Source organism: Lonchura striata, chromosome 3, assembly GCF_046129695.1.
Source record: "Lonchura striata isolate bLonStr1 chromosome 3, bLonStr1.mat, whole genome shotgun sequence".
NCBI classification, from domain to species: Eukaryota; Metazoa; Chordata; class Aves; order Passeriformes; family Estrildidae; genus Lonchura; species Lonchura striata.
Window position 1 is genome coordinate 45,616,842 of NC_134605.1, and position 101,969 is coordinate 45,718,810.

At 38.8% G+C, this 101,969-nt stretch overlaps 3 protein-coding genes across 4 annotated transcripts; 2 read left to right on the plus strand and 1 right to left on the minus strand.

The window, feature by feature from the left end:
- The first annotated feature begins 20,828 nt into the window (after nt 1–20,828).
- Nucleotides 20,829–46,342, plus strand: GPR137B (G protein-coupled receptor 137B). Its single transcript, XM_077782120.1, has 7 exons — nt 20,829–21,400; nt 29,972–30,021; nt 34,851–35,073; nt 38,847–39,000; nt 40,933–41,057; nt 43,809–43,933; nt 45,490–46,342. The coding sequence occupies exons 1-7, from the start codon at nt 21,032–21,034 to the stop codon at nt 45,599–45,601; spliced, it is 1,158 nt and encodes a 385-aa protein (XP_077638246.1). The 5' UTR covers nt 20,829–21,031; the 3' UTR covers nt 45,602–46,342.
- Nucleotides 46,343–47,175: 833 nt separating this feature from the next.
- ERO1B (endoplasmic reticulum oxidoreductase 1 beta) lies at nt 47,176–76,977 on the minus strand. The gene is made up of 16 exons (XM_021527088.2): nt 76,771–76,977; nt 72,315–72,434; nt 69,233–69,316; nt 68,777–68,818; nt 64,599–64,681; nt 62,692–62,765; nt 60,026–60,146; nt 59,889–59,935; nt 58,822–58,833; nt 57,963–57,989; nt 56,472–56,564; nt 56,071–56,317; nt 55,228–55,297; nt 53,961–54,047; nt 52,422–52,555; nt 47,176–51,692 (listed from the first exon to the last, which is right to left on the minus strand). Exons 1-16 carry the CDS (start codon nt 76,867–76,869, stop codon nt 51,632–51,634), a joined length of 1,401 nt encoding a protein of 466 aa, XP_021382763.1. The 5' UTR covers nt 76,870–76,977; the 3' UTR covers nt 47,176–51,631.
- A 4,332-nt stretch (nt 76,978–81,309) lies between these two features.
- Nucleotides 81,310–101,670, plus strand: EDARADD (EDAR associated via death domain). 2 transcript variants are annotated; one of them, XM_021527197.2, is made up of 6 exons: nt 81,310–81,369; nt 89,209–89,270; nt 90,414–90,453; nt 93,348–93,436; nt 96,261–96,306; nt 98,786–101,670. In XM_021527197.2, exons 2-6 carry the CDS (start codon nt 89,268–89,270, stop codon nt 99,160–99,162), a joined length of 555 nt encoding a protein of 184 aa, XP_021382872.1. In that variant the 5' UTR covers nt 81,310–81,369; nt 89,209–89,267; the 3' UTR covers nt 99,163–101,670. The 2 variants fall into 2 exon arrangements, with proteins under 2 accessions (XP_021382872.1, XP_021382871.1); XM_021527196.2 differs by lacking the exon at nt 81,310–81,369 and adding an exon at nt 84,984–85,043.
- Nucleotides 101,671–101,969: the final 299 nt, after the last annotated feature.

Here is a 101,969-nt window from a genome sequence, read left to right on the forward strand (position 1 = left end):
TCTATACAGCTCCCACTGTGAGGAGTTTTAAGCATTGTTAGTTCTAAGACAAGTAAATAAATTTCCCGTTGTCCTTTCTAGCATCTTCAGCAAGGACCTAAAATGGGGATGGGAAAGCATGTTTCCTTATGCTGTAATTAATTGGGAGATATTAATTACTAACTGAAACCAGAATGGAGAATATAAAATACTTCAGCAAGATTTAAGAATGGAAGGAAATTATTTAAATGCAAACTGGAATGTCACAATGGAGAGAGACCTTCCAGAAGGTCTTTCATAGCTGGTAAATATCAAGAACTCCACATTTTCATTGGATATTAAATCAGATATGGCAGCAGTTTAAAAAGCCACAGTATTCCCTGAGCAGCCACTGAGACCCTGTACAACAAATTAGTTGGGTTAATTTTGTTACAAGGAGGTGACATTTTCTAAAGGTGTGTGATGACACTGCTTTTCCAGAGATTACTTGTGAGATCAGAGGTGTCACAGAAAATTCACCACTGGAAAGAATCCCGACTGAAATCAAAAATAAAGATCAGGAGACAAAAAGAAATTGCTAAACAACTGTGTGTGAACATGTGTACTTGATTAAATTATAATGAGGAGATTTGATTGAGAGCATGCTTCAAAGATATGGCACATCTTCAACTCAAATATCTGAAGAGTGGTACTAAACGGATGGAGGAATTAAATGGGTGAGCTTGAGGACTACAGGTGACTAGGGTATTGAAATAACTAAAATAAATAACTAAAGAAACAATGTATCGGCAAATACTTCCTTACCATCGGGTCTATTTTCAGATAAATTATAGATTAAGCATAGTGGAAGCAGAATGATAGAAATCTTTGAGAAGTTAACACTATGTTGATCAGATCACTAACAACAGACCTTAAGGAATAATTCTGCATTTAACAATTAATTGAGACAGTCCAACAGATCGGACTTGAGTTTCTATGTTCATACAGTGCTAAAATACCTTACAGATACACACACACATATATTTGAGAATTTCACTGCCTAAATGTGAGGAGACTTGGAAAAGGGGGTACAGACATGGAGAAGCCTGACCTTCTCCAGCCCCTCCCCAGGTTTTTCATTAACAGAGAAAATGGAGCTAGTGTTCCCTTTGCTGGCATGACTGGAATAAAGAAAGTAATGTCCTGGGCCTCCCATGGTGATGTTCTGCTGTCCAATGACAACAAAGCATTTTAGCGGATGGATCAAAGGACAGAGTAACCATGTGGTCATAAACTGGAGAGAACTGAGTATTTGGGATACTGGCAGGAAAGAATAGTACTGAGGTCTGCTGAGAAGGAGCATTTTTAAGAGAGACAAGGTCATGGGAATCAGAGGCAAGGCTCACAGGAAGATCATGGAGTGCACATCATAAAGTTAAATCACTCAGTCTTAGAACATAATGTTCATTGTTCACTAGAGTGGAACACGATGAGATTCCTTCTGTAACTCTACACGAACCAGTATCACCAGGGAGGGCACATATCTCTGGAGCATCTTCAAAAAATAGTGCATTTTGCAGCAGAACTCTCTACAGAAAGAAACTCATTCTGAGGCACTCTGAAGATGCTTTTGAGAAGAGGTTCACATGAATGACGATACTCTGTCCTGGCCTCTGCATTAGGGCAGAGTATAGCAGGTTATAGAATCCCTTCCTTTTCTCTCATGCAGAGCTATTGCTGTGCAACAAAAGGCAGCAATACTGCAGGACAATCTTCTTGGAAAAACTCATATTCTGTTCTGGAGAACAGCTGGGCAAGAATGGGGATGTGTTAACACTTGGCCAATGGCCTGGTCATTACAGGAGAGATATGCTGCCGCAATATAATGGTACATAGCAGCAGCAGATTCCTGCCCTGGAGCAAGGCAAGAACATGGGAGAAACAGTAGTTATTAGATCCTTCCAAGGTCTGGTGCAAGGAGACACTTTGTATTTCTGGGGTTGTCTTAATTTATTTCTATCTATCATTATTAGAGTTGGCAATTGTGTTAATAGGGGACAGAAAAAAAACCTCAAAGAGGAAGTAATGCTTCTACAGAGTCATGAACATTTTTTTCCTCTCAATTTAATATTTAGGAAAAATTAGATAGAAAATGGAACAGGAAAATATCAGCACTGTAAAATGGATGGACAAAAAAAATTAGCCTTACAGTCCTCCCAATCTGACATATAGTCATATGAAAAATATGACTTCTTTTTAATAGATATATTTTCAAAATATCTTTCTTACATCCTAATGTTTGATCTCCTTCAAGAACAGATTCTCTAATCCAGTAAGAATTCTAGAATTTCCCTGTAGTAAGAGAGAGTTGTAATGGGACAGAGGATGTATAATTAGTCTTCTATTTAAATATTCAGCTCAGTAGTAACTACTACATCTACTCCAAGTCTGACTGTTTTGTTATTATCTAAAAGTTTTTGCTTTGTGCCATAAAAATCTCCAAACAGACAATAAAAATTACATAAGAGTTTTAAAAAACACAGCGAAGACAGGAAGACAAAATGTATGATTCTTTTCTTGTACACACAAAAACCAGTTACAATATGAAGGAACATTGTTTTTCAAACAATGGGAGCGGAAAACCAGTTTGAATGGGACAGGAAGACGGCTATGGAAAAGGTATCATATACCACCTATCTTCTCCAAGAATAAAGAAATAATTACTCTGACACACTGATAATTCTGTCAGATTTCAGAACAGAGATATTACACTCAGGTAAAATACATATCCTTGTAGTCTGGCAAAGTATTTAGTATTGTACTAGTATCTAGTACATCTCAAGTTAAACCATTGCTTCAGACAGAATGTGCATCCTAACCAAAAGCAATGATAAATGTTGTATTCTCTTTTATGTGGCATCCAGATTTTGATTGTGAATTTCAGGTGCAGATGTAACACATAAAAAATAGATGCCACACTGGGTTTCAACAGCAAAACTTCTAGGTGACAATCAGAAAGTAAAGAGAGGCCAAGTACAAATCTGATGCTTGTGGTGGCTAGAAATTCTCTAACAAATGGACAAATGGTTACCTCCTTAACTTTTCTACAAACATACTGAAAGGCTACTAAAGTCTGAAACACTAGCACAGTGTTTCCTGTGACAGCAAAGCTACTCTTTTAGGGTATTAGGGAAGAAATATTTAATCAATATAACACCTATTCTCATAAACTTCATGGTCTCAAAATTAGGTTGTGGTTTATCCTTACATGTAGATATGTTTGTGAAAGCCCCGCAGAGAGGAAGAACAAAGTTCCCCATAATTTCACGCTTGGCTAGATTGAGCAATAGGTATTAATATTTCCTTTAATGAGGTTGCTTGTAAATGTTTTAATTTTTGGTCAAGGTCTACTGGGAAAGAATATTCCTCCATCCAAAAAAGAGGATGTAAACATTTCCTCATGTCTCCTGGTCAGGTGTCCAAGGTTAGCTACACCAAAGGCTTTTTGCCTTCAGGAATGCAGTCAACACACCCCAAAGCTTCCAAGTTACTGAAACTTATCTGTGAGCTTAAGATAATTTTCTGAGAGGGTAGGGACTAGATGTCTGTGCTTAAAGGCAAAATTTGCCTGAGAATGGCTGAATCATAACCTTAGACTCCAAACACATTATTAGCAGGAAAAATTTTGGCATGACTGATCACTCACACAAAATGGTAGTAAAAACTGGTGGATATAAATTCAGTAGTTTCATTGTTTATATTTTAATTTACTTTTTCTTCTTCGTTTTCTTCTTCATAAGTTTTCCAGTATCTTGAATTGAAATTTAAGCTATGAGGTGCTATAAGTATATTTTATTCTTAGATTAGACATGTGTGAGTTCAAGAACTGACTGTTTCAACCTGAAGATCTAATTTGTGCGCTTGGGGGCAAGTTATGTTTAAAATGTTGGACATAGCACACATAAATGGCTGTAGCACACCAAAAATTTTAAACCTGAAAGAAGATCTTTTGCTCCTTTTTTAAACTGTATAAAGACTGTAAACTTTACCCTAACTTGAAACAGTCCAGACTCAAAAAGACCCAGGAGTAGTTCCATGAATTACAGCTATTTATTTTTTCTAACCCAAGGACTTCTACAGCAGATCACTTCACTCGGAATCTGCAGACTAATACAAGCAATGGCATACTCACTTCTTCCCAAACAGAGTTTAGTGCTTTAGACTAGGATGTAATGCTATATTTTTGCCACAGAGCCACAATAAAACATGGGGATCTGCAATAAAGTCACTCAAGTCACAGAACCAATTACATTGCCCATGGGAAAAAATAGTCTTGATTTGCGAACCCTGAGTTTAATGCAATAACTTATTCACTGGAGAAGTGACAGGGTGAGAGCACGAAATGTCTCTTCTGCAAGAGGCTCCTGGAAACAAACTCCTTGTATAGTCTACACTCCCAGCTGAGAGAGGGAAAGCGGGTGCTCCCTGAGGCCAAATAGCAAGGACTGGATTGTTTCCAAACTACTAACACCAGACCTTACTGGAGTCTCCACCCTGCAAAGCATATAGCCCTCAATCTCTGCTGGGCTACTGCAGCCTTAAAAAGCATCTTTTTTCATTCTTCCCCCTCTTTCCCACTCCTGTTCAGTGTGTCTGAAATAAAACAAGCCATTAGAGAGACCAGCAGTAGTTTAGTTAAAGCACAGAGCTAAGGGCGTGTCACATACCAAAACCTGTGCCATGAGGGAATGTGTAGGTATCTGAAGTTGCAAAGCCTTTGAGCTAGCTCTGGAGGATGAGAAATGGCAAGAACTAAGTCTGGTCATGTCTTGTGTCTACCTTTTGAGCATGGTCCTTGGAGCAAACTATTGCCAGACCACTCTGTGTTTTGTCATGGAAAGAGCCTTTTGGAGTGGGCAGGAGATGAGCTAGCAATTATGCAGCTCGGATATTCAGGTGTTCAGTGCACGAGGGAGATCCTTGGCCATCTCTCATTTAGGAATACAGAGGTACCTCTGTACCTGCAGCCAGAGGCAGGTTTCTAAGCTTCTCAAGGGGGAGAGACAGCAAAACTTACAACTTAAAAAAACTACACTAGCAAATGAAGGTTGCCAAAGCCTTTTAATTACTGGGTCTTGCTCTGCGGTCATTGGACCTCCAACTAGATGATCTCAGCTGTCCTGCCTTCTCTCCCTTGAGCTCTCTGAACCCACTTTACCTTTTCCCCACAAGGGCCTTTAACACTGTACTGGTTATCTGTATCTTAGTTTCCTTCTTTATCTTTTTTTAGAAGAGTCTTTTTAATAACTTTATGAAATCTTAGGGCTGACCCTCTTTATGGCTCATTGACCAGTTCTCATTCCTTGAGTTCTTTCTCAGAGAAACCCATGCCTGTTTCCCTTTAATTGTAAATCTTTTATGATTCTCTCAAACTTCCTGCATGGAAAACATTTGAATGTTTTCCAGCAGCACAGATCTTTCAAAGTTACTCAATTGCACAGTTCTGCCAGCATGGGTTATACTTATTTACAAGTAAGGCCACTACACTTGAAGAAGTAACTTAGGAAAGAAAAGGTATTATCTGAAACAAAACCATGCCTGTTCCTCAATTCTCTATTTTTCCTACATAATAATTGTTATTTATTGATTTTATGTATTTAATGCATTTGTCCCTTAAAATGCTCATCCTATTCAGCAACACGTCCATCTTTAGAGCCAAAAAATACAATAGGAATTAAATTAAATACAATAGGAAATTGTCATTTAGACACCCCTATTCAACCTGTCACAGCTTGTATAGTCTGGAAAATTTTGGGGATTAAATTGTTGAATCAAATAATTAGGAAAAAGTGTAAGGACCCAAGTTTTAACAAAATTATTGATTTTTGGTGGATATTAACTTTTGTCCATCTGAGGAGGAAGAATAACTTCTGAAGAATGAGCGACAGCATTAGAACAAACAAAAGCATTGTGCTCTTTCTCAGGGAAATCTGCTGTTCTTTGCTTCTTCGATTTAGTAAATAGAATTCAGTTATTTAAGTACTCAGAATAGGACTTTGTCTTATCCAAAATATATTTTTTTTTTCTGTGGCTTATTTCCTGCAACAGTGCTAAAACATAAAGCAGATTTTCACACAGCAATCACGGTACAATATTCCCAAAGTCATTATGCAATAGTTTCAACAGCATTTTCCATTTGTCATATTTCCACTCTTCCAAATTTCAAAACCTTTTTTGATGATTTAAGAAACATTTATTATTATTCCACTTTCCAAAGAGAAAAATTCAGGTACCAAAGAAATACAGTTTGTCCACCTGGCAAATCAGAAGACACATAGGAAACTCAGTGAAGATTTCCTAGCAATCAAAAGCAGCTTTCTAAAGTGGAGCAGATCATGTTTCTACCCAAGAAAATCCAATTTCTACTAATTACCCTCTCTATGGGTATGCAGAGTGTGAAGCTGTATAGTTATTTCTAAAGCTAACAAGCCTCAAAAAAAGCTCATCAGCTTGAGATGGGATACCACATGGCAAAAATTAATGAAAAAAACATCCCAAAGAAAAATCAGAAGTAAAGATTTTTAGAGTGAATATGTTACAAAGGATTCTGTTGCTGGTTGCCAAATTCAGCCCCATTGGGGAGGATATGGCTGACAAATTACAGCTTAGTAAGCAAGGAAAGATACAAACACATGCAACAATTTTCATTCTGTGTGATGGAGGAATTATCTGCAAGCTCTTTCTGTTATTTGTAAATTGTACCATTACTTTGAAAACAGGATGTATGCTTCAAAGTAAAACAAAGAGATTAATACAACCGCATAAAGCCACCCCTGACAGTGCAATATTGTTCAAACAACCCTCTTATTCAAGGACAGCAAAACACAAAGATAGGACAATTAGAGAGGAAATTCTTTTCGGTATAGTTCTTGCCTGAAGAAAACCTTACCTTTAAAGTTCCCAGAGCATCATGTCCATTTTACAGGGCAAACTATGACCAAGATTAAATTAGTTTTCTTGCTTGCTGATGCTTCTTTGCAGATATTCATGAGCATGCCCTGCATGTTTCATGCATCTAAGTGTTCTTCAAAACTTGGGAAAATTTCTGCCTGAGTATTTGCAACCTTGGCAACTGCATATAAGTTATATATACAAAGAACTTACAAGTACATTATCCTTATTATTTCAATTCCACAAATGGCAATCATTTTTCTACTTTCCAGGATTTCTGAACATTCCCTACAGTGTATTATATTTTATTATAGTTTTCAGACTGACTTAAACAGAAATCCCCTTCAGACTGCTCAGCCTTGCCTGAGGTTAGGACATTTGTCATTTCCAAATAGCCTATCTTCTCTGAAAATGCTTTTCCCCTCTTGGTATCAGACATAAATATTTGTTACATGTGCTGCTTCAGCAGAGTAACAACTCAGTTACTGTCCCAGTATCTGAACCAGCTGTTACCAGCTGCTCCTGTCATGGCAGAGCCAAACTCGGGAAAAAGGAAGCCTGTTGGTCTCAGTATTCTCACATACTTTCATTCTTCAATTAAGAAGGAACAACCAAGGAGAAGAAAACCTGGATTTCAGAAAGGAGTCAAATGAGAGAAGGACAGCGAGAAAGTGAAAGAAAATTTGAGTCTTTTAAGTCAGAGGATACAAATATAAGGCTTGTCACAACCAGCATATGTTTGTGCAAGTTGCCCTGATGACTTCAAGAAGGGGGCTGGTAATGAAGAAGAGCACAACTTGGGCTAACCAGTCCTGCAGGCAAAGAAGCAGGAGGTTGTCTGCTGCCTAACCATGTGTACACTCCCAGCCATACCAAATGAAACCCAGGGTCTGCTGATCCTGCTGCTCTTGGCACCCTGCAGGATAAAATGGATCTCCTCTTTGATTAAAGATCTCTCTTACCTCCAGCAGTGCTCAGCTAAGACAAGTGAATTCTCTAAATGAACATCTGCTGGTTTAAATAAAAGAGAAATGCTGCCACTCATTAATAAGGAACGATGCTTGAAGAGATGAAAGGAATAGGCAGGCCTGTCTTGCTAAGGACAAGAAGGGCACTGGTGCTGGTGCAAGGAGCAAAAACTGAGTGAAGTTAGTTCCAACCAAAAAGAGAACAGCTCACAAGAGATGCTAAGAGGATTAAACACTGTGTTTAGAAGTTGTCCCCTGTTAAGCTTGACTCCTGCTTCCTATGTCTAGTAGTTTATTTCTGTCTTCAGACTCTATTCAGTGAGTGTTAAAGACTTTCAGTGTTGCAGGCTTTCACTTTAGGACAGCTGGCAAACTGCAGCTATAGGAAAGCAGAAGCTGAGGACTCCAGCAGCTTTTTCTCTGGGAGAGGTCTCTTACCTGTGAAGCCAACCAGGAAAGATTCAAGCATATGCTATTCAACATGAATGGAATACAGTACAGGACACTTTTATTACTGCATACTTTGCAACCTCTAAAAGGTGACTTTTCAAAGCTGGCATCAGGATTGCTTGTGAACAGCCAAGAATCGACAGTATCACAGGGGAAGTGAAAACACCTTACAAAGGATGCACTATACAGACAAAGTCTGGAGGAGACTCAGTGGAAATTTCATTGTGGTCTTCAACATCCTCATGAGGGAAAGTGGAGGGGCAGGGACCAATCTCTTCACTCCGATGATCAGTGACAGCACCTAAGGAAACAGGATAAAGCTGAGTCAGGGAAGGTTTAGGTTACATAACAGGAAAAACTTTTTCACCCAAAGGGTGGCTGGGCACTGGAACAGGCTCCCCAGGGAAGTGGTCACAGCAGCAGTCTGACAGAGCCCAAGACACAGTTGAGCAATGCTCTTGGGCACATGATGTGATTATTGGGATTTCCTGTGCAGGGCCGGGAGTTGGACTTGATGATCCTGATGGGTCCCTTTCAACTCAGCATGTTCTATGACTCTGTGCTAAAGGATGTGAACCTCTGTTGTGCAGTTCCACAAAAATATTTCGAAATAGAAACAGGCAAACAGAACCCCCTGCCATGACGGACTGGGTCCAGTGGCTGTGTCTGCCAGCGTGTCAAGCCTTACACTTTGAAAGTGAGACATGCCACAGCCTACCACCCAGCCTTTTGGAGCACTGTGCTGCAGGCTCCTTCTCTAAGGAAGCTGTTCCCCATACCTCCTGCGGTCGGAGGCGGTGCTCACTTATTAACCATTTCACAGATTTTCGAGGCTGTGGCGGGTGGCAGCTCGCCCAGGCTGTGCTGGGAGGGGAGCCACAGGACCCCATGCTGGCACACGCTTCTCCCAGCACAATGCTCTCCTCGAGCTTGTATCTTTATTCCATCGTGCTCGGGCGCAGAACAGTAACACCAGCACCCTCCGCTGGCCCCTGCCATGAAGGCACCCGCAGGGAAGGGGCTGATCCGAGCTGCTGCTAGACCTGTTATGTTAAATCTAGAGAAACACACCTTTTTACTAGATTTATTAATAGGTCATACCCTCTGCAAGCGGCCCCCAGCTGCCTTCGGTCACTACGCACACACACAACGTAAAAGCAAGGTCAGAGATTTAAAGCTTATACACAGAAAAAGCACTTAATTTTAGTGTTAATTACAAGACTCATAAACAATGTTATAATAGATGAAAATATATATTCCCCAAGCAGACTAATCTTAATTAGAACTTTAGTTAAATTACCAATCTTATTTTGGAGCTTGTAATTAAAAGTTAAACTCTTTAAATTTTGTTTTATTTTATTATTTAAATGATTATAAATTATTGCCATATATCTTCCTCCAAGATTTCTGGACATTGAATATGTGCAAAATTCAATCAGACAAAAAAAAAAAAAAAAAAAAAAAAAAAAAAAAAAAAAAAGGCACAACCCAAACCAATGCACCTGAGGAAGACCTGGTGTCTGTGTGCATGGCAGCTTGCAAATAATGTCTTTTAGAAATAGTGACTGATTAAGCACATTCAACATATTTTAATTTCTTTTTCTTTGAAGATCTGTACACTAGTGATTTTAAAACTTATATTCTGTGTAGTTACAGAAACTTTTTACTTATATCAAGGTGTCTGATAATAAAACCAAAAAGGTCCATGTTGAAAGGTCTACATACATCAGTTCATAATCTGGTGACATAATTATTTGAGGGGGTGGGAGGGATATTTGCTTTCTGTTTAGCATATGTGCATTTATGAAGAGTAGCAGTGGATCCAAGATCTGGCTGATATGGCTATTTGATTCTGTTTACTCTTACCAATTGTATAACCAAAACCACCTAGACTGAAACTGGGAAAGGTTATTAATATTTCCTGACTTTAACTACATGGATCTGGATATTTATATGGAATTCAAATGGATAGACAGCATTTAAAATACCCTCTCCAAGTTCATGTGAGTGGCTAGATACTGAATACATCTGCAGTGACTAGAGTAATTCTTACCACAAATACCTGGACACCCTAAGAATTCTTAAGAATTCTTATTTGATTAGATGTTCGGCCAGTATATCATAAAAATGTGAATGAGATGAGTATATAAAGTGACTTCAACAAAGAAAGGAGTCATATTTTCCAAGACAGAAATATGTCCCTAAGTGGGGGGGATAAAATCAACATTATGTGTCTCTGCCTAAAAAGACACGTGGTGGCACTGTTAGTAAAGTTATTTACTCCAATTCTGGTAATGTTCAAGCTTATTTTTAACAATTCGGCAGCATGTGGGTTCCTAGGAGTTTAAAAATGCACAGATCTAGTATTAGAAAGGCAAATTTTTAAAAAAATGCTCATAAAATTGTTTAAATGTAAAAAAAATGTTAAAAATAAGGTTGATGGTAATAAAAGAAAAGAATATATAATGAAAGCTAACACACTCAGAAGGCTAAGTTTATATCAGTGTGATCCTTCTGCAAGGACAGAGTTTGTTACTACTGAGTGTTCAGGATTTTCAGTTACTTTGCATATATAGCTATCTATCTCAAAATTTCATAGAAACATTTGTATGTCCTCAGGAATCTCAGGTTTTATGGTGAATTTAAAATGGCTGATATTTTCCCATGTTCTCTGTCTTGCAGGAGAAAGCACATTTTTTCCAAAATATATATAATTCCTTCTACCACTAAATTAATTTTTTATATACTGCTATAAGGTTTTTTTAAAGAGTATGCAGTGTGCAAACTAGCTTCATGCTTTCATTTTGCTTTAAATAGAAATCACTTTCTTTTTACAAAGCTCTGTAAACTTAACAAATAAAAATTATTTATTTTTAAACTGAATTTTTCTTGTTACTCACTTAAAGAGCCCTAAGGGGGAAACTGACCATGCATCCTCCCTACTGTCTTCTGACTACCAAATTGCACTCTTTTTAAATGCAAACATTTTCTGACATTACTACTTTGCTACCCTTAATTTAAAATTATTGATAAACATAATAAAATATACAGGTTGTTAGAGCAGATTTGGTAAGATTGCAACCAAATTATAACCAAAGCTGCCTGCTGATAGACAGAGGCTTGCATAGCCTACATTCTTGAAGATGCAGTCCTGGAAATGAATCAACCTTCCTTTCTTTCTTTCTCTTTCTCTCTTTCTTTCTCTTTCTCTCCTTCATGTCTTAACATTTTTTTTAGTATAGGACAACAGGACACACAGCAATATAAAATAAATGGCCAAGTACCATATACCTTGAAGGACTACAATTCTATACTTGTGGTTCTCAAAATCCCCAATACTTAGCAGGATATATGTTGGGACAAGCAGTCCCAAGAACTGCCAATTACTTAAAATTGCTTTTGATTTTAGCTGTCATCAACGCTGTTGGCTGAGGCCTCTTTAGTACATCTCTTGCATTTAAACCTATAAATTAGGTTACGCAAATCTGAAAACATTTCATACCAGTTAATAAAACTGTAATTCAGCTGCTCAGTTTCTTTCATTAAAGTAGATTGAAATTCTGTATAATTTTTTCTATTCATTAATCATATGGCTGTACCACCTTTCCTTAGCTGAGATTGAGATAGTCATTACTTCTTAAAAAAATATGGGGCAACAAAATGTGAAAAATAGACCAAAACCAAGCAGTTTCTGATGAAACATTCTCTGCAATGACATAGTTAAGACAAAGCAAATACACCAGCACACAGGAACACACCTCTTAAAACATTTTAATAGCAAACATGATTGAAGTAATTTTACTGCAAGTTGTCCATTCTATAAAAGGATTGGAAATACTGCATTTTCCTCAAAAAAAAACCCTAAAGTCAGCACAGCTGGAGGTGATAGAAGTCCAGGCCAAATACTTCCTCCTTGCTCTCCATCCCAGCTGTTAAATCTTTCTATTCTTTTTCCTTTCACAGCATGTACCACTGGATAGTTTCTAACCTCTCCTCTCTGCAGAATTCCTCAGCTCTCCCTGTACTTACCAAACCTCAGCTCACATATATGTTAAACCTTATAACCAAGCATAATGCATTTTAACAACTCTGGTTCCTCCTAAAACATTTGTTGCATTACCATTTTGTCCTCCTAAGTAAGGGTCCTGGAGGAAAAACTTTTACTAAAGGTAGAACTAAAAGGCACTTGCAATGGTGTCCAAAAAACTCACAGCAACAACCTTAATTCCATCATATCCTAATATTTAAATAGTTCATATCTTGTTACTTAATACTTAGGCATTATAAATTATTACCTAATTATAATTTAAATTACATTTAGCAATGTAATAAGGATAATGTCAATATAGCTATATAATGTGTTTTTTATTTTATAATTATGATTGATTATAAATTTATCATCAAATATTATTATTAAGAAATTATAGTTGTGGTTGTGCTGGTTTGGGCTAGGATGGAATAATTTTTCTTCTCAGATGATACGGTGCAGTGTTTTGGATTTAGAACAATAATGCTGATTAGTTTCTTCCTGGGTTAAGCCACAAGAGTGGCTAAGATGCTTATTTAATATAATAAACTTACATAGACATGGTTTTATGAAAATATTAAAAAAAGATGGAGTTTTTGCTATCCACATGATGGTATCATCAAACAACTTGCTTGTGAGAATTTTGCAAAAAACCCCAAAGGTTACAAAATGTTATTTACTGTCTCCAAGTAGATTTTCTCTTTAATGTCGTTCCTGTAAAAACATCTGCAACTCTGTTTTTGCAAACGTTCTTCTTTCTCTTTTCTTTTTTTCCCCCTCTTCATTATTTTCTTTTTTTCCCACTCTTACTGCTCTGCTCCACGCACTAAGGCATTTTTTTTCCCCAGCTGGTCCATTTGAAGTCTAACACACTTAATGTTCTGCACAATAAAACAAACATAAATTGCTGGCATGATTATTGCACTCGTGAAAATATCACCTTTTATTTTACTGCGTTTGAAACACATGCAGTTTCGTTTATGGACATGCAATACAACCTTGGCACTTTTCCCCCAATAAAACCAACATTTTGTAAAGCCAGCTATTATTTTTTTTCACATAAATGTATTTTAATGATGTCAAGGAGGAGGAGATAAAGCTCAATCGATTTCTGCCACTAAGGCACAGTTCACAAGCAAGCAAAACCCTGCAGAATAAATCAGGACAATGCTGGCTACTGCTTTGCAACAGGAGTAAATACATAAAAGCTGCCGGTCGGGACAGGAAACCGCCTGGCTAAGTGCAGCTGGCTGGGGACATGAACCTATGTAACAACCTCTGTTCCTCTTCCAGGGGAGCTTTATGGAGAAAACAGACTGGCACTGCGGAAAAGCAGATGCCCTCAGCACACACTGAGCTGCAGGGGAAAGCAAGCAGCTGCAATCTCTGTGTCCGTCTCGAGGGAACAGAAGAAAAAACACAAAAGGAAAAAGAGAAATAATAAAAAAACCCCAAACTAACTAAACAAAAACCCAAACCAAATAACCCCACCCTAACAAAGCCGGAATTCAAACCCATCAGCAGGCGCTGATGGAGCTGATCCCGCCTCTCCTTGCCCAGGAGGGGTCGCGGTGGCGCCGGCAAGCGGGGCCGTGAGGGAAGCGGCGCGTTCCCTGTGCCGCTCCTGGGCCGGGGCTGCCGCTCCCGCCTTCCCTGTGCCGCTCCTGGGCCGGGGCTGCCGCTCCCGCCTTCCCTGTCCCGCTCCTGGGCCGGGGCTGCCGCTCCCGCCTTCCCTGTCCCGCTCCTGCGCCGGGGCTGCCCTCGTGCCGCCGCCTCTGCCCTGTCCCCGCGGCCCCGGGACACAGGGAGCGGCTCCCAGAGTGGGGGGGTCTGAGCCAGCCCTCCCTGTCCTTTGCTGTTGGCAGACGGGCACAGAGGGTGGCTTGAGGCGAGACCCCTCCGCAGTGTCCCCGCCTCCTCTCCGCTGACAGGGAGGCCCCTCGGAGCGGCTGGGGACGCAGCATGGTCCGGGGGCAGCAGCTGGCAGCCTGCTGGCAGATGGGTGCCCGCTCCGTCGCGTTCCTCTAATCGAAGTCAAAGCTGGAGGTGCTGCCGGAGTGCTCTGCCCTCAGGTGTGCACTGACAGCTTGGACAAATCCCCTGCCAGCTAGAAAGTCCCAGCACAAACACACGAGGGTGAACATGGAATATGGCATTCGAAGGATCTATGTGTAGGGCAAGGAAGGACACTGTTGGCTCGATCTGACTTGTCAAAAGTTGAATGCAAATTTGCTTGCAAAAGGTTTGTGAACTACTTGGTTTTAGGCCAGGAAATGCAAATGCATCTCAGGTCTTTCCAGATACGCTGAAGTACAGATTCAGTAATGATCAAAGAAAGCTCATCTTGTAGGAATGCTTTTCTGAGCTGTGAATCTGACACATATCTCAGGAATTCTGTTCCTCTGCTCAGTTACATCACCTTGCAGTGGCAGACAAGATCCTTTGCTTCCAGCTACAGTGGCTATCCCTCTCCACCCTGTTTTTATATCCCAGAAAGGCTAGACTGAAGTCCCTTCACCGACAAAACTGTCTTCATCAATAATCCAAGGGGAGACCTGTAGCTGACAAGTTTTTGCAGTGGCCGCATTCAGAGCACAGCCATGGCAACGCGGTTTCAGAAACTGAAGGAGCACCAAGCTGCTCAGGCCTGTCTGTGAGCATACCTCCCAGCATAACTCTCATCTTCCTCCGAGCTAGCCTAGGTGTCAGCACTAACTGGCATAGATTTAGGACACTGGAATTAAAAACCCTCTTGAGACATTAAACAGAGAAGGCTTAATCAAGATTCTGGACTTTTGCTGCCACAGCTGAATTCTCAGTTGCTTGAATGAGCAGATAATCAGATCTGAATGAGGTGATTTCTAACATCGAGGGGGTTTGTTAGCTGTGAGCCAGAGGCTTCATATTGTCTAAGTATCAGAAGCCAGGGAAAGAAAATTAATTAACTCACTTTGCTGGATGTGGTAAAATAATACATTTTCAAATGGACTTGTGTTTTTTACTTGTCAAATCTTGTGAGAGAAGATATGTTCCCTGCTAGGAAATGTCACAGGTAATAGAAATGCCCAGACACTGGGTCAAGCGACCTTTAGCACTCAAATCCACCTTCCTCTGGTATCAGTTCACATGTAATCCACTTCTTTTTTCCAGCCAGCTCATACACAGTTGACGGATCTGTCTAAGGGAATCCCCACCAAAGGGAAATGCCCAACTGCTTTAGTTCCCTTTTGGTGGGTTTTTCCAGTGGGGGCTGGGGATGGGTGCAAAGAATGTGGTAAACCATAAGTCAAAGAAAGCAGAGGAGGCTAGCAAAGGAGAGGATATATTCTGCTTGAGCTAGCAAGGATTCAAAGTGCTAGCAAGGATTCAAAGTGTCTTTCTGGGTTATGGAGGCATCCAGGAAACTGAAAGCTGCAAAGAATGATTTAAATATTGAAAAGCAATACATAGTTTTTGATTCTTTTAAATCTTAGATCTCAGTTTTCTGAGTCTTGCTTTAAATCCAAGGAACATGCAACACAGACAGTAATTTCAGAGTGTCCAGGACTTTCTTATGATTCTAGTATCTGAACTACAATTCCAAGATTCACACCGCTCCTATTTCGTATTGAGAAGTCTGCAGGAGAGCCTGAAATCAACATTCAACCAGACTAATAGAGACAAAGCTCAAAAATGAAACAAATGCTTCTGTTTCCAGAATTTGTCTCTTTCAATCTTCTATTCACTGAGTTACGTATTTTGGAAGATTTTATTTTGGTCGCATATGGGCTGAAATTATGAAACCACACTTTTCTTGCTTTAAAGGTATTTGCATGACTCTGATTAGTGTGGTGAGCTTCTGCCCTCGAAGCGTAGGCATTACTTTATGTGAAGCCAATGGCTGCCTTAAGGATTATGGGTTAAGACCCTACATTTGTACTGTTTTACGCCACTGTATGACCTAAATGAGATTAGAATAATAAATCCTGATTTATTATGAGGGTTTTATATAGACGTGTTTTGAGAATGAGGTCTGTGTCAGGATTAATAGTGAAATGTAACATGCCCAGGCACAGAGAAAGCCCAACAATGAAAGGACATTTTTTTCCCTTGAGAAAACTGGTTCCCAGCCCTCTGTTTGGCTTTTAACAGAATTGCTAAATGTTTAATGGTAGAGAGATGCTGGATCCCAAAGATGGTGACGTAGACCCATGACTTGGAGATGAGCCCATTCCGAATGAAGGACAGAAGTATCCCATCAGCAGTATTTTGCAAGCCTAACTACGTATACTCTGCAATGCAGTAGCATTAAAAAAGCTTCTAACAAAGTTCTCAGAATCCAAATGAGAAATTACAGGTTCAGGATTTATTAGCTAGTTCATTTGTTATGTTGAGCAGGCACTAGTTTAGATGCTTGCCCTGTAGTTAAATCAGATTGCTGAACCCGTTGAAAGGAAATGTCAATTTTTTTCAGCATCCTGGCCACAATGTCTCATCCAGAAATGTGACATCTTGTCATGAAATGTGCCACATTGTATTGGCTTAAGTATTAGATGCAGAAGGTGTGTGCCTACACCACCATAGTTAAATTTCTCTATTCTAATGGTCACCTTACAAAAGGCTTTAGAATAATTTGTCTATTCAAAAGATTATTTAAAGTGAAATGAGTGGAGTGCACGGAATTGAGCTCATACTTTTGTGGGACACAAAATGAAAAAGATGGAGGTGTAAGTGTTGTGACAAACTTGGGAGAATTGCCTAATTCAGAGTATTTATTAATACTCCTACTCCCCACCAGATACTTGGCAGGTCTTGTTCAGCATCAGATTTCTGTACCACTTGTTTTTTTGAGTAGAAATAGGAAGAATTATTTACTTCAAAATGTTGTTGTGTTTTGTAATCATGGGCCTCATGGGGTGCAGAGCAAAAGAAAATGTTGAACCAGAATACCAGTTTATTTTTGTTTGGTTTGGCAAAAGGCCTGTCTATCTGACAGCCTCCCTTGGTATGTCTTAGCTGGGGTGGAACCGAATAGAAAGGCCTCACAATTTTGCAGATAACTTTGGGAGAAAGCAACTTTTGAAGAAGGACAGACCTTAAGGTTCAGCCATGATACTTTCTTTAGTCCTTCAGGTTTAAACCATGAAAGCCTGGTAGTTATAAGCAACACAATCCAAGAAGTCATGAAACCTCAAAAGAATTTAAAAACTTGCCCATGTAAATAAGGACAAGTTTTCTGAACTACCATAGTATAAAATCAAATACAAAGATGGTTTCATATCTAAAAATCTCAAATTATTTTCATTTTCATTTTCATTAATTTCATTTTTCTGCAAAACCATTTCTAAAAGATTTTTAGAGCTACACATTAATGAGAGTCCATAGTTGCAGAGTGCTAACAGTATTGCCAGGAAATTCATTAAATGCAAGTGACATCAAAGATGAGAACTCAGACCTCTTTGCACAGGAGCAGGGGCAGCAGTTCAACTTGCAGAACCCGGATGCTTTATGCTAATTACTTTTATTCATTTCAAGTCAAATAGCAGTGGAACAGACTAGATAAACAACTTTTTGAACACTGGTGGTTCAGTGAAGTTTCTTTCTTTGACCAATGGCTCTTAGAAAGAAAATAATAACACAGATAATCTGAAGTTGCCCAACAGACAGCAGCAGGGCTGCTGAAGACCAAGAAGTGGATGAACTTCCTAAGCACTGAAGAGCTGCATGTGAAGTTGGGTCTATTAAGAAGTTTCTTATAATGCTGCAATGCAGAGTTTCACAACCAACCTTTGCTCACCTATGTCAAGGACACTTGTCTGGGGCACAATCTGTGCGACCACTGTTTTTGTTGTCCCCTGGCAACACCTGACCAAGGCAGCAGCTTCTTCTTTAGCTGTTTACAGCACACAAAGGGTGAGCTGGCGATCACATCCACAAGGGCACCAAACCAGCAGATTGTTGAGAGGAATTGGATTCCTGCTTCTCTATACATATTATAGAATACTTCAGGCATGTGGCAGTATTAAAATCCTGATGGGTCTTGCTGAAGGAATGTAGCAGAAGCCTTTACCCCATGTCGCAGGTTAAAGTCTTACAGCACAAGCTGTGAAGAGCTGTTATAGGTCACTGATAAAAAAGCAGTAGAGTGCTTATGGCCACTGTGGGTTAATGATGGCCACAAGCACAATCAGAAAGTTTGTGTTGAGAGCAGAGAGGTGCTGTGTAACCCGCTTGATTTGTTATTGCTGTACTCTGGCCTCCAGATAGTGCATGTGTGCCCTGGGGTTGTGAAGACTGACAGACATGCAAGGCTGGCCTACTAGTGGAACTGAGGAAGGCTTGGAAGTTGTTTTCCTTGTCTGCTAGGAGGAAGTATGTTTCAATATACAGGAGATGTTTTCCTGATCTGGGATATGGAGCCTTATGTAGTATGTATTGAAATAGAATTTATTGTATCCTATTTGTTATACATATTTTCTATACTCCTGCTCAGGCCCTTTACCTCCACCATCTTTTGCTAATGAACGTTATAGTCTGACTACAGACAGCTTCTCTGAAAAACTCGCTTCAGCAACTGCTCGGTTTTCCATGTCCTACACTGGTATCAAGTAAATTTTACTCCTTTCTTTCCTTCTTTCCTTTCCTTTCCTTTCCTTTCCTTTCCTTTCCTTTCCTTTCCTTTCCTTTCCTTTCCTTTCCTTTCCTTTCCTTTCCTTTCCTTTCCTTTCCTTTCCTTTCCTTTCCTTTCCTTTCCTTTCCTTTCCTTTCCTTTCCTTTCCTTTCCTTTCCTTTCCTTTCCTTTCCTTTCCTTTCCTTTCCTTTCCTTTCCTTTCCTTTCCTTTCCTTTCTTTTCTTCCAGGAATTATGCAGGATCTAGGAGCATGTGATAGTTCAAAACTAAGTCCAAGTTTATTTGCACTGAAGCCATATAATTCTTCTTCTGTAAGCTCTAACATATCTCTGTACATGTACATGATTTTTAGCGCTTAAGCATTTCCTATCCTCTCTCATCTCTCCTGTATTCACACAGTGGTCTGTACATTTCTATACGTAGTCAAATCAACCATCACCCAGTGCTGTGTATAACCCTGTTTCTGTAAGCTGTTTATCTGGGATTTCCAAGGCTGCTTGCTCCTGGTAAGAGTCTTAAAATCATGTCTAGAAACTTTAATCAATGACCAGATTTACAGAAGCACTGAGAACCCACAAATCCTTTTGCAGTCAATGGGACCTGAGTTTATTCAGCACTTTGAAAATCAAACTGCTTAAATTTTGGTACCTAACCTTGGGTTTCGGAATAGAGCTTTAAGGGTTCAGAGCTTTAAGGGTATTTCTGGGGCAGAATGGAGTTTATGCTGAGATATTTTTAAATAGATACCCAAATTTTTACATATTGTATTTATATCAATATTCAAAATTATAATAATTGTCTTTTAAAATAAAACAGTAGTTTTGAACTCCTCTTAGTGCAAGGCATTAATAAGAGGAATCATTATTTTGGTTGATAATGTCAGTTTCTGCATAACATGTACACTGTGTTAGTTCATTACATGGACTCTTCCACTACAGGAATCTTTTTTCACTCCTCACCAGACATGTGGGGTCTTCCCACTGATTGCACTTCTTGCAATCAGCTTACTATAAATGATAGAGAAAAGCATGGCAGTGCTCCAGCCACAACCAAAGTAACCTTTAAAATCTTGTTGCATGGTACATGGTTCTATACATGACCTAGAGATATATGAAGCATTCTGACCACATTACAAGTGTCTAAACCACTCAGTTTCAGTTCTCAGTTCCCACCCCCATGAGTCAAACCCATCAACCTGCCATAGCACCTATTAATTTATAGATTTAATCCCAAGGGCATATCTACACACTTGTGAGAAGGTGTGTCAGTTCAGCTGTTTCCAGAGTGATGGCACAAAAGCAACCAAGAAGAAAAGAACCTGTAGCTGCATGTATGCTTTGGTGAATTTAGATTTTTAGGAGGTTTTATTTTGTTCCTGTATATGATAGGTTTGGAAGTCCTGATGTACTTTTTCTGTTATTCTAATGAAGCAACTTATAAGAAAAAGAAGAAACAGAATGTATTAGATTTGCTGTGCCAATTGTGTAATTCTTTATATAAACACAAAGGTTTCTGCAATGCCAAGCTGCGCTGTTGCAGCTTAATACAGCAGTTTGAATTTTAGGAGTACTTGAAGGTGTTTAAAATGATTTCTAACAAAATGCAGCTAAATTAAGTACTTGTTAGACAGGATACAAGAAAAACAATCCTACAAAGATATTATGTGTCTGCCACTGGGAAAGTGTCAGGTACTTGCTTCTTGTAGAAAATAGAACATTACTTAAGGAAGTTAAAATCCAGCTAATTCTCCTTTGGAAAAAAATTAGCAGTAAACCGTTAAGGGGCTGGTGGATTTCTTTGTTTCTTAAGGATGGTAAAGATTTGTGCAGAGACATCAGCAAAGAGCAGCTTTCTGAGCTGTTCCCTGCCAATTGCTGACAAAGGCAGTCCTAATGAATCATTCTGAATTGTGATCATGTGCTACCAGCCCACAGTGAGCTGCCAAAGAGGAAGTGCAGCTTGTTTTCTTTCATTTTCTTGATTCCTATGCTGTAGGAAGATGAAAGGAGAAGGAGGAGGCAACAGCGGCAGCCAAACTTAAATAATTCTGACGATTCCCGATATCAAATGGAGGCCCCTGAGTGGGACCCACTGAAAAATGACACCCTTCCGCCGACCCTGACGCCAGCTGTCCCTCCGTATGTGAAGCTGGGCCTGACCATTGTATATACTATTTTTTATTCACTGCTTTTTGTGTTCATCTACGTCCAGCTCTGGCTGGTCCTTCACTACAGGCACAAGAGGTTCAGTTACCAAACTGTCTTTCTGTTTCTGTGCCTGTTTTGGGCCTCTCTTAGGACAGTGCTCTTTTCGTTTTACTTCAAAGACTTTGTCACAGCAAATTCTCTCAGCCCCTTCATCTTCTGGCTTCTCTATTGCTTCCCAGTCTGCCTCCAGTTTTTCACCCTGACCCTGATGAATCTTTACTTCACACAGGTAAGCAACAGATATTTAGATGATTAAATCTAGCTGAATGGTAAAGCCTTATTATGTGAGCATCATGAGAAAAATGTAATTTACAAATGTACCTTGGCAATGAAAAAAGCAAATTTCAGTTGTTTATTTGGGTGTTTTAACTTCTGGTCTATATGCAAGTGATCAGTGTTACAATGAAACCAGAGCCTGAAGTGATCACTGTGAGAATATCAATTAACATGGCTACTGACTATAAAAATAATTGAAAGTTTGGAGAAAAAATGTTTAGAAGAGCTTGGAATTTGGACACCCAGAATTTCATTTTATTATTATGTCCTATTATTGTTATTGGACTTTAAAAACCTCCTGGCTTACCAGACTTGATCTCTGTGTGCAGTCAGAATTGTAATGTCTGATTTTGCCAGCAACGAACCCCCAGTCCCAGTTTTTTCTTAAGCTGGTTGACGTTTCTCAGTGAGGTTTCTATTATGTGTATAACAATTGAAACTGTTGATGGAGTTCTACTGTGGGCCCAAATTCCTGTAAGGATCTGTATTACTAACAGCTCTGACTCTGTTCAATAAGTGTTAAGTGTTGTGCACAGATACACCCTCTATTTCAAGGACACTGATGTAAAGGTAAATTAGCTGTATATTGGAGTAAAGGAAATAGTATCTCCATTTCAGGAAGAGGTCTTTAGAGTGTATCTGTGCCATGGACATCTAAGAAGCCAGATGAGTTAAGCTGCACAGGGCTCCAGGTTGCTGCAGCTAGAATTGCTTGGAAATATTTATGGTGAGCATGGGTATCTTGCACTTGGCTGAAGGATGGGATACTGGCATGCTGAGACAAAGAAAGGCTGCTAGGCTTGCCTAAGATCTCACAGGAAACTTGCAGGAGGGCAGAGACTGAATTGTTTACCTCCTCAATCCCACTGTAGTGCCTGGAGCAGGATGCCAAGACTGCACTCATGTGGCCCTGATCAAAGTCCACTTTCCCAGTGCAGGAGCAATTGGTCAGGAGAGCCTCAGCTAGCCCTGGAGCACACCAGACAGTGCTCAGGATGCTTTGGGTGTTGCTGTGTGCCCTACTTGGAGGCAGCTCAGTGCCTGGGGCTGGTGCTTCTGTAGTCCCCATGGTGTTTAACAGTGCTCTGTAGTGATGACAGGCCTTATAAATTCTGAACAGCCTGACTGAAGACATCAAACTGCATGCAAGAGCTGCTATCCTAGAGGCTAGAAAAGCAGCAATGACAGCTGTAAGGAGATCACTTGAGTTGTAGAGGGTATCAAATATTTAGAACCACATACCCTGTTTTGTGCTTAGGTTAGGTTTCATGGATTCAGTGTCTGAAATGACTGCTAACTCACCCTGCTCCACTCCCTGGTACTTGTGAGATATATTAAGGGATTACAGGAACCTTTCATCTGAATACTACTCAAATCTAGGTCGGGCATGTGGTGACCTACACTTTATCCCAGAGCTATTGTGAGAGTCATTTGATAACTGTGCAGCTTCCCAGGGTCAAATGTCCATCAGTACACAGTCCACCCCATCACAGTGCTGGGACTGTCACAGCCTGGGGTCAGACTCTTTCCTCATACCTGCATGTGGGGCTGCTGTGGAAGTCTGGAGGCAGAATGCAGCATCCTGGCTCTTGGCCAAGAGAAGCCTGGGCTGGAGCGAGCATGGGGGGGCATAGCAGTCTGTGCTGTAGTGTCAGCACTCAGGAGGCTTAGTGCTGCAGGTAACATTCCTTTTGTCTGAGGAAGATCTGAAAAGACAGCACACAGAATGCACACGTATGTCCTTTTCACTTATTTTTAGCATTATTGTTTGGTAGCGTGCAGGAAGTACAAGTCAGTGGTTGGAAACAGAAAAAATGCTAAGGCTGTTGGTTCTGCCTTTGAGACAGAATTCCTGCTTTGTCATCCTGAGTTCTCCTGAACTTCCTCTGAGCCCCTCCAAAAAAGAGTGGAATAGTTACCTGTCTTGAAGAGCTGCTGTGAGGCTTTTGAACCAATATTTGCAAGGGACTTTCAGAGTTTGTGATGTGCGTCATAATCTTTAAATACCTTGGGCCACTGTAGACAGACTTAAGAATAGTATTGTTTGCTCTAGAGCTAGTTGCAGTCAGTGAAATTTAATCTCAAATATCTCCCCAGCTGAAAAAAAAGGTTTAAAAAATACAAGCACAGCCATTCTACGAATGTATGACAGAATAAGTGCATATATTTTTAATTCACTGTTATTAATTTTTTACTTCTAACCATTAAAAGGTGGTTTGGCTTGAAATTCAGCATCTTGTATGTAATGTACATCTAGCTTTCCACAGTAGGCAAGCAAGAACTAGTGTGAAAGGGGTGGAGAGAGAAAATTTTGTTTTCAGTAATGGCTTAAAACTTCACAGACCTGTTTAGAAACAACTTTTATCCTTTTATTCTCCAGAAGACAGACAAGAAGGGTCTGCAGCTGTGTCTCATTGCATGAAACCCCTGCTATTTCACTGGTGCTTAGCTAGAGGGAAAGAAGTGATCTGTATGGGTACAGAGCACTGGAAGAGATCCTGTGGGTCTCTGGAATTTGCAGGCTTTTATTATCTTCTGTACGGCGCCCACCATTCCTAAATGTGGCACTGCTAGGAAAACTTTTAAATGTAGATGTGAGAGGAAAAAAAGTGGTTAAAAAATATTGCAAATCCTCGTGGTAAAACAAAAAACCTCATTTGGCAAGTGCCCAAGGGCATTTTTTGAATAACAAGCACCTTTGAACTTGACAGAAAGTTAGCCACAACTATTCTCTTTTTTAATAGGTATCCCAAAGCCATAGGGAATTTCAGCTGTGTTTTATGTGTAGCAAGACAAATAAGCCCTGATGACATCAGCACAGCAGAGTTTTGTCCCCAGACTTGAGCATCAGCAGCTGCAGCAGAAGAACCTCTAATGTGTTGGGGCAGATTTAAAGCAGAGGAACTATGAACAAAAGAGAAGTTAGAATCAAAATAGTTTTGACTCAGAACAGGATCTTTGGCTTAAGAGCCAAGTTCAGGGTCCTTTGATACAGCTGTAATGCCCTACTTATAGCAAGTAGAAAGGGTGCTGCAGACAAGGCTTAGAGAATATTAGTTACTCTCAGAGACCCCATACTGGAGAAAATAGATATAATTTTTATTTGAATAAGTAAATGTATTAGGATTTATTAATTCTATGTCTGTATTCATTCCCTTCTAAAGAAAAATAATATGATCTACCCTCTCAGGAGGGGGTGCCCTCTGCCTACTTGGAAATCATTAAAATAATTCTCAAATGAGGATGAGATCCAGTGTCACTTTTGTAAAAGAGTAGTACAACACCAGCATGTAACAGCATTGTTCCAAGACTGATCCACCAGATAGGGAGCCAAAGTGCATTTCCACCTCCAGAGACCAAAAATCCCATACAGATATTTGCCTCACACATTCAGCTTTCAGTGTTTTATTTTCGGATAAATAACATATTTTCCACTTTAAAGGGAAATAAGTGGAGGATCCCAAGAGAGGCATCCCAGGCTAATGAAGAAAGTGAGGATTTCAGGATTTGGGTACTCTTTTATTTATGTCCTGCTCTCTCAAATCTTCCCTGTCCCTGACAAGGGGACACTGAGATGAGTCCTCAGGCTTTACAGTTAGTGTTGTGGGTCAAAGAGTAAAGAGGCTCTGGGAAATAAAATAAGTTGCCTTTTCCCGTGCATTTAACGGGTGGGCAGAGAAAGACTTGCTTCACTTTGTGCTGTTTGCTCAGGCTTTACATTTCTCTGGGGAACAGAACATAAATGAAGCAGGAGAGAGGCTAGGATGGAGGGTTACAGGCTCAAAGTCAGGGCCAAAGATCATGAGCTATAAATTCCCTGAAAATCCCAGGCCTCCCTTGTGGCCAGGCAAAGAAACAGTTGGGTGGGCTCTAGGTTTTGTCATTAGGTTGGGAACTTCTCCAGGATCAAGAGAAAGTAGTGCTGAGCTAAAGAGCTGTGAGACAGTATGGGTGGAGAAAGCTGGTAGCAGATTTTACCTCTCCTTCCTCCTCCCTAATCATCTTCCCTTTTCTTTGGCATTTGGATTGAGAAACTTACCCTGCCTCCCAGGCAGTGCTGATAAAATCGGGGACTTTCAAATGAAGAGAAGTTGTACAAAGTAAGACAGTTTTGAGGGGAGCTGGCCATGCCTGGCAGGGCAAGGTAAAAACAGCACAAGGCTTTCAGAAAGTTTTCATGTATTTCAGTGGAACCAGAGTAAATGGTAGCTCTGGGAGGAGAATTAAGAAAATTTCCCATTCTCTAATTACTGATGATAGCATTTCAAAAGTTCTCACCAATGAGAGAACAGAGAGGGCTTTTTATTTTGGAGAATTTTTATCATAAATTAATAAATTATATATTACAAAGCTTATTAATAATTTAAAACAAGCTTTAGATATATATAGAACTACACAGGAGTCTAATTACATATGGTAAAGCACTGGGAAATATGTTTGCTGTAAAATGTTGCCCTTACTATTGTATCTACAGAAGACAAATAGCATTTACAGATTGGCTGGCTGTCAGCATCTGACATGAAGGATGAGGTCATTTGACTTAGAAAATAATTTGATAGGAAAGCTACTCTTGAAAGTTTACTGTGGCTGTCAGCCCCCACAATCATCCCTGTCCTTTTAGGACTATTTTTACCAATATGTGGAAGACTGAGTGTGGTACTGGGTCACATTGCTCATGTCTGTAGGCCTTACAGGCTGTGTAGAATTTAGAGAGTAGAGGGAAAACTTGCCCGATTTGGGAAATCTGATCCAAATAAAAGAATGAACATGGAAGAAAGAGAGAAAGGGGAAGGTGGGCCTAGGACTGAAAGATACACAGCTGAAGAAAGATACATGTGCTGCTGATGAGATTGTGGCATTATTTTCAGGTTTCAAAGGGAAGTTTGCATGGAGTATGACAGAGGAAGAGAGGGACTGTCATGAAAGGAACTGGGAAGGAAAAGTGCATTCTATGGTTCTAATAGGGTTTTTGAAGTGAGAAGTGGTAAATAAAGCTGAATTTCATTCCTGTGCAGAGGGCCAACTTGAGACATATGGCAGTATTTACCACAAATCTGAAGCTTTTTGGTAACCTGAACTGTAGCTCCTGTAAAAGTGAATTGATCAGCTAGCACAAGAGGTACAACAGGGGTTTGTGCCAGTCATCACTTCAGCTAAATCAGAGCATGGACACAAAAATTGCTCCAGGGAGATTTTTTTCTTTTGCTTTGGGAATATCTGTCTTGGCTTTGACAGCTGTTTCACTGTTACTTATAGAGCCAAAGTGGTTCCTGATCAGCTGGAACCCCCATCAGCTACAACAGCCTGGCCCTGTCTGCCTGCTCTGCTGCCCAGCAGCTCTCCGGAGCTGTCTGCAGCCAAGCTGCTGATGGGTCCCATGCCATACACACTCTTGGGGCCTGGTAAAATGTCTCTAAGGTCAGCTGTTTACATCAGTTCCTGCAATGGGAATTTCCTCTGGCTGTGTGAAGAGATTTTTGGAGTCCTTTTAAACTGCTGCAATTTTATATGCCAGACATATACCTCAGGGGAGTGGAGGAGGGGGTGTGAGAATCTCATTTGAGGTTTCCAACCCTTTGGCAGAAACAGAGAGTCAAAACAGGATATTTCTCCTTCAAAGAACAAGCAGAAGGGGAAATACTTTTAAGACTAAAAAGTAACCATTTAAACATAAGAAAATTAGCAAGGACTTTCACTGTGTTTTCCATGTTCATCTTGGGCCTCTCTGAAAGATCTTTTTAAAACAGCCTGCTCTCTGTTTGCTGTTTAGTCTATTCTTAGGAATAATCTGGTTTGCTCTGGTTTGCTGGAAGACTTGCTTAGATGACTCAGATATTGACTGGAAGCTTTCTCAACACTGCTGCGAGGAGGGGCCATTGAGCAATCAGACTCTTGAGCTAAATGCTAAAAGCAAAATGCTGCACCCACGTATGTAAGGTATATTGAGATCAGCTCCTGTCATCCTTACTCCCACTGAACCACTGAACAACCCTTTATTTCATGACAATCCCATTGCTTCCAGCAGGGCTACTCATAAACTAAAGCCCCGTAAGTGTTTCATCAAAAATGGCACAATCTGGCTGCCTAGCAGTGAATTAAGTGTATCTTACATTCTATATAGCATCTTTTTCTCGCTCTTTCTTCTTTTTCTTTTTTTTTTTTTTTTTTTTTGATACAGTATTTATTTTCTGTCTTGATGATCATTTTGCTCTGAAAATTTCAGAATATGTATCCCCTGGGACAGGTTCACCAAATGCAGAACCACAGTAACAGCTGTTCTGGTGATCTTGAATCTGGAGATCCTGTTGGATCTGCAGCAGCAGGATCACATTTAGTTTTACCTAAGTTATCCATGGAGATTTTTGATTCTGCTTGGCAGTGGTCTTGGGTTGGTTTATGTGACAGTACTTTGTGACTTAAGAGGGATGATTAGATAATTTTTGGGGAACCACTGGAGATGATATTTAGGAATTTGATATTTGCTAGGTTTTGTGAAACCAGGAAAAACTCGTTGCCCACTGGAAATTGCTTGACTTGTGAAGTTCTTTGCAGAGGCTCTGAACTCTTCTCTTCAGTGGAGCTCCTGAAAGGTGTCAGAATTAATGGTACAATGTGTGTAAGTGCTACTCGGAGTAGGTGAGGACTGTGCAATGACCCTAGAGATAAGGATTACTAGTTTAGTTTCATTGAGGTCAGGAATCTGCTTCCTCCCTTCCTTCCAGAATAAGCAGAGTAGGCAATAAATCTTGTACAAAAAGTATCTGGGAAGTATCTTGGACCTCATCCCTTCTCTGAAGGTGACAGCTACTCTCTATGCACAGCAGAAATGCAGAGCATTTGCAAGCCCCTTGTACCTTTCCTTTCAAAAAGCAAGTAAATAAAACAACCTAAATCTTCTTCCTGAACTCCTGTGAAATTTCATGATCCAGGAATTTGGAGAATGAATCACAAAACTCTTCAATAAGTGATACCATCAGAGATGCTATCTATTTGCAAACAGTATCAATGGTTGCAGAATATTTTTACAGATTTTTTTTTCCCCCAAGTTTTCAATTTTTATTCTCAGTTTGCTGAAAAACTCAGTGTTCTCTGCTGCTTCAGCTACTGCTAAGCAAGCTGATGTATCACAAAAATAATTTCCATGTCAAGGCAGCTGTTTATGGTGAATAGGAGTTAAATGACAAGTTGTTCCAGGAGATCTGGAACAAGTTGAGCCTGATTTTCTCCAGATCTATGCCTTATAATTGACTTTCAGTTGTTCCCATAACTGAAGAATTTCTTACAATATTTTGCTATGCAGACTCTCTTCTATTGGGTGATGTGTAGAATCATTATGTAGGCTTCTCCTCACAGAGGACATATATTAGATACCTTTTTAGAGTTCATTTTTTCCTTTGAGTCATTAATTTTTAGGAAGGTGATAAAAAACCATGTCTTTGATACTTCAAACATTTTTCCCATCAGTTTTCTGAAGTATTTTAAGATTAGTAAAGGCCAGATAAAGAGGCTGACAGGCGGACACATGTCTACAGTCACATTGTGATCATTTAAGTCCCATTTCCTTGGGAAAGCATAATATCATAGCAAATATTATGCAAACATTACTAAAGGGCATGCAAAACCAAGGTAAATGGATAAGATAGCATAACTTGAGGAGAAAATGACTGGGAAACAACCCAGAATAAGTCATACATCATGAGGTTTTTATAATACTTGTAACTAGTGTGCTTTGTTGTTTCATTTGGAAACTAAGTTTGTTTGGAGACAATGTTAGCTTATAAAAAAGCCATGATAGTTTCAAGTGATTTTTTTTAAATAAATAAGATACAACAAAATATGGTAATATATTTTTGTATAATTTCTGATGGTGGTTAAACAACTGTGACTGATGACACCCATATTACAGAATACTTGTCAGTATTTTATCTTTTCTGGCACAGCAAGCTAACTGGTGGGCCTGAGCTATCTCTCTGTAAAAGCACATATTGTTGTACAGTGAAGAGACAGCCAGCAAAAGCCAAACAATACCTCAAAGTAAAATAATGGGTTTGGCTCTCAATGGCATCTTTTTGGCAATGCAACATGAATGTGAAAGTATATATCTAATTTCAGGCCAGGGTATTATGATGGGTTCTTCATGGGAACATTTGGCCTGGCGTGAGCTTGTCTGTGTGAGAGACATATTGTCAGGTCATGTAAAAGCCTACAATAATTTCCCTCTATGGTTATGCTGGCATTGATCCTTTTATTAATACTGGTATAAAGGACCATATTCCTAAACCAGAGTAAGTGAAAATAATAATGTAGACAGCTTGTATACAAGTGCATCTGATCACCTGGTGAGTGGCTCTAGTACTTTGCTTAGAGCTTGCCTGCCATGGGTAAGCAATCCATGCAAATCCGTTATGTAATGAAACCTGTCATGACATATCTCGTGGCCTGTGAGACAGAATTGCTGTGACTCACAGTGTCTTTCTTTGCTGACATGTATGCTATGTTTGATGCAATATTTTTTGTTTTGCAGGTGATTTTCAAAGCTAAGTCAAAATATTCCCCAGAGCTACTGAAATACAGGTAAGAACTATACAAACATTCAATGTGGGAGGGAAGAGCAGCCGTGTTGTTTGAGAAACATATTTTCTAATTTGTGATGCTTATATTTCAGCTATTCATATTTGTATACCAGTGTTCTATGATGATGGTTCTGAAGCCACCTTCTTCCTATGACCTGTCCCAACACAGGGATCATTTTTAGACAGTCACATATTTCAAAAGCAAGTATTTAAAATGCGAGTGGAAAACACCCATATTAGGGATTTGTTCATTTGTTCTTAACATTTGTATTACTAGGTAAATTCAGATTCAGTGCTGAAGAAGTAGAGTGATGTTTTGGTTTTTTTGAAAGGAATGAGTGGGAGTGGGTATGTTTTAACCTGTGAGGTCAGTGTAATAGAAGACTTAAAAGTTTTGGGAAGATGATGGACAAGATGTGAAGGGAAAGAGCTAGGGAGAATGGATTCAATTTTGTGATGTGTTTGGGAGCTTACAGATAACTTCCCCTGACTCCACAGAGTTAAGGTTATGGTAGATTTTCATTTAGGTGGAGAGATTAATTTGGCATCTTGTTGTAGAGGAGAAGCTGTCAGGATGTATTTGAAAGAACCCCAAAGGGTAGTAATGTCCAGAAAGCTCAGGAAGAGCTCAATAAATTAATGTTCATTGTGACAGTGCTTAAAAGCCTCAGTTGGTCAATGCTGTATAGAAGGTGGAGAGAGAGAGATGTTGTCTCCATTCTAAAGAAACAATTTACAATATGAATTCAGGATAGGAAAACTGAATCATTTAAATGGCAATCTGACTTGCTTGCTGACTGTTAGGAGAACATAGTACTGTATCAACGGGGCAAATATTATCACTGTCCTTGCTCTAGAAATTTGTTATCCTACTGTTTTTTCATACAGCTTGTGGGGCAATCATCTTTACCAAGTGCTTTGGGAACCATATTTGGTATAAGGGCAGTACAGTGAGAGCAGGCTTGAGGTGGGCTGAGGAGGGCATGGGAAATGCAGAGTGTGGTGGCTGACTCAGGAATAAGGACTCCAGGTTGAACTGCAGCTTTGAACCTCCCTTTTGCACTCTGGCTCCTGTGGCAAAAAAATCCAGAAGTGTGGGCTGGCAGACAAGCAGAGCACACCCCAGGCAGGTTCCCCAGAGCAGATGTGCCTGCTCCTGATGGGGCACACAGGCAGGAGAGACAAAGACCACCTCCACAGGGTGGTGGAGGGCTGTCTTTGGACAGGTTCCTGCGTGGCTTTAGAGGTGAGAGCTAGAAGCTTTGAACCTCATCTGTTACTGATGCTTGTGGCAAGGCTTTATTCCCAAACGCTGCTTGAAAATGTCTTTCTTGAAGCACAGGGAGCTCGTGATACTTAGTCAATGCCTATGAAGTGACTGTATTAGCAACCTGCATGTAGCTCTTGGAGCATTTGTATTCCTAAATGCAAATATACTTCAGCTAGAATTACTCATGGACAGACTACCTTCCTCATGGACAGTACCATGTCCACCCCGACTCTTCTCCACTGGATTTCTAATGCAAATCACTCTTGGGTCTGGCCTAGACTTTTCTTTCTTGTTCAGCTCTGTTGGTAAGAGATTTCAGTCATATTTTATTTTAACATCTAGATCTCAGCATTGTGAGATTAACTAACCAGAGTGTGGTTAGTCTGTCTCAAAGGATTGTATTAATAAAGCTGACCTCGTTTCCTATCTTACACAGGGCAATTGAAGTGATGTAATATGTGCATAACTACAGACGAATTAATTGTAACAAGCTAGTGAAAGAACACAGACTTACATAGTGGCTTCAGTTGGAAAGGACCTTTAAAGATCATCTAATCCAACCCATGTCCCATGGGCAGGGGCATCTTTCATTAGATCAGGTTGTTCAGATCCTGAGGGAGAGGTAAATGATGGAAAATGCAAGGCCTACAGACAGGTCTGGAATCTGCACTTACTGAAGCTGATTTTTTCTTCATTACTGAATGTCCACCTTTTGATTTTTTTCCCCTCCATTTTTTCCCTCCCATTTTCTTTAATAAGTGTGAGACCTTATTGCCTGGTATTGCCATTTTTTGCTACAGATGATGGCAACATAAATGGGGCAACTGAGAGGCAGGACTTCTGTCTGTGTACTGACACAGGTCTCAAAAGTCAGAATCATTTCAGATACCAAAAAAAAAAAAAAAAAAAAAAAAAAAAAAAAAAAAAAAAAAAATCTAGAAATCCTATTTGGGATCCAGAATCTTAAGCAAACTTTATTCAGATCAGCCTTCATAATATTAGTACAAGAGCTCAAGGTGAAGCTTTTGCCAGCCCAATTTTCATATTTAAACAGTCCTTCTGCCATTCTCCCTGGACTTGGGGATTTCATATGTCACCAGGTTTGGATGAAGCTTACTGTGCTGTGTGTGCATGTCTTGTTACACACAAGACACAGACACTGCATACAAAATACAGTCATTTCAAACAGATTTTCTTGTTAAACAAGGCAAATCTCACTTCATTTATCTGAGGTTTTATTTTCAGTTCAAAGCAAAACTTATGAGTGCATTCAGCCTGACACAGAAAGAACAGAACAGCCTGGCATGTGTCTTCCCCAGTCAAACCAGATTACACAAGGCTCCTTTAAAAACTAGTCCCAAAGTGGGGATTAGGCACAATAGGCCTTTGAACTTTCACTTGTGCAATCTGGAAGCACCTCTCCTGCCCTGCTTTTCTGTTTTCTGTAAAACTCCATATGCTTCTTCATGCCTTGTAGGTGCTCTTGTAGTTGAATTGTAAAGATACTTTCTGTCTTTAATCTGCTGAGACCCTAAAACCCTTCCCTTAGAGGGACAGCCTGCATCTCTATCAGGGTTTTTCCATAAATTCAACAACAATGCTTCTATTGCATTGCAAATCAGGCAACCATTTCCTCAGCCACATCATGTTAATAAGGGGGCTGGAATATCATCATGTGAAGAGCTGCACAACTGACTGGCCATGACAGCTCACCCTGGCACATATGGGATTGTGTGGGCACAAGTGTGTGAAAGTGCCGGGATTTTTCTGTATTTTTTTGCTAAAGTCTGCAGAGGAGGAGCCTGGCCTGGAAGCCTCTCCGCCTCACTGGTTGCAAGCCAGCTTGATGCTGCATGCCAGCATGCAGGCTGTGCTGCAGCAGAAGCTTCTTCTGCCTAAGGTGAGCAAGAGCAGGGCATGCACTTACAGTCCCACAAGCAAGGCAGGTGGAAGAATATGCCCTTCCTCATAAGCCCCCACAAGGGGACTAGAGATTGGATTTGGGAGGGGAGGGGAAAGGAAGGGAGACACGTGACCACTATATAAAGACTTCTGAGATACTAATAAAAGCTGTAAATGTACCACCATTACAGAGGAAACTGTGCAAGAGAGGAGCTTCAGGAGTGCAGTGCTTCCAGCATTAGACTATGAGGTTTAAAGGAACTACCTCCAGCTGCTTATCCTAGAAACAGAGCCCTGCCCTGGGAAGTTAAGAATGAGCACAATCTTCCTGCTGAGAGGGAATTTCCGTGCCTGGCAAGGAAAAAACAGCATCCTTGCTCACTGCCAGATATAGCTGGAAAGAAAGGCATTGATTCACAAGCTTTTAGGCTTTCAGTTCTCCCTGGAACACAGTTAAAATATCTCAGAGGTGTATCTCCTCCTTTCCTGTCCTCTGAAATGAAGCCAGCTGTGCTTCAGCTTTGTAGCTGCATTGATGCTAACCCAAAAGAATATGAATGTGTGAAAGGAAAAAGTCCCCACTGGGTAAAGTATTGTTAAACAATTGGAACCGGAATCCTCAGGGACAGTCTGTATGTTTGTTGTCAGCCAAATTCAAAGTTCCCAACAGGCATGAAAAGCTGTGGCCAAAACCTCTTGTTTAGTGACTGCAGATTATGAATCTTATCAGTAATTTCCTTGGTCAGCAATGATAATGAACTAAGCAAATTCTTGAAATAGAAACATGTGCTTTTTTTTTTTTTTAATGGAAAGTCCCACATGTTTGTGTAGGCATAAGGAGGAATTACAAGCAGTAATAAATTAAAAATTACATACCATGTAATACCTTGATTACATGGTATGCTTATATTGTAGGTATGAGTGCTGGCTAGGCTGGAAAAGAGCCATATGGATAAAAACCATCCAACTCCTGGGCTTCTGTCTGCCACATTTTGGCTCGAGGTCTACTTCTGTGGTTGTGTAAACACACCTTTTTCCTGGTCTAGACAGCAAGATGCCAACCCAGAATCAATATGCATAGTTAAATTTCTTGATGTTTCTTTCAAGAGGTTGACCATGACCAAATTGTTTAGGAAAAGAAACAGAGATGGAAGCTAGGGAACCTGGAGATTTTTTCCTGCTGTTAGACACTTCCCTAATTTGATATCTGATGACAAACATTAACAGTCAGTGATGCTTTTAGTGGTGGTATATTAAAACCAGGGTCAAAACCAATCCATTCCAGGCAGAGGTTTTATCTGGGAGTGAGTAGGCAGAGGGTTTGTGCTGTGTATGAAGTGCACGATCGAAAAGTGTGGTTTAAAGTAGTTTTGAGAACTGTGCTTTTCAATTTCTGCTGCAGTCTTCCATGTTTTGCTGCTTGATATTAGTTTCTTTACTTACAGCTTGTTGTGTAACTGTAAAAACAGGTTTGAAATGTGCTAGGTTAATCTCTTCAGCAATCTGGAGCACTTTGATTTTGGCTCAGGCAGCTGGTTACTCTGTCAGCTGTGGCAGCCCAACACAGGCATATTACATTTCCCAGAGTGCAACTTCCATCTCATAATTGACACTTGCTGAACAATGTTGCTAAAACTGTTTTCTTCTCACTCTCCCAGGTTGCCCCTCTACCTGGCTTCTCTTTTCATAAGTCTCCTCTTCCTCTTGGTGAATTTAACCTGTGCAGTATTGGTGAGGACACAGAATTCAGAGAGAAAAATCATTGTCTCTGTCCGGGTGGCAATTAATGACACATTGTTTGTGCTGTGCGCTGTTTCACTCTCCATCTGCCTGTATAAGATCTCCAAGATGTCTTTAGCCAACATTTACTTGGAGTCCAAGGTAAGGTACATTTTCAGTTCTTTTCAAGTACCTTCTGAGATACAAGGGCAGTGCAAGGCAAAGCCAAAAAGCCTAGAGCTGGAGGCCTTAAATTTCACAGCCTGCACTTGGCTGGCCATCATGTTCAGTACATGAATTAAATATTAAATGGCAGCAAGAGAGCTTTTGGTTAAAACCAGTGATCCCAAATATGTGTTTTTGAGGCAGGTTTTGTGTAACTTTTTGGTTCCTTTCATCTATGTGAGAGAGACAGGCCAAGAGGGAAGCTGCTTTTCCCTGCCACAGGACCTTTTAAACCAGTGCAGGAGACTGGAAAGTCTGCATCTTATTCCCTCAGCTCACACACACTGCTTCCATGTCTGTGGCTGAGGGTCAGAGTTTCAAAGCACTGTGGCTGGCAGAGTAGACACAGCAGAAGGGCTAAAGTAGTCTCAGGGGAAGTCACCAAGCCACCATGCCCTGAATTCCTGGATTTCAGGAGTCTACCAGGGCTCCAGTGCTGCTCACTCACGCTGTTGGCTATTGGCCCTGCAGTTTTATTGACCCAGCTCCTCAGTCTGCCTTCCCCAGTGAGCATAAGTGAAGAGGACCTCAAGGAGTATTTTAAAAAGCCTGCTGAAAACAAGCTTGCCTGCCTTCCCACAGAATAACATTGGTTTAGTGAACAGCCAGGCTCTGAAAATACCAGTGCAGTCAATGCCTCTGAATTCCAGCTTATAACAGCCTGGAAACACCACTATTCACCAGGCCATAACCTACAGCCATGACAGGAGTGAGCCAAGACACTGCAGCTACTCAGGAATTGAAGCCAGATCCATAGCAGGCAGTGGTGAAAGCTGTGGCAATACCAGCAAGCAGGAAATACTTTGAAGAGGAAATGTTTGCTAGGCACTTCTCTGTTCTCCTTCAATACTAACAAGTCAGTGGTGCTGCCATGGAAACCGAGAGGGAGAGAGCAGAGAGAAGCTGCTGACTGGCACATACCATACCCCAGCTCAGTGGCATTTACAGATTGCAGATAGCAGAAGCAAAGGGCAGAACGGGGTTGGTATTTCCCTGTATAGATTTCCCTACATTGCTGTCATTCTTTAACAGTTAATAGTTAAATGTGTAGAGATTTAACAAACTTCATCCCACCAAATGCAAAAAAGCAGATAGAAGTGTCCTGGTTTTGCTTCCATACACTTCAAATGCTTCAAATACACTTAGTGGGTTAGTGAAGGGAGAAGGCAGCAGTGAAAATAAATCCAGAGAAATTGTTTTTCAGTCATAGGCCCCTGCAGAAAAGAAGGGGAGCCCCAAGGTGGTAGGGTGTCCCACCACAGAACTGGCCCAAGTCAGGACCTAAGGGCAGGGCTGTGCACCTCCTTGGTGCTGGCACAGCCCTGGCACAGAGCACCACGATGGTTCCCCATGCCAGCTCATGGAGACGAATGTGTTCTCACAAGTGGTCAGGAGATATATGCCAGCAAATGGGAGATGCAAATAAAAGGCTGCCAGTACTGCTGCGTACCTACATGCACCACAGAGCATGCATTATCTCCAACCCTATTTCTGTCATATCACAGCAGAGAATGGATTTTTCTTCTCTAGATAGTTTTTTGGCATAACAATAGCAGATAAACCAGGATGTTTTATTCACTGCTAGTTGCAGTCATCTGGACCCCTAAAGTATATGCAGTCAAACTCAACTGGAAGTCCTCAGAGGAGCTCCTGTTTCAGGTCAGCAGAAAAGAGGAGCAAATGGCTCTTTAACTCCCATTTCCACATTCAAACTTCCATCACCTGAGTGCTCTGTCCTTTCCTGTCTGCAGTAAAGAATCTGTTAGAGATTCTTTGGGTTTTGTGAAATAGTTTGGAGTAAAGAAAATTTGGTTTCCTGCAGAAGGAGAAAACAGAACAAAACCAAAACCAAACTAAAACAGAACCAAAACTTCCTTTAGGTTAACACTGATTTGTTACAGAGATTTATGCCCCTGTGATTTGCAGCACCAGATAAACTTTTCTTACTAATAAAAATAATCCATTGCCAGTGCCCTTTGGTCAGCAAATGACAGGCTTGGAAGAAACAAAACTGAGTTGTGTTTTTAAATCTTCTATTCAGCCCTGAACTTTTAGTTGTTGTGCAGCATGGCCAGATTTGATTAAACAGGAAATATACTTATTTCATCTGATTAAGTAAATGTAAAAGAGGATTCTGTGATAAGGTTTTCTAAATAGAAGTTGAACCTTAAATTTTTAAAGGATTTGTTGTGGCAACAGCACTATGTTATTGGTTAAACTGATAACTCAAGATTTAACTGTCTTCTGCAAATATAAGAGCTTTTGAAAGCCCTGTTTCATTATTTATAGATACAAAATATATTCACTGATTTTATAATAAACACTGCATGCTTATGTGATACCACCCAGCTCCTTGACCACTGAATGTGTCCAAAGATATAAATCTAACAATATTTCTTTAAAGAACATCCTATAGAGTAATAGGAAACACTTTTTAACCCTTTTCCCTAGCTAAGTTGTAATGTATTAAGTCTTTTAAAACACATTCTCATTATTTATAGGAATATATATAAGAATATGCAAATGTAAAAGGGGACATTCATATTTCTCTGTCTGGCTTATCTTCAGCATGCTGCTACCTTAAACAGTTAACTTAGTCAGTGATTTGACAAGCTGAAGGATTTTGATTTATAGGCCACTTCTATGTTGCAGTACTGAAATGAGATGATCTTCAGACAAGGGACCCAGAGAAAGCAGTGGTGTGGGTCTCTGCCAGGAGAGGCAGAGGGCAGGCCTAGAGAAGCAAATTACTGCAAGGCAAATTACCTCTAAATGCACACAGCACTTTAACCCATCTTTCCTCCTCTGGCTATGCAAAGCACTATTCCAGAGCCAACTACAAAGATTTTACTTTGAGTTCCTTTCAAAGCCAGTCCCATTTTTGTACATATGCCTGCCTCTCTGATCAGACTCATGCAGATCCCTGCAGCTATGGCTCCTGGATTCCTTCCTTCCGTGCTTCCTTCCTGCTGCAGCTCCTGTCCTGGTGTCTCAGCCCCTACAGTCACCCTGCCCACTTGACATAGTGGTCAGGTATTTACTCCTCTCACTGGATCAGGCACTTTCTCCTGCTTTGTCCAATTTTCTCTCTTGGGCTTAGGAACTGTTGCAATTTCATACTTGCAGTCTCATTTCTCCTCTTGTGCCCAAGCTGTCCTGCCATGGTCCCTCTGCCCATAGGCTGTGCTTCCACTTTGTCTCCTCTGTGTTGACATTAGCTAAGGCAGGATGTTCTGTTCCTGTCTGTGCTGTTTTTAAGTGCTGACTGTTATGACCTGCTCTGTACTTGTGAAATTGGTGCAAAGCAAGCAGTTGTAAAAAGATGCAAGGTTGCATCATGCTAGTCAGCATCTGATACAGGATGCTCTGCAGCTAATGCAGAGCTGAAGGCTGAATTCTGTCGCTCCACCTCACACCAAGTGTGGGTCTTGGGTGTTTTCTCTGCTCTGAAAATAGCACTTGTTCAATAAAATGTAAAAATTAGTCACAGCCCATCTTGGTAAAGGCTGGAACTGCTACCATTGCCTGGAAACCACTGTGCTGATAAAATACAGGAATATACATAAAATAGGCCAACACTGGCCAAAGAAGGAAAGACAAAAATTCAATCACATGACACAGAGTATCATGACAACTCTCAAAGTCCATGCAAAGCAAAGTTGTTCTCAGCTTCCCTTATGAATAACAACCTGTGCTTAAATCTCTTCCAGGGCTCATCTGTCTGTCAGGTGACAAGCATAGGAGTGACTGTTATACTACTTTATACCTCACGAGCCTGTTACAACTTGTTCATCTTATCGTTTTCCCAAACCAAGAAAGTCAACTCTTTTGATTATGATTGGTACAACGTGTCAGATCAGGCAAGTATGAAAATATTGGTTAATGAGAAAACCTCATTCTCTAGCTGATGATTGACTTCCTAAATGCTATCACAAGAGGAATAATTATATTCAAACCCTATTTTTTTTTCTTTTTTTTAATGCACTAAGATTGTTTTGCTCCAGGAATACAAATTTCTGATAATTTGGGGCATAAGGATAAAAACTTCAGTTCTGTGCTGAAAAAAAATAGTAACCACAAGACAAATAATTTTTAAAAATCAATCTTTTATTTACCTTGACTTTATTGTCAAAATAAAAAGTACCTTTTCTTAAAACAGGCAGGTATTTTGCCATTATGAACAATGTATTTTACTTAAAGAAGCAGAAAAATAGTACTTGATTCCACTGAAATTCTCAGTTCTAAGACATCATAACATCTTCCCCTGCTATCCTGGGCCATGGGGTTATTTACTTTAATTCTGGAATTAGCATGATAATTTCTGTTGTTTGAGAATAAGGCTATGACTTTTCCCAACCTTTAATTGCAATTGACAATTTACACCAAAAACTAACAGTAATGAAAACTCTAAAGGAAATAGCAAGGGATTCTTTGTTGAATTCTAATAAATTTCAGCATCTAGCTCCTTTCTTTTCTTTGAAGAATGTATTTAAGTCCCAGTATTTTTCCAGCTCTGGCCTGGGTCTGGATCATGAGCATCTTTTTTTTGGCCTCAAAATCCCATGTCTCCCCTGCAATCTGCAAGCACCTGCAGACCCAAAGCAGCATTCCCAGCCATGTAAGGACCTTGTATTGCCCAGGTGACCAAGCAAACCTGCAGCCATTAACAAATTTCTGTTGAGTAGTAGGTAAAACTCTAATTAAGAAGTAGGTAAATAGTACGATATGATTGCCCTGAGGGCCTTGTTATGAGTTAGTTGAGTAGGGTCTGTCAAGAGACCTTTAATCAACCCTGCTGCAGTGCAGAGAAGAAGACTGCAGGTGTTGCCAGTGGAATTAGAGCACACAGATTTAGGCAAAAGGGCACTGGGCTCTGACTTTCTCCTGAATCAAATTATTTCACTCTTGTTTCCTGAGGAGTTGTTGCTGCTTTTGCTGATCCCTTGCAGGGGGACAACTTGTGCTCTGACTCCTACAGTCTGGAGTAACAGGGGCTGGTATGGTCCTGTTTGCCCTCTGGAGGCAGAGGTTTTTCACTGGGAGCTCACTGGAATGTTTTTTAGCCCCCGAATTATTACTACATTTTTGTAACATCTATTCTGGCTTATGACATTAGGGTTGCATGGATTTGGGGGTTAGTTATTTGAACTACATGTAAAGGGCCTGGAACTAAAAGGTGGGGTACTCAATTTGGTAACAGACTCAAAAGACACTTTTAAAATTACAGCCCAATAAATGTACTGTAGTATTGCCTCAGGTCACCAATCAGAAACAGCCTTTTCTCTTCTGTGCAAAACATATGAAAGGTGAGGATTTGCCCTCTGTAGCTATGAGCAATGGTGGAGATCTAGAGAGAAGATCACAGCTAGTGCTGCAGTGCTAGCAAGGTTATTCAACCTTAGAATGTGCATCAATTTGAGCAGACACAAGGTATTTTCATTTTTAAAAGAAATGTCCTTGACTGTTGACTGTTCCTTTACAATTATTCCCAGCAGGAAAGGGACTGGAAATCTAGTTTTGCATTACCTGGATTTGATCACTTCATCAAGTGATTGCTTGCCAGGCTTTTAAGCTGGGAAGACCCCTGCATTAAACTGATATTTCTGAAGATAGCAGGAGGAGGAAAGGGAAATCATATACTCAAGATAACATATTGATTTTTTTAGTATGCCTTTAATCATTAGCCAGGTTGATCTGGCTCTACAGAATGGAATTTCTGGCATTGCCTCCTGCACCTTCAAATGAGCTGCCATCTTTATTTTCAAATGCTTTACTCTTTTACTTTTCAACAGGCAGATCTGAAATGCCAGCTGGGAGATGCAGGTTACATAGTGTTTGGAGTGATCCTTTTCATCTGGGAGCTCCTGCCTACTTCCTTGGTTGTGTATTTCTTCCGTGTCCGAAACCCTACAAAAGATCTAGTAAGTGGACTCTGTTGGTGTATTTGCTAGTGTAATGTCCAGGCAGGTCTGAAGGGCTCAGCTGCTGAGGGATCTTTTGCTTCTTTATATTCTGACTTCTCTTTTTCAATGGGTCCTCGGCAGAATAAAAGCAACCAAAACTTTTCACTTCTTTATGATAACTCCTCTTGAAAGAAACTCATCAGGTTTATCCAGAAAGAAAGGCCAGGTGTTTCTCAGGCAGTTTATCTTAAAAATCAGGAACTTTCTTAAGGGTAGGGACAACTTCCCTTTGAGATAATACAGCACTTTATTAGAATTGGAGGAAAAGGAGTTTGTTATCCAAACTTGGCATCTTTCATCACATAGCAGTGAAAATGGTTGTGTGCTAACAGGGTTGTGAAATAATAGATTGAATTTTTCCAAGTCAAAGACCAGTGGCCATAATAAGCACTTGCTGACTTGTTGGCTATTTCAGAAGACCAAAGTTTAAGATGTGAGTTGTAAGGAGAATTCCTGGTAAATGTCCTTAATATCTAGGTAGTTAATAGATAGAGAAGCATTTTTTAATAGCTGTAGGCAATGTCTCCAGGTTAACTGGTTGACAGGCACAGAGGAAATACCAGCCCTCACTAGGATTACTGAGGTAATGTCTGTTTCTGTAGGCCAAATGAAACCAAAGTTAATATTACTTAAAAGGGATGTAAATGGTAAATACACAAGTATTTACCATTCTCATTACCAAGAGAGAAGCAAAATAACAGAATAACTTTCTAGACAAGGTGATGGGTTTTATCCTCATATACAAATTTCAGAGACAATGATAAAGCCAAGATGAACAAGGAAGTAATACCTGACATTGGACTAAGAAACCCCATGGATTCCAGTGTCCATGACCAAAACTATCTCAGCCTCACTCCTACTTAGGAGTTAACCAGGACTAGTGCAAAGAAATGTTTTTATGTACCAGCCAGAGGTCCTGCTCGTCTAAAAAGTGACCACAGAGAGATCTCATTTCATTTAAAGTGGGCTTAGTAAGGCTAGACCTGATGGCCAAGTCTGGATAGTGTGGGGGAGGTTGACAGAGAATGAAAATAATGGAAGTGATTTAATAACTGATTTCGAAAAGCTGATCTCATGAAGCCTTGGAATCCTAACCAAACAAGAGCTCAAATGGAGTCAGACTGGCAGTATTCTCCCACAAGAGCATGGCAGTAACATGTATAACATATTTTTGCATTGTGATTTGCAGAAAGCTTTAAATCTCCATAAAGACACAATTCAGAAGAGGCAATCAGTGATATCACTTCTTTTATTAATACCTTTTTTAGGGTAAACATTATCTGTCATATAGGTTAGGTCATATATATTTTTTTTTTTCTCACATAGGACAATTATTTAGAGGAAGACCAGGAATAAGTAGAACTGAACAAAAAAGGAATAGACTGTAGCAAGAGAAAACTGAACTTCAGTGTAATGTTGCCACAAGAGGGAGACCAAGGGCCGCAGGATTTTAGGCTAATGCATTCAGTAGGCTGCTACTTGGCCAGAAAGCATGGGGTTAGAATTAAAGTTCTCTCCTTTAAATAAACAAAACCATAACAAGTCTGATTAGATAAAAATTAAAAATATTATTTATTTTTAATAAAGAATCCTGAGAAATAGTTATTTGGTTTCATGGTTCATTTGGGACTTCAGAATCAAAAAGTTTGAGTAGAGGCAGGCATCCTGCATTCAGCATTGCTCAAATATGAAACTCCTTTCCTCAAGTGATTATTGCCTGGAATGAGCTGCTGGCTCTGGTGCTGACACAGGGTTACATCACCATGTGGCCCTTTGCCTTGCCATACCTTTAACCAGACAAATGTTGGAAAAGGGGGGCATGACAGAATGCACTTAATCCTCCTTTCATCTTTGTCAAAGTTATTTAACACATAAAATGAAGGGGGAGATCAAACTTCTCTCCTTTTTAAGGCCAGAGAGAAGATGTCATCCTACTTATCCACAGGCACAGTGAGCCCCTCTTCCCTGGGAATGGGAGCAGTGGATCAGTGCTCAGCAGGTTCTTAGATGTCTACACTGTTTCTGGAATCAAAATGATTTCTTGCACCTTGTATGTTTTCTGTTTTGATTCACAGGGAAATACAGTGAAAATGCTTTGTAAATGAAAGAGTCATATGTCCCTGTTTGTCAAAGGACCTGACCTCAGGATTTGACCCTCACAGCACTATAGATTAGATACTGAAATTGCTTGGTGAGGGCCTAAGGGACTTTTCAGATGTGGGTTCACTAAGCAGGATGCCAAGCTTCAATATGATGAGTTTCTGTGGTAAGGGAGATAAGGCACCACGAGGGAGTGTTAGCAAAGTAGGAGTTAAAAATCAAATTTCTTTAGATGTTTCCTTCAGCTCCTTGGCTGCTTCCTACTGCTCGCTTCCTGTCAGGTGGCTAAAAGCATGGAGTGCCCTGGATGGACAGGAATTCAGCAGAAAGGTTGAATGCAGACTGGTGGCTTCAGAAGAAGGTCAGGTGTTAGCTAAGAAATAAGGACAAATAAAAGCTGTTGATATCAATATCACTATGCTGGTAGAGATGAACAATAAATGCAAAATTATTTCTGTTGTCTTCAGAAAAAGCAAAATTGCATGTTTTATTTTGGAAACCATGCAGCAAGTTGGCAGCAACTTCTGGAAGTCAGGCACCAGGCAATTGACAAACAGCTGTTTGATATATGTTGCAAATAAATACTGACTGAGGTTTCCTTTCCCTCAGGCCAATGCAGGAATGGTCCCAAGCCACGGCTTCAGTCCCAGGTCTTACTTCTTTGACAATCCCCGCAGATACGACAGTGACGATGATCTAGCCTGGAATATTGCACCACAGGGGCCACAGGGCAGGTGAGATACAAGAGTGAACTTATTGCTGCCTAAAACAGAAACTGGAGGAGGAGGAACTCTGACACACCACAGAAGATGGATGTGAATTGTCTAGCTGCAATTGCTGCATAAATCCCAGCAGGGTGAGGGGAAGCAAAAGGGGAAGCTGAGGTGGAAAGGCAGCACTGAGTGACTGGGGATCCAAGGGCCCCATAGACACTATAAAGACACAAGAATGAAAAATGTTACATAATTTAAGAATTGTACCAATGTACTGCTCATTGAAAAACTCAGGTCAGAACTTTGTTTCATCCTCTATTTCTTCCAAGAGTGGCTTCAGAAATTCCATTTACTCATTCAGGTGTGAGGGCAAGACTGCCTGGAAAAACAGCTCTCTCCCAACTCAGGCAGAGCAGGGAAAAGTTGGACAGCACAGGCAGCAGCTTGTGACAGTTGTAGCAAGAAGGCTTTCAACTTAGGTTGCCCTGTGACATGGCTAAGTATCTTGAGGGTGACCTGAAATGAAGGGAGCATCTGCTTTCCCACATGCTGAAAGCTTAGAAAAATCTACCAAACTGCTGAAATCCCACACAACCCAGAACTGGCACAAAAATTCTGTCTTCTCTGCACAGCTGTGTGGTTTCGGTAAGGATTCTGGTCCAGGAAGGAGCAGTTCACATGAGAAATGGTAGCACCCAATTCAGAGAAGGAAAGGCACTGACAGGACTCCATCCTGCCCTGAAAGGAATCTCAGTTGTGTTATCCCTTTGCTGTGGCTGTAGCTACACTATGACGTGAATTGATTAATGTAACCACTCAAGATGCTGGCTGAGTTGCCAATTGTAGTTAACATAACCCAGATTTAGTTCTTGTCACTCATTCAGGTGAGACAGTGGAGTGAGTCACTGTGAGCCCAGACCATGGCTCAGTAAAGTTGCACACTCACTATTTACAGTTACCAGTCATTCAATTCCTACATTAATTAGTTTTTCACATAGGAACTAAGCCCATGAAGGATGCTGGAGGTGGTTTTGAGCCAGCCTGGTATCCCATCCTAGAACCAGAGGCACCTTCTCTTCCATACTGAGCCATCAGGGAACCAGCCACACTGGTAACACATGCACAGCTCCCAGTGGAAGCCAAACCAGCCATATGCAGTGTCATGCTGCTCGTGGGAGAAAAGACAGCGTGGCAGAGCTGCAAACCATGTCCTGGGCTCTGGGACACAGACACGGGAGGTTTAGATCTCTGACAGGCCCTTGCAGAGACAGGACGTGGCAGGGATGAGCAGCACCATTTCTGGGATTTTCCAACACCTTCTGGAACAGCAAATCAGAAAAGGGAGGGTCTTTAGTGAACTAAGATAACCAGGATAATGATAATGAACACTTGGGCCAAAATAATTGATAGATCAGAAAAATAAGTAGCTGCCTGTACCCCTTGGGTTGGAGGTTTATTTTATTTTTGCACTTCAGCAGGAAAACAACCTCTACATGATTGCATTTTCCCTATGTTCTCTAACTAGGTGCTTAAAGAACCATTCTGCCAGTCACTAATTCTTCTATTTTCTTTCCAAGTTTCTCTCCAGACTATTATGACTGGAGCCATCAGAACAACAGCTTCATGGCTTACATAGGATCCCTCCAACAAGATCCAGCACTGGACACAGACCGGCCAAGCCCTATTTAACTTCAATCAACTACAGCATTCTAGGACATTCCAATATTAAAACCAATGTTACAAAAAAGCTTAGCAACTTTTCTTCACATTTTGGTTTTTAGAAATTTTCCTATGCACACATAAATGAAGAACCTTGCCATGAGCTTTTCATAGTTCAAGGAGAAGTATAAGCTAATGATTTAAACTTTGAAGACTGTTCCGATTAATACCTTGTTCTAAGCCATGGTATTTTGGCTTTGAATAGAGTTGTTAGAAGGTATAATTTAATCATTTTTATGCTCATTTTAAAAGAGCAGATTTCATGAAGTGAAATGGCATAATTATTTTCTAAGTATTTTTATTTTTACACTGTGTATTGTTAGAAATATATTATCATTATACTGTAAACACGTGAATAGATTTTTCAAATGCATGACAGTTGCAATTTTTATGTGCACATAAAAGCCTGTAAGAAAAAAATATCAACCTAATTAAATACTGTCTTTTCAAGTTATTGCTATGTTCTCAGAGTACAATTTACTCTTTGGATATCACTGCTTACTAAGTGTGGTGTGACAGTTGGAGGCTAGAAGTTATCTGTACCCTGTGTTCTTCTAAGAAATTAAGAAAAGTATATCTTCTCAGCAGCTTTAGGGACAGTCTCAAAAGAGTAGATATTGGCATCTGCTCCAACTGGAGCACTGTGAACTGCAAAACAAGCTGAAAATTTGTATGCTTGAAAAATTAAAGTTATGCAATTATACCCACCAATCAGATCTACATATATTATATTGAAGACTAAGTCAAATACCTCACCAGGGAGAGGGATACATATAACAGTACAGACTTGTTTATAGAACCTGAATCTCAAAAGTGCCTTTCTGCAAAACAAGCCAGAAAAGTTGTGCTTCAGCCTTGTATCTTCAGGGATAAATGTAGTGAGCTCTGGGGAGAAATGGTGGATAAATACTATTCCAGGATGTGACGTCGCAGAGAGTAAACCTAAAAGTAATTATTACTAATCTAAGGCAAACAGGAACCCTGACTCTACTTCAGGTCTTCTTATTACGCCCAGTTCTCAGCAGTAAAGAACTCTGCATCCCCAGCATCTTTCTCCTTACCAACGTGGAACAAATACTGTAACTCAATCCACATATCCTCAGGAGGAAAGCACACTACTTCCAGTAATCTTTACTTCTATAGAAGTACTCCATTTTGAGGTGTACTACAGCATACCCAAATGGTGGATGGGCCTCATGTTTTCTTCATGCTAGACTTCAGGAAGTACAAGTAGTTGAAAATTCTTGTGTACATTTCACAGAGAATATACAGGATAAAAAAAGAAGGGATGGGGAGTAGATCTGATTAGATCTGCTTGAAAGCCAAAGGCAAAGCAGTGCCATACTCCCACATCAAGTCTTCCACAGTATCTTTGGGTTTTGGGGTCTTTATAGTAAAGCCAAAGCATGAACCTTACCTCCAGCAGAAGTTAACTATTTGTCCTCCCAATGCTTAAATTGCCTTCTTCACATGTATTCATTGAAGAAAAAAAAAAAAAAGCCAATTAAACTATCAGCCAGATTAAAAGAAATAACAATATAATGTTGGGAGAAATGAAATTTTATTAAACGCTTTGGAGTTCTACAATCTACAAATGCATGTTTGTACAAATTCTACATCTACAAATGTACATGTTTGTACAAAACTGCCTGAAGACCCAGTGCAAGAGAAGTCTGCAGGAATTTTATGTTCACAGCAGTTACAGCTGAACAGCAAAAACTTAAAGAGCATTCTGCACTTACAACAAACTTCAGCCCTATACCCAGTATGCGCACAGTCAAGTGACTGTAACCAACCATGGTAATGAACCAAATACTCTAAAACAAAGGAGATTTTAACAATGTGAGAGGTAAAATCTTCTATTTATCATCACCTAACAGGCACTTACCTATGCTGGGGATGAAATATCAGATTTTCGGTAAGATAATTTGTTAAAAATGCATACATGGAAGGAAAAAGAGACCCTTCCAGAGAAATAATTTCAACATAAAGACCTCCATTGGATGAACAAACCAAAAAAATATTTACAAAATTGATTTTATAAGCTATTCTGAGAAAGGGACAGAACAGACTTCATTTCTAAATAAGCCTTTTTGTATCTTAAAACAATTGGATTTAAGCAGGGGCTAAATTTGGTGATATTCATACAGAAACATACTGTAATTCTACAATGGATTCCTGATGTGCAGACACACTACAGTGCAATGTAAGCAGCAAGAAATATACAGGTTACCTTCATTTTTTGAATGACATTTAAGTGAGAGTGAAAATATCATCATTTTAATCTTACATGATTATCACAAAAGCAATTTATGTAATAGCTATCAAGTGTCATTGAAAGGTAAATAAAAATCAAAAAATATATTTTCATATGAAACACCAAAAATCACATCCACAAAAAGGTGTAGCAGAAAATACTTTAATTTGCATTTTGTAGATTCAAACATAGCAAAGATTCAGAAGTGTTTAGATCTCAATAAGCAGTTCCAACATTGATTCTGATTTTAATAAATATTACATTTTAATAGGATAGCTATATGGAGAAATTGTGAAGTGATGAATTGCTGATTGCTACTTTATAAACATGAGCATCAAGATTATTTACAAAATATTACAAGTCATTTCCCAGAAAAGCACAAAGCAAGGTCAGATAAAGGCAACCCAACCATCAAACACAACTCAAGAAAATGTGGCACAGTGTATTTCATGCACATACAATGACAGCACAGATCATCAGCTGAAAACTAGGAAAACATTTATTATTCCAGCTTACACAAGTCTATATTTCATTGTTTTAAATTTATATTCTGACCTACCTCCTAAGGCACTGAAGAACAAGTTATTCAGTAACAGTGCCCTACTTTTTACCTATGCAGTTGTTTTTTTTTTTTACTTTTACCTATGCAAGTCTTTTTTCACCATTTTACACAAGTCTTCATGACTTGGGAATAAGTAAATATTTTTGTCTTTGTCTTCTCACTACCTTTGGGATTACAATCATTGTGTCATTTGTACAAGAAAATGTACTGCTACTTTGAAATGAATGGCAGACAGTGTTGACAAGCTGATCTCCAACAGGGAGCTGGAATTTAAAACAGTTTACAGGTCATGGACGGTGTAACTAACCTTATTCTTTAGTATAAAAAAAGAGCTGTAAATTTTTAAAATTTAATTTAACATATAAAGAACTAAGTCATCCAACTCACACAGCAAAACTTCATAGGCAGCGAAGTCACAGAATGTACATCAAATACAGTAAAAAAGATGGTGACAGGAAAATTGTTTCAACTAGATCTGTTACAGGAAAAATCTTATGTCCTATCTCTATAACAACAGTGAAGTGAAATGCCTTCCATATTTGATCATCAAGAGATATGTACCTTCAGGTGCAACAGAACTTACACATACAATTTGCTGTTCAGTTGCATTCCTGTGTTGCCATGACACAAAGGAAAAGAAGAAAACCTTCACATCTCTTTATGTCCTTACCCAACAGTATTTACCTTGCACCAATGAGGGCTGCAAGGACCAGGTGCCAGGATCTGCACGCCTGAATCTCTCACCTGTCCCATGAGCAAGTGCATGATTCTGCTTCAGTGTCTGTTGATTTTAGCCAGGCACAGGTGGAGAAAGAAAAAAAATAGCAAGTTGCATCCCCAGGAGGAGGCTGGAAGCAATTCACTTTCCCCACACAGCAAGGGGGAAAAAGGAAGAAACATTTCTGAGACTTAGGTCCTTCCTGGGGCAGCACAGTCATACAGTTTTGTTTTTTATTTTAACTAGAAAACTCTGCCTAAAGCTTTAGGCACTATAATATAACACAGATAAATCCCAGTTATACGGCACTCCTCACACAAGTGAGCCTACAGTTCTAGCCCTTGCAGGTCTATCCAATCCAAAAGGCAAAGAATTAACAGCCAATTAAAAATTACACTCTTTCAATATATACAATTACTCAGAAGATTTGGATACTCAGGGTATAACACATCTACTAAACACAGCTGTTCACATCTGAGCTACTTACCTAGATTCCCACTTCAATTTAATAGAGAAAAATAAACTCTGAGGGTGCAAATACAGAGCTTGGAAGAGGCCAGATGAATCCATCTAGAAACCTCCTGCTCTTCTGCTTAACTAGAAAACAAAAGCCTTGCTCAGTCACAGGTGCCCACAGGCCAGAGAGGCTACTAGGAAAAAACATAACATCCCCAAACTGGCATCAGCTTCCCCTAACACCATGTCCAATTACCTTTAAGGTTAAACAGAAACTTCCACTGGGATACCAGTTCACTGCCAATTTGTGCAACTATCACCAAATTAAGGGTGGTTTGGATTTTGTTTGGGTTTTTATTTCCCTTTCTATTTTTTTAAATTTCATTTAGCACATCACAGTTTGACACAAAGGGGTTAACTTTCTTAAGCAACAGCATTTTTATAAAAGCCAAGTGTCAGCAGAATAGTCTATTTCATTTCCAGTCAGGTAGAAATTTGAAGCTAGTCTGGAAACAAAGCCTTCAGAAAATTTCAGCTATAAAGGAACACATTATGGAAGCCAATACAGTTACAATCAATTATATAATAGATCACTCAGTATCTAATAGGGTGAAAAATGTTTAAGAGCACTTAATTTTGTGAAGACTTGTTTTTAAAAACAAGAGATGTACCTACACTGCACCAGCACTTCCTACATTCATAACACCTAACTTCATTTTTAAACATGCTGGTATAAAAGAAATTATTACTTCATTTAAAATTTAAACCAATATTTGGCTGCTACTAATGGTGATGCTGTTTCTGAATTCTGTTTTAACACTGGTAAGTTATCACTGACTTTGTGGACAATGATATATGAGCAATTTTTTATTTTATGAAATAAATGTTATTAATATACCCGTTTTTTTATGCTGAATATCCTTTTAAAGAAGATACAGTATGGGTTTGCATAGATAGAGTATGTGGCATTAAATGTCAGTATGATTATGAATTTTAAAAAGCATCTTTTTCAAAAGTGGCTAAAAAAGCAAGTTATTTTTACACTGACCTTTTAACATAGCACTCCAACATAACTCATAAAGAGCAAATTTATTTCCATGGCTCAAAGACCAAGTGTGCTATTTTAACATTTAAGACACTAAAAAGACAACTTTTGAACTTGTGATTACAATCCAGAAAAATAATATGGAGTAAACAGAAATTTGATTGACTGCGGTTTTTCAGCTAGCAGCACTCCACTAACCATCTCCCCCCTGTCCTGACCCCTACTTCCAAGTAAATGCAGATAAGGAGCTGCAGCAAGGGGCTACAGAAAAGCCACTTTCAACTCTGCTGCATCAGAGACAAGGTAGTAATTAAAAAAAAGTGCTGAAAAGCACAAGACAAGGGCAAAAAAATTGATATCTTCATGATGCAAAGGAAGGCCAGCATGAAAAAATTTTCTGCTCATTAAATTTGCTATTTTTAAGTAAGTTTCATTATTACAGTAAGAAGCTAAACTCAGGAAGAGCCTTATTTCTTTTTTGTGGTTAGTTTTTTGTTGTTATCTTTTGTTTGTTTGGAGGTTTCCCCCCCACCCACCTCTGACAGTCAGAACTAACACACCAAATCCTCAGAATGCACTGAAGTTCAGTAAATGGGGAAACACAAGAAGTGATCCCCCCCTTTCCAGATGGGGCAAGTCAGGGTGGAGGTACATATATTTTCATATAAAACAGCTGTCTCAGAAAGAAAAGGAAATAAGAAAATTTATGAAGTTTCAACAGAACTGTGAACAAAAAACTTAAAAAATAAACAGATCAGCATAATTTACACATTTAAAAACTATATATTTCATTCATAAATATATTTTCTAATTAATAACCATTCCTAGTTTAAACATAAATATTCAAGTTGGGATTTGATTTTACTTTTTATCAGTTCATGTGAGTCCTGTAAGGATCAGTTCCTTCTGCTCAACGCAGTCATGTAAATGATCTTCACTAACAGGTTGTGCAAAGACCTTCATTACCTAGTTTGTTGTAATAAAACTTTAAAATTCTGCAACTCTTTTATACTTGTGGAAAGCCTGTAAAACAAAAACCATCATACCAAATCAGCAAAAGAGAAGTACAAATGATCACATTCATTTTACTTTAGATTTTTCCTCAAACACAATTCTGTTCCAAAGATTAGCACACTTAAGATACACTTTCTCTCAAAAGGTCTATTGATTCTCCATTTTACATTAACATAATATATGACAGGGATTAAAGTTTTTATATATATATATATATATATATATATAGTGTATATGTATACACACACATGTTTAATTGTCCCAGCTTCATTAAACATCTAAAAATTCCTAACCACAGGTAATAAAGTTTATGACATTATTTTATCAGATTGTTTAAATAGATTGTTTAAACAGGAACAGATTGTTATATTCAAGATATGAAGAACTAACGTAATGAACAAAGTATGCTCTATGTACACTTCTTTTAAAGGAGTTAAAATGTTTCATCATTTGAAGGAGATAAATTTGATTAATTTTTTTAAAATGTAAGACACTTAAATTTCATCTTGCAGAAGGTAGGTTTATGAGTCTTGAGACAGAAGGGATGAATTAGATCCAAACACAGAATGAAGACTAAGGCTAATAATCCACATGCTCAGTTTGAAGGCATTAAGTTTATCCATATCACTGGTAGTAACTCAGACTTTCAAAACCTACAGCTTCATGCACAATACTGTCTTTCCACATATTGACACTGAAGTTTTATTCTTTTCTACTATTAAAATTATAACATTTTACCTTCCAAAGGCATTTACAAGGGCAACTATTTCTTGCCGTGTGAGCTGAAAACCTTTTGATGGGCTATTCTCAGGAAGGCTCTGTATTTCCTTCTCAGAAAACAAAATCTTCAGAGCAGTTCCTAAGCCTTGAGTCTATAAGAAAAGTCCGAAGTTTTAATATCAGTAAAATCATTCCTTCAAATACTCATTAAAATAAAATAAAAACACACTAATCTCGGCAAATTTTAGTACCAATTCTTATATACTGACCCTCAACCACCCAAATAACTGTACAAAAACCAGGGCACTAATGCAAATACATGACAGCAATTGTGTGCCAGGTTCACTTATTTAGGAGCATTTTTTCCCTCAAGTATATTTGCTCTTCATCCTTATCTTTTTAATCTCTTCTTTCCCCATCTCTTTTCTCCTTGGTTATACATATGAAAATATGTCCATTACAACACTTCCAGCTCCCTCCTGCCCCTCAGCTTATAGAAGCTCCAACTCCCACAGGAGCACATCTCCCCTTTTCTTTCCCCTTCCCTTCTGAAGTCAAACTAAGTTTTTTTTTATGAGGTATCACAACAACTGCACTTTCCCCACCTTCAATTCTAGTGGCAAACAATGCAGGTTCAATTTTCTATGCAGAAATAGAACAGAAGTAGCTTTTCTTAATTTTAATTGGGCTACATAAGCAACCACTTGATTTTGACAAAAAGTGGTTAAAACTGGTTGCAAGAGAACTTTATAGGTCAGGAAATCTGGCCTTCTTTAGTTCTTAGTGAGGAGGAACAACAACAATAGATCAGAAGCATTAACTAGGACAGGATATGAAGAACTCCAGAAATTCAGCAGAGACCACCAAATTTTTGATGCTACAAACTCTTTGAAAATTGCACTATGATAAGTTTAATGTAATACAGTGGTATAGTACAGCAGACACTCCAAAGTAACATCTCAGTCTGGACTTAACATTAGTTTTGAGGTTCAAAATACTGTTGTCAGTAATTTTAAAAAGTAGTAGCCAAGAATATGAAACTGGCTTTCAACTTTCAGTTTAACTGCACACCTTTGCATTCATTTGCTGCCCTCTGTATAAACTGTGAAAAGTTGAATTACTTCTTTTTCATACACTTCAATTTTTAGAGTAAAATATCACACTGGATTCCCTAAAAAGTAAGTGCCATATTTAAAGGAAGATTTCCCATAAGTGATTCTACAAGGCTCATCTGATCGCTGAATACAGGTAAGATACTGACTGTTAGTAATATCTTACCATGAAGTATCTGCTTTAAAAGTAACTCTTTTAGCACACAAACTATACCTTTTAGCAAACTACACAGCTGTTGAATAAACAATTTGGAAAAAGATTTAAATGTTTATTGGTAAACTAAACATATACCTATTTTTAATATAAAGGTAAGGATATCAAGCACCAACCATGTGCAGAAAGCCTGAATGCTAAGGTAAGAGATGTCCTGCCAAAATGAAATAGATGCTTATCTTGGGACCTGCCCCTGCCAGAATACACAGACCTGCACAAAATAAACTGTACCTGCAACTTGCCCCACAGCCTGCATTTGTCACATCCAACACAGTCCATTATGCGGGAGATGTTCTTGAAATGCAATCTGAATTCTTCCTGTCAGTTAAAAACAAAATAAAAAAGCTTAAGCTAATGTACACCTTAGCTTTGCAAAAACAAAATGTTAATGAATACAGTACCATTAGAAATCCAATACCATTAGAATATCAATTCTCTAACCCAAACAGAACAAAACCATTGCTTTATGTAGTCAGGCCATAACAAAGATTCATGTAAACACAGAATCTGGTTTCCAAGCCACTTCTACCTTTTAATTCTTAAAAAAATCCCCCCAGAACAACAGAATATACAGGGAAATACATGGATTCTGTACACTGATTTCCTACCAACTTTCTCCAAATCTTCTGAGGTATAAGCACTGTATCTCTGTCCCTGACCATTTTTTTCCATCTTCTTATTCAAATCCCTTTTGAACAAATTACCTTTTTGACGAATAAGTTACAATTCACAGAAGATATTTCCTGTTCAAAACTATGGGTAGACTGTTCCTGTCCAACTTCAGGCAGAGCAGGAGCAAGCACAGTGAAGAACTAACTAAGCTAATCTCAATTTTTTAAGGTCCAAAAAAACACTAGCTGGGCTGATAAAACATTGCCACTTTTCTAATAGCATTTTTGGTAATGCTGATGACATTTAAAACCACTACTGAATTAAGGGTTTTAAGTGTTAATAAATATTAAAACAGAACTTCATTACCAAGCACCACTCCAACTACGAAATTGCAATTTACACCAGTGGCATGTTAACACTGGAAGCTGATGGGTAGGTATAGAATTTCCATTAGGTTCCCATGTCTAGGAACTATATTTTCTAATGTTACGTATCATATTATGAGACTATACTGTATATACTGTGTTCTATTATATAAGGCATAATTTTGTAAAGCAAACATGACTGGATAGGTTCTTTTTATTCAGATAATTATGAAACAGATACTCAAAAATAAGCGCTGCTGCATTTACTGGTAATATTCATGTGCCCCACCACAGTCCTGATGCCAGAGTCAAGACAAAAAGCCTGAGATTTCAGTCTGCTTGGATCAGGACAGCACCTTACCATAACATTGATTAAAAGGCCTCAGATAGAGCTCTACAAAAGGTAGGGGTAAAACCTTACTCTCAGCAGTGTGTTTGTGGTAAGCAGAAGGGGTTTCCAAAATTATACAGTCGAACTCCAAAATAGGTGTTTTGGATGTCATTCAGAAAACTAGCTTTACCTTTAGTGACTTGGCTCCTTTTTTATCTCCAGCAAACATGGACTTTTCATCAAAGTGCATATGGAAGGACCTAATAAAGACAACATGCAATCAAAACAAATGCTGGCATAAACTACAATGGTCAATTAAGCTTTGTGAGCAGCTGATATCATCAACGTAAAATATCTTTCAGAGTTCCTAGTCCTTGCAGATTAGGCCTTAAAAAATACTCAGTGGAATTGGTTTTATTGTGCAATCACTAAGTTGAAATCTGTTATTCAGAGTTTTGTTCAAATTAATACTGAAATTGGCTTAATTTTTGCCTTCCCACTCATCATTGCCTGACTACATCTCAATTACCTAGCAAGACCACAATTAGGGACAGCAATGAAACCATACAACATTGTTACCAATCACAAAAACTAGCAAAAAGGAGAGCAAAGAAACTGAACTTAAGAACATTATGGAATAAATAGAAGGAAGAAAGGATGGCCAAACCACCAGAGGTTAAGTCTTTGATAAAATCTGGATTACTCAGTGGACCATTAAAAGACTGTATGCACCTTTTCCAAATCAATCCTGTGCATCTTATACTGAAGAATCAGAAAAAGCAACACACAGGAAGTAACCCAGGGTGTTGAGCTGTTTGGGGTTTTTGGTTGTTTTTAAAGATTGGTATATTCAAACCTCAAAACTATTAATCTGTCCTATCAAATGTACAAATTGCCCTTGATCTCTCCCATTACTTAAATTTTATTTCTTTGTTCCACTCTCCTTTTCCTATCCTATCAAGGAGTCACCTATTCTCACTTCCAAATGAAGTTGAAAATCTCAAACTACTGGTAAAAATCCCTCACGCCTTACTTGGTATCCCTGAAGATATCTAGTAAAAGAGCTTTAGATTCAGCATCCTCGTGGCCATTGCCGGTGTAAAGGTCGACAACTGCACGCTCAAAGTATGGAGCAACCTTTGACAAAGCACGCAGCTCTATCAAATACAAGAAATACAAGTTCTTCAGCCTCCTTGGTCCTTCTCCTTTCGTTTCAGCAGGGTCAAAGCGACGAGTGAACTCTTTCACATTTGGTCCCCAGCGGGGCTTCCCCCACGTTTCTACAGAGAGAAAGAAAAAGGGGGTACAGGGGTAGTAAAAGAGACACATTTAGAACATAAAATCAATTAAGCATACCTGAACAATTCTCAGAAAACACAAAATACATACTACAGATATTGCAGAATTCCATTCAGCAATTTTACCTAGACATACCTTCAAGAAGATAATTTGCACACAGATGCAAGTTGATGCTTGCATGGAGTCCAGAAATGAGTTTATAAAACACTCTTTTCTCAAGGCAAAGACCTGTCCAGGAAAAATGACAAACAGATACCAAACTAAATACTGGAAATAATTTATTTAAACTAATATACCCTGACATTTTAATGATGCAAGTCTGCATTGCTGATTTTTCAAGAATTACAATTACTGCACTTAAGTATTGTTAATAAGCCCTTAGAGCCACCATAGGTAAAGTTTATCTTCTATTTTTTCTATAAAGCAATACTAAGAATGACATTTGACATTTCTTGCTTGCTATTTTAGTGTTCTAGTAAACACAGTCAAATAAGGACCTGTTCATTTGGCACAGATAAATTGCTACACAAAAATAAGGTGCCTGTACTGTTTGATCAATACATTTGAATTGATGTTGAATTTTGACCATCTGGAAATCAGAAATATACTGTGACTGTCTTAATTACAATTAGAGCTACCACTGAATTAGAGGAGTGAAAGAAAAACACCAAAAGGCCCAGAAAAACCTTACAGCACTAGAAAACAGAAAAATACCTCTTCATAGCTATACTGCAAATTCACTGAAGACTTAAATGCACAGGACAAAACCTTGGAAAATATGACTTGATGAATACAGACTTCTACAGCATAAATGGAAAAACAGTGGCATTGAGATGTCAGAATATAATTTATATGCAGAAATTACTTACAATTCCAATGAGAACCAAAGTTAGAGACTACACTTGAAATTAAAGAGTTTGTTCCTTTAAAAAATATGTTTGGACAACTTTCCTGCCACTCCAAGCTCTACAAATGGAAGCAGGAAGAGCTGATGGTGAGGCCTACCTGTGAGGCTGACATGTGTTCTCACTTAGAGATGTTACATTTTTAAAGGCATGTAAATTTATATGCTTTCCTACAATACCACCAGACAAGTAAAGGCCTAGGAAAGGCAGAATGAACTAATCTTAAAATTAAGTACATTTGACTCAATTTTCTGCACACCTCCAAAATGGGATTTTCATTGCTACTACTGCAATAATAATTTCCATTTCAACATGAATAAAAGGAAAATTGCTTTGCCTCGTGAACACACAGACTTAGATTATAAACTGGGAACAGAGCCACCAAAATCTTTACTGTTCTTTAAAGCTGTTTCCAAATAATAATGCTTACCAATATTACTACTAATAATGCCTCTGTTTAAATGCCTAAAATAACCAGAAAATTCAAACTAGCAATGAAGTGAATTTCCTCTATGAAAGATAAAACAAATGTTTAAGGAGTATGTTGCCTAAGTAAACTAGAAGATTTTTAAAGACCCTCAAGGTAAGTAGTATTTGAACAACACTTGGAAGCTCTGCACAATTTATGAAAAAGCCCACACTATGAAAAATATTTGAAGAAATGAAAAAAGTGCTACAGTGTTCTTTCTAGTGACTATAACACTCATCCAAGAGCCTTTACCTTCTAGCCATGTGTAGAAAGATTCTCCTGTAAATACAAAGTACATAGTTAAATGGAGAGTATTAATTTTCAACATTACAGCATCTTTATATCACTATGCATACAACATCAGTTGCTATCTAATTTAACATGAAGTTAAAAAATTTAGCTATTGAAATGAAAACAGGCATGGAAGCAGCTAACTTGGAGGTCAATTTAAATGTGTTGGATAGGAGAACAGGAGAAATACAAGAATGAGCATGCCTAAACTACTGGTCAGGGCATTCAACAGTGTATGGGAGCACAAGTTTAATTATTTGCACTGCTGGTGAAAGACATGCTGGCAGACTGCAATTCTGACAGCCTTTACCTTAATCTGCCTAAAGGTTTCCTTTAGACTCAGATCTTTTGCCCGAGAGCTTTCAGTTGACTGAAAAATCTTTAAGTCTGCTGCACTGTAGGCAGATCAAATACTTTCTCCCCACTCTCTCCCAGTCTTCCCAAAATCAAGGGCATTCAAGAAAATACACAAAAAATTGTCCCTCTTCTTTTAAGGGATCTGACATCAGTATCAATGGAGTTCTGGAAGAACTAATAACATTATTACAATACATATTCTGCTACAAGAATAAGAACCAAAAAGAGAACTGTATTTTGCTCTTATCCACTCCTTCCCTTTACTCCAAATGAAAGTACGAGTCCATTAAAAACATTTTCTAATGAATAATATGTATAAAAACATAACTTTTCTGCTCTCTTATTAAAGAAAGATAAGTTTCTTGCTCTCTAATTCGATAATAGTAAAGTGAATAAATCCAAAATCCAAAACTCTCTAATGCTTACTTCATTTTTGCAGGTCAAGAAAAATAAGATGACTTACCATCATCTCCTCCTTAGAGAGGAAAAAAAAAGAAATGCATAAGCATTAAAAAGATAATTTCCACAGCAAAGCAGTAATGAAACATAGACTTTACTACAAACACTCAAAAAGTGCAAGAAACCTTATTTATAAAAAATAGGCTATTTTCCTTCACTCCATTCTTGCTCCTGAAGACTTGACACATTGTAATAATGAAAGTCACTAAGAAATTTAAATCTTAGTAGCAGCTGATTCACATATTCTTGAAAGTTGTATTTTAGCTTCAGAAAAATAGTTAAGAAGTCATAGTCTTTAGTTTGCATTGTTCAACAATTAGTTCCTTCCTGAAATACAGATCTCTGCATTAAACAATTCTCAAAATTCTTTTTATTTGTATCAGCTTTTAGTAATTATAAATATTGAGATATCTTGATTTTCTAGTGAATGGTGATTTTTAAACTGAATCTACTAGCTAATAGTTAATTTTAAGGGAAATGGGACACACTGACAGAGGAAAGCTGATTCATTTGAAACATCAGTTATAGCTTTCAACTTAAAATTGAAAACAAATCCCAAGCTATTAGAATAATAGACTTTTTTTAAAACAATTTTGCACATAACTGATTCTTTGCAAGTGTCCAGTCCTTCAAATACTACAATTATTTGTACACTCACAATACACTGTACACTATGGATGAAAAATGTACAACCACATTACACCAGGATAAGTATGAACTGAAGTGACTAAATTAAATGCTTTTTGAAAAAATAAACAAGAATACAAAAGTGCATTCAAATTGGAAAACTAGTGTGACACTTTGTGGAGAAGTTTGGGACTTACAATTTAGCTTTCATATCAGCTTACCTGACATTAATAAGCCTATTAACAGGGATAAGATTAGGCATGTATGTAATAAAGTATCACAAGCTTTAGTCTAAATATTAAAAATGTACAGCTACCTCTACAGAGGAAATTAAAAAAGCAGAAAGCACACCTACAGACTGGAGATTACTATCTGTATCCCTTACACTGCAACAGTCACTCTGTTAAAAGAAGTGCATTGGAAAATAAAACAGGCAAGACCCACCCCTACTAGGCGCCAATGGATTTAAAGGACGATAGACAGATCGAGGCCTAAAAAATAAGATAGAAAACACAAAGATCAGTTTTTAGCTAAACTGATGTACAGGTATAAGAAATATGCTTCTTCTCCTTCCCAATTACTTGAAGCAGTTTTCTTCATAAATGCTGTTCCATACTCTCCAAGCAGAAGGCCCCTTGTATCCAGTGTAACGTTCTGGATTCAGCAGCAAATCCACATACTGTGCATCTGGAGATCTCTCATCTAAATAGGAAAAATTTTGTTACATATGCTAAGTGATCCATTGAAAAAGATTTAACTTAACCAGTCTCATAGAACTAAATATAAACAAGAGGTCTCATAATCTGTCTTCCAGTTGGATTTTAAGTGCCATGTATGTAGAAATGCAGCTATATACACACTAAATACAAAGCTCAAAAGCACATAATCAATTCCCAAGTCTCCTGTGTCTCCAATTTCCATAATGTCTGATGATAAACTACGTGGCTTCTTTAAGTCTACCATAAACACTTGACATGCACTGTATTCCCTGACCCTAGGCTAAGACCTAAACAGTGTTGTGTTTTAAATGGCTTCCAAATTTAGGGTTTGTCTGGCAGTATTTGAGGGGGTTGCTTTTATGAAATTGGTATTCTGCATACAGTGGGTTCTTAATAAAGACAAGATCAAAGTAATAAATCTTGTAGCTGATATATACTGTCAATTTATTAGCTAAATCCATTTTTCCTCCAAATACTCTTGTATACTGGCAGAAAAGTCTGATCACATTGCTTAACTGTACAAAACTTTCAGCATATTGCAGAATAAATCTCTTGGATACAACAAGAAGCATGTTACTTAAGCAGCCTTTCAACAAGCTATACCCTCATCTTGGAAGTTCACTACAAATTTCAGGTAACTTATCCAAAGCAAATTGTGAAGCAGGACTCCCTCTGCTTAAAAGCACTGTAGAAACAGAAATCATTTCAAGCTACAACCAGTAAAAAGCAGGAGGAATTCACCCCTCTTTGAAATTCTAGGTCATGACCAACTCATGCTTAAACAAACCCCAGATACAATATAAGCCGTAAGTCCGGGGACTTATTCATAGTAATAAACCAAGAAGTGCCACATAGTACTTCCTCAGATATCAAAAAACCCCACAGAAACAGAGAGTGAAACTGTTCTAAAAAAAGAAGAGATGATTCTGCATGAGCAGTTAAGCATTGCTTCAGCAGCAGCAGCAAAAACAAAGAAAGGAGACTGATACAAGACACACAAGTGCCAGATGAGAGAAAGTCAAATTACAGCTTTACTTATTTATTTGACAGTGTGGCTAATCTAAGCAGTTCCTACACTCCCTGATCACTTTGGGGTCCATTTTTCTTCTTGTTATCCACATACAACTGAGTCTATGTGACTGCAGAACCATGCAACAGAAAGATGGAAAGCTGGCCTGGGTTACTAGTTTTTTTCAGCTAGATCAATTTCCTTATCTAGTTTATGATTAAGCCAAACAGGAAGAGAGGGGAAGAGAGCAAGGGTTTCTGCTTCCTCCCCTTGACTCCCAGTAGTAATTTTCTCTCACTCTCCCTGCTCCAGATCACAAACTCACCCAACAAGCCAGTTCATCACAACAGTGTGGGAGGTGGCAGGGAGATAGCAACTTACTTTCCCGCTATTTAGGTAAGCCTAATCAGCTTACCATGCAGAAAGAAGCACGCCAGAGCCAGTGCAAAAAAAAAAAAAACCACACTGGAAGAACACAGCTGGGGACAGCCTCCTTCAGTAGGGCGTGATATAAGGAGAGATGGAGGTAGAATCAGGAACTACTTAAGTTAGTATTATTTCTAGAAGAAATGATCCTCAACTACATCTTTCACAGCTCAGTATTACTAAAAGATATATGTATACAATTTGAAGGTAATAGAGACAACAGCAGATAATTCTACATAACAGTTCAGATCTACAGTAATGCTCATCAGCTGTTACAAAAACAGCTCACATAGAAAGCATTCAGATCAGGCACAGCAGAAGTGCTGAAAGAGAACTGCAGCTGCTAGGTCCACTGCAGCTGCTACCTTCTCAGGTGACACCAAACATAAGCCTAAGGGTAGATGAAAACATCCAGCATTATGACCTTAATATTCCTAGCATAGGAAGCTTTCTAAGGTATTTATTAAAAAGGACTTCATTAGTCAATCCTGAAGTTGGCAATTCTCACACTTATCTGAAAAACACTCCTTTGAATGTTACATATATATTAAATAATAAAGACTCACATACGTGGAGGAGAGGAAAGACACAATCTAGTATCGTAATGTTTTAACAATAAGAAAGTCTTTTCAAATAAGGATGCAGAAATCATTTGGAAACAGCAAAGCAGGAAGAGGAACAAACTCAATCCAAGCACAGTAAAGTAGCAACAAAACAATATAGTAGTAAGAAACAATCAGCTGCAAGCCATTTATCTTATACTTGTGCTAGATGCAAATTTTTTTGTAAGAAGCTTTTTGAAAAAGTGTTACCACCCTCCCATTTACCATCTTTTTTGTTTACATAAATATCGCCTGTTCAATATACTACAAGGAGGTTACAGTGAATGTGCACTGTGTAGGCTACCAAAGACTCCTTGTAAAATTGCAAAAATTTCCACTTTGTGTGTATGATATGAACTGTCACATTTCTGTCACTTGGGAGAAAATTAAAACTGTTTAAAAATGGCTATTTGTAGAGAAAACATGCTCTTTTGCATTTTTTATGAGACAGTAAATAAAATAAACACTCTGAAAAAGCTTAAACATTTTACCATCAAGTTCACAAAAATGATCCTGTGAATCATCGTATCTTGCCCAGTCAATGAAAGCCTCCTTACTTTGGTTACTGAGGGGAAAAAAGAAATTTGATTTTAAACTTTTAAATCAACAATGTCAATAAGAGCTTCTGAAAGAATACAACCTACATATAGCTTGGAAGTGGATTCTGAGTCAGTATATCTGAAACTTGAGAATATGTGGAGCTACCCCTTGTTAACTGCAGAGATTCAAGCGGGCACCAACTGCAATACTTTCAAAAGTCAATTTGATGTTGAGACAAAAATTTCACCATTATTTGAACTAACTGCAGTGACTTTTCTTCCTTCAATAAGAGCTTGGTAAAATATTGTCATAGAATACATTTTTAACACATTTCAGAGTACTACTTTAGCAGCTGTCACTTTGAGGGTGGGGAGGGAGGAATCACCGTGTTTTCATAACCTTTACTTTCAATGAAAGCTACGATTGTTAGTGCCTTACTTTATACTGGGAGACTAGATGTCTAAATCCCTCTTCTAAGCTAAAGTATGATTGAATATGATTTTTCTGAAACCATTTTAATAATAATAGCATTCCACTCACTCTAGCATTTTCTGCACTGTACTAGAGAGACAAGCAGTTTGAAGCTCCCACACTATGAAATACAAACAGTGCCAAAACCTTTCATCCGTGACTGTGTGCAGCACAGAACTACTGATGCCACAATACTGACAGCAAAATGTAAGCAAAGCTAAGATTAGGAACTTGTCCCAGTGCAGGGAAGTGCCTTGAAATCACAAAAACTACCTATTCTGTTTAATCAAATTAGAACCAGCTCAACGCTACAGAGGCAATTCTACAACAAGACACATTTCTAACCTTCTGCCAAATCACAATAGAAGACATTATACTTGGCATTAGGTGAGGAAATTCTTTGGTAATTACCAAAAGACAAGATTTGATAACCACAAGAAATACAACTTATAAAGGAAAACAGCTTAAAACCAACAGGATAATGCACTGCTAGGTAGAGAACATGGAGGTTTTCCTGCAAAGCACAAACTCGTCCTCCACTTGCAGGATCCAGTACCTGCCCTCTTCCAACTTTAATCATCTGTCCTACTCTCATAAAGACATTTTCTCTAGCTCTCCATTTACAGTCTCTATTCTTTTGCCTTACAGAAATGGAACAGAACAGTTTCTTACCTCCCCTAAAACACCACACACTAGGCAGAAATGGTCATTTTTCATGGCACAAGAAAGAGTTTCAAAATCTTTACCAGGTAGAACTGCTGAAATTTGTGGGCAAAGACACCATATCCCTCCATTAACAGTGAAAATTTAATTTGTGTATTTCTATTTTTCAAAAGTGGGGAATCCATTAGAGTGCTATGTTTTCTAGATGCTGTTCCACAGACTTCTGTACACAGGGACAATGCCATCCTGAAGAATTTCTCCTATCCAATCTTGACAGTGCCATGCAATAAGCAAGATCAGAGAACTGGCCCAAGCTAAAAATAACTTTGCCAACAACAAAAGTAACTCAACTCCCTGATCTGGTTCACTGAATGATCACAAATAGGCACATCAGTGCAGCAGTGGGACAAAGCAGGACCAAACCCCTTAATCCAGTAGTTGTTGAGAACAAAGAATAGAGAAAAGGTAGTTCCATTTGCAGGATTCTTCTGACTCTTGATGATGTATGATACCTCTTTTAAGTAGTATCAAAGCATACTTTAAACAAAAAAAACAGTCTACTTATAATTTAATACCTTTTTCTTCAGATGTTCTTGCATAATTTCCCATTTACTTTCTAATGGGTTATGGACAGAATGAAGAACAAAAACCAGCATATCAGACAGAGAAAATAAAGTGTTCCTTTCTTACTATTTTTGTACTGTTGATGTAGATCACAGCATACCTTAAGGTACTGTTAACTGCTCCCAGCTTGTTAGCTTGCTCACAGTCTTCCAATTCTTTGGAATTATTTGCTGCTTTTGAATACTGTAGAAAAAGTCATATTTAACATGCAAATGAATTACTGAAATCCTCAAGAACAGGTGTTTTGAAAGGTCTTTTTCTAAGTTTAGCAGTGACTTCCCTAGTATTAAAAATGCTCTTATTCTAGAAGCACAATATGGTTCTGGAACATTTCTTACTTTGATTTTTTTTTCACTTAAGTTCATCAGGCTGATTTCACTCTGACTTTAACTGCTACAGGGAATTCAGCTAAAGACATCAAAATTTTGATTTGATTTTTGTTTAAATTGAGTTATTTTATTATAAAACACCCTACATGGAGTGTTTCAGATACTTATTTACTTTTTCTTTTTTTTTTTTTTTTGCAAGTATAATAATATGCCAAGTTTAATTTCATTTTAGTAGGTATATTTATTACTTTTGGCCATTTCCCCCTCATGTTTCCTTTAATCCAATTCACTGGCCTGCTCCACATGCACACGGGTCTGGAAGACAAAGTTTTTCAGCTGAACTCAAATTTTGCTTATATTAAAGACAGAATGGAAATATATAAGCTGAACTTTGATTCTGAAGTATTTTTTAAAAAGTAATCCACTAAAATACTTACTTACGGAACACGTCTAAGGAAAACATTTGAGGAATTAAAGATTATATTCCACTATTCTATAGTAATATAGTTATGTAAGCAGGGAATTTAAGTCTGTCAGCTTAAAGCTCAAAGTTCTTCTAAGTTTAGAAACATTAAAGGTAGTAACAGTGCTGTATTAAGACAAACTCAATCTCCTCCTTTTTGGGGTTTTTGGATTTGGGGGCGTAATGTGTCTTTTTTGCAGACTAAACCTTATGTCAGTTAATAAAACAAATAAATTATAAATTTTAAGAGAAAGAGTAATTAATTTCTGTGGACAGCTTTGTGGTCAAGATGTCAGAGGTGAAGTACCATGACAATATGTATCACTAAAAAAAAAAAAAAAAGAAATTTAATTAAAACTGTTCAGATTAGTAAGCAAAATTATTTCCTTTTAAAAAATGCATTTGCCTGAACCAACATGAGGAAAAACAGTAGAAGACCTTAGAAGCAAAGGAGATTAGAAATAACAGATAATTTAAATCTTGTTAGAGGCCTTGCCCATAAATATTTACTCTAAAAAGAATTTTTCATTCAATTTTCTTGGATTTGACAGGCATAAGACTTCATTCTTTAGCATTGTATGGATGTTAAAAAGAAAAATGGGAACAAGAAATGGCCTTAACCTGGACTGAAACAGATACTGCTAATGAAATAACATAAGGAGATGCTGAGGCAAACATTCTGCATGTCTAGAGCTGCAAACCTATCCCTACCCTGAAGTGAAAAAAGGTTACTACCAAGATTAGAATTCTAAATTGAAACTTTCTGTCAAAATGATCATTCAGGTCTCAAAATATGTTTCCAGCCTTTCCTATTCTCCTGCGTTTAATAGCAACAGTTGTCAGATCAGTGCTTTGTGACCCCTGACAAGATCAGGACAAAATATCTATTCTTGCCAACCAGGATCTCCTAAGGCCAGTTACTGGAAAAAACAAACAAAACAAAACAAAAACAAAACAAAACAAAACAAAAAAAAAAAAAAAAAAAAAAAAAAAAAAAAAACACCAGAAAAGAGAAGGGCAGGAAATAAATTACGAAGTTGAATGTTGTAACCTGGAGTTACTGTATCCTGTCTCTCGCTTTAAAGATTAATACAGCTTTAATGTGTAGCCACAAAATATGTATTCACCACTCAAATGCAACAGAACTACAGAAAAGGAAATGACTGTGTGCCTCTACAGCACTATTTCAAAAGGCAGTGGTGTCAAGAATTAAAAAGACTACTGATAACTGCACTCCTATGGGGAAGGCATACAAGTGTAACCTTGGTCTTTGCAGCTAGATGAACATTCAAATGAACCGTTTTCTTCATTGTTCAGCAAACAAAAAAATCCCCCATAAAAACCTAAATAAAGTTAGAAGTTTACAAGCTCCTCTACATTAGGAAAGAAAGGCAATGGAAAACTAGACAGAAGCCGCAGAAAACCTCTCCACAATGCCTTTGGTTATTTTCAGCTTTCCAAGACCAACAATTTCAGAATGAAGGAGAGAAACTGGACATGCATGTGTTCTCAGGGCAAAAAACATCCTTTTTTTTAATCCAGTACTTTACAGATAAGCCATAAAGTGTAAGACTTCCCCAAATGGGAAATTAGCACAGGCTAATAGTACAGTACTTGCATAGTCCTTGAAACAAAACATTCATACTAAAATGAATTTAATATTTCCTTAAAAGGGATATTAAATGAGATTGTCAGTTTTTAATTGGGTCTAAAAAAGATCATTTAACTGAACCCTAAGAAGTAAGAAAATCACATAGGCAAGATTCATGTCCATTATGATGACAATTTTCAACCAGAATTATTTGCCTCTCTAACAGAAAAGTAGCACATATTAGTGTCTTCTACTACAGATTAAGGGTACAGAATTGCCTAACTTTCAGTACTGTAGCTGGTTTCAACAACTTGCAAGACAATTCAAAGGAAACCACTGTAGCGAACATACAGCAAATGACAGCTTCCCAAAGAATCTATCCAGATGTCTTTATTGTGCTGAAAGCAAAAGGTATCCATTTTTTTCACTTCCTAAATCCAATTTGATATGCTCATGTGAAGTTTCCAAAGAACAGCATGCCTTTGGTTACTATTTAACAACTTATTTATGACTCTCAAGATTAATCAATCAAGAAGCTCAAACTCAGAAAGAACCCTTTCTGAAACAATTTTTAAAGTCTTATCAAGTCTCCTCTCTTTAGGAGGTATTATGGCATTCAAGGAGTCATCTTCTCTACAATCAAGCTTGAAAGATAAAAGCATCAATGAAAAAGAGAACTGGTAACAGATTATTCAAATAAAACACAAGATCTGCTGTCCAGAGATAGTGTCAGCTTTTCAGAACAACTACTGCTACTTGTGCTGGAATGGCAAACAACTGACATTTAGGTCATGTCAGTGAGAAAGATGATTACCAGGAATCTTTAAATGAAGAGGCAGTCTTTACTTCAGAGTGAGTTAACAACGTATGTATAAAAGAAACAAGACTTCCTCTTGAGCTAAAGGCTTGGACAGATTTGCCTGCTCTGTTCCAGACAGCAGCACACAAGTCATCAATTCACAATGAAGTATTCATCTCAACTATCTCTGATAACATTTCTTGGCATGAGATCTAAACCCAATGCCAGCAGTCCTTTTCATAAGTCCTTTATGATATGGTGAACTACACTCAGTCTGCCCACTGAGGTAGAAAGCACTGGGGAGGATGGAGATAAGATAATTGATCAAGAGGTCTACAACTCAGTCAAGGCACTGAATGGAAAGATCTCTCATTTGGGCACCATTATCCCATCAACTGCTAAAATCCTCATTCTTGGGCACTGTGTTTGGGATGTGTGGGTAGTCTTTCTGCTCTGACCTCTTTTCCTAGGCATATATAACCTCTCGACTTTTTGACTTTGCTAAGTTCACTTGGTGATCTAGAAAGGATGACTTGGAGAAATGCAAGCAAAAGCCAACAGTACAGACTGACTGCTTAAGTTTGCACTGGCCACTTTGGCCTAAATTGTCTTTAGACTAATGACCTCTTGAAAATAAGGCATAGCAGAACTCCACACAATCATTTGGGTTGTCTTAATATGGAATGTTGTGATTATTTATGATTTCTAAAAAAGACTGTGCTGCTACTGCCTCTGTGCATCTTAGCCTATAGCTGTTTAAAAGGTGGCCTATAGTCACAAACAAAGCAACAGTTCTGCATCAGGTACTCTGCATCAGGCATTCTGTGGCCATGCACTGCTGTCCCTTGTCATTCATTGATTCAGTCTGCATCAGCTCTTTAGCAATGACAGACTCAAAATGGCACAACAGTACCAGCTATGTCAGAAAAACCACTATACATAAAGGTAAAAAGGTAAAGCCACATACAGGAATTGATCAGTTACCTATTTCATCAGTATGTGAACACTGAAGGTTTGTACTAGAAAGTCACATAGCTGTTATAAATTTAAGATTTAAAAAAAAATCAGAAAACTTTGAAAATGAAGGAGTACTCACTTTATTAGAGCTCCCAGCCTTAATTCCAACAGGTATTTTGCTCTAAAAATAAAAAATAAATCACAGCTTTTACACTGCTCATAGAAACATTTATCCTTGATTAAAATCTACAAATTAGGTATCATTCCTATAGAGGTCAAAGCAACCTTGTTTTTTGAAAACTTAACTTGCTCCTTTACCTTCTCAACATGTTATACGCAAAACAGTGGAAGAGCTTAGAAGAGACTTATTCTTGAAGTTATCTGCTTTCTTCATAAAATGACTAAGACCTTAAAATATTTTGGTTGTATTTCTACTTTTGGAATGGAAAAAAAAATTGTCACTTCTAATTAAACTTAAGTTCTCACTATTAAGTATTGCTAGTAGTCACTAGCTAGTACTATAGTACTAGCCACTGCAAATTAGCAAATTTTTAGCCAAAAGCCCTTTTTATATAATATATTATTTGATCCATACCTCAGGACAAGGCTCTACATGACAATCTTTGATAGAACAATGGCCATCATCAGCCCAAAATGGGCATGGTCTCTTCAGGTTGACCTAAACATACAAAACCAGAAGTTTACAATCCACACTTACATAAGGCAACTGTAGAAAAAAAAAGCTCTCAGTATCAGGAAATCCTTTAAATTCTTTTAATTAGTCTCTCTAACTACATAAGACGAAGCTTTGTGCAGTAAAACTGTTAATGATAATGGCCTCCAGTGAATGAACACAAACACATAATATAATAAAGCAGAAATTAAATCTCTCACTATTAAATTGAAATTTACTAATTCAAATAAGTGTTTGGATGATTTTTAATTTCAAAATCAAGCTAAAAAGAGATTATTATTTTAAAATGTTAAAGATATTCCTTAGTCAAAAAACCCCCGACAAAACATTTAGCAGATGGTATGACTTCTTAGAAGTGATGACAAATATCTTCTCATTACAGCTCAAACCTTGCAAACACAGAACAATAAAAGCAGAGATTTTAGGTTGCCTCCCCCCATTTCCTCTATTCAATGCACAAACACCATTCCTAGAAAAAAAATAATACAAAATTTGTTTTTGTACTTGTTCATACGTATCTTTTCAAACAAAGCACAAAATAGTTTTATATTCTATATCACCTTCACAGTAAGGCCTATCATATAAAACTTTGGCCTCCCACCAATTTCTATCAAAAAAAGATCAGTTAACATAGTTAAATTACAACCTTCTTCAAAGTAAACTCTCACAATAAAAAATGCTTACACACTGAGGAAGATATAAGTAACTAGACAGGCGCTGTTTTTACAGAGAGGAATGCTGTAAATAAAAGGACACTTCTGCCTAAACTTCATGTGAATCAAGATGTACTAGTCCAAGAATGACTGAAGAGCACCAAAAACCAGTACATACATAAACTGAGGTTGTACAGCACTTGTATTGTCTACATAGAACATCTGATCTTCTTCAGGGTATGCGATATTGGATTTCATTATTATCACTCAGAGTATTATTCAGTCCTTTCACAAATTAAGACATTCTTGATCGTGAGGTTTCCACAGTTTCAGTGTTTTGACGTATAAAACTAGAGATACAAATGTTTATTTCTTTAATTGGGAAGTGTTCTACTATTTATTTAGAAACCACTTAGCACAATTTCTAAAAGACTTCATGAAGTCTTTAAATAAAAACTACCACATCCATTCTGTATTAAGGTTTGAGTTCTTCTATACCACCTCGCATCATTGCCAGGGACAGTGGAAAAGGGCTTTCTTCCAGGGAGAAGGGGCTCTTTCCAGTTGAGAAAATAAAACACGGCAGAGGGAATCATCTAATATTGTCTACTATTGTTTTCCTGTCCGTGTGAATTACTTCTTATGTCCCCTGTCATTAGTACTGTTTCCATTACTGTTCATTGTCTTATCTCACTGCTGTTTTCAGAAACCTGTTCTTATTTCAACCCATGAGTTTTACCTTTTATGCCTCCAATTCTCATCTCCATTATAACATAGCATGGAGAGGGAACGGAAAACAGGGAATGAAAGAGAGTGGTGCATGGTTTGGTGGAGAGTACCATTCCTAAACCTACCTTCACAATTTCCACATCCATTTATGTGCTTAAAAGCACTTCCATCATTCTGCACAGGGATATCAAAAGAGCTGTTGCTTATTGAAACAGGAAAGGGTGAAGAATGTTCTGACTGACTTACTCAGTTTGCTTGTTCAACACAAATTCTTCCCTAGCACCACTGGAAGTACTAAGTGAAGTGTGGTTCGTTTGAGTGGACAGGCCCTTGGAATTGCCCATAAGATCAGTATAAAAGATGAGGCAGGATTGCAACACACCTTTAGAGTATGATCTGCAGAACTGCTGTTGAAATGAACATTAGCTCTAAATTTGCAAGATGAAGTTACTGTTGTATGAAGTTTCATATACCTGTCGCTCCTCATCTTCACGTACTTTGTTTTGTATTTTTCTGTTGCCTCTGGAGAATCTCATTACCACTACTACGTGATGTATTAGTACTAAAGTTGCACATATCCTGTTTCTCCTGAAAAGTGAATTTAGAACTATATCATGTAGCAGGAGATTCAAGGTGCAGTTGAAGGTACATGACACTGCTTGCTCAGGGTAGAAAGGGAAGAGTCTAGTGCTTTCTTCTCCTTCTCCACACTCACAGCCTCATCTTGCATGAGTTTAATATTTGTCCAGTTCCAGATCAGCTAGATGACTTTTTACATCCTGAGGAGAAAAAAACCCCAAAACCAACAAAAAACCCCCCAACAAAGGCAACAAAACCTTACCAACAAAACCCCCTATCAAATGAAAAATGGAAATACCCAAACTAAATATCTACCAGGCTAAAGAGTTGCACTTATCTAAATGAGAGGTAAAAGTAGCAAAGAGGCAAGATGCAGCCCTAGAGGAGTGTGAGCTCATTTTTCCAGTGGCAGGCAGCTATCTGATTAGCTCAGTCAAAATGCAACTTCACTTTCAAGTTAAGCATATCTGAAAACAGAAGTATCAGGCTTCAAATCTTCATTTGCATTCAGATAGTAAAACAGAGAAAAAAAAATTATTCAAGTAATAAAAAGTGAAATTACATACTACTTGAAAAAGGAACAGTTTTACCTATTTTTCAAAAGAATAACAAACACTAAAATCAGAAATAAGACAGTAACTTATTAGAAAAGTAAATCATGGCAATATTTCCATTTCAAATTACACATGTTTCTTAGAAGATAAGCACTTCATGCTGTCATAAAATTGCTAAAATATGATCCTTTTCCAGTGCCTTTTCCAAAGGCACTATCTTTAAAAGTACAATTTATCAGTTGAATGAAAACAGTCATGATTTACTGTCACTGACTCCAGGATGAACATAGCAAACAAGACTTATTACCAACATAACTATTAGGGACTGAAAACCTGCTTCAACCAAATTAAAGAGCTGTGGGCTTCTAATAGGCAGCTTAATACTAGCAAGTTGCCTTGATGTGCAATCCTTCCTATATTTTCTGCATTTTATTCAAATTATTCAAGAAAATACCATTCTAAGTGTACCTTGTAATATCTGAAGTAATCACGTTCTTGCAGTTTCTGTATTTTGGGAAAGATCTTGAAAGTATTGAAGTCATCGATGCTTTCTATGTCACATAAACAATCATCTAGGACTCCTGTGAGCTATTGAAAAATACACAAACGTTTATGTTTAATATAGAAACATTAACTGCAGAAAAATCTTTCAAAGAGAAAAATATGTTAATTGAAACAGATACTAGTGAAATCCAGTTCCACAGCAAATATTTCTCATCACAAAATACTCTGTAACATATGTCGTAAAGTAAAACTCTAGCACTTTGAGCTGAAGCCCACCTCCAAATGCATGGCTGAAACAATGTTTCAAGACAAGACCAACAATTTCACCCCTGAAATTTGTTGACACTTTCAGCCTATAGAACTTTCTGAAGAATGAGCAACAAGATTTTCCAAATTACAAATACATGGTATTTGTAAAGTTGCAATCTACTGTTCTCCTACCAGATGCTCACAAGTCAAATTGCCTAAAAAAACTCTACAATCACACACTGTCATCTTATTTTCATATTTCTTCTTAAAGTGTGAAAACACTCCATCTAGTTTCCTTAGAGGCATGGGGGAAAGGAGTGTAGGTTCTTCTGTGCCCAAGAAGTTTGCAATTTCACAAATAAATTCAACAAATAAATACAATGAAAACCAGGCACAGGTATCTATATTTCAACGCTGTCAATCTATCATGAAATGGAGTGTGACTTTTCCAGGCCTCATCCCTCTTCTTGTGCGAGGACAGCAAGCTGTACTGCTGCTGCACTAGGTTAAAACCACCTCTATGAAAAGCAGCACACACTACAAGTGCAGAAGTTCTACTGCCAACACAGAAAGGGAAGGCAGGACTGTGCATGTAGCAGAGAGGGCAGCTCCAACTATTGTCACAGACTAGTCTAGGGAAACACTCTTGCTGAGACCCTGGCAATGTCTTATTGAAAGGTGGAAATACTGAGAGTGTGATTCTATGAACAGTTATATAATAAATTTCAATAAATCTAAACTAACTCTCTTAGGCATAGCTTCTTAAACTACTACAAAAATGTCTGAAGGTTTCAGACATGTCTAAAAGGGAATGGAACCAAACACTGGTGCTTACTTGCTTCTGTTCTTCATTGACATCCATTATGGCCTAGAAATTATTTAAAATAGAAATGCCCACACATCTTATATTTTGCATGGCATTAGAAGAACTTCTAACTATTGAAATGCTATGTGGAAAAGGAGACAAAAAATATTTTGTGGCTTTTTTTTCTTCCATAGATTTCACATAGATGAGATTATGAAATCATCTAATCTGTTTTATGCATGATAAATCACTCCTGTACTTTACAGAACAGATACCCTTATATAACCAAGCTTGATGTGCTTAAAAGAGCCACTAGAAAACAAACTGCAGGCTTTGTGCTCCTTTATAAAGCATAAAGGAGGCCTGGAAAATGGATTTCCCCCAGCTCTCTGTGAGAATAAAGAGGTGAGGATATGGCAATAAAGCACTTAAGTGGAAAATTCACCTTATGTAGATATTACTTTTCCTGAGGCACTAAATAGGCTGTCACAATTCTGTAGAGCAGATATGGCAATGAAGTAAAGCTAATTTAAGGAAAGATACTTTAACCAAAAATTTTTCCTGCTGTTATGCCTGCCTTGTTAATGTTATCTGACTTCAAACCTGGGCAAAGAACTGTCAAAGAGCCAATGTGTAATTACAGGTTTTTCACAGCCCACATGGCTGCCAGCTTCAAAGTCAGAAAAAAAACAAACTTGTTATTAATGATGCTTACAGAAATTAAACTCCCATGCACTTTAATCTATATTAATTTCATTTAAAATTTCCGACTTTCTTATTGATCACACACAGGCAGAAATCTGTAAAGGTGCACAACTTACAGGTAACACTAAACTGCAAAGCAAACAGCATAATTTTTCATTTTAATATAAAAAAGGCAAAGAGGTAACTCTAACATTTTGCTCAAATATTACTGAACTATATAAATAGGATGATCTAAGAAAGTTTTTTTGGACTGAAGATAAAGAGTAGGAAACTATTTTGATGACCAGCTCATAAGGCTATCCACTGCTTACAAAAATAAGTTTACTATCTACACAAAGTGGAAATTGTCTTTTCAGGGGAAAAACGTCCCAGGTAAATGCAATAGTTACACTCTGTGTCTAATCCTCATGGAAAAATAAAAAGCTGCAGGCTTTACCTAGATCAATGAAGTTTCAGAAATGAATCCTCAAAAAGCTAGAACTGATCTAGGAAATTATGAAGAGAAAAATTAATTCAGAGTACCAGAGCAAGCAAACTAACTTTCCTTTTTTTTTTTTTTTTCTCACAACTTTTTCAGAACTGGAACAGTTAGCTCCCTGTATACATAAAATAGCAAAATCAATGTTTCCTTAGAAAGCATGCTCTAAAATTATAAACTAAGCTGTATCTGTACCAAACCACAAATTATAAAATACTTTAACAGCATATATTAAACACTAATACTGCACAGCAGTGGAGTCAGTTCACAGCACAGTGATGCAACTTCCTTCAAGTACCCCAGTCAGAGGTTTTTTTTAATTAGTCTAAGTGCTGGCTTCAGTGCTCTCACTTACAAGAACAACACTCTAAGAACAAGCAGAAAATAATTTCATTTTTATCAACATCTGGATCGTCCAATGAATTTGTTTTTTCAAATTGGAGACAATATAAAAATAGTGTACTACACAGTTAAAACTACACATTGCAAGACCTACTTTGTTATTCACACAATCGGTACTTTGCCTTGTCTTTAATTGAACTACACTAGTTAACTTAGCCCACAAACATAAAGTCAAACTGTACTGTACGTTATCACACTTTTATTACAATGGACAAATATAATGGTTTCTTTTTATCTGTTAATCACTTTGAGCTCTAAATAAACTCTAGAAGTATTACTATAATTTGTGTTCAAGAAGTCATCTGACATGATGCAGCTGTTATTTTTTTCTACCTTTCCAATATACTTATCAAAGGACTTCTAGGTGTTGTCAAACCTAGTTTAGTTCTTGAACAGGTATCAGAGCTATACTGGAGAAGTGAAACTTTTAACTTATCTTCTCCAAGATAAATCAACCTTTCAGAAGAAAAGGTCAATGTTCAACCTGCATCAATTTCTCCTTATGAAATCTAGAAAGAAATACAAAGTCAGCATTTTAATATTAAGGAAAAAAGCTGAAAAAATGCACATAATAATAAGCAATCTATTCATATAAACAACCTTATTAGTGTTCTCAGGCTGTTGTACTTTAATTGCTTCAACAGTTAGAAGACCAGCTGGGACACATTGTTTTGTTCCTCAGACATTTTACTTTGCCATGGCTGCAGAATGAGAGAACAGCCTTAGGTAAAATGAATCCAAGAACTATTGGTTAGCTTATCTTTCCCTGCACAAACTCTGAACTCAATATGCTAATAATTTTATGAAACACCAACAACCAATCTCTCTGCCAAGCATCACAAAAAAACCCAGGCCACTTTATTAAGTGCTTCTTTAAGAAATCCACTTCAATTAGCATTTAGTTATGCTAACATAGTTAATAAAACAATGTCAAACAGAGACAACCTCAACTTACAACAAAAAAAGCTGCAATAAAAGTTATCTATGCTACTGTCATCACCACCTTGGCTGGCCACTTAGAATGCAACACGGAATTTTAGAAAATATAAGAGAAATAATAATCCAGAGGACAAGCTTTGCTCCATGTGGATGATGTATTCCTCAAAAAACTCACACGTCTTTGGCCCAGCGGAAAGCCTCTCCTACTTGACACCAGCTATCATTTCAGTCACGGTCACACGGTGGATGAACAGCGAGCTCCTAACCACAGACACATGTCCCCCTAAAGCTACGAAGGCAGCTTACAGAAGGAAGGAGTGTTCTCATCCTTGCCTGTAACGTGGGCAAACAGACACGACCCAAGCACAAGCCAAGCCCGGGCACTGGCATCACCACTGGAACATATGGCTTCTCACAGACTTCATCAGGGCACCGAACTTTCTGCCTGAAGCCATGGGCATGATCCAGCCCCGACTCCTCAACGTATCCCACTGACTACTACTGATGCTACCTGTGGTTCCCAGGTCAACCAACTTTTCCCCGCAGACCGGCGGCACCGGCCCCGGGCTGGATCCCGGCAAGTGTCAGCCGCAGGGTGGGGAAGGGGAAGGACTCCAACAAGAGATTCCCCGAGTTCTCTGCCGGGGAGCCTGCACACGACACGGCCCAGAGCTGCCCTCTCCCCTACGACCCCCCGAAGTGGCCTCACCTCCCGCCTCTGTCCTGCGGCCCCTCCGGGAGGGCTCCGCAGCCCACCCACAGCCGGCGGGCATCCCTGCCCGGCCGCGCTCCGTGCCCGCTCCCCGCCGCGGCGCCCCGTCCCGCCAGCCGCCGGCTCCTACCTGGGCCTCCGCTGTCAGGACGCAGCCGAGCACCGCCAGCAGCCGCGCAGCCAGCCGTGCCCTCGCCGCCGCGTTCCGGCCGCCGCCACCGCCGCGCATGCTGCTGCTGCTGCTGCCGCGACTGACGGAGGAGGGGGCAGCCCTCGCCCCGCCGCAGGAAGGAGAGGGACGCGCCGCGGGGCGGCGGCGGCAGCGTCTCCTCCCGGCGCGGCCGCTCCTGCGGGCGGCGGGACCCGGCGGGCGGGGGCGCCGCGCTCACCGCGACCTGTCCGCGGCACCGCCTCGCGCACCCGGGATCCTCCGGCGAAGCCGCGGCACCACCGCGCCCCGCTCCAGCGCCCGCCGCTCCCGGGCCGCCGCCGCGCGGCACGCCGGGAGATGTAGTTCCCCGGGCGGTCCCGGAGCCGGGGCGGGGCGGGGCGGCGGCGCCCAATCGGAGAGGACCACGCGCGCCTCCAAAACAAGTGGCGGCGGCGCGCGAGGGGCCGGCTGGGCGCGTGCGCGCGGCGCCGGGGGGGCCGCGTGAGGAGGGGCGCGCGAGGGGCGGCGGCGGAGCGCGGCCGTGGGAGCGGTTGGCGCAGCGCTTCCCGTTCTTCCCGTTCTTCCCGTTCTTCCCGGCCTCAACCAGCTTTGCCCACTATCTAGAATACCCTGAGTTGGAAGGGGTCCACAAGGATCATCAAGTCCAACTCCCAGCGCTGCACAGCAGCATCCCCAAGAGTAACACCTTGTGCTCAAGAGTGTTGTCCAAACGCGTCTGGAACTCTGTCAGGCTTGGAGCAGTAACCACTTCTCTGGGACGCCCAAGCACCCTCTGGGTGAAGAATCTTGTCCTGACATCCAACCTAAGCCTCCCTGACTCAGCTCCAGGCGGTTCCCTCGGGTCCTTTCGCTGGTCATGGGGTGGAGAGATCGATACGTGCCCCTCCACTTCCCTTTGTGAGGCTGTCGAAGGCCGACAGTGAGGTCTCCCCTCACTCTCCTCTAGACTGAACAAACCAAGTACGGCCCAGCATATCTCGCTATAACCCCAGTCTAAACGTGGTCCAATCTGTACAAGCAGTCCAGAGCTGTACAAACCAGTTTGGCCCACTATATCCCAGCGCACTGCAGTACAGCCCAGCGGGCTGGGGCCGTGCTGCCCCAGCGCTACACAGGTGAGTTGGGCAGGGCCACAGGACCCCCTGCCCCTCTGCTGGGCAGCTCAGAACACATCTTTTGCTCCCAACAGTTAATATTTATCTGTAATTCATTTCTAGAATTGCAGAAAGGAATATTTCTGTGAAAAACGAGTGTTGCACTGATGTAATGTGCAGGGTTGCTGAAATTAGGATTTTATTTTAAATTTAGATGCTAACTCAGATTCTTCTTACCCCCTTTCATTTGGAGAATACCCCTTTACTGGAGTGTGGAGACAAGCTTTAAGTCGAGGGCAACTATGTCAGAGGCCTTAAAAGCTTTTAGATTGACCTTTGTTATTTACTTACAAATTAATTCAAATTAGCTTTCCATTACATTTTTCTTTAGGGGCCAGTGTGTCACAGATTTTTGCATTACTGCAAATGTCTCAAAGGGATGCTGTCTAGGAATTACAGAGACCATAAGATGAAGTAGGCAGTAGTTAGTCTGGTTCCAGTGACATGATGTAAATGTTCCTTTCTTTCCTCTCTGGAGTATGGGCAGTACAACTATAATTCGGGAACAGATGACTAAATGAGAACCTATTCCTACTTCCAGCATCAGTGGACCAATACATTAGCTAGATATTTGAGAAGAAATTAGCAGAACAGCTAATGTTAATGTTTACATTGCCATAGTTTGCTCTCAGTATCAGTACTCCATACTTTATCACAAGTGGTTTGTACTTCTCACAAAGAAACTGTTTCTGTTCAGCAGATTAAGGTGAATTCATTGCATTTATTTACATTTTGTACCTTTGATTCTGGGAGAAAGTTTCCATCACAAATATTTAGAAAAGCCCTAAAACCTTGGAAGAATCAAGCACTGTCACATAAAGGCTACATAAAGGCCACATAAAGGACTCTAAAAGTTAGAAGTAAACAATCATATTTTTAAGTCATAGTGTTCGCTGAGTTTTCAGTTAACACTTTATGTTAGTTACAGTGGGTACTTTATTGCTTCATCTCTGAAATGCTTGTACCAGAAGTCAGTTGTGGTTTAGCTTTTTCCTGCCATATTAGAAGGATAAGGAATTGGCTGTAAAAATATATAAGGGATAATTTTAAGAGGCAGTAAAAAAATATTCCTTTTACACGTAAGTATTATCTAAGACAGGAGAGCTGAATGTAGCTTAACACAGTTTTCTAAACTAGGGTGTTTTCAAACTTAAGTTTTATTGTAGATTTAAATCTATGAATGCTACTTTGCTAGTGGTATAAAAATATCTAAAAAAACCCCAAACATAAACGTCCTAATATGGGATTTCTGTGTGAAATCAGCTTCAGGAAAGACCTGCAGAAGAAGCAGTGTTACAATTGCAATCAAAACCCAACAACATATTACAAAGCTGTGAGTGTCTACTAAACCTCTTTCTTTTAAAGAAATTTGCTACAGTGTTAATGATATTTTAGCAGGGGCTGAGGACAAGCTCTTACTGGGAAAGGGATAATCACAGTTTACAGGTTGGTGGGATCATGAAAAGTCTGGCCTATATATTTAATTTTTCAGCGTGGTTGTCATAGGAACAAACATCTATGAGTTCATAATATGCACTGCTGTTACACATGTTGACAGTTTCATTTACAAGAACTAACGTTTTCATTGTATGTACAAAGAAAGCCTTGAACACAGGAGCTAAAAACAGTATTCTTTATTCTTAAATAAGAATTAAGTAAAGAACATCAGAGTCACCTCTTCTTCATGACTGTGCTGTTCTCTAGTATAGGCACAGATCTGAGTGCATGAGGGAGAGACAGTCTTTTAGTGGATGCAGCAAACTTGCAATTACCAAACTTGCCTCTGGCCTGAAACTGATCAGGTCTTGCAAGTTTTATTGTATTACCTCCAGTGGTGCTTTTTAACCAGCTCTTATTTGCCAGAATTGAGCTTCTTTTTGTAGACAGAAATAGTGATCTATGAGCATCAACTGTGGAATCCAAAAATGGATCTTCAAGATTTTATGGACTGATTTAAGTGAACATATATGGTAAAAAAAGGGTGGCTTCACATTTCCTGTTAGGAGAAACTTGATAAATCCCAGCTGCTTTTTCAAGTTCATGAGCTAGATTTCAGTAATCTGAAGTGTGGATTTTCATTTTGAAACTTTTTGCCCTTGAAACTTTTGCCTTTATTTATTTTTCTTTATTTATTTTTTTGCCTTTGTTGATTTTTCCAAATTACCTTTTGAATGAGTCCTTCCTAAAGTTAGGAGAGTAAACCAGAGGAATCAATGTGTCACAATCTTCTGTTTAAGTCTGGCAAACAGCAGCAGTGGGAAGGCCGTGCCTGTTGAGCAGTGGAACATCTTGTGGTAGTCTAGGTTTAAATGATACAGCAAGGCACAGCTGTGGGTGAGAACTTTCAGTAAACCACCTGACATAAGTACAGAAAGCAGCCAAGTGCCAGGCCATGAGTTCTGTCAGGCCTTCTGTGAAGAGCTTGTACATCCTGTTCTGTCCTGCTGTCATTAGGCCTGATACAAGTTCTGCTTCCTTGCAAGTCATGCCTCACTGACGTCTTGTTCCCCACCTACTGATGTCTGCCTTAAAACCACAACCTATGCTCAAGTCTGCAGCAACGGGTGCAAATCTCTTCTGAAAAGTACTTATGGATGTCTAGGGTTATCTCTGGAGTGTGGCCTGTAAATGGCAGAACAATATGTCAAATTCAGTACAGTGGAAAAAAAAATTAATTTTTTAATAAGAAAATACAGCAGTATTATCCCAGTGACTATGAGGGAAAAAGCAAGAAAGATAAAATGCAGTAAAAAAATAAAGAATAGCAAACTACTGGGAGAAAGTACATTTTTAGGAAAGTTTTGTAAGTGGTGAAAAGCTACACCTGTATTCTCATTTCCATGTTTCAGATGTGTGTTTTACAGCTGGCTGTTAACAAAGAGCTTTGTGTAGTCTATAACAGCATGATCTGAGTGAAGAGTAGAAGTAATCTATAGAGTTTTGTCATTTCCGTACTACCTATACTTTTTTAAAGAAGGAGTGCCAACACAGGAACGAGTCTACTAGCTCTGTCAAACTTCTGAGCATAGTGTGTTGAAAATATATAATCTTGTTTAAAAAAACACCTAAGATTTGTGCACTTGCTCTTTCAGTGTGCATCCTTATCTGTCAGCAAATCTGACCATGAAGTCAGATCTCATCTAAATTTTCATTTATGGAAACAAGCAGCCAGGCAGGGGGACTGGGCCAATGTCCCTGCAGAAGCATAAGCTGCAGCCTGAAATCAATTGTATTAGGCTCAGTTTCAACATGTCAATCTAGAGAAAGCAAGGTTTCACTGTTTCTGTGGCGCATGTTTGACTTGGACACAGCACAGCTCCTGGAGTGGTGGGAACATTTCCATATAATGCAGTCCTACAGTCACGCAAACAAATTTCCCACAGGCTTACATAAGATGGTCCAGGTATGTGTCATTTCTTACATTTTCTCTATATAGTGCTGTTTCTGTCAATTAAATGTCAAAATCGTGATGTTCCTGGAAAAGAACTGTAAAAGAGTAGACCAATATCATTACTGGCAAAGAAAGTAGTTTTAACTTTTTAGCTGCTGGTTAATTATCCCTACTCCAAAGCAGTGTCAGAATTTTCAATAACTTTTCTAGCAGCAGTCTGAAGCTCCTGACAGTTAAAAACTATCTATAAGACACTGGGAGAGAAAACGCAGGGAGGTTTCTTCCTAAATCTCCTGAAATACAGGAGCGTTTATGTTGACATAGAGGTATTTTACTTAATGTGAATGTCCTTAAGTGAAGATATTTGAAATGTAGAAAGCAAACAGATGAGGAAGAATAAGCAAGGTTGCCATGTGATTTTGGCAGGCCCACAGTTACCATGACTATTAGCAACCTGTGTCGAGGCATGGGGAATATTACTGATCCCCTGTGTTATAGTAGCATTTGTGATCTGGAACAAAAACTCTTTATTTCCATGTGGAAAAGCTACAGAGGATCAATTGGAAAAAAGATGTTTTGGTGGTTGTTTTGGTTTAGGTTTTTTTTTTTTTTTGGCTGAGGGGAGGGGTTTGTGTGTATGTTTGTTTGTTGGTTTGTTTGTTTGTTTTGTGAGGATGTATAAGTTATATTTTTCTGGAGAGGAATATATTATCCCTGGTTTTATTTGCAGTCTTATGCTCAGAAGGTGGGAAGAGCCCCTTGAGACTGTTTTAATTGCTATTGCAAACAATAAATTCTCCAGCTCTGTTATCAGGTAGTTTGTAGATCTTTGAGAAAAGCCTCTGTCATGAAATATGTCTGGGTTTTTTAATGGGGCCAAGAGGAGAGGAGTGAGAAGAGATCTGCACAGACTTGATTTATGAAAATTATTTGAAATTACTAATTCTGAATTTGAGGGGAAATGTACAAGATTCTGAACTCTTTTCACTATAATTAGCTATGCTGAATTTAGTAGCTTATAGGGTTATAGCAAGATAAGGTACAGATAGTACTTAGGTTTAGAAATTTGATGAGAAAATTAATCCAGCATTCTATGGAATGCCATTGCTTAAAGTTATCTCATTCTGGACTTAGCTTTTATGATACGGTTGTATTTAGTTTTGCCAAAATAATTGCTGGCTTTCTGCACTGGTCAGTTGGTTAAGTAAGAAAGATTTCGACAACACTCATTAAAGAATGATATAAGAACAGGCATGAAACAACCAATTTAATCTGTACTGTTATCAGTACTTTAGAGTTACTTGTAAGTAATTTCAGTCTTCTCCTTCAGTACGATGGAAAAACTGTTAAATTATGATTACTAACATAAGTTTTAAAGCAGTAATATTATCTAAACTGTTCTTTTCTATTATTAAATGTAATTATTTTAAAGGGTTCTCTGTAAATAATTAAAAAAAAAGAAATCTGCTTCAAATTGAAAAGCCAGTCTAATTTATAGATATACTTCTTAAAATACCTGATTTCGAATAACATTAACTATTTTTGGCTGCCAGCACAAGTGTTGTTCCACTAAAAATAACTTTGTTACTGTTTACAGAAATATTTTTTAATCCTCATGTAGGAAGATTTCAGGTTGTAAGTTATGAGAAAAGTAAATACCACGTTGATTATAAAACCTGACTTAGCCCCGAGCACCCATGTTTTGTAGCCTTCTGTTGTTTACAGCCATCTGTGTAATAATAGTACACTAGGGATATTTTGAAGGAAATCAATGGATACATTTTTATATAGGTTGTAAATATATTTCCCCAAAGTTTTTGCAGTCACTGCATCTACTTTTGGGGTAAAGTCCAGTAGATTCTGAACAGCACACAGAGGCAATACACACATGGAGGTCCTCAGGATAGACATGGCATTCATTTGATTGAAACATACATTTGACAGGTTTGAGTCTAGAATATTCTTAGTTCTACTGTGGCTGTGTCATTCCTCACAGTTAAAAAAGAGACCCCAATTATTAGTATAGCATTTGTGCAGATTTGTGTAGATAAGAATACACTTCTTCTGCTCTCAGCCAAATTATCCCTCACCATACCCTTGTGCCACTAAGGAAATCTAGGGAAACACACAGAATCAGCAGTTTTAGTTATAATTTGATTTGGTGTTACCTTTTTAACATAAGCCCTTATTCTTTGAGAATGAGTTTTAATATGAATGTGGAAGAAATGAGAGGCAACTGACCACTGGAACAATTGGACTACTAAAGTCCTTAAAAAAATCCTTTGTTTTTTTTCACATCATGAGTTGCAGAAATCTTAGTGATCTGTTAGGTGTACCTTGGAGATTAAGGTATATAAATATATATGTATGTTTGTGTGTATAACCAATGGTGAAGCCTCCATTTATCTCAGATGAAATTCAGTAAGAAATTAATTGAAAAACATCAATATTACTGATGTTAGCTAAAAAACAAATAACAAATGTGGTGGTGCATTCCACATCCTCCCCTCCCCCACCCTCGGCCACCCCACCTTTCCAGGCTGCAGTGTGAGAAATGCTTGTTCATGACAAGAGGATGACAGCTACTATCATCAACCTAAATTGTGGAAATAACAGAAAATTAATCTTTGTCAGTTTTAAAAAAAATATTATTATTTGTAACATCCACAAAAGATGAAAAATAATCCATGGAAAAGTACTTCATTTTAATGCTTAATGGACCAAAGCCTACTTTTAGTTGTGCCAGTGTAAGCCAGTTGGCTGAATTGGAGTTCTCTCAGTGTAACAAAACAGAACCTGTCTGTAAATTTATCTCTTTAATAAATGACCGAGGTGGCTCACAACAGTGATCTTTATAACGGCAAATTCAGTTGTGCCAGCTTCTTTTGCCTTTTTTGTATACTAAATAGCAATACATAATATTTCTTATTTAGAGAGTGATTTTATGCATACACCCCATTTAAGAAGCCTGTATTACTTTACATCAAAACCATAAGTGAGAGAATTTGCCAGAGATGACAGTGGCGTTCCAAAGCAATTACATCCAAAGATTTGACTTCGTCACGGTGTCGGATGTGCCTGTAGCATAAGAGGACAAATTTTAAATATCTGTGAGAAACCAGTGCAGTTTATGATTGTCGTTCTGCAGTACTTGAGTTTGTAAACTCTGTCCATACACGTCGAGCCACCTGCAAATGCACCTTAAGCCCTAATGGAGACCGCCTTTCTCTGTCGGAAGGCAGTGATTTAGGCTCGTAAATGTCCGCAAGAACAGGAGAGCGAGCACTTAAATTCATACTGCTGAAGTAGCTCACTTTTAAATCCGAACTAGCACTACTTGACGAGCGGTACGTGCACCCCGTGTCTGTGGTCTCAGCGAAACACGGCGTTTTCACTCACGGGAGCACCTCCCGCACGGAGGATTTAACCCGACGTGTCCGCGGTACTTCCCGCTGGGAAATGCGGGCTCCCGGCGAACGCTCTTCTAAGCCGGAGGCCGTCGCGCCGGGCACGGCCACGGGTGGGACCGACCTGGCCGGCTCCGTCCCTGCCGGGAGCGCCCTACCTGCGGCGGGGCGGCGCAGGAAGGGGGCGGCGCGGCGCCGCGGCGGTTCCGGGCACGTCGCGTTCCTCGCCCCGGGACCCGCCGCGCCCCATGGCCGCTCCGCAGGACCCGCTGTCCCCAGGTGAGGCCGGCGCCGCTGGGAGCCGGGTGGGCGGGCGGGGATGCCCCGAGGGGCGGCGGCCGCTGCCGGGACCCCGGCGGTCCGGGGCAGGCGATGCACGGGGCTCGGCCCGCTGCACCCATCCCGGGCCGGGCAGAGCCGGGGCCGCGGCTCCTGGGAGCCAGGTGAGGAGCGTAGCCCCAGCCCGGCTGAAAAGAGTTTTAAAGTTGCTCCCTTCCCCCTCCGCACACGCCAGTTAAGTATGGTAATAATTTATCATGTGCTCTGCTGGTGTTATTTAGTGTAACTTGTCTTGTCAAGCCTGCTCCAATATTTAGCGTCTAAGTTTGTGCTAGTTAACAGCATGTTCAAAATACCTTTTTAAAAGACATTTTCTTAGAAGACCAGAGCTCGGGTGGCTACGAAGTCCACGTGCATTAACTCACATAGTAATTATAATGGTGCAAATGACTTTTAAGCACCTCACCTGTGGTGTGCCAGCATCACAGATTTTTTTCCATGGCTATCTGCTCAGACAGGGACAAAGTTTTGAGTCGTTGACAGTAAACAAAAATGCACAAGTGCTGATGGACTTGGGCTTTTCTGGGTACTGAATATTCTAGTATAATTTGCCATATCTTCTCCGATTCAAATCTAAAATTCATGTGCCTCTAGTCAAAGCAACATTTTTAATTTGGGTTTAGTCAAATAATTAATCTCCATGAGCAGCATTAGTATTAGAGTGATTACTTGTTTAAGTTGTGCTAAGCTAAACTATTAATGTGTATGCCCAGCCTTGGTGTGGAAAAGGTCTTGTGTGCATGGTTGAACTATGTAACTATAGCCGGTCTTAGTTGCTTCACTCACCTACTGGTGGTGTCAAGACTGTTGCAGAGTAAGACTAACAGGGAAATACTGTCTGTGCTCTTTGGTGAACCCCCTCCTTAAAGGTCAAAATCCTGAGGGTCTCTAAAACTCGCTTTCAGACTTATTCCAATGCAAGGGTGCAAAGCAGCAGAGAAACTGTTCACACTGGTAAGTGTGGGGTATTGCATCCCCATTATAGCAGCAGTATTGGACAGAATGAAAAGGTGGGCATGGTACAAGTCTGCTGCTCTTCTTGCAGACTGGTCGTAATGGGTGGGCCCTGGCAGAACTGTGGCAGCTGCTGAGCAGCGTGCAGGTGCTGCGTGGCAGAAATGAACCTCAGGAGCAACAACTGAACCTTATTTATGTCTTTCTGAGTCAATGTGCACATGCTGATTTATGTCCATCTGAGTCTATTCACTTGTGGCTCCCTGCAGAAGTGTGGGGAAGTAAATGTGCTTCAGTGTCTGTATCCTGTTTGGGACAAGTACAGTGATTTTGTGATTTTGTGAGGGATCCCAGGTAATGTTGTTATGACGCTGTCTGTCAAAGTAACCATGAAATCAGTCAGTCAGATGATACCCTCAGTTCCTGTTGGCCTTTCAGCATGCAAAACTGTGGATGATTTACATCTGAGATAAACACAGAACTTTCCACCCTACTGCTTTGTGCACCTGTGTCCAGCTCTGACATGAGCTGTGGAATGCTGGGGCAGATGCATGTGGGAAAGAGAGAAAGGACATTCAAATTGCCTTATTCACAATAAAATATTAGGTCTGTTTTCAGATTATCTGCCTACTATGAGTGGTCAGCAAGACCCTGGTGAATCGTCTAAAGCCCAATATGTGGAGCCTTTAATCTTAGATGCAAATATTCATACACATACATGCCACTTATAAAAAAACTGGGGACTTGGTAGTGCTCTGCAACTGAAATAAAACAATGGAAATTACTATTCTCCATAAAGAGCTATTAAATAAAGGGAAGCAATTTAGGTATAGGAAATTAAATACAATTTTAAAATACATTTCAGGATGAATGCTAAGCAAGAAAGATGCAGATTCCCATGACTGTATATTTGAGACCTAGAAAGCAGGATTGAGAGGTGCCACCCTTGTACCCCATCACTTCTTGTAGCGATACCCTTGGGTCTGTCAAATACTTGTTTCAAATGCCTGTATTCTCCAAGATTCTCCAGTTTTTTCAGTTCTTCCCTCTGGGTTGTGGAAAGTAAGTTACCAGTGTCAAAATGTACCTTGGTGGTGTTGTGGAGATGTAGCAGAGAATGGAGGAAGGAGCCCTTACATTACAGTAGCAAGTGAGGTTCATCAAGGCTTGGTTGGGTGTTCTATGGGGTCTGCCTTCACCTACCTCAAGGCTCCTCTTACATGTGAAGAAAAAAGTTCTGGGGCTTGTTTTATTTTCTTGGCTGGTTGCCTTTTTTTTTTTTAATTCATATAAGAATCTGTAAGGAGGAGCTGAAAGGCCTCCAGGATAAAGCAACAATAAGGTGAATAAGGTGCATGCTTTGCCACTGGCTTTAAATGGAAAAACAGTGAGACTAGGGATGCCTGGGCTGGCCTTCTTCCCTGGAGCCTTTCTTGGCTCCCAGTGCCGCCTTGTTTTTCAGCTTTCCTTTGCTGGCTTCTCTTTGCCCAGTTCCTCTGCATCTTTCCACTGCAGTTCCCACTAGGAGCTTCTATTTTTGGCCCTACCCTCAAGCAATGTCTTATGTCAGCTTATTGTATTTTCCCATGTCCCAGTGACTCTCAACTTCTCTGCACTTGAGAGTTTGTGCTGACTGTTGCTATCAGGGCAGGCTTTATCCAGGACATTTTATTAATACCGTATTTCTAGATCAGGGATTTCATATGTACCAAAAAAGGCATGACAAGAACACGGGCGTTTTGTTTGTTTGTTTTCCTCTTCTGCATATGGCTTTTTAATTTTCAGTGTGAACAATGCTCAACTGCAATTTCATAGGCCTCTGCCTTTTTCAAACATTCAGTGTGCAGACTGTGCTCAGCCCTTGTCATCTGATCATGTGCCACCTACCTGGCCAATACCTGTGCATTTCCTGGGGGTTCTAGCTCTGAGAAAAGCTTTACATGGAATCTCAGGGACACCCAGGAACTGCTGGTGGAGGCGTGCCTGACAGAAGCAGGAGGGAGAACAATTCTGTCCTACTGCTGCCACCTTTTTTATTTTCAGTTTATTGTGCTGTCTTGCATTGGTTATTGCTTCAGCTTGTTCTGTTGTATTGAGTGGGTTTGTAGGAGTGGGTCCCCAAATAATGCTAAATTTTAGCTGGTTAGAATAGTGTCTGTGTAACTTCTGTTCTGTTTTGGGACTCAGTGTTTACAATGTGTGCTTTGTAGTTAATTTCTGTGACTCTGTTCTAAATCTACTGGGTTTTATATTACAAAGAAGGTAATCACCAAATACTGATTACAATCATGTCTTACTTGAAAACTTAATGTGTACTTGCAGTAAGTGACTTTTAGAGTAAGAGTGACAAGAATGAAGATCTTTCCACATAATTTAAAATGTTTTCATATTTTTGAAAACATTTATACTTATCACCAGAAGAGATTTCTGAAAAATATGGCAGGACGATGTTAAATTACAGGAGTAGTTTTGTGAACCCTGACTTTTGTATGAGATTTGTTTCAGATTCTCTGTGCAATTGTGGTCAGTATTCCACTGGTATTTGTCAATTTAGCCATTGATGCAGAGGGGTTAACATTTCATTATTCACCTGCAGGTACTTTGAAGATTAATCTTTTGATTCTCTTGATAATAATGTAGTTGAATTTTACTGTTCTATTGTATATAAATAATTAATATTTTGCTCAAATATTTTAATTAGTATTTTCAATTTTCTATTGTAATCTGGTGTTCATTATAGTATTAATTTTTGTTGTAGTGGGTATGTTCATTTCCTGTTTGATTTGTTTCTTTGAGGAGAAATTTGAATGCTGTAAGTAGGAGACTAGAACTTAATTCAGTTTTAGAACTGAATTTTAGTATTTATTTCTGACGTTTTGTGATTTTTTTTTTTCACTAAAGATAGTTCAGGATTTTAGTTGAAGTCTGTCTTTTGTTAGGTTGGAGTTGGGTGTCCTTATTACATGTAGTTTCTAATGTTTGTGCTAGTAGTTCCTACATTTTCCAGTTTGTCATGTTTTCTTGTGGAAATATGACATAATGCATGTAATGGCTGTATAGTGTTTTGCCTTGGTCAGCCAAAGAAGCAAAAATATGAATTGGCAGAAATACTTTGATGATTATGCAGTGATAAATTTCTCCTTTTTTCCAGAAGATCAAGCTGCAAAAGAGCCAGTGGAGGATACAGATCCAAGCACTCTTTCCTTAACAATGGTATGTGTTTGTGGTCTAGTGCATTTGAAATCATTATAGCTCTCTATGGCTATGTAGTGCCACAATGAGATAAAACATTCAAGGACGCTAACTCAAACTGTGAGTGTATATACAAGATTTTGCTTATCTGTATGACTGCACAAAAAACCTTAATAAATTAACCTGTGCAGTCAAAGTGTAAATAATTCCAACATGTATATCAGCTGACCTGGATGGTTTATCAGCGGAGCTGTCCATGGATAACCTCCAAAGGCTGTGGCAGTGACATCTCTTTAATTTAAAAAAGCACCAACGATGGAGAAAAATTGCTTCTGACATTCTTCTGTCTACATAGTTTGGATGGATAAAAAAGCCCACCTAGGGCTTAAAATTTCAACAGTACTAAGCTATTATTACTTCCTGTCCCGATTTGAAGTCATGGAAAGGTAGGATCCAAGAGCGGTGCCTTAGGCAGGCTCGGCTGAGCCTCGGGAGGGACCAAACCGCGCCCTCTGGTGCTCGCTGGCTCACGGGCGCCGCTTGTGTCGGGATCTCAAACATCCCAGGCTCCTGCCGAGATGGGAATAATACGTAAGGTGAGGGCCATAGGGAAGGAGGTAAATTTCAGATCTAATTATAAGTTATGTCATGCCCGGGAATCAGTAGCTGTCACCTTAAACTCAGTAATAATATCTTCCTATTGCATCTTAATCAGCTAAGTAGGTTTAGAGCAGAAGGGGAAAATATTTATTTTTCTTTCAATGCAGTAACATTTTATTACAAGCTAAATCTGCTAAAAGAGAATTTGTAATCATGTCTGTTTCTCCTGGCATGCATTACCTTTTCAAGATTATCTTGCTACTTCAGTACAAAAATTCTTTTCCTAAACCCTGTTTTTTCACTGAAAATAGCTTTAAAAATACTGTAGCAAAGCAGCAATCTCTATTACTTCTTCATGTACTAATCAGCAGTGTTAGTAACATCTCAGTTTCCCACAGAAGAGTGTTGCTGTATGTGATGGTGAACAGATCAGCTAGTAGCAACTTGAGAGATAAAATTATGCACTTACAACAGGATATAAAGAAAGAGCATATAAATACTGTTTCCCCAGCATAATTACACTCAAAATAATAAATATTGGTGTTTCTTGCCTTTTTGTGACAGACTGAAAAATATCCTGTCCAAGACACAGGAGTACCTAAAGGTAGGTACTGTGAATTATGTCTATTCAGATATCATTGATCTGTGTTGCTATCTTTAATAAAACCAGTGGTGTTACCTAACAGTTTAAAATACTCATACTTTTTGCTACCTATTTGTGTTTTAAATGTAATGCCCTCTTTATTTTTGAAGTCAGTATATCTAACTTTTGAAATTTCCTTCCTAAGTTTAGTTTTGATCTAAAAGTCACTCTAAAACTACCATTAGAAGACCTGGGTTCTTCATCTGAAGGGAAAATACAGTGGTGCCATTGAAGGACATTGTTCAGACAAAAGATGGGAGAGACATCATAATGTTAGATGGTGGCTTTGAAGGGACTACCAATGCCTTCATGTTGTCAGAAATAAAATATTTCAGGTCCTTCACCTCTGACTGTATTCCCAGCCTTATAACCAGTCAACTCTTTGTGCCATCTTTTACCTTCAGCAGGTGTTAATACTGTCTACTGGGGAACCTACTGTTATGTCTGCTTTGCACAAATTCCTGCCTCTCCTTGCTGCAAATGCAGTGAGGGAGTGCAGGTTCTGAAGAAAAAGACATGGATTACAGAGTGTGAATATCCTCCTTATATTTCCTTGACGTAGGGGGTGGGATTTTTGTTGTCATCCCAGGCTTCGCCATTGACTTCTGTCCAGGGAATGCACGGGCAGGGCTTGGCTGAAGAGTACTCTGCAGGAAGTGTGTTCCTGTACTGCACAGCAGGTTTGCAGTGAAACAGCCCCAGGAAATCAGGCTAGTCACAATGGAAACTTGTGCTGAGGAGTGGGAGCAGTATACCACTGGGGTTAAAGAAAAGTTGGAGATTATTCTGGGGCTTGAGAAAGCCAGACAGAGGAAATGAGCACTCTTCAGAAGTGTTGCTGAGCAGGGAAGGATCATGTGGGATGAAGACTCTTTGAACTCATACACTAGTTTCTGTTTATTTGCAGGCAGATGGTTTGGTCCTTCAGAATTGTTTATTAGCAGCCAAGCAATTACATTGGAACATTCTTTTCAATGTTCTATTTTTAATTTCACCCATGACATTAGATCCTCCTCAAAATTAATTAGATAAATTCCCAAATTTCAAATTTGTCAGGGTTGTTTAAAATCCAAAATTTATATCCTAAATGTATCTAATTTAAAAAAGAAAGCTAAGACATAAGTAGAAATGTCAGCACTTTCTGTAAAAGGGAAGTGCACTTGGTCTACATTTAATTTTCATTTTTGCTCTTACTTAGTGTAAGAAGATGTAATTACTAATATAGCTTGACATTTCCCCTTTGAAGTTGAATGTGATACAAATACCTCCTAGTTTTCTGTTAATTTCTGTGAATTTAATTATTTCTCTGAGAATGGCTTTTCATAGTTATTTCTATAAAAAATACAAACTTAGAAGTATGAGTCTGTCAACTAAAAATTGTAACAGTTGTGCTGATCTGATTCTGTATAACACACAGTTATGTTTGTTTCAGATTTAATGTTTGAACAGACAGTACATTGGTGAGAGGGGCTGTCTGTTTATTTTATTGGTCAATTAATTAATGGGCCATTTTGGAGCCATAACTTATTAAAGTTATTGGCACCCTTTACTGATTATGAAATAAAAGAGAGTTGAGGGAACTTCTTATCTCGCAGAGGTCACCTTAGTGTTTATCATGATCTGATAATAATTCTATTTCCACTGAAATATAGAACAAATTTCATACATATTACTTCCACAGGTTTGATGTCTATGCCTTGCATTTTCAGAGAGACTATTTTGGTGGGTTTTTTTGTTTTGTTTTGTTTTGCTTGGTGGTGGTGTTGTCTCTAGACATACAGTCATAAAGAGTAATGATGAACTTCTACCAAACATTGACATCACTGGGGATGAAGTATTTTCCAACAGTCTTATCAAAACAGTAAAAGAGGAGAATAGTGATTTTTGGTTTCCTTATTCTTGCAAGTGTAAGGATGATTTCTTTGATTCTTGAGTGAGTTAAGAAAATATTGCTTCTTTCTGTTGTATGGTGATTCATAAAGGTAATAGAGGTTCTTCAATGAGATCTTGCCACTAAACAAACAACAAATGGAAACATATCAGTGGTCCAAATATAGTCACTCCCATGCAGCGTTCTTATGTGTAAAAACATGTATTTTTAATAACCCTTGTGTTAATGGTTAGTCAGCACCTGATTCAGGGGAATTATGCAAATAGTTTGATGAGGAGGAGTATACTAATCATACAGAGTGCACAAGGTCCACAAGGGTTTATGTATCCTTTGTATCCCATTTTGAGGGCTGAAGTGATGCTTGAAAAGTTAGCAGTTTGTACTGTACTAGGGAATGCTGTGCTTTTCAGTGGACTCCCAGGGCTGTTGATAAACACAGTTTGAAATGGATTATTTCAATGCTTCAGCAAATTCCTGTTAATAGGAATCACTAGGATGAGTTCAGTTCACAAAGGGGCAGAATAAAAGATAAATATTTATGCAGTACTTATTTTAGCTGTCATTTTAAGTGTAATGAGAAAAGCAAAACAAAAATTGAGTGACTTGTGACATCTTCAGCCTAATTTGTTGTGTTGGTTCAGTTAATATTCTGTAGTCAGCTTTCTGAAAGAACAACATGACTCTTGCTTTAAAAATAATGTGATGTTTGTTTAGAAAACAACTGCTACTCTAATATCTAGTCTCTGCAAGGATTATATTTCTTCTCACAGTCATGCTGTGCATGACTGTTACAGACTCTGCTGATTTAACATTTTGGGCTTTTATTCTAGCAATTCCCACTGTTTGATCATGATATGGAGTTAAATTTTGTATGTTAGACATCTATACTATAATTTGTTTGATAGTCTTACTATTTAATTTTGTGTGTGAGTGGAAGACCAGTTTTTCACACTCTTTGCCTTAGATGAGGAATACCTAACAGATCAAGTTACTTTGGAAATTGCATCTGTGAACATCAAGACCCTTACATCAGATTCTGGCCTAATACAACAGGTAAGAAAAATGATACGTGAATGTGAACTAAGTTACTGCTGTTAATTCAGTAAGTATGTTAACAAATAAGTATATTTTCAGACTGTATCTGGAGACCACAAAATTATTCAGTAAAACAGACCAGAAATTTGCTTTCTTTTCAAGAGTTCAATAAAGGGGGCTTTTGTGGAGAAGAGCAAAAAAAAAAAAAAAAAGATATTATTTTATCATTAACATGTACTTTTTAGTTTAAATAGGTTTTGATTAATGTATAGATGTTCTGAAGAAGAGCCAGCAAGTGTTAAAGCTTTGTCATGCATGCTGTCCCTCTGGTGAAAATATTTCCTGGTGAAAATAAAGCTAGACAGAAAAGAAGTGAAGAAGTAAGGAATCTTAGATTTTGCCTTTAGAGAGGAATTAGACTGTTTTACTTTGATTTTGAGACACTGCTCTTCCCATAGTTCAAACACTGTCCACTTTTTGTGAAATCTTTCATTGCCATAGGAAGGGCAATGCTGAGTGACTCCCATGCTCCATGATAATAATCTTTCAAGTGAATGTTTTTTTGCTGAATTTCAAAGTAATTCTCTTTGGGTTGAGCAGAAAACTTGGAGAAGAGAAATTAATGAGCATTTTCCAGCAAGATGAAGAATTAAAAGGAGTTCCTAATGCCAGAGTCCCAGCTGAATTCTCTCAGAAACAAACATGGGTTTGGTATGCATTTCACAGATGGTGGAGGTAACTGTTGCTTCCCATCATCAAGAAAAGAACATTTATTGGCAGCTTAGAATCACTAAAAAGATAATTTAGTGTATTAGGGTTGTAATGGTTCCACAGAGCTGGAGAACTTTCTGCTTACCTTCAGACTGTACATAAGTTTATAGCTTTGATTAGACCTGTAGAGGATGATTGGAACTTCATTGTGGGCAAAAACTATTCTTGCTTAATGCCTTCATTTCCCTGGCAGTAACACTACATTGTCTTATTGCAATTACATTACAAGAAAATGATCTTGAATAATCCTGAGTGCATCTGACTTGATAAATTGGATAATGACTGATCAGTAAAAATATGAATTTTGAAAACAGATTTATGGCACAGGTATGTATCACTGATTTTCTTTGTACTTTTTGCAGTACTACTCACTCTTTATTTTTTATGCCTCATAAGGGCACTTAGGCATTGACTTTCACAGTAAGGTTTGAGCTTCAAAGAATTGATAAATTCTGGGAAATTAAGTTCAGGATAGCAGTTAAGTGAGCAGTATCTGCTTTTCCTTTTTTTTTGTTTGTTTGGTTTTTTTTGTGTGAATTTTTTATTTTGTTTTTTAAATTTGCTTATTCGATTCTTTTGAAATAGATCTTTGGGGAGGCTGAGCTGTCCTGGGAAGTTCCTCATTCTCCCCAATGAGTTTCTCTTCGGGGAATTTGCTCCTTGAGGCTCAGTAATAACATTCTGCCTTTTTAAGGCATTTGTGGGAGTGGAGACAATTACTATAATCAAGAACTTGAGATTTATTTTAACTTTGGGTGCTCACATGTTGCCATGAAGGCAAACTTGGTGTTTAAAAACCGTTGTCCAGATAAAGCTGTTGTGGTAGAAAAGTAAACTGCTAGAAGATAATGGCAGGACTTACTCAGTTGCAATTGGCATGTGCAGAATCAAGATCTCTTGAGCAGACAGCAGACATTTTGATGTTGCGTGTGTGGGCTTGCCGTTTTCAGGGAGTAAAGAAATACTGAAAACAGTATGCAAATTTTTCCTTTCTTAACAAAGTCTGTAAATATTTTGGAGAGAGTTCACCTTTTTATAATTAGATTATGAATGCATGCAAGTTCACCACAGCAACTGAAATTGCCTGTATTCTATTTTTGGTGGATTTCTTAGTAAAGAAGGTGTAGCAGGTAGGACTAGAGTTATCTTATTACACTATATTGTTACCCATATATTGACTTTTATTTGTATGCACAACCTGCAAAATTAAGAAGCCTGCTGTTTCAGAAGAATGACACAATACAAAAAGATCAACAATACTTCATTGCAGCTATCTAAGGGGAAAATCCCCTCTACTTTCATCTTTAAATACTCAACAGAAGAAAGCTATTTCACCTGGCTTCACACCTGCATAGTTAAAGTAAGGGCAGCTGCAGTTTCCCCACAGTTCTACAATCAAGGGGCTGTCCTTCCAGTTTTTAGAGGTGGCGAAGTAGTAGAACTTAAATGTTACAATGTGCGTTACAGTCTCAGATTGCTAAGTAATTTCATTATGTTTAATTAGCAGATGAAACACCCTTGAGGGAATGTTAACTTTAAATAGGAGGAGGGTTAGATGTGAGCTGCAAAAATATTCATGTCCACCTGTTGTCTATAAAAGCTTCCTATGTGCGTAAAGAAGTTTATAAAAAAAATTCTCCACTTTGCCTAGATCAACAAAACAGTCCCTTAATGCTGCTTGTTACAGGCAAAATTCTTGGTATTTACATTGCAAAACATTTTAAAAAATCTTTTTAATCAAACCATATTAATTGTTAAATAACCTTTGAGTATTTAAGAGAGAGTTAGTCAAAAGATGCAATGCTACAGCATATCATTAATAAAAATGCTGTTGTTCAGTGCATACAACCAATAGGGCAGTTTTATGAGCCAAAGAATGGAAATGCTGCCTGAAAAGACAGCAGATTGTTAGCAATTCCTCAAAACAATATGTATATTCCCTGTCTGAATTTACAAGTAGCTTGGGATTCTTTTAAGTGATCTCCTACTGGCTGGAAATTAGTCAAATACTTATTCTGGTGTTCAATTACATTGTTTTATTTTTACTTTATATTTGTTTTCTGCTTTGTAGCCAGAAGACAAAGACACACAAAATCATACTGATGAATCGCTTTCAGGTAATATGTCACCTTTATTGTTCTCCATATTTTATTCCTAGGTTTTATTTGAAAGTGCTTTTTTAAAAATTGCTATTTGTCATAACAAATAACTGCCTGGATAATTAGTGCTTATGGAGCTCATTTTATTACCAGTGTCATTTACAGCTTCCCCTTTGTTCTAAGAGGATGGTGATGAATAATGCAGACCATACAAAATATGCTAGTTGGGCTTTCCAAATACGCTTAGTACCTCTGCCTTTGGAGGTGATGTGGAAATAATTGTCAGGAGAGAGCAGAAGCTGGCAGTAGGCTGTGAGTGCTTATCCCATAATTGGTTTGAGTTCTGCTGGAGAAGGGTGTGTGTGTGTGTATGCTATACAGTTCTCTTAGCCTAACAGTCACAAATGGAAAGTTTCCTATTAGTAATGAGCCTTGTCCTATCAGGTAGTATTAGGATCATGCAATTAGTTGGGTAGTGCTTGTCAGTCCCCCCCTTGTCAGTCAGGGGCACCTTAGAAAAGCAGGATTCCTCATGATGCTTTTGATAGTCTTCCAGATGGTATAGCACAAGAAGCAGGTTGGTTTAGTTTTGTTTACTTATCTGTGCCCTTTTACAGAGGTGTTTTCTTTACTCCTTCCCTGTTTCTATTGGAGGACAAAACTTACCCTGGCAACCCTGCCAGAGTAAATAAGATGAAATTCAGATAGGGTGCTCTCCTGCCCTCTAAGCTCAGCCAGAAATTTGATTGGGTTATATTATATTAATTTTGACTTGTCTGTATAAGTAAAGGTTGGTATGAATGAAGAAAGAAAGTTTTGTCTCACTTCAGCAAGTTTAGGGTGCAGAAGAAGAACAGAAGAGTAAACATACATATTCCTGTAGAGAACAGCTGCAAGGCCTGTGGAATACCTGTGAGCTAAGATGTCACCAGAACATGTTTCCCTTTAACAGGGAATTTAAGCATTTGTATGAAGTTATGTGTCTGCAGCAGTGTTGTTGCTGCATGTCCTAACTTGTTGAAAACTTCAGAAGTTGTCCTTGGCCTGCTAAAAAAACAATCTGATGAGCAATGTTACAAAACTAACAACAGCCTTCTTTGTTTAAAAATAAAAGAGAACATGCATGCAGACATTATATGCTGGAATTTTCACACAATCTGACAGTAATTACTGAAAATAAATAATTGATGTTAAAAAAAGAGCCACAAAATCCCACGAACAAATAGCCTGAACAGATGCTGTTGTCCTTATGAGTAGGTGGCACTAACTACCAGATTTATCCTTTGCCAGAGATACAGTTCAGGCCTCTAATACAGTACTTGTAAATTGTATGTCAATGTTTTCTGTTGTTTTTAATCAATCTTTTGATTACTATCAGCCCCTTTTTTCACAGAGTTTTGTCTGAAGTATGACCAGCTACTTCCCTATTTCAAGCTGTACAATCAGGCTGGAGCACAGAAACTTTATGAAAAGCTTCTAGGTTGTGTCCATTATATACTATTTGGAGATACAAGATACTCCCTGCTTTCAAAAAGGAGCAGGGAGAGTTAAGGTCATATCTGCAGCCAAAATGCTCAGACCATGTCCTGTACTGTGGCAGTGTTAAAGGTCTTGGTATTAGTGTTTGACCAGAGGTATGACTCAAACTGGTTTCTGTGTGGTTTAAGGGATAGTAATATATAATATAGTCTGATAGCACCACATTGTTCCCAGTTTTGGGGGAGATACTGATTATGCTGTGTAGGAGATTTCTAAATAGCAATTTTCAGTATTTGGTGCAGATTTTAGAACGTATCACCAACTCTTTCCAGCAACTTGGTAGTTTTGTTTTTCTTACAAGTGGAGGAGTATGCACTTTATTCCTTTTCATGATGTACATTTAAAATAGGTTTTGTTGGTAAAACAGGGACAGTTTTTATTGTGAGAGCCCTTACAAAGCAAAGGAACATACCTACCTTTTCATTGTGTTAAAGTACTAGATGTTAGTTGTGCTTGGATCTGTCAGCAGAGGTTCTCCTGTTGTTATGAAGGTAGCAGCTCAGAAATGCAAAACCTTTTCCTTCATTCTACAACACAGGTACACAAGATGTACAGAATGCACACATAATCCTGTTGGTGATGTAAGTGGGCATTATGGTAGATCCAAGGAAGAGACATTGTTCCAAAACCAAAAAAGGGGACGATCTTAGCTCACACGCTGCATCATTGAATCCTGTGTCTTTTCTGTAAAAGTATAAATACAGTACTTTCAAAATTACTGGCTTTTTGGTTAAAGCCAGTTTTGACTAGAGTGTAGTGAACAGAGAAGTTTTAGAAAGTTAATTTAATGAGTTCTTCATGAGAAAGAAGAGGCATTGCATATCAATATTCTGACTTTTTCAGAAGCAATTCAAAGAAAAATAATGCTCCACAACCCTTTATGCTTTTGACTTTTTGTTCCTGGTGATATCACAGCAATAGATCCTAATTTCTTCCCATGTTATGGTTTTCACTGCAGATCTCAAGAAAACCTGCAAAGAAAATGTCACCTGCTCCTTGTGCTTATTCCGTGCACCAACCATCAGTGACATGCTCAATGATGAGGACTTGTTGTACACAGTGAGGCTAAAGCTGGATCCCTGCCATCCAACAGTGAAAAACTGGAGAAATTTAGCAAGCAAGTGGGGGATGACTTATGATGAATTGTGTTTCCTTGAACAAAAGCCCCAAAGTCCCACCTTGGAATTCTTGCTACGGAATAGTGACCGGACTGTGGAGCAGCTGATTGATCTCTGTAAATTTTATAAGAGAATTGATGTTGTGAAAGTGCTATTGAAATGGGTGGAGGAGGAATGGCCCAAGAGAGGGAGCAGAACTTACCAGAATGACTTCTAGGTCAAAGAAAGTTGTTAGTCTGTACGTGTTAAATGCTAGCTACCACTAATACATTGGAAGTTTCCCTTGCAAGAGAGAAAGCCTGCATTGAGGGTTTGTATACTGTGTAAGCTTTATCTACTGTATACACGAGGTAAGCTTTATGCCCTCAGGGTTGCAAAGATAGCCTTCCAAAAGTGGATGGAATCATCCAGGTTGTGTTCTTTAGTCTGCAAATACCTTCAGGTTTTTTGCTGCTGTTCACAGCCTTCCTAAACAGAAAAGGAATGAAAAGGCCAGACCATTAGTTTTACTGCAGCAGTTGTGTGCTGTTGTTATTGGGAAAGCCATAGTTAGAAGGCAAGTCTCCTGGCCTTACTGGTAGCCCTTCTACAATTTTGTATGTTCTACCTAGTACAAGATGAGGTGGAATCTTTTTCTTCCTTTTTATTTGCTTTTTAAGCTTTGTGACACTGTTTTTGGCACAGGAACACCGTGGTGTTCCAGGCAGCAATTTGGATCTGAATGTTACAATTAACTGAATATTCAACATCACATTTGAGCAAATTAAGTCTTTTTTATGAACAGGAGTAGACACTAAACAATAACAGATGTTAAACAAAATAATTGCTCACATGCTACTACATCATAGGGCATATATTTACTCTAAGAAGACATAATGCAATTCAGAGAGACTTTTCAACCCATAATCTTCAGGGGCCAAAAGAACCAATTAGAAGGCTCTATGCTTAAAATTACTTTTCAAAGGTTTAAAGACAGTGTACACTCTGAGTGCAGGTATCAAATCCCTCTCACTTTGCAGTGAGAGATGATGGCACCACAGGTTCTTGTTAATATAGACTGTAACTTTCCACAGGCTATGGTTTTCTTTACAGCCCTGTGGGTTAGCCTACTTTCTGCTGTACACCAAGGCAGTTGCAGGCGTGTGTGAAACTAGCACTATATATTGATTAAAGCCACTCTAATAGAAAATGAACAGCTGAATTCACATACAGCCCAGGTGGATGATTATTAAAGCACTTATAGTGGTTTAGACTGGGGTTTTTTTAATGTATTTTAATAGTCTGAATTACACTGTTTACATTTTAAATGTTTCAGAATTGGCCTTTTTCCTACCATTCTTCGGACATCTCAGACAATGTAGTATGTACATAGGTGTATATACCTAAGCACTGGTCAAGATGTGGGGCAAAACTAGAATGGGGTGCAGGTTGATACACTGTTTACTTTTCTCAAGTAGAAATTATAAGAATTAGTAGCAAAGCTAAGAGAAGTCTAATGCTGTATGCTGAGTTTCTTACTGGAAGAGTTTGAAAAGCGACCTCTAGTAATACTTTACTATAGATACTGAGTGATATGGTTATGGAGGAGCTAGAAGTAAAGACTAACATTTTCACTTCAGGCACTTGTTCTGGACTGACATAAAATTTGTTTTATTTTAGTGACTTCAAGAAGCTGAAAGTCTTGTTTCAGGGTAAAGAAACTGACCTAAAATTGAATTTTTAATTTTTCTAGAAAAGACTGGAATTTGTAATGGATTTTTTTAACCATTCCTCAAAAAAAGCTGCTACTCTTTAGAACTCTAGTTTTCTAACTGTATTTTAAGGAGAAAATTTTACTGCTCTGTCTTGTTTGGGCTGCTGTTCAAGTGTTCGGTGGTTCTCTTCTAGGAGTGGGTGTTTCCCAACAGATGTCTGTCAGCTCATAACTTTTGCAAATAATCTTCTGTCTTGAGTTAGATGCTCTAGATTCAGCTTTGGGGACTGTTGCTGTGGCTGGGCTGCCTGCTGCTTTCATTTCGTGCAGAGGCATCCACTGCTGATGTGCAATAGCTCATAATGCAGCTTGTCCAACATAATTCCCATACCTTGGGCTGACTGCATGCAGGATTTAGGATCACATGCCTGTGTGTTAAGTTGTTCTTCTGAGTGATGAGTGCTGGCATGTATGCACACAGCTTTTACCTCCCATAACATACCACAGGTATATCTGTGTGGTATTATAATATGCTGTGCTTTGGTAGATCCAGACCAGCTAGGAACTGGAATCCTCACTTAAGAATCAGAATGGGAATATGAACTGATGCAGTAGCATTCCTGAATCAAGGTGTTCAACTGAAATCTACCCCCTTTCTTGATTTCTGGGTAAAAACTGTAAAATTTTGAAGAAACTCTGTCTTGTAAAGATGAGTTTGATCCCTTAAAGCTCTTCAAAAGTCAATGTCAGATGAAAATAAAGCTGCTTCTAAGAATTCATAGGTGGATTCTGTATAAATTCAGCTCTGAAGATTGAAAATGTTAGCCTTAAACTTCACCACACACTGGATTACTCATTACTATACTTGAAATACTCTTTTTCCTCCTTGTATGCCATAAATGGAGATGTACACACTCTTTTTTAAGTTTTATATCTGTTTACAAGATATTGATTCTGAGTGTTCAATTTATTCTTATGTCTTCTGTTACAATGTGTGCTATTTTTAGAAGAAATATAGTTGTCAGTGTTTGACTTGGTTGTATTTGTTTTTATTACAGCTAGAAAAACAGCTGTTTTCCTTCTCACCAGTCACCTTGGAATTACTGAACTATCAATTAGTTGTTCTGTCCTTATATATGAAATTCATGATGCCTTAAAGCACTTATGTTTGCAAGATATACTGCTGTTGAAGAAAGGAAGATGCATTTTTAAACTCTTTTCCATATGAAAAATTAGTTAATTTTGATAAGATGATGAACAGAAACTTGTAGCTGAGTTAGTGACTAAGAGGTATGAAATCTGTATGGGATGAACTTTTGTGAATCAATAAT

Excerpts from the sequence above, each read along its gene's own strand:
- GPR137B (XM_077782120.1), top strand. The coding sequence starts at position 21,032 with ATGGAGGCCCCTGAGTGGGACCCACTGAAAAATGACACCCTTCCGCCG. Across the intron at positions 21,401-29,971 it reads TGAATCTTTACTTCACACAG|GTGATTTTCAAAGCTAAGTC; the intron begins GTAAGCAACAGA and ends TTTGTTTTGCAG. Across the intron at positions 35,074-38,846 it reads ACATTTACTTGGAGTCCAAG|GGCTCATCTGTCTGTCAGGT; the intron begins GTAAGGTACATT and ends AATCTCTTCCAG.
- ERO1B (XM_021527088.2), bottom strand. The coding sequence starts at position 76,869 with ATGCGCGGCGGTGGCGGCGGCCGGAACGCGGCGGCGAGGGCACGGCTG. Across the intron at positions 72,435-76,770 it reads TCCTGACAGCGGAGGCCCAG|CTCACAGGAGTCCTAGATGA; the intron begins GTAGGAGCCGGC and ends ATTTTTCAATAG. Across the intron at positions 60,147-62,691 it reads TCATTTTTGTGAACTTGATG|ATGAGAGATCTCCAGATGCA; the intron begins GTAAAATGTTTA and ends TTTCCTATTTAG.
- EDARADD (XM_021527196.2), top strand. The coding sequence starts at position 85,013 with ATGGCCGCTCCGCAGGACCCGCTGTCCCCAG. Across the intron at positions 89,271-90,413 it reads GCACTCTTTCCTTAACAATG|ACTGAAAAATATCCTGTCCA; the intron begins GTATGTGTTTGT and ends TTTTTGTGACAG. Across the intron at positions 90,454-93,347 it reads AGACACAGGAGTACCTAAAG|ATGAGGAATACCTAACAGAT; the intron begins GTAGGTACTGTG and ends TCTTTGCCTTAG.